Here is a 144,179-nt window from a genome sequence, read left to right as displayed (position 1 = left end):
TTTAATTTATAGATTAATTGTTAAAAATCCACCACAATCTGTTTTTTGCCAGACGCCATTATCCCTTAAGGTAGCATTTCTTAACCTTTTCCGATCTCAGCACCCCCTGCAGTAAGGCCGCACAGTCCAGCACCCCTTTACATCTGGTTACTGGGACTACATTTGCCACACTGCTACAGTTACTACACTACTACAAGGATAAAGTAAATTGAAGTATTCCTTGACAAATTATTTTATACATTCTCCAAATATAAAAATCAACGATGCAAATACTAAGCAAAACCAATACATGTTGCAATTTCCAGCACCCCCTAAAATTGACTTCAGCACCCCCAGGGGTGCTAGCACCCCAGGTTAAGAAACGCTGCCTTAAGGGATGGCCGTTTGTCTTTGAGTTAATGTTTTACGGGGAGGGGCACTAACCCTCTGCCAACCCACTTTTTGACACAGAATTAAGTACGGGTTGCTTATATGGTTACCACCGAGCGTTGTTAATGGTTTCCTGGCTTACAGGAAACCATTAGGCTTGTCACTCAATGTAAATCCACCTGAAAAGGAAAGAAGAAGAAGTAAGAATGACAGGAAAGCTGGGAGAAATGGGAAGAGAAGAGGACTGACACAGAAAAAGAATGACAAAGGTGATGGAAGAAGCAGGCATCACTACATCAGATGAGTGGATGATGGTCGCCACCACCTGCCACCAATCCACCACATTTTGATGACATTTTCTGGAGCGAGGAACAGTATCAGTAAACCAAGCGTCCTGACACTGAATGGGTTAGCTCTATCACTTCAATGGATAATATATAAAGGGAGATTTGTCAAGAGCTCTCCATTGCAAACTCAGGTGATATGTGATGCAGGAACCGCTCAGGCTGCTGGTGAGGGCATGGTGTGGAAGTGGGAAGTAGGAGATAAATAAATGATGCCGGAAGGAGATTGTGAACGTTATCTAAGTCTCCTTTGCAACACACGAAAATCGCATGACGGAGTGGAAGAAGAATCCTATATTTATGTGGATTATCCTGATTATTTTACTCGTCCTCCAAACACACTTATTATTTTATGTATACTTTTATTTATTCATTTATTATTTTTCGCCTATGTAGAGTTCCATAGCAGCAAGGAAGACCATCACTCAAAACAAGTAAAGTGTTATATTGTTCACATCTGTTACTGTTATGATCCTTTATTTTATTATTATTATTATTATTTATTTTTTTTTTTTGGCTTCGAATGGACATCTACGAAACTATTTTCACTCTATCTTGGCCTAAAACTGCCATCTCATCATCCTGAATGCTAAACTGTAACAATGGATTAATGACAGACTATGCTGCTGGTTCCGTAGACGTGCTATGTAAAGGACAAAGGGGTGTGGAATTACCTTTTTCAACCACTGAGCTACGTGATATAAGCCAGACAAAGGTGGAAATCCTGGCCAAGAGAGAGCGTGTGAGCGAGCGAGAGAGAGAGAGAGAGAGAGAGAGAGAGTAAGAAATGTATCTCACCCCTCTATTTTCAAAGCCTTCTAAGTTAACTAAAACCGTCTAGACAAAACAGGAATAAACCAAAGAATAAACCACATGAATAAATGCATTAAAGAAAGTTTTATATACTGCTTAAAGACCAAATATTCTCTTCTAAGCTGTAAAAACCCGTGTAAAGGAGAATAAAAATAAAAAAATAAAATATCATCGCCGTGAAGAGGTTCCCCCTCTCCCCGCGGGTCTAGGGAAGGCGTCCAGAACACAATATTGATCCTGAGAGAGAGAGAGAGAGAGAGAGAGAGAGAGAGAGAGAGAGAGAGAGAGAGAGAGAGAGAGAGTGAGTCATTGTCTTCAAGAGCTGGAAAACCGGGTGTGGAAATGAAAGTTCAGTTGATTGAGAGAAAACAAGGGATGAGAGAGAGAGAGAGAGAGAGAGAGAGAGAGAGAGAGAGATGAACAGAAGAGGAACCAAGACGGTGCTGGGGTAAGGGTGACAGGTACAGTCGATGGCAAAAATTCCGTCTCCTCTCATACGTCTCTCCTTGGACCTTGAAACTCAGTCTGGTGGCACTACAGCAACTGACACTGATTGCTTTATTTGGCCATAGATCAGTACCATCTGTGTCATTTGCATGGGAATAAAGACACTTCAGAGGCCGTGGGCAGAGAAGCAGGAGAGATGACACGATTGGCGATAGCATGAAGGGTGGATGGTAAATTCTGAGTTGTCCTAAATCTGGATATCAAATAACGTGGTATTAAATTCCTTGAGTGCTGTGTTGCTGGGAAATGAAATCATTCTTTGTTATGGACACGGTTTGCTGTACAGAAAATGAGAGAGAGAGAGAGAGAGAGAGAGAGAGAGAGAGAGAGAGAGAGAGAGAGAGAGAGAGAGAGAGAGAGAGAGAGAGAGAGAGAGAGAGAGAGAGAGAGAGAGAGACAGACAGACAGACAGACAGACAGACAGATACAGAGAGACGGATACAAAAAAATTAGGAGAGAGAGAATGAGACATACAGACAGACAGAGGCACACACACACACACACACACACACACACACACACACACACACACACACACACACACACACACACACACACACACACACACACACACACACACACACACACACACACACACACACACACACACACACACTCCAGTCACTTATATGTAACTGGCACAACAGCAGTGGAGGATGGCTATGGTGTATGTGGTGGCCAGGTGTTCTGTTGCTGTAGATTGACACTGATGTCGCTGGTCGGTAGGTCGGCTGTTTCTGTTGTATGTTTATCTGTCTACCTATCTATCTATCTGTCTGTCTATCTATCTATCTGTCTATCTATCTGTTGTCAGGTGCCTTTATTCGGTAAGGAGTGGCCACAAACTAATCCTTCCCACGTCGCCCTGCCTTCTATCGTGTGTTTACCCTCCCTCCAACTCATACACCTCCTCATCTCATATATCTTCACTCCACCCTCTAATCTCATCCTTGATCTTCCCCTCCTGCTCCTCCTCCTCCTCTCCCCGTCCACCTCACATCGCTCTTCTAGTCGGTCTCTCATTTTCCGTCCTCTCCATATGATCAAAGCATCTCCAGGGTTTTCTCTTATCACTTTCAATTACATCCACATCACCACCACAACCCTTCTTCTCGTATGTACCCAACTAAATTAGGTACATAAGAAGATTGCTCGTTTCGCTCACAGAGTTAGTGAAAACCAAAATTCGTTCATCATTGAGTGTGTTTACTGTATTTTTCGAGATATCACGATATTGGCTTGCGTTTCCACCATCCATTCACTTGATGTAGTGCTACCTTCTGGTGACTGCACTGATATGAAAAATGGATTCTTGTAGCTGAAGGAAACATTTACATCATATCCATATAACCAAACGGAAGCCATATAATCCAGTGGGTTACAGTGCTCCATCCGGATAATCCACAAGGGTTTGCATCGATGAACTGGTTAGGATTTACTACTCACACATGGCACTGAAGGAAGTAACAGATGAATCTCAGATAATCTTGATCATGTAGTTTAGTTCCTGGCTGATACGTTCTTGATGGAGAAATAAATGATGAGGTGTTAGACATAAAAGATTCCTTGTCTTATTTTTCATTTTATTTTTCATTTCTTCAGGTTAGTTTATTTAGCATGTTGAACGGCCCTTGTAGTGAAGAAGTAAATGAAGGTGGTATTTGTTCTCCTTAGGTTAATTTAGTTCACCATTCATCAGTCCTGAAGCTGAAAGTAATAATAAACCTACACAATATTTTTAACATAAATGGATGAAGTTAAGTGTGCTGTGGTTTATTATGAATTGAAATATTAGTTGCAAATCTCACTTTAATGGCTGAAAATATCTATTAGTTTTCACCTTTAGGCAGCAAGAACCGGGTCTAAAACTACCGCAAAGGCCAAGGCAAAGTATACAAACCATACCTAAACTGAATTATCGTATTGTAACCTAACGTAACCTAACCTAAAATGCGCCTAATCAAATGCATCTTAACCAGATACGACTATGACCTGACGCAACCAAACCTGTCCTGACCTATCCTGGCCTAACCTAACCGTCTATGACCTCACCTAACCTAACCTAACTTTATGTACTATGACGACCTAATCACAACTAAACACTGTGAATGTAACATAAATTTACCTAACCCGGCCTGACCTTAGGGCTTCGCATGACTTACATAAAGGCAACTTCACCAAACCTGCTCTGACCTGAGTTAGCTTAAGCCTACCTCATCCCACCTCATCTAACCAAACTTACAGAAGACACGGAGTGAGGCTGCAGCCCAAGAATCGAACAAAACATATTCTAACTTGATCTAACCAAAGTTAACCTAGCATAGGCCGGCTTAGTCAAGTATAACCCAACCTAACCTAAATAATCTAGGCCTAACCTGATCTACCTCCTCTACCCATGAGTACAGAGAGAAAAAGCATTAATACCATGCAAAGAGAGAAGTGAGCACAGCACAGGACTCTAACTTAGTCTAAGCTTATCTAATGGGCAGTAAGGTAATCTACCATTCCAACCAAACTACATTAAATCTCAACAGACCTGATCCAACCTACCATAACCAAACGTAGCTTAACTTTCAGGGGAGTGAGAAATATGCAACGCTAGAAACAAATGTGAAAATATAGCAACAGACATAATATTTAAGACCGACAAACAGCCATAAACAAAGTATGGTGAGTGATGAGTGAACGCAAGAGAGGAGTTGTGTACCAGTGAAATATTACTGATACTAGACACAAAGCAGAGAGTAGAGCAAATAACGTAACTAAAACTGAAGACCATAAAACTAACAGTAATAGCACAAAATAGGATACAGTAAGTGATGAGTGAAAACAAGAGCATCGTTGTGTGGCGCAGGGGTGGTGCGTGACTCTGCGCAGGGTATATGAGTGCCGCAGAATGTAAGGGCAACAGGTGTGAGGGAGAGGCGGGGTCACCACACTATCACAAGATGGACACGGAGCCTCTCACCCCCATTCGCACTCACACCCGCCCTCACCCAGCCACATCCCCTCACCCTACCAGACCCCACCCACTCATCCTGACGGCCCTCTCCACGTTCTGCTGTGTGCTAGTGCTGACTCAGGCCGCCTCGTTCTTCTTCCTGCTGACACGACTTGAGGCTGTGCGTGGAAGACTGGAAAACTCAGACATACAAGAGTCCCAGCTAAACAGGGATATCCAGTGGCTGAAGACACAGGTGGAGGGCCTAGTGGATTATCGCTCACTCTACCGTCGCTCTGCCCCCTTCCCGCCCCCCTTCCCGCCCCCCTTCCCGCCCCCCTTCCCGCCCCCTCTGCCACCCTCTCAGCAGCCACGGGGGGCCCAAGGAAGCGGGGATGGGGCGGGGCGCGTCAGGTCGCTGAGTACTCGACGCCGGGGCAAGAGAGACTGGGGGAAACGGGATCATACAGACACACCGGGACTACGACTGGCTTCACTGTCCAGAGCTGCGGTAAGTTAGTACACTCCTTGTTATAATTATGTCATTTTTAGGTTCTCTCTCTCTCTCTCTCTCTCTCTCTCTCTCTCTCTCTCTCGCACACACACACAAACACACACACACACACACACACACACACACACACACACACACACACACACACACTCTCTCTCTCTCTCTCTCTCTCTCTCTCTCGCACACACACACACACACACACACACACAACTCAGGATTACCCGCCCAAATGATGGTGTGGACACGGCGAGTCTTCTGGCATTAAAGACTGGGGTTAATGTATCTTTATTGGTCAGTATTTACTTCTAGGCTATTATTTTGTAACCCTCCCTGGGACCGTTTGGGGTACATAGTCTGCTTAGTGCTTACTGTGTGTTCAGTGGAGCTCATACCTAGGGTCTTGTAGTGGTAGTAGTAGTGGTGGTAGTAGTAACAGTGGTAGTAGTAGCAGTAGTAGTAGCAGTAGTAGTAGTAGTGGATGTAATAATAGTAGTAATAACAGAATAGTTGTAGTAGCAGTAGTATTAGAAGTAGTGGTAGTGGTGGTAGTAGTGGTGGTGGTAGTAGTGGTGGTGGTAGTAGTGGTAGTAGCAGCAGCAGTAGTAGTAGTAGTAGTAGTAGTAGTAGCAGTAGTAGTAACAATAATAATAATAATAATAATAATAATAATAAATGACGATAATAATAATAATAATAATAATAGAAAATAATAATATTAATAACAATAATAACAACATTAATAATAATATATAATACCGTTTTCTCCTGCTCACGCTTCTTAATCCCCCTTACTTGATTTACTAATGGAAAACAGAGTCATGATAATAATGATGATTACTCTATACTTTATTCTGCAGTGCTATACTCACTACACGTATTTACTGAGACTTGTAATATAGTTGTTGCTAAAACTAAGTGACGGAGGTGCAGATAAATGAAGTCTGTGAAAGAATAGGATACCCATGTATGGATCTGTTTATTACCTCCATTTAAGAAATTAGAGATGATTTTGTAGTCGTGCATGTTTCTTTTTCTTTTTGTTTCTTTGTTTGTGTACCGGGTATCTCAAAATTATGATATTGGGTCTCAATGAAATTCAATGGTTAGGTTGGCATTAGGTCAAGGAAGAGTTGCTTAGATTTTGATGTTTATCTGAATCCAGATGCAGGAATAAATCGTAAATTTTGTTGTCGTTGGCGGAAGTACCCCTTGTCTGAAACTTTGCAGGTGGGCAGAATAACACCGCAGAATTAAACACCTTTGCCTACTACGTTGATTCATAAATCATAAATTTTATTGGTTCTGGAGGAGGCGTGCGCTTTCTGAGTGCTTTCTAGTTTTTCTGTGTGATTATAAACCTTCCATATGAACATCTTTGAGCACTGTGGGAATGAACACAGAAAACTAGTCTGTGTTCAGCAGCAGCGCGTACGAACTTATGGCAGTTTATACTCAAAATAAAAAACTTGACATCCCACATTTGTGTATTTGGTGCGCTCCACAAATGGATTCTCAAAGCTTCGTCACAGTTGTGGAATGGGGTGATATTGATAAATATAATGGTACGAGAAGAGTGGTTTTATAGTATATATCGTTATATATCATATGTATCCGGGAACAATTGTGAAGACACCTTAAGCTTCGCATCATCCCCTGTAATTCTGGCGCACAAAGATAACACACATGTGGCATCCCACAAATGTGGAGTCCGTATTTTGTTTAAGCATGTAGTCTAGCTTCGGGTGCGACTCGAGGTAGCCACATTTTTTGTCTAAGAAAACAAGCATTAGAGCCGAAGTAGGCCTCCACGCTAATGCGTTGAAAGCTACTGGATTTTCTCTGTTTCTTTCTTCTTTCATCCAAACGCTTTTCCAGTATAGCGCACTTTTTTTTTTCCTCCATCAATTTGCATCAAAACTGGCACAGTCGTTCATTGGGCCCATTACCATTGACAGCATTTTATTTTATTTATTTTTTTTCATTTAAGCATTATAACGGGATTCATGGAGTGAAACATCGAGCTGTATAAACATGCGAATTTTTAGGGCAAATGTTTATGTATATTATTATTCATGATAATTTGCACAGAAGCATGTCAGTGTGCTGTAGCTGTATGGAAACCATCTTGCATTTTCTTGGGAATATTGGCAATAGTATTTATTGTCGTCGGCGGAGGTACGCCTTCTGTGAAACTTTGCAGCAGAATTAATTACCTTTGTCTACGACGTTAGGTAGACGTTGATTTATAAATCATAAATTATAATGGCTTTGGAGGGGGCGTGAGCTTTCTGAGTGCTTTCTAGTTTTTCTGTGTGATTATAATCCTTCCAGGTGAGTATCTTAGAGCACTGTGGTAATGAAGACAGAAAACTAGTCTGTGTTCAGCAGCAGCCCGTACGAAACTTATGGCAGCCATTCTAAAAAAAAACGTGACATCCCACATTTGTGTAGTCGGTGCGCTCCACAAGCGGATTCCCTAAGCTTCGTCACAGTTGTGGCATGGGATGATATTGGCAAATATAATGGTACGAGAAGAGTGGTTGTATAGTATATATCATTATATATTATATATCATATATCTGGGAAAGACTGTGAAGACACCTTAAGTTTCACATTATTCAATGTACTTCTGGCGTACAAAGATAACGCACATGTGGCATCCCACAAATGTGGCATCCCACAAATGTAGAGTCCATATTATGTTTAAGCATATTGTCTAGCGTCGGGTGCAACTCGAAGTAGCCACATTTTTTTGTCTAAGAATACAAGCATTAGAGCCGTAGTAGGCCTCCACACTAATGCGTTGAAAGCTACTGGAATTTCTCCGTTTCTTTCTTCTTTCTTCCAAACGCTTTTTCAGTATAGTGCACACTTTTTTTCCTTCATCAATTTGCATCAAAATTGACACAATTGTTCATTGGGCCAATTACCACTGACAGCAGTTTCATTTTCATTTTTTTTTTAATTTAAGCATTATAAAGGGATTCATGAAGTGAAACATCGAGCTGTATAAACATGCGAATTTTTAAGGCAAATGTTTTTGCCTGTTTATTTTTAATTATGGCATTTTGCACAGAAGCATGTCAGTGTGCTATAGCTGTGTGGAGACCATTTTGCATTCTCTTGGGAATATTGGCAATAGTATTAAGTGTGAGATCGCAAAGGGGAAGGCAAATCCGCAGTTTTAACGATTGGTCCAGAAGGCAATACTAGGTCGTGTTTGGTTCAGTACAGCGTATCTGGCTGCACTCTGTTATGAGGGATCCAGGATTATCAAGTCTTATTATTTATAGATGCCTCATAAGTGACCCTCAAAAAATTCAGGGGTTGCCGTCACCTTTCCCTTAGTTTTAATATTACTGCCGTTGGTCTGAAAAATGTGAGTGTGGAGAGAGGGTGATACATGGTGGCCGTGGACGTGATTGGCAGTCCTGACACTGGCCTGACCTGAATTTCTGTATCAGATTAGGCAGCTGTCCCTCCCTCTCCCTGGTTGTATGATTTTTACCATTTTCCCGTTCCCCAAGTGTCAAAAAATTTTCCATGCAGTGAGAGGTGGGAGATTGGCTGTGTAAGGTGTGGCAGTGTGAGGTGTGGTAGTCTGACTTGCTGCAGTGTGTCTAGCTGCTCACTTGTAACATTTATTTTCTCTTAGTCTCTAACACAAAAGTAAACCAATATTATCATTTATATATATATATATATACAACTAGACAACTCAGGATTTTTTCACCATCATTCTGTCTGCCTTTCATCCCCAGTTCTTTACATGCAAAGTTTCCAGTCATCTCGAAATGACTTGGATTTCAATTTAACTTTCTTCTTCTCCCAATTTTCTGCGGAAGTTTCAGGTTTTGCTTTGTGACAGCCGCAGCCTTTTTTGTTCAAAGGTAAGTTCTGAGACAGTGTGAAGTGTGGCCGTGTGAGGAGTAGCAGCGTTTAATGTGGCAGATATGAGATGTGGCAGATAAAGTGTGACAATATATGGTATGGTAGTGTATGATGTGGCAATGTGTAGTGTGACAGTATGAAGTGGCTGCCTGTGGTGTGGCAGTGTGTGGTGTGGCAGCGTATAGTGTGGCAGTGTGAAGAGTGGCAAAGTAGGGTGTGGCAGTGTATAGCATGGCATTGTGTGGTGGGGCAGTTTCAGATGGCAGTGGGTGGTATTGCAGCATGTGAGGTGTGTCAAACATGACTGAATGCACCACGCACTCCCTCCCTCCCTCCCTCCCCCCCCTCTCTCTCTCTCTCTCTCTCTCTCTCTTTCGATTCAGTTTTATATGACATTCCAGAGTGCGTAAGGACGACTAATCTCAATACGAGAGTTCACTAAAAATCATAGACGTAGAAAAAATAAGCTTAAACTCACAATAAGCTGACCAATTCTGCTATTTTATTCTTGCATCCTCCTGACGTTATCATTAATCATAGAAGAGACGTTTTGTAATGAAAGGGGTCACAGAAAGCTTTATCTAAACCTCTTAGTTCCAATAATCTTCCCTCATCTGAATAAGATAGTACAGAGGGGGCAAAGAACGAAGTCTAGAACACGTTAATGAGATGATGATGTTGAAGTAGAAGGTATCGTATTGAAGGCTTAACTCCTTCAATAATATAACGTATTTTGCTTTTCACCCTTGTTACTGATTATGTTATTTAGTTTGGGGGAGAGTAAGGACTGCAAGGGTTAATAATAGGCTTCCTTCGCCGTGTCACTGTCAGGAATTTGATTAATTTGTTAGATCTTGCGTAAACCATTTTCAAAGTCAGCACAATCTTTTGTACATAGCAAGACTGTCAACAAATTACGTCACACAGATTGATTATTATTATTTATTATTATTTCTTTATATATTTTTATCTTGTTTTATTTTTTTATTTTTTAGGGGCGGGGGGCTATTTCCAATCTCATCAGTATACGATCTACTAGACTCTTTTTTTTTTTTTTTTTTAACTGAACAAAGTTGTAGGTGATAAGTGTTATCTGGAAAAGGAATATGCTAGTCACCCCTCCACCTTCCACTTAATTAACTCTCAGGATCCTGTGGAGAGCATGTAGAGTGAGAGACTGACGAGGGGAGTGTATGTGAGTGAGGTGGAGGGGGGGTAAAAGGAGGGGGAGGTCAAGGATGAGATGGAGGGATGACGTGGAGAGGTATATGAGAGAGGGGAGAATGAGCTGGGAGCAGGGCGGTGAAATGGCGGGGGACAGGGCGACATGGAGGCGATTTGTTTGTGGCCACCCCTTACGGGATTAAGGCGTCTGGCAATAGATAGATAGATAGATAGATCCTGTCACTAACTGCCAGCTGACAAATCTCCCGCCGTTAACTGGAAGACAATATTAGTTATTTTGATCAAACGAGGGTTAATAGAGAAAGTATTTATTTTTAAGATCGTATGACCCACCTCTCAGCTAAAGAAAATTGACTGTCGTTAGGTGAAATAGAATAATAGAGTTGTTGCCCTCATTTCCTTGGCCTTCGTGCAGAAAAATAAAAATAAAGCGCATGACAGATTTCCTCACGTAACTAGGATTTATTTTTCAAGAACAAGGGATATGGGAAGAATCAAGACATTTCTTTCTTAGTCTTTCCTGGAAGAGAGAGAGAGAGAGAGAATCGTAACTATGTCTGAGAATCCCACCCCAAGGCTCCACAGCGAATGAAGGCCTGGGTCCGTATCCTCTTCAAGCTCCCTAACACTTTTTCCTAAGCGATTTATCTTGCTTGTGACTCCTTGCTATCTTCTTCTGGTTCACCTAAATCTCTCCAGTACCACAACACTCAGTATTAATAACAAGGCGATATCAACCAGCCGAAATAAGAAATAAATCGCTAATGAAGATGTGCTGGGGAGCTTCCTTAACTAACGATAATGTAGTGGTTAGCAAATCCATCCCGCAACTGGAAAAACCCGAGATCAATTCCAAGGCAGGTCAGACTACGATTAGGAACCTGGATGAATATTCGATGGTTGCATGTCGTATTTTAGGGGAGAACTGGACCTGAGCAAAATTAATCATCCGCCTGACTGTCTCGTTTGTTGTCGATAAGTATTAGGTCAAGGCTTTCTTCTTCTTCATCTATATTTCTTCTTCTCCTCCTCCTCCTTCTTATACTCCTTCTCCTCCTCCTCCTTCTCCTCCTTTTCCTCCTCCTCTTCCTCCTCATCCGTCTACTCCCTCTTCTCCTCCTTCTACTTCTTCTTCTGGTTGCCTTTCTTCTTCTCTTCCATCTGCTTTTCCGTCTCCTCCTCCTCCTCTTCTTCCTCCTCCTCCTCCTCCTCCTCCTCATCATCATCATCATCATCATCCTTCTCCTCCTCCTCCTCCTCCTCCTCCTCCTCCTTTTCCTTCTCCTCCTCCTGCAGTCTGTTAAAGCTTCAACCTTCCCTCTTACTACAGGACGAAAGGTCATAGTATGGTGTCACACTCTATATTAGGGGGAGAGGAAGAACACACATACACACACACACACACACACACACACACACACACATACACACATACACCTATGTAATGAAACCTGACCAGTATTTTGGTCCATATTTTCCTTAGGTAAGGAAGTTCCCTAACACCTTTTTCTAAGCGATTCATTTTACTTATTGCCCCTTAATGTCCTCATCTGTGTATGTAAATTCTTCTAATATCGCCTCACTGTACGTATATCAAGGATATTTACATATATTTTATTTTATCTAAACAGTGGAGTAGACTGTAGCACCAGTCGATGAGGGCAGTACTCCCGAGGTGGATGGCAAGCTGGTGATAGGGAGAGCTGGAGCTCCCGTTTCACCAGCCCTCAGGACTTGGTCCTGACCATCTCCCTTTGCTGAACATTTTCAGTGCTTTCATTTATACAGAGAGTAGGCCAGCATACTCTCTTAATACCTCTGCCTTCAACTGTCTACACTACACTACATGCACATAAGATAATCACACCTTCTATTCCACTCTCTTAGTAATGGCCGCTGCAATTTTACTTTCAAAAGAGGTGGTACCTCAGACTGCCACCACCGGCAGGTTAGGGCTGGCGGCACAGGGTCCTCCCGGTCGCCATTAAGCGACTGTGTCAGCAGCGACTAGTGCGATTTCCGACCATGTTCGTCAGCGGAGAAGTGAAAATGCCGCCTTATTCTTCACCAACATCCGTGGGCTTAGTACCAACTTAAATTCAGTCCATTTTTTCCTACAGTCCATATCCCCTCTGGCCCTATTCCTCACAGAACCACAAATCTCACCGTCTACTGAAATATCCCCATATTGTTTTCCTGGTTACCATTTCCTCACAAACTTCCGTAATAAGGGTGGCACCTGTTGTTATATCAAATCCCAATATGCAGTTGACACCATTTTAAACTTCACTTCACGCAGTTTTGACTACTCATTGTATAAACTAAACTGTCAGAATACTACCAAATATATCTGTGTCATCTACCGCTCCCCCAGTGCTCCTTCTGAACCCAGTGTATTTGATTCCATTTCCACACAGTTGAGTAACCTTAATCTTGCCCTTAACACCGAACTTACCATCTTGGGTGATTTTAACATACATAATGTTGAATGGTTATTGCACTCTGCCAGGACTGACGATGCTGGTCTAGAGTGCGAGCTGTTTGCAGAATTGTTTAAGCTCATGCAACTGGTAAAGCAACCAACCAGAATACCAGATAATCCTGACCATAACGCCCATCTTTTGGATCTGTTCCTGTCAAATAATCCAGATCAGTACAGGATAGAGGTATTGTCTCCACTTGGATCCTCTGACCACAATCTCATCAGAGCCTCATTAGTTAGTCCCCCAAACCTCCCCGTTCTGAACCTGTCAGGGTGACCCGATGGCACTTTGATAGGGCAGACTGGGATGAATTTAGAAATTGTCTTGCTGACATTCCATGGCAGTCTTTTTTCTCTAGTGGTGTCAGTTCTACCCAGTCCCACATTTGCGATTTAATACTAGCTGGTATGGATTTATTCATACCAAGGCAACAATTCACTAAAAGATCGAACTCGCCAAAATGGTTTGATAGCAACTGTGCCAGAGCAACAGCCCAAAAGTCGTCAGCATATAACTATTACTTGAAATCAAAAACGTCTGAATCACTCTCTCAATTTAAAATTGCCAGAAACCATGCAAAAGCTGTAATAAATCTTGCTAAATCAAACTTTCTTCAAAACCAAGCATCAAAACTACTTAACAACCCTAATGACAATAGAATATTCTGGTCAACTCTCAATTCTTTCAATAATAACTTTAACAAGTCATCATCCATTCTCCCACTAAAATCTCGGATGGCAACATTACAAATGACCCGCGTGGGAAAGCAGATATCTTTGCCAGTACATTTGCGAGAAATTCTACCTTAGAGGAAGCCAGCCAGAATGTCCAAGCACTATACTCCATTTTTTTTATTGAGGCGAAGATGCACTTGGCAGGTTGATGGTGACTGGCTGAATGCAATATGTCCAAAAAATATTTACTAACCCAAATTTCCCCCTCAGATATTTGTTGTCAGTTAATAATGCTAGATTATGAAGTAATGTTGCATTCAGCCAATAATTACCAATCTGTCAAGTTCATTTTCGCCTCGATAAAAAAAACGGAGTATAGAACTTGACTCTCCCGACATTGTTCCACTTAAGATACAGACAAGGTACGTGAAATCCATCCTAGACAATTTACCTACCAACAAAGCTCCAGGCCCAGATGGAATTCCGCCAATTGCTTTGATAAAGTGTTCCCCAGAACTTGCCTCTGTTCTTGCAAAATTATTCAGACTATGCATACGTACTTCTTCATTTCCTAATTCATGGAAAGAAACCAATATCCACCCAATCCAAAGAAAGGAAGTTCCTCTGACCCCTCTGATTACAGACCAATAGCTGTCACATCTTCTCTTGGTAAGGTTTTTGAAACTGTAATTAATAAGCACATAGTTAAACATCTTGAATCCAACAACTTAATTTTTTTTTTTTTTTTATGCGAGGAAGAAGGAACCAAAGGCCAGGAGCCCGCAGTAACAGTTCCCTCCAAGAGAAAAACAAAATACAATATAGAGCCAAATTCAAGATCCGATCATTTTGAGATGCCTGGACACACTGCGTTTGAAAGACTGGAGATCATAGGCAGCAGGAAATACAGACAGAGGGAGACAGTTCCAGAGCTGACCTGTTGCATAAATGAAAGACTGGGAGTAACGGTTAACTCTTGCATTAGAGAGTTGGACAGAAAAAGGATGAGAGTTTGCTGCCAGACGGGTGCTACGCGCCCGTCGTAGAGGTGGAGGAATGCAAGCAGACAGTTCAGAGGATCAGTGACCATTAAAGTAGCGATAGAAAAGAGATAAAGATGCAACAGTGCGGCGAAGAGACAGAGGTTGAAGGGAGTCAGTAAGAGGAGGAGAGTTAATGAGACGAAAAGCCTTTGACTCCACCCTATTGAGAAGAGCTGTATGTGGGGAGCCTCCCCACACATGAGAGTTGTACTCCACACAGGGGCGGATAAAACCCCTGTATAGAGTCAACAATTGCGCAGGGGTAAAGAAAGAGCGGAGTCGGCTTAGCACACCCAATCTCTTGGAAGCAGATTTTACAAGAGATGTAATATGATCTTTCCAAGATAAGTCCCGAGTAAATGAAACCCAAAGCATGTTCAAGGATGATGCAGGATTAAGCTGAATATTATTAAACATTAGTGGGTATACCTGTGGAAGATTTTGTTGGGTTGATAGGTGTAAGAACTGAGTCTTAGATGCATTAAAGACAACCATATTATTTTTACCCCAGTCAGAGATACGAGCCAAGTCAGACATTAGGTGTGCCATAGGTGTTTGTTGAAGTAACTGTTGAGATGGGCGTTGTGGGAACCGAATGGAAAGGTGAAGGGTGGAGTCATCAGCGTATGAGTGGATATGGTTAGATGTACAGCTTAGAAGATCATTGATGAATTAAAGGAAGAGAGTTGGTGATAGGACAGAGCCCTGAGGAAAACCACTGTTGATAGATCTAGGAGAAGAACGATGGCCATCTACAACAGCGGCTATAGAACGACCAGAAAGGAAGCTAGCGATGAAGGCACAGATAGAAGGATAGAAACCGTAGGAGGGCAGTTTGGAAATCAAAGATTTATGCCAGACTCGATCGAAAGCCTTTGAGATGTCAAGTGCAATGGCAAAGCTTTCGCCAAAGTCCCGAAAGGAGGATGACCAGGAGTCTGAAAGGTAGGTGAGAAGATCGCCAGTGGAGCGTCCCTGACGGAACCCATACTGACGATCGGAAAGAAGGTTGTGATAGGAAAGATGCCTTAAAATTTTTCTATTAAGAATTGACTCGAAAACTTTTGAAATACAGGACGTTAAAGCAATTGGACGATAGTTGGAGGGTTGGGAGTGGTCACCCTTCTTTGGGACTGGCTGAATGAGAGCAAACTTCCAGCAAGAAGGAAAGGTACAAGTTGACAGACAAAGACGAAAGAGTTTGCCTAGGCAGGGTGTAAGCACAGAAGCACAGTTCTTGAGAACAACAGGAGGGACCCCAACAGGCCCATATGCCTTGTTAGTACTGAGGCCAGTGATGGCAGAAAATACATCAACTGAAGAAATTTTAATGTCAGCCATGAGGAAGTCAGAGGGGGGAAGTGATGGAGGAACAGCACCGGAATCGTCTAAGGTAGAATTGGAGGAGAAAGTCTGTGCGAAGAGATCTGCTTTATCAGTAGGAGAAATAGCTACAGAACCATCAGAGTAGAAAAGAGGAGGGAAGGATGATAAGGTAAAGTTGTTAGAAAGATTTTTGGCAAGATGCCAGAAGGAGCGGGAAGAATTCGAGTTGGAGAGTTCAGAGCATTTAGTATGGATGAAATTATTTTTAGTAGAGCGAAGAACAGACTTAGCACGATTCCGGGCAGAAACGTAAAGATGATGTGATTCAGGGGTGGGTTGGCTCCGGTACCTTTTGTAGGCCCTCTCCTTGTTGCGGACAGCATTAGAACAAGCGTGATTAAACCAAGGCTTTCTTGCGTTAGTCAAAGGATATGAGAAAGGAATGTATGCTTCCATGCCCGAGAGAATAACCTCCGTAATGCGCAAGGCACACTCAGATGGCTCACGGCCATGGAAGCAATAATCATTCCAGGGAAAATCAAAGAAGTATTGCCTGAGGGCCTTCCAGTCTGCGGCTCCAAAATGCCACAGACGACGTTTCCCTGGAGGGTCCACAGGCCGTACCGGAGTGATAGGACAGGTTAAGGTAATAAGGTTGTGATCGGAGGAGCCCAACGGAGAGAAAAGATTAACAGAGTAAGCAGAAGGATTAGTTGTGAGGAAGAGGTCAAGTATGTTGGAGCTCTCTCCAAGGCGGTCAGGGATACGGGTAGGGTGCTGTACAAGCTGCTCTAGGTCATTAAGGATAGAAAAGATGTAGGCTTGTTCACCAGGTGGATCCGTGAAAGGAGAGGAGAGCCAAAGGTGGTGGTGAACATTGAAATCTCCAAGAATGGAGATTTCAGAGAAAGGAGAAATGGATAGAATGTGTTCCATCGTAGAAGTAAGATAGTCGAAGAATTTTTGATAGTCAGTAGAATTAGGGGATAAGTAAACAGCACAGATATATTTAGTCAGAGAATGACAGGAAAGCCGAAGCCAGAGTGTGGAGAATTCAGAAGAATCAAGTTCAGGAACACGAGAGCAAGATAAGTCGTTGCGTATATATACACAACAGCCACCTTTGGCTTTGAAATGAGTATAAAGTAGGAGGATACAGAAAAGGGTTTGCTGTCAGTTGCCTCAGACAGCTGAGTCTCCGTTAGAAAAAGAAGGTGAGGTTTAGAGGAGGAGAGGTGGTGCTCAACAGAGCGAAAGTTAGAGGAAAGGCCGCGAATGTTGCAGAAATGAAGAAGAAGAGAGTCAGACAGTGGTTCCAGGCACCTTGAGTCGTCACCGGGAGAGGGGCAGATGGTGGGGGCATTTATGGTCCCCCCCCCTGGGGACTCCGAGGCTTGATATAACGACGCCATTTTAGGTAAATTTTGAATAGGAAGTGTAGTGTGTACTGTGCATGTAGTTTGGTGAAGATAGTTAGAGAAATTTGTACTGGAGAGCATGCTGGCCTACTCTCTGTGTAACTGAGACACTGAAAAAGTTCAGCAAAGGGGGATGGTCAGGAACTAGTCCTGAGGGCTGATGAAACGGGAGCTCCAGCACTCCCTGTCATCAGCTTTCCATCCACCTCGGGAGTACTGCCCTGCTCGACTGGTGCTACAGTGTACTCCACTAGATTGATAGACAATATGGTTTTCGCCAAGAAAGATCCACCATTGACATACTCAATCTCCTGACTCATACCATCCATCAATTAGTTGACCTGCATGGTGAAACTCATGCAGTAGCCCTGGATATTTCTAAAGCTTTCGACAGAGTCTGGCACCATTCCCTGTTGTCCAAACTTCCTTGCTATGGACTAAACTCTTTTGTTCCTTTGATTTCCTAATATCTCAGCAATAGAACAATAAGAGTAAAAGTAGATGATGTATAGCCTATTCCACTTTCCACTCAGTTAATGCTGGCGTGCCGCAGGGATCAGTTCTGGCACCAACCCTGTTCCTCGTTCATATTAATGATCTCTTATCTGTCACCCACAATCCCATCCATTCATATGCAGATGAATCAACACTTCATAGTTCATTCACACTCAGACATCCATTTACAAAGTCCGATATCTCTCTCACCTCAGTACAGCCATCTCTTTAAATCAAGACTTATCCATGATCAGTGAATGGGGACAAAAGAACCTTGTCTCATTTAATGCTAATAAAACTAAATATATACAATTTACTAATAGGCAGGTATTGCCAGAATCGTATATTACCTTCAATGCTACAAATATCCCCATTTCCTAAAGTATTGAAATTCTTGGCGTTTCGCTTAACAATGCCCTCAGCTGGACCTCTCATGTTGGATCACTTGCTAAAACCGCCTCAAAGAAACTTGGATTATTGTACAGAGTCCGTAACTTCTTCACTGACGAGCAGTTAATTATAATTTATAAGAGTCATGTGCGCTCTCAGCTTGAATACTGCTCACCCTTGTGGAGCGGATGTGGAGAGGTTGCAGTAAAACAAGTAGAGAAGATTCAGAACAAAGCTGTTAGAATTATAACCCTGCTATTACTAATGAACTACCTCCCCTACAAGTAAGAAGGAATGTTGCCTCCCTTGCGTTATTTTACAGATATTTCTAAAGCAAATGCTCAGACGAAGTTGCATCTATGGTGCCACCTCTCCATCCCTTCCCTCGTGCTACACGGGCAGCTGGCAGCGCTCATGACCGGAATGTCACTCAGCCATACTGCAGAACTTCTGCCTATCAGAATTCTTTCATTCCCCGAACTGCATCTCTCTGGAACTCGCTTCCCCAGAGTTGTTTCCCTTAAAACTTCAACCTACTGCTGTTCAAGTCTAACTGTTACAGATATTTTATGAACAGAGGACACCAGTAATCTGGTGAATGGATTTTTTTTATTTTATTCATTTGTTTTTTCTTCCTCTGTTCTTTTATATATATATATATATATATATATATATATATATATATATATATATATATATATATATATATATATATATATATATATATATATATATATATATATATATATATATATATATATATATATATATATATATATATATATATATATATATATATATATATATATATATAAAAACATAAATCGCCAAGGGAGAGGTGTTAGGAAGCTTCCTTAACTGACGATTATATGGGTCTTGGTCAGTTTGAAACCCACATTAAAAAGGCATAAACTTCAGTCATATCGTTTGTTTGTCCGGACATTCTCTCTCTCTCTCTCTCTCTCTCTCTCTCTCTCTCTCTCTCTCTCTCTCTCCCCACACCCCCACCTGCTCCACCACGCACCCCATCAAGCTTATGTGAGCGATACAACACACAAACGTTTGTCATGGAAATGTTCTTTTTGTGTTACTTTGAAGCCGTATCAGTCATGCAGCAGCGCCTCTCTCTCTCTCTCTCTCTCTCTCTCTCTCTCTGAGTTCATATTTGTCCTCGGCCTCTTTTTCTATTTTCTGGTATCAGTGAATCTTGTCAGGACACCACAGATTAGCGTATATATTTTTTCTCAATGGAATTTGCGTTTGCCTATTGTTTCTATGTAGTAGCAGTGTATGGTGTAGCAACGTGTGTCGTGAGCTAGTATTTGGTGAGGCAGTGTAGGGTGTTGTAGTTGCGTGTGCTTGTGTGTGAAGGGAGGGGGTATGATGTGACAGTGTACGGTGTGGCAGTGTATGAGGTGGTAGTGGGTGTGAAGTAAGAGTGTGTAGTGTAGCAGACTATGGTGAGATAGATTATGGCGTAGTGTAGTGTGCAGTAATATGTATGTGTGGTGGTAGCAGTACATTGTGTGGTAGAGTGTGGTGTGCCAGTGTTTGGTGTGGTAGAATATTGTGTGGTGATTTATATGATGGCGACAGGGAGAGTTTGAGCTCCCGTTTCATCAGCCCTCGGGACTAGCTTCTGACCAATCCCTTTTGCTGAACTTTTTCACCGTTTCAGTACCACAGAGAGTAGGCGAGCAGTCTCTCCTTTACAGCTTCCTCAGACTGTCAACACAAAACTACATGCGCATTACACACCACATTATTTGTTCTGAATTCAGCAAAAATGGCGTCTTAACACCCATCCTCGGAGTCCCCTGGGAGGGCCCCGACCATCAAATCCTCTCTCTGTGAGATGCGTGGAACCGCTGCCTGAATCGTTCTTTATTAATTTTTGTAAAATTCGTGGCCTTTCCTCTAATTTTCCCTCTGTTAAACTCCACCTTTCTTCCTCTAAACCTCAACTCCTCCTCAAAGAGACTTAGCCGTCTGAGGCGAATGATAACAACCCTCTTCTTTATCCTACTACTTTCTCTGTACTCACTGCAAAGCCAAGGGGGGCTATTGTGTACATGCATGCAACAACATTGCTTGTTCTTGTGTTTCTGAACTTGAATTTTCTGATTTCTCTGCTCTCTAGCTTCAACTTTCCTGTCATTCTCTTACTAAATGTATCTGTACTGTGTACTTATCCCCTAATTCTACCGACTGAAAAGTTCTTCGACTATCTTATTTCTAAGATGGAATACATGCAACCAGTTTCTTCTTTCTCTGAAATTTCCATTCTAGGTGATTTGATGTTCACCACCGACTTTGACTCTCATCTCTATTCATTGATCCACCTGGTGAACAAGCCTCCATCCTCTCTATCCTTATACAGCACCCTACTCGTATGCTGACCGCTTTGGAGTGAGTTCCAGCCTGTTTGACCCCTTTCTTACAACTAATCCTTAAGCTTACTCTGTTAATCTTTTCTCTCCGATGGGCTCCTCCAATCACAGCCCTGTCATCTTAACCTGTCATATCTCTCCAGTAAGGCCTGTAGACCCCCCCGGGAAGTGGCAGCTGTGGCACATTGGAGCTGCTTATTGGGAGGCCCTCAGGCAGTACTTCTTTGATTTTCCTTGGAATGATTACTGCTTCCATGACAGAGAGCCCCCTGAATGTGCTTCTCGCATTACGGAAGCTATTCTCTTGGGCATGACTGCATATATTTCTTTCTCTTATTCTGTGACTAAAGCAAAGAACCTTGGCTTAATCATGCTTGTGTTAGTGCTGTCCACACCAAGGAGAAAGCCTACAAAAGGTACCAAGGTCCACCCACCCCTGAATCTCATCTCTCTCATGTTTCTGCCTATAGTCTTTCTGTCTGTTCTTCACTCTGCTAAGAAAATTTCATTACTAAATGCTTTGAACTCTCTGACTCAAATTCTTCGCGCTTCTTCTGGCACCTTGCCAAAAATCTCTCTAGCAACTTTACTTCATCCTCATTCCCTCCTCTTCGTCACTCTGATGGCTCTGTAGTTGTTTCTTCTACTGAAAAAGCAGAACTCTTTGGTCAGGCTTTCTCCTCCACTTCCACCATATACAGTTCCGGTTCTGTTCCTCCATCATCCCTCCTCTGACTTCCTTATGACTGACATTAAAATTTCTTCAAGAGACGTACTTTTTCCCCTGAATGACCTCGGTACTAACTAAGCATATGGGTCTGAGGGAATCCCTCCTGTTGTCCTCAAAAACTGTACATTTGTGTTTTCACCCTGCCTAGGTATCGACAGTGGGTTCCACCTGAGGAGTTCCACTGGCAATCTTCTCACCTTCCTTTCGGGCCCCAGATCATACTCCTTTTGGGACTTTGGTGAAAGCTTTATCATTGCATTTGATATCTCACAAGTTTTCGATCGAATGGCATAAATCTTTAATTTCCAAACTGCCCTCTTACGGTTTCTATCCTTCTGTTTGTGCCCTCATCTCTAGCTTCCTTTCTGGTCGTTTTGTAGCCGCTGTTGTAGACGGCCACCGTTATTCTCCTAGAGCTATCAATAGCGGTGTTCCTCAGGGTTCTGTCCAATCATCAACTCTCTTCCTTCTATTCGTCAATGACCTAAGTTGTTCTTCTAACCCTATCCACTCATCTGCTGATGACTCCCCCTTTCACCTTTCCATTCGCTTGTTCCAGCATTCATCTCAGCAATTACTTCAAAAAACAAATGATTAGGCTAAGGCACACATAATGTCTGACTTGGCTAATATCTCTCATTGGACTAAAAGTAATCTTGTTCCTAATGCATCAAAATTTAATTTCCTACAGCTTTCGAACCACCAAAATCATCCGCAAGAATTCCTCTAATTTTTGATAATATCCAACTCAATATTCCGTCATTTTTAAACATACTTGAAGTTTCATTCTCTCCTAATGTATCTGGAAAGATCATGTTACCTCTGTTGTAAAAAATGCCTTCGAAAGATTAGGTGTGCTAAGTTAACTTCATGAGTTCCATGACCCCGCACAGTTGTTGACTTTATACAAAAGTTTTATTCGCCCCCGTGTACAGTTCAACTCTCATGTGCGGGGAGGCTCCCCACATATAACTCCTTTCAACAAGGGGGAGATAAGGGGTTTCCGTCTCATTAACTATCCACCTCTTACTGGTTCCCTTCAACCTGTCTCTCTTCGCTGCGCTGTTACCTCTTTATCTCTTTTTTATTGCTACTTAAAAAAAAAAAAAAAAACAAAAAAAAACATGGCCACTGCTCCTCTGACCTGCCTGCTTTGTTTCCCCCTAACACTACGTCAGACGCTTAGCACTCGTCTAGCAGCAGTCTCATCCCTTTCTTTCCAACTCTAATGTAAGAATTAACCTTTACTCCCAGTCCTTCATGTATGCAACAGGTTAACCCTGGAACTGTTTTCCTTTGACTACATTTCCTGCTTCCTATGACCTCCAGTCCTTTAAACGAAATGTGTCCAGGCATCTCGAAGTGAAAGCATCTTGAATTTGGCTCTCTGTTATTTTGTTTTTATTTCTTCTTGGAGGGAACAAATTTGCAGGCTTCTGGTCATTGTTTCCTTCTTCCTTGCATTACAAGAATGGTATGAGAGTATTGTGTGTGACAGTGAGTGTGATGTGGGAGTATATTGCGTGGTAGAGCGTGTGGTGCGGCAATGTGTGGCATGGTAGAGTGCGTTGGTGACTGTGTGAGGTGTGGTAGTATGTAGTGCCAAAGTGTCTGATGTGGTAGCGCGAATTCTGACAGTGCATGGAGTGGGAATAGGAGGTGTGTCTACGTGTGGATAGGTATTTTGAGGTATCCAATGTATGGTGTGGTAATGTGTAGTGTGGTGGTGTGAGGTGTGGTAATATATGTGTTGACAGTGTTTGGTATGCCACTCTTTCGTTTGTTGGTGTGAAGTGTGGCAGTGGCGTAAGAAAGTATACTAAGTTAGTGTTAGGTGTAGCAGTGAAAGGTGTACTAGGATGAGGTGTAGCAGTGAGAGGTGTACTAGTATGAGGTGCACCAGTGCGATGTGTATTCGTGTGATGTGTGGCAACGCGTGGTGTGGTAATGCCTCATGTGCCGGTGCATGGTGTGACAGTGTGAGGTGGCAAAGTGAGGCATGGCAGTTTGTGGTGAGGGAATGTGTGATGTAGAGTAGTTACGTGGTAGTGTGAGGCATGGCAGTGTGTGGTGTGGCAGAGTGAGGCATGGCAGTGTGAAGAGTGGCAGTGTGAGGTGTGGCAGTGTGAGGTGTGGCAGTGTGAGGTGTGGCAGTGTGAGGTGTGGCATGTGAGGTGTGGCAGTGTTCAGAGTGGTAGTGTGAGGTGTGGCAGTGTGAAGTGTGAAGTGTGGTTAAATGGTTTATTGCATACTGACTTTCAACACCAAACACTGTACAGGTATATTACTATGAAGACTATGCAGGGAAAATTATTACTTGCAATGCAGTAGTCATCAGTTGATCGAAAATAATTCACCCCTACAGTCGCAAAACGTTCTCTCTCTCTCTCTCTCTCTCTCTCTCTCTCTCTCTCTCTCTCTCTCTCTCTCTCTCCCTCTCAATATATTACTCCGATGATAGCAAGAAAAAAAATCTGAAGAGAGAGAGAGAGAGAGAGAGAGAGAAATTATAATCCATTCTTATTGGTACCAAACGCTTCTATTCAGCTAAGGACGGGAGTCTTAAAGTAATGCTGTTATTGTAGGCCGGATCTAACCCCTCCAGTTCAGAAAGTCTCTCTATAACTAAAATAAAGCTTTTAGGAGGTACAAATAATATACAAAAACCTATGATATTGGAGGGTATGGGAGGGAGAGGCTTTAAGCGTTTGTGTTAATAATTCCTTTACTTATTTTTCTCCTTTCTTTCATGCCTCAGAGGAATACCCAGCAGGTAAGTGGGAAATGGTACCACTATATTTTAATTAGAGTATCATTTAATTACGATATCGTTTGGTATGTATAGGTACTGTATATAGGTGGGACATAAAACTTGTCAGCACATTCACAATCATTTTTAACCTTGATATTCTCTTTTATCTGTGTATTTCTTACGTGGACGTAATATGCCTCAGTAATGCATAAAGGGGGTAAACAGATGTAGTATTCAAGTTAATCGCAGACGAGGACTCGCTACAGAGTTCCCTAAGTTGCCTCGAACATCACTCTTAGAAGCGGATTAAATAGTTTCAACCATATTAATACTGAAGTCAATACTCTTAACTCTATCAGCCAGGGAGCGTGTTTTATCTAGGGTGGTCCATACACAACGCTCCTCTTACACTCCACCGGGCGATCTCTATTGTGTTGCGGGGACTTTTTTTTTTTTTTCATTTTCTGCTCCCACACCCACACCAGCAGACTGAGCCGTCCCCGCAACACACAAGATAGCACCAGATGACTCTCTAGTGCAGCGCTATCACGGACCAAACTGTAAATTACTCTTGACAACTACACACGATGGTAGTCAGATCAGGAGAGATTTTTCAGACAACTGAGGCTGAAGATAGCTTTCCCTAGCCCCTTCGGTGAGAGAGGCGGAGGCTGAGTACGTAGAGAGGTGCCCTGCAGTCCTAATGAACCCAGGTTCGAATCCCGGCTGGGGCATAGGACAGCGTAAGGATTTGAATTTCGTTAATATCAGACTTCAGTAATCTGCCATAAAACCCGTCTATATGTAAAAATACCCTCACTAATACCATTACACCAGTCCTGTATGAGACAGCCCTAGCAATTATTCGGTATGGATGGTGGGTGGTAGAGCCAAAGTAGTGACATGTGAAGATGTATATGTAGGAGGACTGCTGGGCTTAAGGGAACGGGCTGAGGAATACGAGCATGCCCAGAGCCAGATTATGAGTTGAACAGGTTGTAAATCTTTGTCCCCCTCCCCCCAAAGTTATAGGCCATAATACAAGGGCAAGATCTACTCAAACAGTTCGATTTTGACCAAATTTGGTGGGGGGAAATAGGGGTGGGAAAGGGTGAAGTGACTCAGTTTTGAGGACAGTCGGTTAAAGATCACAGAGCAGGGTCAGGATTTCAGCATTTTTAACTCAGACATGCCTGATTTTATTTTAATCAGACTTGGTGGAAGGCTCAAAATTAGGTGCGGATTAAACCCATCAATTAACAGAACGAGAAGTCATGGGTTACGGTCGCAGGAAAAGGTCAGCTTAAACAATTTTTCGTCCAGTTTAAAGCAGACTTAGAGCATGGGCTTAGGGTCAAATAAAGAAAAACTGATTCGAACTGATAGGAAACAGTGAAAGATCAAGGACACAAGGCAGCGTTACCAAGGGTCGATCTTAAGGTCCATCCGCAAAAACTGAGTTCCTATTGTGAGTGAGCAAGTTGCACATTAGTTTCGAATCACACTTTAAGGAGCTTAAGCAGTATATCAGAAGCGTAGAAGCTGTTTCAGTTCATGAAGTCTACACGGTTACTTTCCAACAGTTTTGACCATACGCTAAAACCCCATGTGCCCATTGGTCGTGTGGATTAGCCTTTCGATTTCTGAGAGTGCTTTTTCTCATACTGTTTTAATTGTATGTCACCATTTTAGTCATCGGTATCGCTGTGTAGCGTTTGGATACATTGTTTAATTTTCATTCTTAAATAAAACTTTTCATCGAAAGAAATTTTCACAGCCCTTTTTAATGCAATGTAGTGAAATGCAATTAAATACCACATAGCCGCATAATCATCGTAAATTAGATAATGTGTCATATTAAGGCAGTCACACTCACACACGGCAGGCTTACTTGTCAATTACAGTGACGCCACTCGAGCTGCGAATGAGAAGAGAGATCTACTGGAACTAAATCCACGGCTGAATGTGCCAAGTGTAACTGAGGAGATACAGTTGGTGTTTTGTTATCTGGACTGCATGCTTGTCTGGACTCCATGCATGACAGACCCATCATTTTCGTCAGACTGAAAGTGAACGTCTTGAACTCTTATGCCACAGACTAAGCTCTGTTACTTACACTGGTAGTTCCAAACCCATTACAAGTTTTCTGGTGGTTATTTTCTTTGATAACCTGCAATAGATGTTTTCTCCTAATCCGTGTAATGAACTTAGTTTCAACCAGAAAGCATTCAGAGAGCGCATATATCCGTCAATGCCATTGCCATTAAAAAAAAAAATCGGATCCGGATCCGTGGAGATATTATGTGCAATACTTAGGATCCGGATTCACCCCCAACTTTAATCAATTGCTCCTTGGCCCATGCCCCAATTTTCATTTTTTTTTTTTTTTAATTCATTGAGAATCTCTGGAGATAATGTGCCCTAAAATTTAAGCATTTCTGTTTCTTGGCCCATGGCCCACCATTCCACAAAATTTCATTGAAATTCATTGAGAACTTCTGGAAGCAGGATACATGATTCAGATCCGGATCAGCCCTAAAATATAATAAATACTGTCTTGGCCCACGGCCCATCCTTCCACAAAATTTCATTGAAATTCACTGAAGACTTTTCGAGATATTGTGCAGTAGGATCCGGATCCGGATCTGCCCAAAAATTCATGCAATATTTCCTTGGTTCATAGCCCACCCTTCCACAAAATTTCATTGAAATTCATTTAAGAACTTTTGGAGATATTGTGTGAACAGACAAACAGACAAACATAGGTGAATACATAACCTCCTCCAACTTTGTTGCCGGAGGTAATAAGTTCACCCATGTAACACAGATCAGTGGTACGGGAAAATAAAATTCTCTTCTTAATAGTTTTATCTAAGAATGAAAGTGGTCAGACAGTTTATGTTCAGCCGTGAGCCAAGTTCACTGTCATTCCCCTGCCAGTATTTTCTCCTTACCATATATCTCATTCTTCCTCGATTGTCAGAGAGAATCAATCCTTTCTAAAGTGTGTGTGTGTGTGTGTGTGTGTGTGTGTGTGTGTGTGTGTGTGTGTGTGTGTGTGTGTGTGTGTGTGTGTGTGTGTGTGTGTGCGTGCGCGCGCGCGCGCGCGCATTTTGTACTGCTGCCACATAAAAACGAGTCATATAACAACTTCATACTCACAGTCGCTAAGAAAATCTAGCCTAACTTTTCATGGTTCTACACTCAGTATTACTGTTCAAGATTACAGCATCTCCTTATAGACTAAGCTGATGTCCCACGCCCTGTAGTGCGTTTATTCTAACCATAACCCTTTTTAGCTTAGCTGGTAGCCAAATGTAGTTAGACTGGAGGATTAATTGTAACAAAGGAGATCCAGTCCTACCTCATACCTATGGCTCGTTGAATTTCACGCAACCAAGATTTATTATTTTTTTTAATGCAAGGAAGAAGGAAGCAAAGGCCAGGAGCCCGCAAACCGTTCCTTCCAAGAATAAAACAAAAACAATACAAAAGAAAGCCAAATTCAAGATTCGTTCATTTCGAGATGTTTGGACACACTGCGTTTGAATGACTGGAGATCATAGGGAGTAGGACAGACAGAGGGAGACTGTTCCAGTTGAGGTATGGGAGTGGGTTAGTGCCATCAGATGAAAACAAGCAGCCTATAGTAGCCTTGATCCTGCCGCTATGCTCGTCCATTTTTACTTGGCCTAAGATCTCCGTCTCTTCATTTCGAGTGTTGAGCTTTAATGAGAGATTAACACTAGAGCATGATGCTATTGTGGAACTGAACTTTAGAGATTTATACTGGAATCTGGTGCTGTTCACGAAGAAGTGCTGTGGACATGATGTGGTGCCGCAGTGTTAATTTTCATTGTCACTGACTATATGATGCTAGTCACGAGAAAGTGCCATGGAAAAGCCATAGAAACGTAGCAATATTTTATTTTCCCATTTAACTGTACCAAGGGATTAGCACTGGAGTATGATGCTAGTCAAAAAAAGAAGTGCTATGGAAAGGATGTAGAGCCATACATTACCCTGTAGAGCTGAGATGTTACAGATGATTAACACTAGAATTTGGTGCTAGGCACGAAGACGTGCAAAGGAAAGAGACTGTTCTGCTCTTGGTAACGTGAATTAATCTGCAAAAGGAAGCATACCTCCACTAGGTCAAGGAAGAAGCATAGATGATTCCGTTCAGTTTAGAAAGTAACATTTGTACTGGGGAGATAAAGAATAATTTTATGATGGTAACAGGCAATACCATATTACTCCTTTTGAGATGTAGGGACCTAATGCTAGGCTATTGTCCAATACATTTAACTCTTCAGTACTGTAACACTTTTTTTTGCATTCTAGTCTTTTTTAGTTTAGAAGAGACCCATGTGGTGACAGTTAATGAAGGCCATATCAAAGCACTCCTCTTGGAAAAGTCTCTGTTAATCTGAATAAAATTATCTCTGAGTCGCAATAATAATGTAAAAAAAATGTACCATCAGACTGAATGGTTTAAACGCAGATGACTTGCGTACGTCCTTTGGTGTAATTACATGAAGGAAAAACCTACAGTCACCTCTTGGGGGATCGAACTTCTGAAAGGCCGGCACTTCGACTGGTGCATTGTAACCTTTGTGTCACCAGGAGTCATTCTATACAGCCTAAAATAGAGGTACGATTGATTTATGCTTCATTTTGACTCCATTTCCTGTTTTTGTCACCGAGAAAAAATCTATACCTTAAAGCTGAGGGATAATATAGAGGTCACTTTCACTCGGGTGGGTTAGTGGTTAGAACTTCCCAGCTGGAGTGACTTTCTTGCATATATTCAATCCCCAAGAGGTAAATTGTTTTTTTTTTCGAACTCATAGCCTAAAGTCACAAAAGCAAATAGGTTGGTCATCTACCCTGCTTCCCTTCGATCCAGTACTTGCCATCTCCAGTCTCTTTTATTACACTGAGGGGAAACTTTCCACACTGGATGAAATAAAAAATTGTCTATATTAACCTCTTCATGTGTAAACGCGTCTCCTAAGTTAAGCAAAAAAGAAAAGGTTGGTGACATTAAACTCTTATCAATACGGAATTTGATGGAAGGGGTTAATATAGTCAGATACTAAAGTCTATTCACCTCTCCTGCCTCTCTTTCACTGTTGAATTCATATACACTTAAGGTGACGTAACAGAATGAGGTGCATGTTGTCTATCATCTGTGGGCGATAATATATATCTTTATCCGCCATGTTTCGTTCAAGCATCTATGAATCCCGCAATAAGAAAGAGGCAGGGAAAGCGAGCAGACTTGTATTTGACTTTACTTCCCTACAGTAGCTTAGCCTTGAGTGTTCCTAACTCCAGTGAATTAGAATGAGCTTGGTTGTTACGATTCTTTACTTGCTGTCCCTTCCCGCTCCATTCAGAAGATGACACTTTTATTCTAGCATTTTCCTTGACCAGGGACCACAATGCTCTCCTTTGCCTCAAAAGCTTACCTTTCTTTGACATCTATGCTAAGTTGACGTTATATTTCACTTACGTTAGACGGCCTATGGCGGCCTACAGTCGTTTGGTCCGTCATCTTTGTTTTTCGAAACACTGAAATAAACTAATGTATGAACAGACGAGTACATGGTAAGGCTCGAAGAAAATGGGCTTGGCTCCCCTGAACCCTGCCTTCTATGCTTACACCAAAAAAGCCGGAATGGCAGAACGCCTCAACACCTTTCTTAACAATGTGGGTAATGGTCGTTGTACTGCTGTGTTCCTCGACCTTGAAAAGGCCTTCGAGCTTACCAATGCAACAGCTATCCTTTCCATCCTAGAACGCAGAGGCGTTGCTGGCAAGATGCTTGGCTGGCTACAAGAATTTTTAAGAGGGTGCAGTGCACTTTTTCGCTCTCATGGGCATTTTTCCTCCCTTCATCGTCATGAAACTGGAACCCCTCTAGGTAGTATCTTGAGCCCCTACCTCATCAACATTCAAATGGATGAACTCCTTAACCTACGTCCGCTGCATGGGGTGCAGATTCTTTGCAATGCTGATGACCTTGCTATTGTTTCCACTGGGCCAGATAATGAGCACAATACTCAACATACCTTGGAGCTTATCCATGAACAATATCTTGAACTGGAGCTGAAAATCAGTGTCTGTAAATCCAAAGCTATTACTTTCAGGAAGCCAGGCTCAGAGCACCCACTCTCTATCCAATGTACTGAGCTTGAATGAGCTTCTAGCTACCAGTACCTAGATGTCTGGTTTGATAAGAAGCACTCCTTCGATGTAAAAGTAAGGTATCTGGGGGAAAGGGCAGTTACAAAGACCAGATTCATGAGATCCATCACTTGCCTGAAAGGAGGTGCCAGCTACAACGTGCTTCGCACCTACTACACCCATGCCGTCAGGTCTCTGATAGTCTATTGCGTCCCCTGCCTTGTAGCACTCAGTGAACATTTGGTAGTCGAACTGGAGGTAATACAAAACAATGCGCTTCGTCTTGTTCAGTACTTGGTGCCCTTAAGTGAACCAAACTGTCCAACTTCCAACAGGAAATTGCCACCGTCCATCTGGAGGTTCGCATCCAGCAACACACAGTCTGTATACTTGATAAAATGATACATCTTCCCAGGCCATCACTTCCTGCTGAGAGTTATTGCTGTGCTACGTCGTCCTTTTGCTCCTTATAGAGCAGCCTGGGCACAACGTGCAGCAGCAGCCATTTCAGCTGTTAGTATCAAGAACCTTATCTTTGAAAAGGGAGAGGACACATCACACCCCAGCTATACCATCTCTCCACCAGGGACACCAACAGTCATCCACCAGCATACTTTCATTCCCACAAGTTCCAAAGCAACATCCTCAACAGCTCAGCTACGCCAGGAAGCCCTCCAAAGTATGCACTCTATATCCCTGGATGGAGCCCTGACATACTATACTGATACTTCAGTAGACCCCCTCAACGTCACTGCTGGGGCAGCCATGATCTGTATTCAAACTGTTCAAGCGTGGAAACGTCCTCTTACTTTTAGACGTTTTCATTCAGTTTATGCAGAGAACTGAAGTTGTGAAAGGATTGACCGAGACATTTTCGAAACTCCTGACTTCAAATTATTTATCCAAAATTAACATAATTTTTTGGAGGAAGCAAGACCTGTTTGAAAATATACATCATCACACTAAAGGGGTTTACAAGTACAGCACCATGATGTGCTTAATCTTTATATTATTACAAGCGAGCCATGTTTACTCTCAGTTAAGTTTGGAAATTACTGTAGTTAACCTGCCCGACCCAGCCCGACCCGCCCATAGCGCTAAGCAGAAGCTAATAATTTTACTCTTAGTCAAAGTAGAGTTGAACCTCTCTCTGCATGTCATACATTCATTCATTATATTCTGTTATCAAATAAAAACTCGCCCATGAAAGTTTAGGAACCCCTTGGAATCTCGAGTTTTCCAAATCAGTGTTCGGCTCTAGTCGGTGATTGCCTCAATTACGAAATCTAATTAATAGAGATTTTTCGTCGTAACACTGCCTTTTTTGGCATCAGCTTTAGCAATAAAATATCTGAGATTCCTCCTATAATTTTAGATTAATGTTTTTGCTATGTTTTGATGGTGATAACATGACGCTAGCTCGCTCGTTACGCGCTCACAAAGCGCATTTTACTGGTATTCTTGTTGCTACCAGACGAGTTTATTCAACATAGGAAGAGAGCTTTAGTAGTCAAAGGGTTGATGAAGGCCATACCTGATCCCATACAGTTCGAAAAGTCGCTTCCTCTCTATTTATGATCGTCTTCAGTCAGAAAGGATAAAATAACAAGGTAAACTCGACAGTCGCATTTCACCGCAGGAAGCTCTCTGGCGCGTAGTGTTACAGCAGCTGCAAATGATACCACAGTCAGCCATAAAACGATTTCTGTAACATTCCCGATTACAATAACAGTGCTCCCGGAGGACTATTGTTGTGGTTATATTGAAGGATCCGCTATATTCTGAGAGTGAGGTGAATGAGGTTAGTATGGTGTGTGTGTGTGTGTGTGTGTGTGTGTGTGTGTGTGTGTGTGTGTGTTTTGTGTTGTATTACATGTGAGGTATATATTGTATTAGCTCTGTACTCTGGCCAGATGCCCTTATGTCTCAATGGGTAGGGCAGTTCTTGAAGAGTGGATGTCTAGCTTAAAGTTCACGAATGATGCTATTTGCGTAGAGGTTGTGGATATCTGTGGTGGCTGCGTGTTAATGTATTATGTCTGTGAAATGTACTGGGTGAAGGATGAAGAATGATGAGTTACCGTGAATAAGTAGAGTCCTTAAATTTACAACTTTACTTAGAGTGATTGGTAACTTATATGTACCAGAGAAAGATACACATTACAGCAGAGAGGCAGATGTAAATATATGTGGACTAACAGAGAGATACGTAGATACATAGGAAAGGATTTACTGATAAATTAATAGACGGATGACAGATAGACAGCTTGAGAGAGAGAGAGAGAGAGAGAGAGAGCTTGGGGGAGGGAGAGGGAGATAGGTATGTATATAAATAACATTTAGATAGGTTGATTGGTACTTAGGCCGGTAGACACACAAAATATACATGCACACAGACAGAATGGCAAATATCCTCTCTACGTTGCACTGTCTCATTCCAAGCTACAATATTCATGGAGACAGGTAGTCACACAAAATATACACGTAACCTTCGAAAACAGGAGGTAGACGAAACTTGTACAAGCAGCCTACACAGGACTAGTATATCTCCCTACGTTACATTGTCTGTTTCCATCCTATGATATTCAGAAAGGGAGCAGACTCAACCTGCACTCAGGAACGCAGGTAATGGTGATAGACACGTGCCACTCCGTCCAATATAGCTTGTTAAGGCGGGCAGGGGAGCGAGGTAGGGTACACGCGTCTTACTCTATCTTAGCCCAGATTTTCATTTTCAAGCTGATCACACAGAGCTGCGTGGTAGAAAAAGAAAATATTAGGGCTCTATATCCTTTCCATAGTACTTCTTCGTGACTAGCATGGTATTCTAATATTAATGTACGGCTACAATTCTCTCCTTACTCCAGCTTGGCCCAGATTTTCATTTTGCAGATTATTACACAGAGCTCAATGTCAGAAAAGGGCAATACTACAGCACTGCATCCTTTACACAGCACTTCTTCGTGACTAGTATATCCGAGCATTAATTTCTTGTTACAGCTTGGCATTCAAGGTGGAGAGATGGCAGTGTTAAGCCAAGTTAGAGTAAAAAGAGTATAGTTATTGTTGACGGAGGATAGCAGATAATCAGGAAAGGAAGAGACTTGGGGTACAGGGCAGATAAACAAGGGAATTTATGATTTATATTCTGTTATTATTATTATTATTATTATTATTATTATTATTTTCATTAATATCACTTATTATTATTATTTATTATTATTATTATTATTATTATTATTATTATTATTATCATCATCATCATCATCATCATCATCACCTAAATTTGCCCAATCCAATGGGCCACGCTTCTATTCGCTCACCATTCAAGCCTCCGGAATCCTGGCTCTATCAGATACTCCAAAAACATTCACGACGTTCTTTAGCTTCACTTAATGATAAACGTAAACCTATTATTTTTTTTCATTATTATTATTTTCATTATTATTATCATTATTATTATTGTTATTATTATTATTATTATTATTGTTGTTGTTGTTGTTATTATCATCATTGTTATTTTTATTATTATTATTATTATTATTATTATTATTATTATCATCGTTATTATTGTCATTATTATTAGTAATTTTAGTATTCTCATTATTAGTATTATTATCATTATTATTATTATTATTATTTTTATTATTATTATTATTATTATTATTATTATTATTGTAGCTGGAAGGATAAGGATATGAAGCTGTAGAATATTCCCCTGTTTCCAGTATCTCGAAAATAATACTATAATTCTCTCACCTTGAATTCAGAGTTTTGTCTTTTTGCAGCTTCTTAATCATAGCTCAGTGGCAGAAAAAGACAGTACTTCAGCTCTACCTCCCTTCCACAGCACTTCTTTGTGACTGCAGAATCTTTTCATGTCTTCTGCCCCTCGTACGAAATACTTGACACTTTCTACTCTACCTTGGCCTAAAATTGCCATCTCTTCATTTTGGATGCTCAATTGTAGAAATAGATTAGCACTAGAAAATGTTGCTAGTCATGAAGAAGTGGTATGAAAGGGATGCAAAGCCTTAATTTTGTCTTTTTTCTGCCACTGAGCTACGTGAAAATTGCTGCAAAAGAACTACAATTTGGAACAAGTTAAGGTGAAAGAAATATAAGATAGTAAGCTTTAATAATATATTATTGAAGGAAAAACATCCTCTCTCTCTCTCTCTCTCTCTCTCTCTCTCTCTCTCTCTCTCTCTCTCTCTCTCTCTCTCTCTCTCACACACACACACACACACAAACACACACACTGCTCATTCTGTCCCTCAAAAATACCTTGACAGAGTAGCCTATCCCCAGGTTACTACGCTTGTGGGGGGACAAAAAAGGGCTGGTAATAGATGGATGGCTATAATTATCGCCGCCAGAGAAGCTGGACGAGGATATTATATTCACCCGTGTCTGTTTATTTCTTTTTCACACCCTGGGGAGGGAGGGAAAGAATATTTCCTCAGTATTCCTGCTTGTCGTAAGAGGCGACTAAAAGGGGACCTATTGTCTCCTATCTTTCTCTACTAACTCTCCTCTTCTTCTCTTGTCCTACGTCTTTTCTTGGTATTTCCGTGTTACTTCCGGGCTTTATTTTCCCTCTACTCCTATCAGGTTAGTCACCTGGTTTCATAACACAAATAGTTTAAGGACTTCCCATTGTCACTGACCTTTTCTCCCTTACACCACATTCACGCCCAGACCACATCAATGCCTGCCTTAGTGCCATATTGCCATATTGTGTCTTGGTGCTAGTTCTTCATTATTCCTTCTTCCCTTTTCACTTGTTCGTGTGTCTACGAAAAAGATGTCTCTTAAACTTTGTTACTGGAATTTATTTAAATTTAGTGGTTAGGTGGGCAGTGGATTAAAGAAGAGTTGATTAGATTTTGATATGGATCATGAGGTGCTGAATAATTTTACTGGCATTGGTGGAGGTAGGGGCTGTCTGGAATTGTAAAACAGGGCAGAATAAGACCGTAGAATAAACTATGTAATACCGCAAAAGCATACGTCAGGTAGTATAGGAATTTCGGCCGTAGACCATAAACCTTATTGGTGTTGGTAGAGGTATGAGTCCTTCGTGTACTGTCTAGTTTTCCATATTCTAACCCACTCTAGTCAGCTTCTAGAGGTAGGGAAATAAAACATGATGGGTTATGAGCACATTGAAAATAAGAGATTAGCAACATGGGCTGAGTGGTACATTAACTGATAATGGAAAATGACTCGTGAAAATAATAAATGGTGGAATAAAAGCAGTGTGTATATAATAGATGGTGGAATATTAGCAGTGTGTATAAATAAAAGATAGGGGAATATGCGGACAGTGTGAAACAAGTTTATAGTGAAATATGAATACTGTGTGAAAGTAGTAGATGAAATATTACAGTGCCAAAACAGTACAGTAGATGGTAGGTGAGTAAAAGGTGAAATAGGCGTGCAATATGAAAAGGATAGAAGGTAGAATGTGGGAAGGAGGTAAAAATATTATACAGTGTGGCCTGCAATAATAGGAACTCATGTGACAATATCTTATCTGTTGCGAGGATGGCTCAGTCTGCCGGTGTGGGCGTGGTTGAGGGACTTGTAATAGGAATAACTGTGTAAGGAAGGTACTGTAAACACTGAGCAGTCCCCGCAACACACGAGAAATAGAAGCCGAGAGAGAGAGAGAGAGAGAGAGAGAGAGAGAGAGAATGTTTGGTCCCACTCTGCTTCGTACCTAGGGCAGACAAAGGAGCATGTGTGTGTGTAAATCCGATTGTAGATATGTTTGTTGCCTGCTGGCTTTACCGGCTGTATACAAAAAGCATTGTGAAAATACTACTACAACTACTACTACTACTACTGCTGCTGCTGCTGCTGCTACTACTACTACTACTGCTATTACTACTATACTTTTGTGACTACTAGTACTACTACAGCGATGATGATAATAATAATAATAATAATAATAATAATAATGATAATAATAGCAATTAATCAAAATCTTAATAATATTAATAATAATAATGATAATAATGAGAATAATAAAAATCTATCTATCTATCTGTCTATTGCCAGACGCCTTAATCCCGTAAGGGGTGGCCTCAAACAAATCGTCTCCATGTCGCCCTGTCCCCCGCCATTTCACTGCCCTGATCCCAGCTCACACATCCCTCTCTCATATACCTTTCCACTCAATAATAATAAAAATATTAATTATAATAATAATAATAATAATCCATCCATCCATTATCCAATCCTACGTTGCCCCAAGGAGCGTAGGAGCCAGGGGCTAGGCAAGTTGGTCCTGACATTTAAGATGAGAGTGACCAGCCTCACTTATCCCTGAGTGGCATCACGTTAGCAGTAAACCCCAACCACCCTTTGGATATAAACCTTCACCGGCTCAATCCGATTGGAGTGCCGTAATTACCCACCAATCCACCAGGCGCCAAAATTTGGTTTTATGGTTATCACCCAGCATAGTAAATGGTTTCCTGGTGAACAGCAAACCATTTGGCTTGTCACTCAGTGTAGAGTCACCCACAGGCAAAAAGGAAGAGGAAAGAGTGAAGGAAAGAGAGACAGAAGACGGAGTGTAAAGTCACTCGTAGGCACAAGGACGAGGAAAGAATGAAGGAAAGAAAGACAGCAGAGGATGGAAGGAAAGAAGGATGGAGGAGAGGAAAGGGCAGACACCTGAGAGCAGCACTACATCAAGTGAGTGGATGGTGAGCGCCCCTACCTACCACAAATAATACTAATACTAATAATAATAATAATAATAATAATAATAGGAAGAAAATTGGAAAAAGTAAACGAAAGAGAAGAAAAGAAGGTTGTTGAATATGGGTGTTAAAAAATAACGACGGAGGGTAAGAAGACTGGCAAAATAAATAACTGTGGATTACGAACAGTATGTGAAAATAAATACGGTAATGACAGAAGATGAGTAGTATAAGTGTTGATAATGATGGAACATGAGAAAGTGAAAATGGATGATAATGGTGTATGGAGAAATTATGAAAACAAATAAGTAGTAAATATTGAGAAGAGTGTTAGAATAATTGGTGATGAAATATTAATAGAAGAGATGGTGACAGCAAACTCTCATCCCTATTCTGCCTAACTCTCTAATGCAAGAGTTAACTACTATTCTTAGTCCTTCATGTATGCAATTGGTCAGGTCTGGAACTGTCTCCCTCTGTCTATGTTTCTTACTGCCTATGATCTCCAGTCCTTTAAACGCAATGTGTCCAGGCATCTCGAAATGAACGGATCTTGAATTTGGCTCTGTGATATATATATATATATATATATATATATATATATATATATATATATATATATATATATATATATATATATACATATTCTTGGGAGGAACAGTCTTGGTTGACTGACCTTTGGTTCCTTTTTCCTTGAGTTAAAAAAGAGAGAGAGAGAGAGAGAAATAAGAGCCAGTGGAATAAGAGAACTGAACCTGAATTTAACCCCATAAGGCTAGTTTTTTGGTCACCCTATCCTCATCCTTGAAGGGATATCCTCAGAAAATTATAACTAAGAAACTGGCCAATGAGGAAGGAATTATCTTGTTCAGTTTCCTCCCATCTAACATAAAAAAAAAATACTTTCGGCGCAGATTCTTGCCTGCATATAATTACGTACAGTTACCGTCAAGATTATCGCTACACATTTTGGTCGAAGCATTACGAAACTCTTAGACAATATTCTGAAAAGCCTGTTGGATTTCGAAGATCACATTAAGAAGTTGCAAAAGTCATCGTTCACTGTATTTCTGCTTATCTTAGGGCAATGAATTGATTCTAGAGTCTGAAATATATATATATTTTTTTTACGTGTCCGACTCTGGGCAAAGGCTCAGGGCCTATTTCTTGGGGGCAGTGGCCTATCCCAAGGCCCAGTAGTCCTCCTACACCTCCACATGTCACCACTTCGGCGCTAACACCCACCGTCCATAATGAATACATGCTAGGTCTGTCTCATACAGGACTGGTGTACTGGTATTAGCGGGGGTACTTTTACGACATGTCGGCGGGTCATCTGGTAGTTCAGGAAAGTCTGCTTTTTTTTAGGAAATTCAAATCCTTAAACTGTTCCCTGTCCCAGCCGGGATTCGATCCTGGGTCCATTATGACTGCAACCCGCCTCTACCGATTCAGCCACCTCCTCCACCATATATAACATGCCAAAATATAAAGATACCATAGTGGTATGGACATTTGGTAGGGTAAATTGGAAGAAAAAAAAGTAGTGTCAACATACCAAGTAATATAAACAACTACAAAAATATATTCATTGCATATTGATGTAGACATTTTTATGGTAGAAAAGTCAATAAAACTATTACTATTTCAACCAACGTGATACAACAACACGAAAGAAAAAACAAGGCTGCGATTCCCTTTTTATTTCGTAATAGGAATTGAGTTTGATAATGTAAGAAAGACAGGCAAGGGACTGGAGGGATTAAGAGGTGAGGTGAGGCAGGGGGTGAAATAGGAGAGGAATGTGTAGGAGCCTAAGGTGGCGAGTGACTGTTGCCTAATGTACGGAAAATCAATAGGAGGAAGGGTGTAGCAGAGAGGGGAGAAGTGTTCCCCTTATGCACACACACACACACACCATTATCTATCCGCTTTAGCCTGGCGTAAAAATCTCATCTTGAACTCCCCTTACACACACACACACACACACACACACACACACACTTATCTATCTGCTTTAGCCTGGCGTAAAATTGTCATCTCATCTTGAACGTTCATCTGTACTGAGATTGTTGTTGTTGTTGTTGTTGTTGAATTTCAGCCGAACGTGAACCTGGTGGACTACAGGATCAAGCTGCCCTCCTCCCAGAGCCCACCGTCCTCCTGTCCGGGCATAGGGAGGGAGCTGAGGGACATTTGTTTATCCGTGCAGTGGAACCACCCAGACTCGAATTTTCGTCGGTTCAGAAAATTCCTGAACACCTTTTCCTAGGCGATTTATTTATTTTATTTTTTTCACTTTTCTGCCCTCTTGTCTCATTCTTAAATCCCTCCAATATAGCCACACCCTACATAAAAACGTACAATGCAATAATAATCACCCATATCCCAAAGTAAATAGCTAAGAGTAAGTAAACTCCCTAACACAAATTCCTTGGCGATTTAGTTTTGGATATGGGTGGCTAATATCCTTTTGTACGGTATTTATGCAAAGTATGGCGAAAAAGAAAGGATTAATGTAACACAGAAGTGGAGGGTAAGGTGTAATCAACGAAATAAATCGCTTGGGAAAAGGTGTTACGGAGCTTCCTCAACCGACAAGAGTCACAGTTATTTCGGTATGTAAACGTCCCCCTCGGAAAATCAAAAAGAAATTAAGAGTACAGTACGATGCTAGTCACAAACAAGTGCTGTAAGAGAACTGTAGGGACGTGGTAGTGCCTTTTTCTGCTCTTTGAACTGTGAAGGAAGGTGATCTAGAGTACTGCATTAGTGACGAAGAAGTGCTAAGGAAAAGAGGTAGAGTTGTAGCATTGTTTTATTCCCCTAGTAAACTACGGGAAACAAGCTACAAAATAACGAAAATTTATACCTTATTAACACTCCGTGGTTCGTACGCCGCTCTTTCATTTTTTTTTTTATGCAAGAAAGAAGGAACCAAAGGCCAGGAGCCCACAAAATCGCTCCTTCTGAGGAAAAAAAAAAAAAAAAAGTAATAGTCAAAATGAAAACCCGTTCCGTTAACCCCCCCGACCCCCCAAAACAAATATTTTGGATGCCAGAATTCACAGGTTCTTTATGGTGAACTTTCATCTGTATATAGATTCAATTAACTTTAATATAATACTATTGTTTTTTTACTGTAACTTAGATCAGATTTTCGTCCGTCTGTAGCGTATTCCACTTGGAAATGAGACAGTGCTACGGCTTTTCACCTTTTCCACAACACTTCACCGTGCCTAGCATCATATTATAGCGTTAACCTCTTGTCTCAGCCTAGTCTTCAAGACAGATGGAAATGTTGGGTCCAATGATGTAAAATAAATCGTAGCAGTATTAACACTCTTACGTTCGTATAATCAGTGTGTGTGTGTGTGTGTGTGTGTGTGTGTGTGTGTGTGTGTGTGTGTGTGTGAGACAGACAGACAGACAGAGAAAGAGACAAAGACAGAAATTGCTATGTTTGTCCCTATCATAAGAGCGCAAGGTGACAGTTTTTACACCTTTAGGTTCTAACTCACTCTCAGCTGACAATAAAAATATATATATATATATATATATATATAAAATAAAATACAAGTCCCTAAAATGCAAGAGTTCTCCCGACCATGACAGTGTTACACCTTCACCGGAGTCACGTATGCTATAATTAATTTTTGATACCTAAAGACTATTTTACCCAACCTAGAAAGAGCTACAAGGAACGAAGGGGTGTATGAAGACTGTAATCAACTCCCCCAGGACAGAAAGGCCCCCCTCACTGTCTGTATTTCCAACTTCCTATGATTTCCAGTCTTTCAAATGCAGTATTTCCAGGCATCTCGAAATGAACGGATCTTGAATTTGGCTCTCTGTTATCTTGTTTTTCCTTTTTCTTGGAGGGAAGAATTTGCAGGCTCGTGGCCTTTGGTTCATTTTTCCTTCCTTAATAAATAAATAAATAAATAAATGGTCTGGATAGAGGAAGAAATATTAAAGCACAGGATGATCCATGCATAACACGTCTCTTCAACTCCGTCAGCCTAATTCTCAGTGTTTACCATGCATCATTTACCCATAATACTCCCACTGCCTCACCCACGCCCACACCAGCACACTGAGCCGACCACGCAGCACATACGATATAAACAGGTGAACTGTAGTTGAGCGCTAATTTTGGAGCACCCTGTAATTGCTGTAAGGTTCTTAGTCCTTGCTCCGAAGTGATTTATTTTCCCAACATTTATTTCAACATTCTCTGATACGTTGCTTACATTATTTCAATATCGACAAGGGGGTGATGAAGTGAAATACGCAGACTAAATCGCTTAGGAAGAGGTATTACGAAGTCTCACCTAGAATACAAAGGTAACCAAACTGTAGCCTATTTCGTGTGTTCCAGGACGGCTCAATCAGTGTTGCCAGTGCCTATCTTGCATCATTTTTCTACTTCTTATAAGCTTTTTCAGATATTGGTCCTACTCTCTCTCTCTCTCTCTCTCTCTCTCTCTCTCACACACACACACACACACACACACACACACACACACACACACACACACACACACACACACACACACACACACACACACACACACACACACACACACACACACACACACACACACACACATCCATTGAATGCATGGTTGATTATACCTGTTTTAATTTAACAACCTAAAATTGCTTTCTCTCCGTCTTGAATGTTAAGTTCTAACGAAATAGTAGCTCTGAAATATGATGCTAGTCATAAAGAAGTGTTATGGAAAGGATGTAGAGCCATTGCATTGTCTTTCTGCCACTGAGCTACGTGAAATAAGCTGGAAAAGACGAAAATCTGGGCCAGGCAAGAGTGAGAAAACTATAGCAATTTCACAAAGCATCCAAAATATCTTCCTCTCCCACACACACACACACACACACACAGACTGAACCATACTCGCGGCATACTAGACTAAGGAGTGTTATACCCAAACTACGCCAGCCTGTATTACACTCCAGTATGCTACCCCCTCTCTTTATTTTTCCCGCCTACTGCACAGCCCTGGGTAACTAATTCACGAGGCCGTAAGGAGAGACTTAAATGGGCTAATATGTTTGCCTGGGCCTGGTTAATGGATGGTGAAGTGAATTTTAACTGTGCTGTGTTGTGTTGCGTTAAAGCCTGTGGGTACGACGCCATGGTTCTGAAATTAGTGGGCCTGAGAGAGAGAGAGAGAGTTGTTGTTGAGTAACCCTGGTCTGTCTGGCCAGCAGCACCATCAGCCGCAGGCTTGCAATCGCCCCAGCAAGGCCGTTCCGTGCAGCCAACCGATATTCATTTGTAGTGGACAGCGCTTGGGCACAGCGAGGTACAGTACTAGGAAGAGTGTGGACGTTTGGTTCCTGGATGGATGCTGCCTTTGCGTCTCTCCGTCCTGTCAACCTGTGCACCGTAACTGGCTTTACATCACCCCGTTAATTGGTTATGGTTATCACACAGCGTTGTAAATGGTCTCCTGGGTTACAGGAAACCATTAGGATTGTCACAAGTTGTAGAGCCACCTGCAGTAGAAAGAAGCGTGATAAAAGATTACAGGGGGGATGGGAAACCTAGGAAGGAGGAAGGCAGACCGAAATAGAATGATAAAGGTGAGTGAAGAAGTAGGCAGCACTACAAGTGAGTAGATGATGGCAGCCACCACCTACCATCTCCGAGGACTAAAAATGTAATCAAATGAGTTCTCGTGGCATGTTATCATCATCATCATCATCATTTTCGTCATCATCTCATCATTAGCCCGAGAGTGTTCTCTGGAGATAGGTCACATTCACTGCTCGACTTATGTGACTGTTATACGTCTTGTACTCGAACATGATCCAGATTTTTGTCCATTTCCTGCTCATTTGATGTAGCTCAGTAGGAGGATAATACAATACGATGGCTCCACGTCTTTTCTATAGCCCTTCTGTGTAACTAACATCATATTCTCATGTCAGTTTCTTACTACAACACAAGATGCAAGAGGGAGATATGGCAATATTACGTCAAGGCAAAAGTACGTAGGAAACAGTCTATATCAGAGGTTCCCAACCTGGGAGCCATGAGCCTTATTGGTAATATATAAGATATTATAAGGTATTTGATCTGGGTAAAACCTGACAGACATCAAGTATGAAATATACCTTGACTGTGCTAGTTTAGCCTTAAGTATATTGGGGTATTAATGTTTTCTGCACAATATCAAATATTAAAAATATATAAATATACGATCTGAGTTATATAGCGGCCATGGAGCTTCTCATAATTTTCTCGGGGGCCACAGGACCAAAAGGTTGGGAACCACTGGTCTATATGATCCACTGGCCGCAAATATATAAATTACATCTCCTGTCTCATAATTATCCTTTCTGCCTGTCCCTCCCATCCCATCTCTGTGTTACCTCTCCCTCATCCTCACTGTCCTTTTATCATCTCTTCTGCGGAAATAGAAACTACCCTCGTCCATCTCTGCTCCTCTCTCCCTTCACTAGTGCTGGTGGGGGACGCCTTCACACGGTAGCACCATTTTGACAGGGCGGTGGCGCTGCCTGGTCATACAAACATTCCACAATCCCTTTTCTATCTCCCCAAAAAAAGATGGTGGGCTGAAGATGGGCAGCTTATCCTGTAGTTAGCTGGGTTCACGCTTCAGATGAACTTGGGGCTACAACTACAATTTCCCCCTCCACTTTGAGAACGATGTTTTCTGTTATTCTTCTGTCTATCTAGAGCCAGACGCCATAATCCTGTAAGGGGTGGCCATAAGCAAATCGCCTCAATGTAACCTTGTCCTCTGCCACTTCGTTGCTCCCCGACCAACTTACACCCCTGTCTTTCATACCTCATAGCGGTGTTAGGGAGCTTCCTTGACGAACATACGGGCCTTTAGACTTACACTGTGATCCCGCAGTGCTCTCTTTTCTAGGAGGGTCCAGGTTAAGTTAGGTTAGGTTAGGTTAGGTTGGGTTAGGTTTGGTTAGGTTAGGCTTGGTTGGGTAGGTAAGGCTGGGTTACGTGTGGTTAGGTAAGGCTATGTTTGGTTATGTAAAGGCAAGTTTAGTCAAGGTAGGTTAAGTTCGGCTATCGTAAGTTTAGTTAGCTAAGTTAGGTTAAGTAGATAAGGTTAAGAATACTTGTAGTGATCATTCAGGGAAGAAAACTCTCAGCTTGCCGTGTAGGAACTAATAAGAGCAGTGGTTGTTAACTTTTATGCTCACATTACCCCAGTCGACAGCAGAACCCAATGCTACGACGTTCTTGTAATTAGTAGGGCTGTATTTCTTATGTATTTCTTATGTACCTTTCCTCCCGATGTGATTATCAAATTAATGTATGTAGGCTACATTTGCTGAGTACTTTACCCTCCATTTGATTTTTGAAGTATTCAGATCCCTTCACCCTAATTCAATTTCCAACTCTTAATGCATGGACTGGGGATGTTTTATTGATTGAAAACTACTATTTTTACTCCAGCTTGGCCTAGATGTGTGTGTGTGTGTGTGTGTGTGTGTGTGTGTGTGTGTGTGTGTGTCAGTACCTGCATATAAAATCAGTACTTCCCTACTGCTCGAATCGTTTTTAGTATTCTCTTCTAGTTGTCGACATTTTTATGTATTCTGCTGAATGCTAGACAAGAGAGAGAGAGAGAGAGAGAGAGAGAATGTGCTACCTCTGTTGTGAACGCTTAAGTTTCTGAAATATGGCTTTCATAACTGATCGATTATTTTCTGCCAATTTAGTCAAAGCAAGACAAAAACAGATGGCGATTAAATTATGTGTATTTTTTTTTCATGATGGTGACAGATTAACCCAACAGATTACCCCAACTCTAACAGATTAAACTCACAAATTAACCTACTGTAACTCTAACAGGGTAAACTGATCTTAAGAGAATAACCTCTCATAAATGTAAACGCGATCCATGGAGAATCACATCACGACTTTAAATGAAACCGAGTTAGTTTCGTCAAGCGGAGTACTTTGTAAGAACCGCTGAATCCTTAACGCTCGGACCTTCAGGACGAACGGCATAACCTTCCGACTAATCCAACCATTACTGATTAACTTATAGATTGACAACAGATTACGCCATCTAACTCCTCATTATCATCATTATGATGATGATGATGATGAGAATTATAATTATTATTATTATTCACTAACACCAGTGGTGAGTTATATTATTCTTCTGATTATTATAATTATTATACTTTCTTACGAAGAAGTAAATTGCTCGTAATCGCTCAGTTTTAAAGCTACGGCCATCATACTTTGGCCATCTGAGTTCTCCCATTCCTGGCGTGCTTCCATATGCCCCAGTATCATCCCAGTTCCAAGTGCTGGTTTTCCAGTTACAGCCAAAAAACCTATATAAACAATAGTCTATCTGCGGATTCTCAGAAACCGTTAAAGGTAACGAACTTGTAAATTCTTTATGTGGGACATAGCCAAGGTAGGGGAGCAGGGTCTAAAATGATTATGGGCCCATTTGGTCCTGTAGGTTCTGGAGATCAAGCCTAGGGGGTCAGTAGAAAGTAAGTCTGGGGTCATTAAATGCAAACTGTAAAAAAATGAACTGAGCTACAGTCACCAAAAATGGTACATTTATAGAACTTAATATGCTACAGTAAAGCATGGCTACCAAGTATGAAAATGACCTTGACTCAAAACTCAAGGTCACAGTCAATATCAAAGTCCCCTACTACCTTCACTTCAAAGATAATACTATATGAAGCCTGTTGAAATCATCAAGTCCACAGACAGGTATTTGAGAATAAATTGGACCCTGCAGTCGAAGTGAAGAAGAAACTTGATGACCTCGTCATGTGATGAATTGCTGGCTACTAGATATGAATGTCTTTGACCCAAAACTCAAGGTCACAACCAAAGTCAAAATACAGTTGCACAGTTTCAAAAACCAAGATATAATTGAGCTACAATCACCAAAACTGGTACGTTCATAGAACTTCATATGCTGTTCATGGCTACCAAGCATGATTGGCCTTGACCCAAACTTCAAGGTTACAGTCAAGGTCAAAGTACAAAATTTGCATATTTTCTATGTACTGAGGTCACATGCACAAAATGGATGACATTGTAATGTGGTGTATTATTGATATTACTAATAACAATTTCTGTTTTCTAGTCATTATTATTATTATTATTATTATTATTATTATTATTATTCTTTCTTGCGAAGAAATAATTTGCTTGTATTCACTCTAATTCAAAGCTATGGCCATCATACTTGGCCATCTGAGTACCCCAGCTTGCGGCTTCATATGTCCCAGTGCCATCCAGTTACCAGTACTTGACCTAAAATTCAAGGTCACAGCCAAGGTCAAAGTTCAAAATTTGCTTATTTTTTTATGTACTGAGGTCACATGCACAAGATGGATGACATGTTGAGTTACTGAAATTGCTAATGGCAATTTCCGTTTTCTATTTGTTATTTTTTCTGTTATTACTAATACAACTACAACTACTAATACTGATAATTTTTTTTTTTTTTTTTTTTTTTTTTTTTTTTTTTTTTTACGCCTGGTATCCCTGAAGGGTCAAGGCGTTGCCCCTGGAGTAGGAGGACTTTTGGATTGGAGCGTGTAGCATTTTATGACCGGATGCCCTTCCTTGATGTTCGCTACCAATGACCCTTGGGTGGATTCGATCCTCCGACTCCTTCGGTCAGAGCGTGGAGCAGCTCTAACCCACTGAGCCACGAGCCACTGCTTGCCTGCTGTTGATAATAATAATAATAATAATAATAATACTGCTGCTGCTGCTGCTGCTGTTGCTGTTACTACTACTACTACTACTACTACTACTGCTACTACTACTACTTTTATTATTATTATTGTTGCTACTAACAGTACCACTTCAAACTTTATAGGTTAAACCAAACAAATTACCCTCCTCATCTAACCTAACCCTTACAGATTAACTTAGCAGATTACCGGGTCTAACCTAACATAAACCTTACAGCTTAACCAGACTCTAACAGAATAACCCAACAAAGTAATCCTAACACTGATAGTTAACCTAACCCGAACAGATTAACCTACGAGATTAACCTAAATCTAACAGACTAACCCTAACAGATCACCCTAACTCCAACACTAACAGGATTAACCCAACAAACCAACCAAACACTCAAATATCATCTCTAACCCCAAGAAAATAAGTAAACCTAGCCCAACCAAAAACTGGACTCTCGTGGAAAAGACTGTAACGCCAAATGGACTAAAAGTTAGAGATGTGCTGGCCACGAATATTGGTTAACTTTCCAACTCTAGTTTCTTCTTCTGAAATGCCTCCTCTGCCTCTCTGCTGCTTCTCTCTCTCTTACTTTTTCTTCTGACTCAGCTGTGACTCTCATATTTCTGATCGGTCTTTCAGTCGTATTTTCGTTCAAAGAGAAATTCCTCAGCGATATGTGTTGAACTCTCTCTCTCTCTCTCTCTCTCTCTCTCTCTCTCTCTCTCTTATAGAGTACATAATCAGACTTAATGGTCAAGAACTGCAGAACGAAAACGCCTTCAAGTATGCAGATTTGCGATTAACGTGGATGGGAGCAAGAGGCTCAAGGAGGGATATATCAAGGAATCGCATCGTTCATATTAGCTTTAACGTGTTTGCGTGCATAGGCGTTGGTCACCTATTGGTAGCTCTCCGTGCTGCTTGATCTCTGACAGCCTCCCTATTTAGTCCCCTACCCTTAGCCTCAGTCTTTTTCGGGGTGCCTCTCACAGCCCTACCCTCGTCGGTCACACTTCATACCTTCCACATCCAGTTGTCATCCTCCATCCTCTCAACTTGCCCAAACCATCTCAATCTACCTTTCCTCATAGCAACGTCAGTACACTCCAGTCCCACCCTTCCTCTCAGCACATCAGTCGTAATCCTAGGCTCCCCAGGCTTCGTATTAAAGGATGCACTACACATCCGTCGAATCATTGTCATTTCTGTATATCTGAGGCTACGAATATCATCTTCGTGTGCTCCACAGGTCTCAGTACCATATAGTATTACACTCATATTTCATGCCGCAGCATTACACTCATCACTCATACCGCATACAAAGGTCCCTTAGCACGGAAGGAGAGCCCTCACAATGTCAGGAGAACTCCCTCCAGTCACTCCTTATCCAAGCCACAGAGCTAGATACAGCCCCATCTCAAGCACAAAACGTCCCCCAAATAACAAAACTATTCCTGAGAGACTCACCAGCAAGATTAATCTTTTCAAATTTGACAATCTCTACATGTTCTCCCTGACATATATACCCAAACATTCAGCACCATCTCGCAATCCACCTCTAATACCACCACATCTCTCATTCACCCACTCACCACAAACACTGTACAAGAAGATGCCACTTCCCACACCACTGTGACAAACCTCACACAGCCCCACGCCCTCTGAGTTGAGAGTACCGTCTCCAGCCCCAGATATCATCACCCTTGTCTATTCGCATCTACTCACAAACCCTTGTGCCCCATTCCGTTTCGTCACTTCCTAAATCATTCCTCCACCTCCCTTCCACTTTTTATAATCAACACCAAGTCATCAGCATATAACACCTCCGGTGGGAGTCCATTTCGGGAGTCATGGGAGAAAGCATCAAGCACTATGGCAAATACTACAGGGCTCAAGACTAACCCCTGAGGCACGTCGTCATCCACGGAAAACTCATCACTCAAATCTCTGTCTAGTCTCACCTACGTGTGAGCACCCACATACACACTCACAGCCAGTCAGCCAGTCACTTCTTGATTCCATGTTCTCTCATTGCCCACTTCACCACCTCCCTATGGACTCTGTGAACGGCCTTCTCCAAATAAATAAAAACAAAGTACAGCTCCCTTTTCTTTCTTATATATATTTCCTAAAACTGTCGGACATTGAATATGGCATCAGTGGTTCCTTTGGCATAAACCAAAACTGCACCTCATCAATACTCTTCCCCCCCCTCCCCCCGAATCATACCTACTAGGACACTCTCAACTACCTTCATTATCTGGTCCAAAATTTTTGTCTTTAGGAATAATAATAATAATAATAATAATAATAATGATAATAATAAAAATAATAAAAAAAAATAATAATAATAATAGTAATAATAATAAAAAAAATTATAATAATAATAATAACAACAACAACAACAACAACAACAATAATAATAATAATAATAAGAATAAGAATAAGAATAATAAAAATAATAATAATCTGATCTACTTCTCAAAAGCGCCAATTCACTAACGCTCGACTCACGTTTACACTTTTACAACTACAAGAATTTTGACATCACTCATATACAACATACACATCCAGTACACAAGGAGCAGTGACGAGGAATAAGGTGAGCATGGGAATAATGAAGAAAAATGTTGCAAAATATTTCTTTAAGCTCCACACTAACGAATGGAAGTGAAACTCTGACTTTGCTGGCAGGACATAAGTAAAGAGTAAGAGGAGTGGAAATGAGTTACCAGAGACGATGCTATGGAGTTACATGCAGACAGACAAATGGGGAAGTTTGGGAACGATGTGATGTTGATATGGATGTGCTGGAAAGTGTTGGCAGGAGTTCTCTGAGATGGTTTGGCCATGTGGAGGGAATAGAAAGCGAGATATTGCCTTAGAAAATATATATGGGTGATGTGGTAGGTGCGAGCGAGACCAGGGTCCGTATTTTTGGGTAAAATAGTCCTTAACACCCCTTCCTTAGCAATTTATTTTTGAATATTGCTGATTAATATTCTTTTGTACAATATTTAGGCAAAGTATAGCGACATCCGAAAGATTTATATAACACAGAATGAAACAGTAAGGTGTTTTGAGCGAAATAAACCGTTTAGGAAAAGGTTTAAGGGAGCTTTCTTAACCTACGAGAATACGGGCCCAGGGATGAGGCAGTGGTCGGGATGCAGAGGTATATGGTTGATAATCGTGTCGGGTGGGTAGGGGGCTGGGATTTCTGGAGGAGATTTTGTTCTTCGTCAACCCCCGCGAGATTAATGTATGTTAAATGCTCGAAGGTACAGTAATTAGGGGGACAATCAGTTTTTCCCAAGTTCCACGCTCCTACATTATGAACCGCAAGACAAACACACGACGCAGGCTACATTTATACAGTTGGGTAAATGCAGACTAGGAGGGAAAATATATTATTCCAATAGTCAAACATACATCAGAGAATCCATTTTCACGATTTGGTAAATAGCAACACCGCGGGAAAAATATATTATTCTTTGAACACAGATCAAGGACTCCATTTACGCGGTTTGGTAAATAGCAACACTGCGGGAAAAAAAATATTATTCCAATAGTCGAACACACATCAAGGACTTCTTTTACACAGTTGGGTAAATAGCGACAAAGCGGGAGACACATATTATTCCAGTAGTTGAACACAAATCAAAGACTCCATTTACGCGGTTCGGTAAATAGCAACAAAGCGGGAGATATATATTATTCCACTAGTCGAACACAGATCAAGGACTCCATTTACGTAGTTTGGTAAATAGCGATAAAGCGGGAAAAATATATTATTCCAATAGCTGAACGTACGTCAAGGATTCCACTTACACGGTTGGGTAAACAGGGACAAGTAGGGGAAAAAATTTATTATTCCAATAGTCGAACACAGATCAAGGACTCCATTTACTCAGTTCGGCAAATAGCAACAAAGTGGGAAAAAATATATTATTCCAAGAGTCGAATGTACGTCAAGGACTCCACTTACACGGTTGGGTAAATAAGGACAAATAGGGGAAAAAGTCCAATAGTTTGGCCTGATCGAGAATGTCCTTAACAATTAAAATATTCTAGTACTGAACCATACCCTTTATTACACTAACTTCACCTAAAATTGCCATCACTCCTTGAATGCAGAGTAGAGTTGTAACAAGTGATTAACGTTGGAATATGATGCCAGTCACAAGGAAGTGGTATGGAGGGAACATAGTGCCAGTGTTGTCTTCTTCTTCCGTTGATGTGTGTGAAATAAGCTGCCAAATGACGAAAATAAGAGCCAAGTTAAGGTGAAAGAAGGTTAGTTTGGGGTAGCTTAGGGAAAGTATGCTTGTTAGAGCTTGAAGCCATATTCCAGTTGGCGCACGAGAGTTTAGTACCTCTTTCTTAGCGGTTTATTTTGCATAGTTTATATTCCTTTTGTACCACATGTTTGTTATACAGACACTAATTGTAAACCATACCCTTTTTATCTAGCTTGGCCTAAAACAGCAAATGCTCCATCTCGAATGCTAGTCGTAGCGATAGATGAACATTAGAATATGGCGCTAGTCACGATGAATTGCTACAAAAAAGACATGCGAGTCTAGCTTGATTTGCTTTAGCTGCAAAGGGACGAAAATCCGGGTCAAGCTAAAGTGAAACAGCTATATTATTTTCTACTGTTTCATATGTATATCCTACATACACCACACATGTATATGTGTGGTGTGGAAGGCGTTGTGTTGCAGTTGGCCATAACATTCCACTGTCGGTGTAATTGCCTTGTCGCATATATATATAGTGCATGTAGGATATACATGTGGAGAGGGTGGATAGCGAGAGACTAAGGAGGGGAGGTATGCGTGTGAGGTAGAGAGGGAGAGGGGAGGGAGGCTGAGGATGAGCTAGAGGGAAGGAGGAGAGCTGTAGGAGAGAGGGGGTTGTGAGCTGGGAGCAAGGGAGTGAAGTGGCATTGGGCAGGGCGACATGGAGGCGATTTGTCTGTGGCCAAAACTTACGGGACATCTGCATCTGACGGTAGATAGATAGGATTACGTATATTACATGTGGCATTAACGATTATTAAGCACCTATTCCATACCTTGGTAAGGTATTTGAAACTTTAATTAATAAGCACATTGTTAAACATCTTGAATCCAACAACTTAATTAGTGATAGACAATATGGTTTTCGCCACGAAAGATCCACCATTGACATACTCAATCTCCTAACTCATACCATCCATCAGTCAATTGATCTTTTTGGAGAAACTCATGCAGTAGCTCTTGATATTTCTAAAGCTTTCGACAGAGTATGGCACCGTTCCCTGCTGTCCAAACTCCCTTGCTATGGACTAACGTCTTTTCTTCCTATGATTTCTTCATATCTTAGTGACAGGAAAATAAGAGTAAAAGTAGATGATGTATATTCCAATTTCCACTCAACGTCGGCGTGCCGCAGGGATCAGTTCTGGTGCTAACCGTATTCCTGGTTCATATTAATGATCTCTTATCTGTCACCCACAATCCCATTCACTCATATGCAGATGACGCAACACTACATAGTTCATTCACACTCAGACACCCATTTACAAAGTCCAATATCTCCACTTCTCAACTCAGTACAGCCATCTCCATAAATCAAGATGTATCTACGATCAGTGAATGGGGACAAAACAACCTTGTCTCTTTTAATGCCAGTAAAACTAAATATATACAGTTTACTAATAGACAGATATTGCCAGATTCGTACATTACCTTCAGTGCTACTAATAATCCCATCTCCAAAACTATTGAAATTCTTGGCGTCTCACTTAACAATGCCCTCAGCTGGACCTCTCATGTCAGATCACTTGCTAAAACCGCCTCAAAGAAACTTGGATTATTGTACAAAGTCCGTAACTTCTTCGCTGATGAGCAGTTAGCTATAATTTATAAGAGTCATGTGCACTCTCAGCTTGAATTTTGCTCACCCTTGTGGAATGGTTGTGGAGAGGTTGCATTAAAACAACTAGACAAAATTCAGAACAAAGCTGTTAGAATCGTTAACAACCCTGCAATTACAAATAAACTACCTCCCCTGCAAGTAAGAAGGAATGTTGCCTCCTTTGCATTATTTTACAGATATTTTTTTGGCAAATGCTCTTACGAAGTTGCGTCCATTGTGCCACCTCTCCATGCCTTCCCTCGTGCTACACGGGCATCTGGTAGCGCTCATGACTGGAATGTCACTCAGCCATATTGCAGAACTTCTGCCTATCAGAATTCTTTCATTCCCCGAACTGCATCTCTCTGGAACTCATCCCCAGAGCTGTTTCCTTCCAAATTTTAACCCACAGCTGTTCAAGTCTAACTGTTACAGATATTTTATGAACAGAGGACACCAGTAATCTGGTGTGTGGATTATTTTTTTTATTCATTTATTTTTCCTTCCTCTGTTCTCTTATTAAAAAAATAAAAACATAATAATGCTATACTACTCTTACTCTAACCTGGCCTAAAATTGCCATATCTCTATCCTTAAGAGTAAGTTGTAGAAATAGATCAACACTAGAATATGATGCTGGTCATGAAGAAGTGCTGTGGAATACTTCGTAGATGTAGACCTGCAGTATGTCTTTTTTCACCCATTTACTTACCCAAATAAGCAACAAAAGTAAAAAAAAAATCTGTGACAGATTAAGGTAAAACGAACGTATGTTACTCTTGCATATATTTTTGTGTATTTTAAAGTAATATAAAATGAATTAGATGATAATGGTAAAGCGAATTTTGAAGAATAAATCGGTGAGGAACAGGATACAACTCCTAAGCCCGTTTTCTCGCTGGGCTAGGAGGCTCCCCAGCACCTCTTTCTTAGCGATTTATTTTTGGTTATCTCGAGGTAATATCCTTTTGAACATCATATATGCAGAGTATGGCTATGTCAGAAGGAATTTATTCAACCCAGAATAGGTCAGTGAAGTTTAAGAAGCAAATATACTGTAATCGCTCAGGAAAAAGTGTTAGGAAGATTCCTTTATTAACGGAGTGGGGTAAGGCCATTGTTAGATGTGGGGTGGAATCGGTACATTCTGAACGCACTTTGACCGATTTTGTAGGCTGGGGTAAAATAAATGTAGATGGATAGATAGATAGACAGATATATACAGTAGAGATACGGTAGATAGAAAGATAGATAGATAAGTATGTAAGTATATATACATTCATATTTATTTATAAGGACTAGTACTAAAGTTCCTTTTTACATTTTAATGTCCTCTTTTATGTCACTGATACAATGTCATATTAGAAGGATTTAAATAATATAGTGGAAAATGTCACTGTCTAGTAGATAAAATAAATCGCTAAAGAAGAAGTGCTGCACGTTCCCTAGGCCACGTGGAATACGCAAATATTCCGATATTTGGGAGAAGAATATTTTGGGGGCTTTCCATTTTTCAGTGTCAGACAAGAAAATAAACTATATTTTCCCAGGTCATTATTATTATTATTATTATTATTAACGTCTTTAATATCCGCGTGTTTGTTCCATATACAGTGAACTCTATCGTTAGGTATATTTGTCTTTAGCCTTTAATATTGGTGTTTTTCTGCCGACCATTTTAACAAATTAGGCATTTCATAATTAAGCTGCATATAGTATTTTGTCTACTGATTGTTGAGAAAAATAGGTGACATTCACAAACTGGAGAATTTTACTGGGGAATATGGGTAATATATTCAAAAATGCCGTCCGCTGTTCCAGAAGGAGTAGATGCATGATTGTAAAGAATGTGTGTGTATGAGAGAGAGAGAGAGAGAGAGAGAGAGAGAGAGAGAGGGATCCAGTGTACCAAGAACGTGACCCACTGAAACGGGATGTCAATGGTCTAACTTTTCGCAGACCTACACAATCAGTCACACTGCGCCGAAAGAGAGGAATCCTGGAGGTTAAAATAGTACAGCTTAAATATTTTCCCTTATATTATCTTCGGCATTTTAGTAGAGAATTTATATCAGTGGCATACAAAATTATTTTCAGGTTTAATAAGCAAAATTTTTCGATTGGTAAGAGGTTCTGTTTAAAATATTAATAAATAAAAGTGAACACTATCATTGGATTGCACTCTGAGTGAATCTGGATATTTTGTTATAACTCTTCTGTAACTTCCTTCGCATATTACACCCAAATACATTTTATTTATTATTCATCTATCTATCTGTTGTCAGGCGCCTTAATCCCGTAAGGGGTGGTCACAAACAAATCGCCTCCATGTCGCCCTGTCCCCCGCCATTTCATTGCCCTGCTTCACTCCATCCCTCCATTTCATCCTTGGCCTCCCCCTCCCTCTCCCTCCTCCACCTCACTCACATACACTTTCCTCGTCAGTCTCTCATTCTCCATCCTCTCCACATGGCCGAAACATATTATATCGTTACTAGAACTATGTAGGTAACGTACAAGAGAATATCCGGTATAATATCTGAACTAAATCGCCGAATAATTGGAAATACGAAGCCTCCCGTGCCACTTGCAGTAAGACCTGTGTCCTATTCCAAGCCCGGACTGACGATGCGGTTACCAAGGCAGTGGGCGGTGAAGGGCCACTCAGACTAGTTTAGAGACAGATGTAGTAGACTGGCGCAGGCAAATTGGATCAGCTCAGGCTGGATGAAGCTGTGGTGGTTTTCTTGGTGGTGGGGGCAGGTGGCACTGACGACCGTGTTTTCAGCGGTTAAAGAGATTCCCTAACTTCATTTATTTGCTTATCTGGTGTCGGAAAGGTGCGCCTTCATGTGGTAGCACAAGTGTGACTGGGCGGCTCAAATGTGTGGTTATAGAAACGTCTCTCAACCACGACCCTGTCCCACAAATATGCGATCGACACGAAAAACGAAATGGCTTGGAACTGAGTCAATAATTTATGTTCTCACTGAGATTTTCCTAACTTTCCTTATTTACTGAACTGATGTTGGTGAGAGGCGACTTCACGTGGTGACACCAACTTAACTGAGCGGCTTGACTGCGTGGTTATACAAATGTCCCTCAAATACGAGAAATCCCTCCAAAGGAGGTGGTTGGACTGCAGCTCATGGCCTTTGGTTCCTTCTTCCTCGCATTAAAAAAAAAGAAAAAAATCAGACTGCAGTCCACCTGTTTCACGCTTCTGCTGAGCCTGGGGGCACAACAACATGAACAGCAACTTACCAATATATTGTGTTTATTACAGCCTATGTACTTATTGTTACGGCCGGCATGCACACGCCTGACACAAATAGGTAGCTCTGCGATACACGTTCAAGTCGTGTTCTACGTGTACTGAATAACAACTGGGACACAGGGTCGGGGAATACCACTTTGTAACTGGAGAAGAAATCAGCCTCCATCCATCGCTTCATGCATGGATGTAAACATAGAAGACATTTTGGAGTGTAGCATGAGAGTGTGCATGTGGATATTGTGTTAGAGTGGCTGAGTTTATGAGTGTGTCCGAGTATGTCACTGAGAGAACATAGAAACGACATACCACTGCACGCTATGTCCGCCTTTAGGTTGGGACTGAACTAATATGGGCAATTGGGTAATACACGCACTACCACCTGAACACTGAAGGCTTCCTACTTTATTGTTATTTTACGAGGCGTCTGATGGCCTATTGTTTACAACCTCCCACTCCGAATAATGACTTCGTATACATAGGGTTTATTATTATTATTATTATTATTATTATTATTATTATTATTATTATTATTATTTGTTAGAGTGCAATTCTACCAAGGGAAGTAGACCGACAAAGATTATAAATATTGTTACGGAACAGAGAAAGATAATGTACACATTAAGTGAGAATACTAAGAGTCACTACTGTCCCGTAAAGTTCCAGGTTCAAAACAAGAGTTAGGTAAAATTACAAGTTAAAGTTTAATGCACAAACTAACAACAAAACATTCAGGACTCATAAGGATAATGTAATGGCAAAAAACAGGTTAAATATATAGTTAACTGCAATAGCCTCTATTAACATGAAATTAGCATGAGTAAATTTATCTAAGTCAGCCCTGATAAAATGAGATACCAGATAATACTCAGTGAATGCAAGATAAATTATTACAGATACAAAATAATATTAAAACTGATGGACATAAAGATCCCTACATGAATTACAAAAACTTCACTAGGCCTACAAATTAAACTTATGCTATACAGCACAAGAAAAATACAACAGTTATATTCGAATTACACACAGCTGCTAGATGTTTGGAGATTTCTTGAGCACTCACAATAATAATAACTGTACAGGGGAGGACAGAGATGTGAACAAAATGAGGAGCAGCTCTAAGTGGCAATGATGCAGAGACTGAGCTCATTATATAGGGGCCGGCAGAGCTTGATACAACTTGTAAGAAGGACGCGCAAATGAAGCCATGGGGACAAAGAGTTGACAATCCTGGTCTGAACTCCAGAAATGACGACTTTACTATAACGGTAGAAGGGAGGAACTGAGGCAGAACACGCTCGTGATCAAACATGCAGCATACTGTGCGTTAAAATTACACAAAGGATGATGAAATCATAGGCTATGTAACACCTCCCCACAAAGAAAAAGAAATTTACAAAGGAAATTTATTATTACTCTAAAACAATCTGTCTAAAATCTAGATAAGCAATCTGCAATAACATTTTCTTTCCCCTTGACATGTTGTATGTCTAATGAATACTCCTGAAGAAGTAGACTCCATCTTGTCAATCTCTGATTTTTATCTTTAAACTTACTAAGGAATTTCAGTGGGTTGTGATCGGTATAAATGACTATGGGGTCAAAACCAGAACACAAATAAAATGAAAACTGCTGTAAACTCCAAAATCAAGGCCAAAAGCTCTTTCTCAATAGTGGAGTAGTTCTTTTGAGGTGGAGTGAACTTCTTACTGTAATAAGATACAGGATGTTCAATACCCTGATCATCCTCTTGCAGCAAAACAGCCCCAGCTCCTGTATCACTTGCATCAACAGCCATCTTAAAAGGCTTAGCAAAATTTGGAGTAGCGAGCACTGGCTGACTTAATAGAATAGCTTTAAGTTTGTTGAAAGAGGATTCACAGTTATCGGTCCAGACAAAATTAACTCCCTTTTTCAGTAGGTCTGTAAGTGGTGATACAAGAATAGAAAAGTTAAGAACAAATCTCCTGTAATAACCTACCATTCCCAAAAATCTTTGTAGCTCTTTCCTACTTTTAGGACTGGGAAGATCACTTATAACCTGAACCTTAGCTCCTGGTGGTGCAACATGTCCATCACCAATTACATACCCAAGGTACTGAACTTTAGCTTGACCAAACTCACACTTTGATAAATTAGCTACAAGATTAGCCTGAACTAAACGGTCAAGAAATTTACTGACATGGCATAGGTGATCTTTCCAGTTGTCACTGAAGATTAATACATCATCAATATAAACAACACACCCTGCCAAACCCTCTGTTACAACATTCATGAGCTTCTGAAATGTGGCTGGTGCATTCTTCATACCATACGGCATTACAGAATATGCAAAAGCCTGTCCTAGTGTTACAAAACATGAGATCTCCCTAGCACGTTCAGTCATAGGTACTTGCCAGTATCCCTTTAACAAATCAAACTTACTTATGTACCTAGCCTTTCCGATCTTGTCTATGCAATCTTCCACACGAGGGAGAGGGTAAGTGTCTGTTTTAGTTATCTGATTAGCACGTCTGTAGTCGATGCAAAGCCTCTGTGACCCACCTGGCTTAGGGACTAGAGTGACAGGAGAACTCCACTCGCTCTGACAGGGCTCAATCATCTTGTGGTCCAACAGGTAGCCAAGCTCCTTCTGGATGAGAGGAACTTTCACTGGGTTCACACGGTAAGGAGGCAGTTTAATTGGCTTTGCGTCTCCAACCTCGACATCATGCATCAACACAGTAGTTCTTCCTGGAGTGGCACGGAACACTTGCGGGTACTCCTGCAGTAATGCCGAAAACTCCTGCCTTTCCTCGGGAGGTAGATGAGAAAGCTTAGTCTGGAGATCATTCATGATATCAGGATTCTTCCCCAAACTATCACTCAGGTTCATACTGCATGGGAGAGCTTCACTTGCAGACTCGGGTGGAACAGCTACAGTGCAGACTGGGTTATTTTCGTCCCGCCTGTGATACAACTTTAGCATGTTGATGTGACATAGTTGCTTGTTCTTTCTACGATCTGGTGTGGCGATGACATAGTTGACATCACTGAGTTTCTTCTCCACGAAATAAGGGCCACTAAACTTGGCTTGAAGAGGTTGCCCATGAACTGGTAGCAGAATCAAAACCTGATCTCCTGGCTGAAAGTGGCGTAACCTGGACTTCTTATCATACCAAGTCTTCATCTTCTCCTGAGCAGCTCCTAAATTCTCTCTCGCCAGCTGTAAAGCAGTGGACAGCCGTTCTTTGAACTTCATCACATACTCCAGCAGGTTGACGTCATCTTCCTCCGACAGCCAGCATTCCTTGAGTAACTTAAGGGGTCCTCTTACTTCATGGCCAAACAGTAGTTCAAAAGGTGAGAAGCCCAGTGATTCATTTGGAGATTCTCTTGCAGCAAACACAACGAATGGAAGACCTTTATCCCAGTCTTTCTGATGTTCCAAACAGTATTTCTTGAGCATCGATTTGAGTGTTTGATGATATCTCTCCAACGCTCCTTGGGTCTGGGGATGGTAAGCTGAAGACGTGATCTGGGTGATGCCCAACTCTTTTCAGAGACTGCTTAAAACGTTTGACATGAAATTACTTCCCGGTCTGACTGTACCTCCTTGGACAGACCAAACTTTGTGAAGAACCCTAGCATTTCCTTAACCACGTTCTTTGCTGAGATGTTTCTATGGAATGGCTTCAGGATAACGAGTAGCCATATCAATCATGGTCAACTCATAAGAAATTCCTGAAGAAGTCTTAGGAAGAGGGCCCACAATATCCACCATCACACCTGTGAATGGCGCCTCAAAAGGAGGAATGGAACTAGAGGTGCAACCTTTTCGGTCTGATTACACTTCCCCACAACTTGACAGGTGTGACAAGACTTACAATACCAGGAAACATCCCTGAAGATACCTGGCCAATAGAAGTGTTTCAAAATGCGTGCCACAGTCTTCCTCACTCCAAGGTGTCCTGCCAAACTGGAATCATGAGCCACTCTAATGATATCCTGCCTACAAACACGAGGGATGACAACTTGATGTACAACCTAGCATTCACAGTCGGCTGATGCTGTTGGGGGTCTCCACTTCCTCATAAGTACTCCTGACTTTACATAACAACAAGTAGAAGCACCGGCTGACTCTTCTTCACTGTAAGCAGAGTTAGCTAGACCTTTCAACTCAGGGTCAGCAACCTGCAACTCAACCAACTCTTGACGAGACAAATTATCAACACTACGGGGTACTGCCTCATCTGGTGAGTGGTCCAAATTAGCAAGAAAAGTGTCAGCTAAGATAACATCATCATCATCATTATCCTCTAAATCACCAGTAACTTTAGACTTAGCCCTAGTGACAGCACATGCAGGGAACACATCAGGGACATCACAATCCCGGGACACAGCCACTGGCTCACTAGACAACTGAGGAGCTGGACACACTTGACTTCCACCAATATCATTTCCAAGTAAGAAAGTTACACCTGACATTGGGAGTGTCTCAACCAACCCAACCATAACGGAACCATTAACAAAACCAGACTCTAAATTCACTCTGCACAGAGGGACAGAGAAGTAATTATTCCCTACACCTTGTAAGATTACAGTTTCATCAGAGGAATTAACATTAGAGCCTAGAACACTGGTCAGCATAAGGGATTGGCAAGCACCTGTATCACGATATATTTTAACTGATTTCCTGTCATTACTGTCCAGAGGACTGACAAAACCATCAGACAGGAAATTAGCACATGAACTCTTGAGAGTGTCACCCACGTTACTGCTCAAAAGAGGAGCTCCATCATGAGAATTTAAGTTACCCCTCAAACCAGGTTCAGTTAACTCAGTTAAAGAATTCTGGGAACTCTCAAGAGTGGACACTAGACCAATTGACTGAATATTTAAAGACTCCTTTTTGTTCACATCACGCTGTCTCCTGAAACATCTCTCCGTAGTATGACCAAGCTTACTACAATAAGTACATTTACTTTTCTGAAATCTAGAGGTGAAGCTGGTATTTACTTCCTGAGAAACATCGTCTATATTCTCTTTCCTGTTACCTGTACTTTGAGTAGAGGCAACGTACTTACTCTCAGCTTTCCCTTTTTCTTTAGAATATCTCTTGTGAGTGAGAACATACTCATCAGCTAAAACTGCAGCATCAGACAAATTATCTATTCTTCTCTCATCAAGATATAGGCTTACATCCTTATTTATACACCTCTTGAAGTCCTCCAGCAAAATCATCTGCTTAAATTTACCAGAATCAGAATCCACATTCTTAGAATTTAACCACTGCTCTAACAGATCTTCTTTGATTTTTGCATACTCAACATGGGATTGCTTATCTTGCTTGTAAGTTGTCCTAAATTTTACTCTATAAGCTTCAGGAACAAGCTCAAAGGCCTTAAGAATCAAGCTCTTAACTACATCATAATTATCAGACTGATCCTGAGGCAAAGATGCATAAGTTACTTGAGCTTTACCGGTGAGAACAGTTTGAAGGAGTACTGGCCAATACTCCTTAGGCCAATTAAAACCTGTAGCTACCTTCTCAAACAACTGAAAATACTTTGTTAAATCGGATTCATTAAAAGGAGGGACAAGTTTAACATTTTTAGCCACATCAAAATCATCAGAGCTAGATGATCCAGTTCCACCTTGTTTCATGCGATACTCATGGTCTGCCTGAATCCTAGCAATTTCAACTTGTGCCTCAGCCTCCTTAGCTTTTGCCTGAAATTCAGCCTCCTTAGCCTGTGCTTGAAATTCAGCTTCCTTCACACGAGCCTCCTGCAGGGCTAGCTGTAACTTAGCTAATTCAATCTGCGTTTGCTCATTTGGAGGAGTTACATTAAACAAACTTTCATTAATCATGTCAACAATTTGATCTTTAGAATGATGAGAGCGAACAGCAATTCCCAATTGTTGAGCAACAAGCTTAAGTTCATTCTTTGTTCTGTTTTCTACATCACACACTGTTTGCACATTTGACAAAAAATCTTTGGCTTCATCAAGCGTAGTAATAGTAGACATCATGAATAAGTAACAGTCACAAAATATCAAGCAATATCCTTATGATAATATCCTGAATATCCTGATGAGAGGTCGCCAAATTTATGTTACGGAACAGAGAAAGATAATGTACACATTAAGTGAGAATACTAAGAGTCACTACTGTCCCGTAAAGTTCCAGGTTCAAAACAAAAGAGTTAGGTAAAATTACAAGTTAAAGTTTATGCACAAACTAACAACAAAACATTCAGGACTCATAAGGATAATGTAATGGCAAAAAACAGGTTAAATATATGGTTAACTGCAATAGCCTCTATTAACATGAAATTAGCATGAGTAAATTTATCTAAGTCAGCCCTGATAAAATGAGATACCAGTTAATACTCAGTGAATGCAAGATAAATTATTACAGATACAAAATAATATTAAAACTGATGGACATAAAGATCCCTACATGAATTACAAAAACTTCACTAGGCCTACAAATTAAACTTATGCCATACAGTACAAGAAAAAATACAACAGTTATACTCAAATTACACACAGCTGCTAGATGTTTGGAGATTTCTTGAGCACTCACAATAATAATAACTGTACAGGGGAGGACAGAGATGTGAACAAAATGAGGAGCAGATCTAAGTGGCAATGATGCAGAGACAGCTCATTATATTGGGGCCGGCAGAGCTTGATACAACTTGTAAGAAGGACGCGCAAATGAAGCCATGGGGACAAAGAGTTGACAATCCCTGTCTGAACTCCAGAAATGACGACTTACTCTACTATAACGGTAGAAGGGAGGAACTGAGGCAGAACACGCTCGTGATCAAACATGCAGCATACTGTGCGTTAAAATTACACAAAGGATGATGAAATCATAGGCTATGTAACAATATGTACGTAACTACTGCAGCGTAGCCTCGGACACATACTGTCGATGGAAATAGGATTGGTTGTTCTCATTTCTTACCTCCTGTTATTTATATGTATTCCATTTCGACGTTGACTGCAAAAATAATATAGCAGAGAACTAATAAATAAACCTTCCAGATGCGGTAATAAACTGGTAAGGAAGAGATGATAGTACACTTAAACTGAAGAGAATATGGGTGTTGAATTGACAGGCTGGTACAACTTAGCTAACACTATCTGGTTTTTGTGCCTACTATCAGCTGGAGAAAATTGTGTCTTTACCTGACTTTCAATAATAGCGTTGTTCCTTAATTAGAGATGGTTAAAGGTGACAGTAATAAAGCGTCTATGCTCCTGTGACTTAGTTAAATGATATCCCCTGATGTTAGCTAAAATAGAGTAATAGAACTGCCCCCATCATGAAAATGTTAAAGCATTTGCTCATATTATTTATGTACTTCGGTAACAAAGAAATGATTGTCTACTAAAGTTCGGGACATGAATATCGTTTTCCATCATTATGGTAAAAAAAAAAAAAAAAAAAAAAAAAAAAAAAAAAAAAAAAAAAAAAAAAGCAGTGCACGATGGCTTTTAAAGCTCAATAATGGCATCGTCGGAGCCCAAGACACAGTTCAGAACACCGTGTATTGGTTTCATAATTGTTTGAGTAAAATATGGACTTACATTATTGTTTTTAGCTCAGCTTATTCACCCCGCCCGTAGTTCATTGCGAAAGGGTTGTATGTGATCGTCGGCCTTTATTTGTGAGCCTGTGCATCGATGACCTCTTGCACCATTGAACGGATCATCTTCAAACTTTGCACACGTGTTGGGTATGTGGATCTGAGGAAGTGGTTCAATTTAGGTAAAAATTCACTAGGGGTAAGGGTGGCCATGGGAATCCACCTCGGGTAAGGATGGGAGTGGGGTACACCAAATTTGGGGCACGGGTGGGATGTTGTGACCTTGGGTCATTTACTCTGGTTATCAGTATTTTGGTCGATATAAGAGACTTTGTAGTTCTTCTCTAGCAACTTATTTATTTCTCATATTATTATCCTACTTCTACAGGATCGTCCGTAAACAGCGCTTCACAAGAAACCCTCCTGGCAGTATCTTGTGTGTTGCAGGATCGGTTCAGATTGCTACTGTGGTGGCAGGTATGGTAGTGGGAGTAGGAAGTAAATACATGATGCAGGATAGACACTATTGGCGCTGACTGAGCCATTCCCACAACACACCAGATATCACCCAGAGGAGTGGAGTTTTGTATCTGAGCCTCCCTATATTGTTATCATTAGTATTGTTATTATTATTACCTCCGCCAAGAGGGTTATGTTTTACCCAGCATTAGTTTGCTGGTTTGTCTGTCTGTCTGTCTGTTAGCAGGATTACCCGAAAAGTTATGAACTGATTTTCATAAAATTTGTTGAAGGGTGGGCCATGGGCCGAGGAATAAATGATTAATTTTTGGCCGGATACGGATCCGGATCCGGAGTATCCCGCATAATATCTCCAAAAGTTCTCGATGAATTTCAATGAAATTTTGTGGAAGGGTGCGCCATGAACCAAGAAAGAATTAATTAAATTTGGGGGCGGATCCGGATCTGGATCCTATATCCACGTATCCGGATCAGGGATTACTCAAAAAGTTATGAATGGATTTGATGAAATTATGTGGAAGGGTGGGCCATGGAAGAAATTATAAAATTTTCGGGCGGATCCGAATGCGAATCCGGATCATATATCCACTGATTCTGATTCGGATCCTTTTTATGACAATGGCATTGGCGGGGGTATGTGCTCTCTGATAACTTTTTAGTTATTATTATCAGTCTCTTCCAGATGGAGAGTATGCTTTCGCCCCTGTTATTGTTTTGTTTGTTAGTTTGTTTCTGTGTTAGCAGGGCTACTCAAGAACTGAAAGAGAGAGATTTGGACCAAAGCTGGTTGGTTTATAGCCCATGTCCCAGGGAACAATCGATTAACTTTTTGGACCGATCTTTGTTAGGTCGTTTGTCTGTTAGCAGGATTTCTCAAAAACTAAAGACAGAAGAACCAAATTTGGTGGGTAGATAGATCATGTCCCAAGGATCAATCGATTAACTTTTGGGACCGATCCGGATCGTATTACAGACTTTGGATCCGGAAAACACTTTTGCGGAACCGTCATCAATGATTAAAGAACCTAACCCATCATGAAGAGTGATTAGGAAATTACGTTGCCCTTGTCGGAGGGATGCGCTCCACTGAGTGCCCCTCTAGTTATTACCTGCGGCAATAGCCAGCAGGTCAGTGAGAGGCCAGAGTTCTTCTTCATCTGCTTCTGGCGGATTTGTTAAAAGGAGGCCTTTGGAAGCGTGAAAGTGGTACCATCCAAGATTATTTGACATGGAGAATCCAAATCTGCCATCAACTTCTACCTGAGGTGGAGCCATCTGGCGACAACTTTAGTAAAAGTGCTTAATCCAAACTGTGTGAAACATGAGCCTCTCCGCAGGTCACAGCGCATTTCTACTCTTATTATTTTAATAGTAGTAGTAGTAGTAGTAGTAGTAGTAGTAGTAGTAGCAGCAGCAGCAGCAGCAGCAGCAGCAGCAGTAGTAGTAGTAGTAGTACTAGTAGTAGTGGTAGTATGAATTGTAATGTTTCTAATATCGGCCCGTTTTTCTCAGTAATATACAATGAAATCTGTCCTTCAGTTCTGTAGGCCTCTGTCCCCCATATACGGTTTACTCTGATTTATAGCGTGGAATCGTATCAGCTGCTTTATCACCCATATCATTGGGCTTAGCTTTTTAATGGAGGGGGATGGAAGAAAAGGCTAAACTCTCAATATCCAGTCACTTCATAATGCCGAGTTACTTGTACGTGATCGACTGAGATTATTGGTAAAGTGGGAAAGACAGGATGAGTGAAAGACAGATTGCAGGAAAGCCAGACTGAGGGAAAGCCAGACTGAGGGAAAGACAGACTGAAGGGATGACAGACTGAGGGAAAGACAGCCTGAGGGAAAGACAGACTGAGGGAAAGAGACTGAGGAAAAGACAGACTGAGGGGAAGCCAGACTGAGGGGAAGACAGCCTGAGGGAAAGACAGACTGAGGGAAAGACAGACTGAGGGGAAGCCAGACTGAGGGACAGCCTAACTGAAAGATAGCCAGACTGAGGGAAAGACAGACTGAGGGAAAGAAAGACTGAGGGAAAGCCAGACCGAGGGAAAGACAGACCGAGGGAAAGACAGACCGAGGATAGGGAGGACTGTAAAAATTCATAGTGAGTTCCAGCTTTATCATCCATATCATTCTTCCCATAATTTCATGGTGAAAGAAGGTACCAAAGGCTAAAATCTCAAAATCTAGTCACTTCTTGATATCGAGGTAGTTGTGTTTGATAGACTGGAGATTACTTACAGGATAGAGAAGATGGTTAAAAAGAAGATAGTGAGTCTGAGGGTAGACGGCGGCACTGAAAACCAAGAAAAATGTGGATGGATATTGCAAAAGGAATGAGGTAAAGTGCGAGGTACGACTGATGAGAAAGGAAATGAATGTATGAATAATAGAAATGTATGAATGAAGTGTGTATGGAGAGGCATATGATAAGGGCTGCATTTTTTTTATTGATCTATCTTTTTTGTTCATGTATTTAGCAGCTAACGCAAAGCTCTTCAGCACACAGGCATTGAAAAGTATTGTGTGTGTGTGTGTGTGTGTGTGTGTGTGTGTGTGTGTGTGTGTGTGTGTGTGTGTGTGTGTCGTTAAGCATGGTACGTGGAGCCAAGAATTTTACTAGCGTGAATCGTTAGTATGCAAGTATACAGTCCATTTTACTGCTTATTATTCTGATAGTCTTACTTTCTCGTTTTCCTATTCCTGTCTCTCAAACCATCACATCTATATATTAGCAGAGAACAGGGCAGGGATGATGATGGTGATGATGATGATGGTGACGATGATGATGATGATGATTAATGATAATAATAATAATAGTAATAATAGTAGTAGTAGTAGTAGTAGTAGTTGTAGTAGTAGTAAATAATAATAATAATAATAATAATAATAATAATAATAATTCTATTTCAGTATAAGCCCTAAAACCCATTTCAGGCATAACTCAAATGTTTTAATGGGAGCTTACCTGCAGATAACCGGAAATCCAGGAAAATGTTGTACAGCACAGTGCATCCATTTTCAAAACAGCTCTCGACAGATGTTCAGAAAAAGCGTAAATTCAGAGACACAGTCAAAACAGCAGGGCAACATTTGCATGGTTTAGCAGCGCCACGGTAGTAAAGTAGACGCTGTGATATTTAATGTGGCTGGTGCCCTCGTATTTATCTAACTTTGGCTGCTGCAATTTCGATTCCGGTTTTAAATATTTTTTTCGTGAGACTCATGCATAAATAGTGCCTCAGTAAATGAAGGTTTGTTACCCCTGGAAATTTACAACTGATAATTACATTCCTGTCCTCAGTTCCGTGTGAGCATTGCGATAATTCTAAATCTTTTGATCTCAGAATTATTAGTACGTTAGGAGATATATCCCGACTCTCCTATGACTCATATTTTCTATTGTTGCTACTACCATACGATTTTATTCAGCGTGGAGAAGACTTTCCGAAATGAAGGAGATAAATATTGCCTTTATCATCATAGGTTTATCCTAAATTGAGCAAAATCACGTATTGGTGGCGAAATTTATTAGAACACATATGTTACTGGACAGGAGGTAACGTTTTACTAAGAACATTTACCCGTCTCGTTGTTTTATTCAGATTACGGAAAGATGATATTCCTTAGATCATGGTAATCATAGCGGTAAAAAGGTTAAACACACAGTCTATCTCTCTCTCTCTCTCTCTCTCTCTCTCTCTCTCTCTCTCTCTCTCTCACACACACACACACACACACACACACACACACACACACACACACATCTACCTCCACAAGCCTTGAATGTTTTACGAATAATCCCGAAGCAAAGCATGATGAGCGAACACGTCTACTCCTTTTTTAGTGCTGCCGATTTCACTGTGTGTTGTGGGATATAGGCTGATAACATGCAACAGTTACACGTGGTCCATTAATGACCATGAAAAATTATAGACTTGCTTGCACTTTGGCGTATTCTGTTTTGTATATGGGAGAAAGTCACAGATTAGAGCTTGAATTCTTTACCATATCTTACTTTTCGAGCTACACAGAGCCATCTTCATAGAGTCTGTGTAGTCCTAAACGCTAGAGAAAATAGAGAATTCAAGTTCTAATCTCTCTCTCTCCCACTCAATATTTCCTCTTGACGCAATGGAATATCTACGTATTCAGTTTTAATTATAGGGAGCCAGTCAGGAAAGAGAGAGGGAGGGTGTGAGATGGGAGCAGGGCAATGAAACGGCGGGGGACAGGACGATATGGAGGCGATTTGTTTGTGGCCACCCCTTACGGGATTAAGGCGTCTGGCAATGGATCGATAGATAGTCAGAAAAACACCCTCATTTCTGTGCAGCCCATACAACCTGCCGTCTATACACACAGTTTGCCAACCATCGTGGCTAGAAGACCTTACATTCAATACCATACACACTACAATAGATCCGTGTGTGAGGATCCGAGAGGAAAAATACCCTAATTTCGCAGTGGCCAAGATTCTTTAATACCTGTATTGGCAAGGTTAGTTCTCTCCCCACACAGATGATGGTGCTTGAACGGCTCGGGTGTTAATACCAGCAATAGTTTTTTACATTTTGTGTGATATTTTCCCCGGTATCGTCTCACTTTGGCAATACAATACATAATCCGGACATCACATGAAGTGTTAAGAACTATCTACTGAACCTCTTCTAAATGGGGACGTCTTTCTTGTTAGTGTAATGGTATCTCTTGATGATTACATTCCGCTTAACATTTTCAAACTGTAGGGGTTAAGTAGAGCCATTATCCCTTTAATACAAGAGATTTTTCCAAATAAAATATTCTGAGGTTAGAGGAAAAATGTCACTGGAATCTTTTTACTCTAACTTGGCCTAAAATTGCCCTCTTTCCATCATGAATGCTAAAGTTTTATCTTTAGATTAACACTTGAATATGGTACAAATCACGAAGAGGTGCCATGGACATAATGTCGAGTCACTGTATTATCTTTGCCGCTGGGATGCGAGGAAAAAAAAAAACGCAATAGGAAGAAAATCTGTGCAAAGTTTGTGTAAAAGGACTATAGAAGCAGCAAAAAGAATTGGGTCATGGTAGTGAAGGATTAGAGGGACTGAATATCATAGACTTATTAACCGAGTCTGGGAAACGACACCTTGAAGAGAGTAATAAGGAATTGTCTGTTTTCATCACTTGTTGTTTTACCTTTACCGATGCCAAAGGGTTCTGCCTATGTATCCATCTATCCCTGTCTATCATGTACTCCTTCTTTGCCAAGTCGTGAGCAAAGGGGCCCTGGGCTAGGTTGCATAGTCCAGATACAGTATTTAAGGGAATAGTGACCAGTGAGATGGAGGGATGGAGTGGAGAGGTAGATGAAAGAGAGGGGTGTGAGCTGGGAGCAGGGCAGTGAATTGGCTGGGGACAGGGCGACATGGAGGCGATTGTTTGTGGCCACTTCTTACGGGATTAAGACGTCTGGCGATAGATAGAGAGATAGATAGATAGTGACCAGTTTCTCTTGCCTAAGTAGCATTATCCACTAAACTTCAACCACTCCTCGGACTGAAGCACTAATAATCGATATACAATGCAAGCGCCTAAACCTACTATACCACCAGGCGTTCATATGGCTATGTCGCTTGAGTCCTTTTTTTTTCTCTCGCCTGTAATTAAACTTTTCACTCAGTTTGCTTATTTTTACATTATTTTTGCTACTGTTACATTATTTCATTCAACTCTTAATAGGCTTTTCTACCTTAAGGAGTAATTACCTTACTCTTTTATCTAATCACTGCAAAATGTCATACTGGAGAGGGACACCTTCACGCCGTATCGTCAATATAATCGGGTGGTGAAGCTGCTCGATTATATTTCCTTCAGTCCCCTCACTAGGCCACGAATCCTATGGTGGACTGTGGAAGAAAGACATGGCCGTAATTCTCCCGGTTCACTTTCAAATGAACCTGGCGTAGCAACTGCAGCTACTACCACATTACCACTAATAATAGTTGTAGTAATAATAATAATAATAATAATAATAATAATAATAATAGTATTAATAATGTGAAGAAAATGAAGAAGAAATATAATAATAATAATAATAATAATAACTAATAATAATAGTAATTGCTACTACTACAGTTATAACTACAAGTTCCACTACTAAAAGAGGAAACATGAGGAAATCAAAAAGACGTCACTGGACTGCTGGGAGAATCTATCTATCTATTGCCAGACGTCTTAATCCCTTATACGGGGTGGTTACAAACAAATCGCCTCCACGTCACCCTGTCCCCCGCCATTTCACTGCCCTGATCACAATTTACACCCCCCTCTCTCATATACCTCTCCACTCCATCCCTCCATCTCATCCTTGGCCTTCCCCTCCCTCTCCCCCCATCCACCTCACTCACATACACTCTCCTCGTCAGTCTCTCACTCTCCATCCTCTCCACATGGCCAAACCACCTCAGTGTGTTTCTCCTAATGCTTCCTATCACATCCATATCCACACCACAATGCTCCTTCACATCCTCATTTCTCTCCATGTGACTCCACAGGCTCCTCTCAAATAACTCATTTCCACTGCTCTCACTCTTGACTTGTGTCCTTCCAACAACGTCCAAGCTTCACTTCCATACGTCAGAGTTGGTATCACAATACTGTCATGTACAGTAATAACTTTTTCACTTCCATGCTCACTTCCCTGTTTCTCATCACCGCCTTCAAGGAACCAGCAACTTTTCTTCCTTGTTGTACGCATTCAAGCACTTCACCCCCCAAACTTCCATCCTTACTCATCACACTACCCAAGTACTTAAACGTACTCACATTTTCCGTTTCCTCATCATCCAACCTCACTGTACATTCACTGACTTCACCTCTCTTGAAGACCATAACTTTACTCTTCCCTACATTCACCTTTAGATTCCGTTTCTTACACACTCTCCCAAACTCATCCATCAAGCCTTTTCGTCTTCACTTAACAACACAGTATCATCTACAAACAACAGTACAGGGACTTTCCAAACACTGCCCTCTCTCATTAGGGCCACTCCAACATCCACTGCCCTACCTTGTCTCTCTTTTATAACCCCATCCACGTACAGATTGAACAACCATGGAGACATGACACATCCCTGTTTCAATCCAACCTTCAAATAGAAAATCTCACTCAGTTCACTATCCACACGCTCTGCAGCCTTAGCACCCCCATACATACTTTTCACGGCATTCAACAACTTCCCATCTACTCCATATATTCTTAATACTTTCCACAATCTTTGTCTATCCACCCTGTCATATGCTTTCTCCAAATCCATGAAGGCCGCATACAACTTCTTTCCTTTCTCTAGGCACTTTTCCATTAGAGATCTAAGAATGATTATCTGATCTACACAACCTCTTCCCTTCCTAAAGCCTCCATGTTCTTCTCCAACTAATTCCTCTGTTATTTCCCTAACTCTGTCAGTAAGTATCCTACCATAATACTTTCCCTATTACACTAAGAAGACAAATGCCCCTATGATTACCACACACTTATTTTTCCCCTTTCCCTTTGTACAAGGGAATAATTATATCTGACTTCCAATCTTCTGGGAGAAGCTTCAATATAACTGAGGTCGATTTTGCTTAACACTTTCAGTCCTATGGCGTAGTTTGTATTTAAATCCATTTACCTCCAGATGATTCTATACAACTTTCGGGTTAGTGGAGGCTTTGCCCAACCCCTCCAGTTGGATAAGTCGTCTGAAAATAGCAATACCATGCAAAACACGTCATTAGAGTGAAGTGGATATTCGGTTTCCATACCTTAAATTCTACTGAGCCTGGTGTTATGACCGGCTATTGCACTGTGGCCTTTAACGTTGTCATGATCAAGACAACACGAGCATGCCATTCCAGCTAACGCCAGATGATTTTATTCAATTGGGAGCTAGTCATAGTACCGGAAAGTGTTAGCTCTCTTACTGGGAGACGTTCCTTCCTAAATTAATATAAATACTTTGGTGTCTTGAAAAAAATAACTAAGCAAAACATAACAGTACAAAAGCGGTTAATGCAGTATGTTTTTCACCTCTTCACTGATATCAGTTGCATGTACGCTAAATATAATCATGTACCGGGAGGAAGAGTAAGGAAGGAAGAGCCGAAAGTGTATACCTACCCCTACAATCATCCTTTCCCGTTTCTGCTCCATTCCTAGTCATATATTCTTGCTCTAAATTAGTGCCATATGGTCTATGATACCTGGCGCTAGGAAACCATTATTCCATTCACTTTCCCTCGAGCATCTTAATACCATCCAAGGTGCTACAGCCACACTTAGGCTATGGGACAGCATTTTTATAACTTATCAACAACACTAATCTGCTATGTAAATTTATTCCTGTTACCTCTATATTCTAATAAGCTTTGGGTAGACCTCTGTACCAAGCGGGGATACACTCGGCTCCACTTCTACAAGGACTACCTGCCCCGTCAGTCCTGTCGCATCCCAAGGTGTGAAACTCAAACCACGAACTCAACGCAGGGGCAAGATTCAAAGTACACACTGGTGAGGGAAGGAAGGAGGAGAGAAGGATGTCTGGTTAGCTATGTGTTGAGAGATGTAGGGAGGTGAGCGTGAGGGGAGGCAAGCTGAGTACTGGAAATGAAACAGGGAAGTGGACAGAGATTTGATGGGATAAAAATGAGATTCTGAATATGTAAACCTTTGATTGTTATGCGTAATCAAAGTATTGGTTCCACTGCTGAACTTGAGATAGAGCTCCATATGAAGAACAATGCCTTACAGTTATTGGAATTAATTAGATAAGACATCGTAACCACAGAGAATTCTTGGTTGTCCTATAATCACAGAAGGAGCACCATAATTGCTATAATAAAATCTGTTTTCCTGGTCCAGCGGTCCATTAATTTCATCACATCTGATATAACTGTGCAGCAACTTGTGCCAAAAAACTGAAGTAAAAGCAGTTACAGTACATCATCATCATCATCCCAGTTTGTTCGATGCTGTGGAGTATGGTAGATGAGAGCAACCTTCATCCATCAGTCAATGAAGTTAGGTGAATCTACACTGAATGACAAGATCAAAGATTTCTTGGAACCCGGGGAACTTTCACTACACTAGATATTATCCATACAATCATTCCCAAAGGTAAGCGAGGAAAATTCTGCTCTCTCTCTCCATTTTCCCTGCAGGATGAGGAGAAAAGGAGAGGGTGCAGAGATTAGCGGTCCCCCATACTCTACTTCTTATATGCTGGCTTCGTTAAAGGGAAATTACAGACTTTCAGGCTATATGTATTCCTAGGCCAAGGGTGAGATGAAAGGATGGAGTGGAGAGGTATATGAGAGAGGGGCGTGTGAGCTAGGAGCAGGGCGGGGGACCTGGCAACATGGAGGCAATTTGTCTGTGGCCACCCCTTACAGGATTAAGGCGTCAGGATTAAGGCTTCTGGCAATAGATGGATAGATAGCTGGAATTCCTATGTGTACCTATGAAAAGAAAGATTCAAACTGCCTCTTTTTTCTGTTTTGCGCTTTACTCTGCAGAAAAATGTTCAGCAGGGTCCCGAACGCCATTTAATAGGGAATATGTTTGTTGGCGAGACATTGAAAAAACATATAAAAAGTGTATATTGGTTCGTCCGCCCCTAGAATGTGGAGTTTTTTCTTCTTTTTAACCCTTTGTAACGCATCATACAAGTTAAAGACGACGGACTCTCTCTCTCTCTCTCTCTCTCTCTCTCTCTCTCTCTCTCTCTCTCTCTCTCTCTCTCTCTCTCTCTCTCTCTCTCTCTCAGACATGATGGGTAACGTAACCATATCTAACTCCAACATATTACAAATTATTAGCCTAAAGAAAAAAATGTACGTCAAGGAGTGTGCGTTAAGACAGGATTGTGTTCATGGTATATTAAATTCAGGAACGATGCAAAAGTAAGATGATGAAGGTAATAGATTTATAGTGTTATGCTGTGTGTGGGAGAGTTGTTTAAGCAAATATCAGTTGTAAACCATAAATAATTTGATGTTATTGTTGTGAACGAGTCTCGCTAACCGTTTATGTTTTTACCAGCAGGTGGAAGAGTTGCCCGAGGTGTGCGCCACGATCCGAGACACGTGTCCCCCTGCCGTCTTGGGGCCATCAGGGCACCCGGGGTCACCTGGTCGCAGTGGGGAGACAGGCAGCCTTGGTCGTGCTGGAGAGAGGGGCGACCGTGGCCTGCCGGGCCAGCCAGGCCCTGTTGGACCCCCGGGGTTACCGGGCCTGCCTGGCCCACCGGGACACAGGGGACCCAAAGGCGAGAAGGGAAAGCCAGGTGGGTGTGTCATGTGCCGCTACTGTGTCTATATCACAATACACAGTATAAGACGCATTGGAGAGGGAGGTCACCATTACTCACCAAGTTATATATTTTTCTTTCTTTTACATCATGCAGACCACAGTCATAGCATTTCTTCCATTACCTACCGGTAATTGTTATTACATACACAGTGAATGACAGGAGGCATTATTTTTGGTCCTGTTTATCTGTTAAATTTTATGTTTGATTTATCGTCCGTTCGTCCTTAAAATTTACAAAGCCATTTTCCTTGAAACCTCATATTTCCATGTCCGTCATTATTGCCACAACTATGTGTGCACCAGCGACCATGTATAAAAAGTAAATGCTGAATGCGTTGAGAGTCGTGTAACTCACCATGTTATCTAACTAGCGTTTTCAGTTGGAAGTTAATCGCTGTTATTCAGAATCTGGCTAGCTGTTTTACCAATCCCCAGTAATCCCGGAAAGTTATTATTTTGGGGAAACCACTAAAATATATGCCTGCAATGTTAAACTCTGAAGGATGCAAAGGTTACTGATCGAACTGTAAATATGACGTTAATACGTTGTTTTCCAAAAATTCATTTTGCAGTAATTCACCCGACGCTTTTATTTACAAGATTCTTAGATACAACAACACTGCTGTTATAAAGTGTTACTTATCGAACGTAAATCTAACTGCCCAGTAAGTCACAGTCACGAAGGTTAAGCTAAAATTATTATACCTGTGGAATAGAGACATAATTAGTTCTGAATAATGAGCATACATGAGTCTCTCCCATTTCACTGGATAGGCTCTTGATAGTCCTAATTTCGCACTTTTTTTTTCCTATTTTTTCTTATCCCACATTACCTCATCCTCAGGTTGGAAAAAGGTCATGACGATACGTGAAATAAACTATAAAAGGATGTAACAGTGATGATGTTTATTAAGTGTATTATTTATGTCAATAAATCTACTTACTGTGTCTCCTGTATAACTTAACCATTTCAATCAAAGGATGCATTTTCTTTTTTGTTCTTGCTCTCTTCATACAATTTTATTTTGAAAGGAAGGACTTTATCGACTGTAGAAAGATGATATAGCCTTCATTAACCTATTCACGTGAAAAGGTCCATAAGTTTAATGAAATCGTCTACTATATCCATTTTACTCTAACTTGGCCGAAAATCGCCATCTCTCCATCTTGAATACTGAGTTGTGACCAGAGATTATTGCCAGGTTGTTACAGCTAGTCATGAAGAAGTATCAAGAATAGGATGAAGAGCTATAGCACCATATTACCTTGCCAGTGAAATACGTGAAATAAACTATAAAAGGAATATAATCTGGACCAAATTAAGATAAAAGGAGTATAGTGACAATAAGAGAAAATATATTATGAGATTTACTAATTCTAACGCCGTAAAAGCGATATAGATATTAGTCCTAACACCTGGCCATTTTATTTTGCTTAATAATGAGCCTTCCATGCTAAAGAGAGGCAGATTCCATTAGCCCTTTAAACACACACACACACACACACAGACACACAGACACACACACACACACACACACACACACACACACACACACACACACACACACACACACACACACACACACACACACACACACACACACACACACATTTGTCTGAATGAAAGCTTTCGGTTGTAGAAAAAAAAATAAGATACATAAGAGTGTTAAGCATTCATCCAGTAACCAGTGTTTTAATCTCTTCAATCTCATTATTTTCACCGTTTTCTTCTAACCACCGAACAAAGACTTAGGAAACATCACTTATTGGTAAAAAATTATTGAATGCTGTACCTAACCCATGCAATCTGAACAGTGTCTCCTAAAAATATCAAAACTGGGTGTCAGCCAGAAAGAAAACTAAAATAAATATCTCACCGAGCTGAAAAAAAAAAAAAAAAAATGGTGCAAGGCGTAGGAGTTTCGTTGCCACAGAAGATGCATCACTTTTCCTGGTGATTTATTCCCGTGTTACACCTTGATATTCTCTTGTCTGCCCTTTTTTATCGTCTTAGAAATTACATGCTCCTATTACTCACTCAGCTGAATAAAGTCATATAGAGTTAATTGTATCCTCTTCCCTTTAATTAGTCGCAAAATTACCATCCTTCCAACTTGAATACTGAGCATGAGATTAACATTAAGATACTATGTTATGCTTCTCTTCATTCTAATTTGACCTAAAATCTGCATATCTTTATCTTGTATATTGAGCTGTAACAAAAGAGTACTACTAGAATATAGTACTAGTCACGAAGAAGGGATGTGGAAAGGATGTGAAGCGGTAGACTTGTTTTTTTCTGCCAGTCAGCTGCATGAAATAAGCTGCAATAGGACAAAAATTAGAGCTAAGTTAAGGTATAAGATATTGTCACGAAGTGCTACGGGAAGAGTATATAGTAGAGCCGTCCTATCGTCAATCTGCCACTGACCTTCGGAAAATGGACTGCAAAAGGAAGAAAAGTCATAAAGATGTGCTCTGGGAACGATACAGAGCCGTGGTATATTGTCTTGCTATCACTGACTTACGGAAAATGGATTATGAAAAGAAGACAGATCATTAAAAAGTGCTATAGAAAGACACGGAGCCACGGATATTGTCTTAATCTGCCACTGAGGTACGGCAAATGGGTCGACAAAAAGCTATATGGGATGGGTATAGAGCCGCGGTATATTGTCTTAATCTCTGTGACTTGTGGAACATTGATTGCAAAAGCAAGAAATTTCACAAGAAGTGCTATGGAAAGGTATAAAGCCAGAGGTATTGTCTTAATCTGCCACTGAGCTAGTAACAGAAGACAGAAACAGGACGAAAATTTCCGCCTAGTAAAAGTCAATTAACAACAAATGGGAATGCTAGAGTTGAGCTCAGCATGAGAGGAGTGACCTGTTTAATAAGGGAACAGACTAGTAATTCTTCCCTGTTACTACTATTCCCTTTGCACATTAACTTGGCCCAAATTTTCGTCCATATACAGCTTATTTCAGGTAGCTCAGAGGCAAAGAAGGCAATGCTATGGCTCTCAGTCCTTTCCGTAGCACTTCTTCGTGATTAGCGTCATATTCTAGTGTTATTCTATACCTACAACTGAGCAGTCAAGGAAGAGAGATGGCAATTATAGACCAAGTTTGAGTAAAAAGAGTAAAGACGATTAGAAAGGGTTACCATTGGCTTGATCTTACTTCTTCATTATGATTTTTTTCCTTTTAATATTGAGGTGGTTTGGATGAGAACAGTTCAAGAGGGAGGCTAGGTGTTGACGCAAAATAAATCGCTGAGGAGAAGTTCTTACGAAATCAGATAATCCAATTAGAACGTGGTTGAATATAGATTAGGAAGTTAGATATTCTGTTTGTGTAAGCCATCTTATTCATCTTCATCTTCTCCCTCACACCTTCCTTCTCTACTCACTCCTTCTGTTCTTTCATTCCTCCTCTCCCCATTTCCGCTCTCCTCTCTACACTTCCCCCATCCCTACTCTCTCTCTCTCTCTCTCTCTCTCTCTCTCTCTCTCGCTAGTACAGGCACAGCGGGGTTGGACGGTCGTGATGGTCTTCCTGGAGAGCCTGGGCTGGACGGCATACCTGGACGCAACGGGCTGGATGGAATACCTGGCCTGGATGGCATACCTGGCAATAACGGACTCCCGGGCACCAACGGATATAACGGCACTAACGGTATGTACGCAAGAACACGAAATTCTGTTAGTCCAGGTGTCTGTCTGTCTCTACACATGTACGGATAGATAGATAAATAGGTAGATATAGATAGTGTGTTTGATATGTGGTTACAGTTTCACTTATATTATACTTCGTACTGATTCTATATGCTCATTTTCTAGCTTCTGTTAAGGAGGTTTTCTGTGGACACCGGGAAATGTTTAATCTGATATTTGGCAGCCTGTGAGGTCCTGGTCTGTTATTAGGTTATTCCCATTCACCCATACGCAGATGATTCAACACTACATAGTTCATTCACACTCAGACATCCATTTACAAAGTCTAATATATCTACCTCTCAACTCAGTACAGCCATCTCCATAAATCAAGATCTATCTACAATCAGTGAATGGGGACAAAACAACCTTGTCTCTTTTATGCTAGTAAAACTAAATATATACAGTTTACTAATAGACAGATATTACCAGATTCGTACATTACCTTCAGTGCTACTAATATTTCCATCTCCAAAAGTATTGAAATTCTTGGTGTCTCACTTAACAGTGCCCTCAGCTGGACCTCTCATGTTAGATCACTTGCTAAAACCGCCTCAAAAAAACTTGGATTATTGTACAGAGTCCGTAACTTCTTCGCCGATGAGCAGTTAGCTATAATTTATAAGTCATGTGCGCTCTCAGCTTGAATATTGCTCACCCTTGTGGAATGGCTGTGGAGAGGTTGCATTAAGACAACTAGACAAAATTCAGAATAAAGTCGTTAGAATCATAAACAACCCTGCTATTACATATAAACTACCTCCCCTGCAAGTAAGAAGGAATGTTGCCTCCTTTGCATTATTTTACAGATATTTTTTTGGCAAATGCTCAGACGAAGTTGCGTCCATGGTGCCACCTCTCCATGCCTACTCTCGTGCTACGCGGGCATCTGGTAGCGCTCATGACTGGAATGTCACTCAACCATATTGCAGAACTTCTGCCTATCAGAATTCTTTCATTCCCCGAACTGCATCTCTCTGGAACTCGCTTCCCCAGAGTTGTTTTCCTCCAAATTTCAACCCACAACTGTTCAAGTCTAACTGTTACAGATATTTTATGAACAGAGGACACCATTAATCTGGTGTATGGATTATTTTTTTTTTACCCATTTGTTTTTCCTTCCTCCGTTCTGTTATTTAAAAAAAAAAAAAAAAATGGGACTCCTAAGGGGACTCAAACCAATTTAATTATCTTTTAATTCGTTAGTAAATAGTTGGTGGTCCACTGGGGTGTGGTGCCTGTCAGAGCAACCGGCATATGCTAATCCTCGGTCTGCATGCATGAGAGGCCACCCTCTTACATTAAAAGGAACATAAGCCAAAAAAATGGGGCTAGACCTCGATGATGGGGAGATGGTTACCTTGTGCTTAGAAACTTTAACCATCTCCCCATCATGGAGGGGCTCCCTCTGGAGGGTGTAAACAATCTTTCAAGGGACATCGCTTCCATTTGAACTATTTCCCTAACTTGGAGGCCCAGTCCTACAGGGGAATTACCATGCTTTCATTATACACAGTTTAGGTTCATATATGCACTTGAAGAGCTAATATTCATTGTCTTCCGGGAATAACCCAAACGCCAACCCACCCATCTACCAAGTGCAAAATGTCTTTGCAGCATCAGGATGGCTTAGCAAGTTTCCAGAGAGACAGACAGACAGACAGAGAGGGGGAACTGAGCACACTAACTTTAAATGTACGATGGTACCAGAAGTATAGCCGCCTCGTTCACCATCAAATCTTTACGAGTACGGTACGCGAGCCTCAGTCCTCTTCACTCATCAGTAGTTTGTATGAGACTCGGTTATACTGGAGGAACCTAAACCACATAACACAGTCACTGTACAAAAGTGTCGAGAAATTTGGGGGGATTGGTTAAGATTAGCAAGATCCCATAATTTTATAAGAAGATTACGAGAGTATGTTGAGGAACTGGTGGAGGGAGCTGTACCATATTTTTAACTGAATATATTCCCTTCTATTTTAGGAATACCTGGAACGAAAGGTGACCGAGGGCTGCAGGGACCTCCAGGCATCAAAGGTGAGTCTTACACCACCCGTACTCCACACCAGCATACCACTCAGCCAAACCACACCAACACACTGCACCATCCACGACATCATCACACCACACTGTCAGTCAGTACCATCACACTACACCACCAAACAACGCCTTCACACTACACCACGAAGTAACACATCACACTACACCACCAAACAACATCAGTCCACAACACACTATTCCACCACAATACACCAAAACACAACACCACCACACATCAACATATTATAAAATCACCTCACTAAACAACCACACAAAAATGCCACTGTACAGCAACATAAACACCATCACACTACACTACATTGCTGCACTACACCACCACTCTACACAATCAGAACACACTAGATCACACATCAACATTAAAATATAACTCTACATCACCACACTTCACAACCACAAAACTTTATTGTACTACATCAGCATTAATCTCCCCCACACTATACCGCCACACCATATCCCCATGCTACACCACACAGCCTTAAAGCACTACGCCACCACACTCCATCATACCACAAAACAAAACCGAACCACATTACACTACACTACCGCACTACATTACCAGGAGTATATCACCACACTACGTAACCTTATTGTACAGTACAATTGCCATCAAAAGTCGTGTCTCCTCTTCAGTTTTTTGTCTATGTGGACTTTGAAAATCAATGTAGTGAATCCGTAACAACTGACGCTGATGACTTTATTTAGCCACAGATTAGTGTCATCAGTTTCAGTTTCTGCTGATTTATCACACTGATTTTCAAAGGCCATGGAGAGAGAAGCGGAAGTGGGACAGAATTTTTGAGGGTTAATGTACAATGACTCCAGGGTTCTTGAGACACACTAACCAAGGCCGTAGGAGCATCTGACAACCCGACGCGTGTGTTTGGTAGGAATTTGGCTCATAATCTAACTTATTCCATCACAGTATTCAGCAGCCACTCACTCTATCATTCACAGAGAGTACTTTAAATTCCTGTCCACAAATTACAAACCAAAATACTACTAAAGATGCTGGACAGAATGCTAAATGCCGCAACGACCTTGGCATATGTGAATCAAATTACCTGGGGCTCACTATACAAGCTTACTAGCCTTCACCACCTCACCACACAGCGCCACACTTTTACATCACACTCCACCACCACATTATGCAATCCCACCACACCCTTCGCAGCAACACCACACTACACCAAAATAGGCAGCCACGTAGCACCACCACAATACACCACCACACTCACAGCACATTATATTACATGACCATAACACACAACACCACCACACTACACTGCATTACCACGCTACAAAACACCACTGCATTACATCACATTACACTACTCCACCTCGTTATACAGTCCCACCACACCCCCTCAGCAGCAGCACCACAGCACACCACCAAAGTAAACAGCAACGTTACGCCTCCACAATACACTACCACAACCACGACACATTACAATACACTACATCACCTCACAACACCCACCACACCACAACAGAACAACAGCACTACACTACACTACAACGCGCACTGTACACATTGCATGGTGTTATTTGGTTTTCATATCCTACTACTTGTTCCGGGGAAGTAATGCGTCTGGTAATAAAATCAAATAAAATAATTCAAATGCGTTGATGGTATCATTACTAATTGGGATAGATTTTTTTTTTTTTTTTTTAAATCTTTGAATGTTGTGAATAAAAGGACATGGTTGTGTGTCAGCCGTAACTTATGGTATTCAGTATGAGAAACGATAAATGTAATGGGAAAAAAGAACGCTTTGGATCTTGTAATATCTTTTGAGACTGGCCATTTCCGCCTCGTTGAACTCATCCATGAAGGACTTTTACTTCCCGGTATGGATATGTTACGGTTGGCTGCACACGCCCCATTAGGAACGCCAGATCTATTATACATATTTCTAAGGCTTTTCGTTTTCCTTTTTTCCTGAGAGTGTGTTTGTGAGTTGGAAAGTTTGTATATGCTATCGGGAGACCAGTTGGAGGCTAAAGTTTGCTTAATATTCAACTTTTCCTTTCACTTTCCTTGCTGGCGAATATTTGTGCGCTGCGAGATGCTTGGTGTGCTTCTCTTCCAGTAGATGAAGGTATCTGATAGGATGCAACAAAGATGAAAATGACGACATGCTCTTAGTGTGAAGGGAAAGCATTAGAAAGATAGGCAAACATTCGTCCAAAACTAAGCCACGACAGAGTGTATGCATGAGGACATCTGGGGTCAAAGCAAAGTAAAGTGAACTTGGTGCATTCACACATTTTCAAGCTTACCATCGCAGACTTTCTTTGACGCAAGACCACAAGAAAACCTTAACGGACATAATATATATATATATATATATATATATATATATATATATATATATATATATATATATATAATCTATTTCAAAACAGAGGCCGCAATGATTTATGTTGAGATTTTACATGAACTGTCCCTTTTGGAGATAGCCTACTGATAAGTAAGAAATTAATAGAGAGGGTTCACGGATGGATTGACTGGGAGAAGAGGTAAGATAAAAAAGAGTCGACAAGGTAGAGGTGTATAGCATATTACTGATTGCCAAACTATTTATCTGACCACAAAGCCCTTGTAGTGCAGATGCTGGAAGTACCCTCAGTTAGCATCATCAGTTGCATGACGTATTTTTTTTTAGCTTACCTTCCTACTGCAAGATGTCTGTTTTCTACACAGGGGTCTGCCGGACACGCGCAGGGCACTCGATGACTACAGTACTGAGACAAATGCATAAACTACTCACTGACAGTATAGACAACACATCCTCCCTCAAGAACAGTAAAATTTCTACATTCCTACAGTTATGCTAACTTCTATATTCCGTATTTCCAACTGTTTGTAATTCCTACTGCCTGTGATCTCCACGTTTTGAATGTGGCTCTTATCTTATTTTTTATTCCATCCATCCATCCATCATCCAATCCTACGTTGCCCCACGAGGAGCGCTGGAGCCCGGGGCTAGGCAGTTGGTCCTGACATTTAAGATGAGAGTGACCAACCTCATTCATCCCTGAGTGGCATTACATGAGCAATAAACCCTAACCACCCCTTGGATATAAACCTTCACCGGTTCAATCCGATTGGAGCACAATAATTACCCACTAAACCACCAGGTGCCAAAATTTGGTTATATGGTTACCACCCAGCGTAGTAAATGGTTTCCTGGTGTACAGGAAACCATTTGGCTTGTCACTCAGTGTAGAGTTACCCACAAGCAGAAGGAAGAGGAAAGAATGAAGGAATGAAAGACAGAAGAGGGAGTGTAAAGTCACCCGTAGCCAGAAGGACGAGGAAAGAATGAAGGAAAGAAAGATAGAAGAAGATGGAAGGAAAGAAGGATGGAGGAGAGGATAGGGCAGACACCCGACAGCAGCACTACATCGAGTGAGTGGATGGTGATATTTTTTATTTATTTTACTTTATTATTATTATTATTTTTTTTTTTTTTTTGAGGGAACAATCTTGCGGGCTCCTGGCTTTTGGTTCCTTCTTCCTTGCATAAAAAGATATATATATATATATATATATATATATATATATATATATATATATATATATATATATATATATATATATATATATATATATATATATATATTATTATTATTATTATCATTATTTTATATTATTGCTGTTGTTTTTATAAATGTTTGTAATATTATTATTATTACTATTTTTAGAAGAAGAAGAAGAAGGAGCAAAAATAACAATGCAGTAATGATAATAATGATGATGATGATGATGATGATGATGATGATGATAACGATGATGATAATTCTCCTCCCGCAGGTGTGATGGGTCCCCGAGGTCGCAAGGGTCAGAGTGGCACCCCTGGCACTCCTGGTATTCCTGGTATTAATACATGGATGGTTAATGGCACTGCTCCATCCACACTCCTCATACCACCAGCTATACCAGGTGACCCAATATACCACTTTTATACCACTCGTTTCATAACACCATCTATACCATGTGACCCAATATACCAATTTTTATCCACTCTTATTCCACCAGCTATACCATGTGACCCAATATACCACTTTTATACCATATTCATACCACCATCTATACCAGGTCAATATACCACTTTTATACCACTCGTTTCATACCACCATCTATACCAGGTGACCAAAAATACCATTGTTTGTCAATTGTCTTTCTAGTGTCTTCATACCACTATCTACACCAGGTCAGCTGTAATACCAGTCTTTATTTCAGTTGCCTCTAGTCTTCTTTTGCAGCCCTCTGTGTCCTCCTTCATATCAGGTTCATACCCACACCAGTTTATGTGTTCGGTATTTCCCCAGCCCCCCATACTGCAAGCTACACCAGGTAATCAAGTCATACCAGTCTCTATACCACTGCCCTGGTTTACTAGCCTTCATACCAGCTGTTCCCCTACGCATCTACAATCCCTTTTAATACCAGCTCGCATATGGGCTTCGTCATTTTTCATACTAGTTGAATCTTCAGTCGTTTAATACCACCTTTCTTCTATACCAGCTGCCCTTCCATTCTCATAGTACCAACAATACCATACGCACAGCAATATTCGGCCATTACATCTCCTGTTTTTCAAGTTTGGTCGTTGCCTTTAATACCAGCTGGTTTTTAAATTATCACACCACCTTCTTCAGCTAAGCTATCTTGAATACCAGCTGCTTCCTCACTCTCCTCATACCAGCTTTTATACCATCTGCTTCTCGACCGTCCTTGTATCACTGTCCATATTAGCTTTGCCATCTTTCATACCAGTTGCCCCATCCTCTCTCCTCACACTTTAAACCAGCTGTCATGCATTGTAAACCAGCTGTCATGCTCTCCTTCACATTCCCATACCACTCAAAGTATCAGGTACACAACAACATTGCCTCCACCGGCTCCCTTCATCCTCTGTCTCTTCGCCGCACTGTTGCTTCTTTACCTCTTTTCTGTCGCTACTTCAATGGTCACTGCTCCTCCGAACTGTCTGATTGCATCTCTCCACCACTACGACGGGCACGTAGCACCCGTCAAGCAACAAACTCATTATTTTTCTGTCCAACTGTCTAATGCAAGAATTAAACTTTACTCCCAGTACTTAATGCAACAGGTCAGCATTGGAACTACCTACCTCTGTCTGTATTTCCTGCTGCCTATGACCTCCAGTCTTTCCAACTCATTGTGGCCAGGCTTCTCGAAATGAACGGATCTTGAATTTCGCCCTCTGTTATCTAGTTTATATTTTTTTTCTTAGAGGGAACAATCATGCGGGCTTTGGGACTTTGCTTCCTTCTTCCTTGCATATTAAAACGAAAAACATTCTTCATGTTAAGTGTCCCCCAACTCTCTGTCTCTCACGCAGTGTACAAATCCCTATGCAAAATATTCATAAACATCAGTATATACCACGTGGACAGTTATATCATGGCCAGTTATACCAGTCTTTCTACCGCTGCTCCTCTCTTTCTCTAAACCATTCTCATACCACAAACTACATCAGGTGAACAGCAGATATCATCCTTCATACTATCTGCTTCCCCGGTCTCCTTATACCATCTAGTAATACCAGGTGCCAATAGTTTAGCAACTTCTTCCCCAGTTTTATACCACCCAGTGCAAAATACCAGCTGTTTATTTATACCATCTGCTTTATCAGCTGTTTCTCCAGTCTCCTCTTATCGGCCTTGTAGTCACTCTTCATACCACTCTCATACCAAAGCCTTAACACCTCTTCCTTGGCGATTTAGTTTTGGATATGGCTGGTTTATATTCTTTTGCACGTTATTTATGTTGAGTAAAGCGGTATTGAGAGGATTTATATAGCACAAAATAGGACAGATATAATATGGAAAATAAATCGCTTAGGGAAAAGTGTTAGGGAGCTTCCTTAACCGATGAGAATACAAACCCAAGTACCAAGTTGTGTTGTCTTCCATACTATCCGCCGTCCTCGTTCTCATAAATACCAGGTAACTATTTCATGTCACCTGTCGTTCATATTCCTTATACCACCCTCGATACCACATGCCCATTAATACCACATTGCAATACAACATTTTCGTGCTTGGGGAGGACTGGCGAGCTTCAGGGAACGGACTGACGACTATGCTTAGAAACTGATTATCCTTTAGACTTCAGAGTGTTTCCCACGGGCGAGTGAAATCGAGTATCATTTGTCTGAGTAAAATTATTAACACTAGCTCTCACTTTAGCCAGGCCCAGATTTTCATCCTTTTGCCGCATATTTCAAGTGGCTCAGTGGCAGAAAAGGACAGGGCTACGACTCTACATCATTCTCATAGCACTTCTTCGTGACTAGCATCATATTTTAGTGTTAACCCATTGCTACAACTCGGCAATCAGCGATGAGAATTTTAGGCCAATTTAAGGTAAAAGTGGTATAGTCAATCAAGGCATAGAGGCTGAGATGACTGTATGATGTTAATAGATCAAATTCTGTATACATTTGTATATAGTAAGGCTATATACAAGGATTTATATATGTTTCCCTACGTGAGTGAGTTTGTCAGGACGCTAAAATATCATAACACTACATAATAGCTAGTAACGTACATATGTAATCTAGAGGTTAGATGAAAGTCATGCCTAGGGCTAGAGGAAGTGGCGTTCGCACATTCTCTTAGTCAGGAATGCCACAGACAGCAAGGTGTGATGCCTGATCGGAAAGTCCACAGGCTTGGGAAAGTTCCACACAACCGTGTCTTACACGTGACACAACCATATACAGGGGAAATGTGAGACAGGGCAGAAGGGGTTTTAGGAGAGAGAGAGAGAGAGAGAGAGAGAGGCACGGTGGGAAAGGCAAGAGGAGAGCGCGCGGGTTAGCCAGTAGCTTTTACCTCTACGCTCTGTTAGAGTCACTCACTATGACTCAGTATTGCTCAGTATTACTTTTGAGATATTCCCTTTGAAGAAAATAAACTACAATCAAACCCCAGACTCATCTTTATCTTTCTCCTGCCAACGACAAGTACAACGAACATTTTCTCCTTTCGTAAAATCCCTACAAATCAACACACTGTAACAATAGCTTGACGACGATTACAATATATCTACAATTACGATAAGTCGACATCATCTCCGACATAAAGTAAAGAACTGGGTGAATAACAAAATGTATAGCTGATCGACAGACGGAATCCAAAGAAAGGCGTAGTGTATGTTATTTTTTCCGCTGTGCCACGGCTTTTCAATGTATAAATTATATTCACCTACTGGAACTAATTTTCTCGTTTACTCTTGCATGCCTGAGGTGGAGAGTGACTGTAATGGAAACTGTGATGTGCCCACTTCACTGTATAGGGTTTTAATCATTTTTAATGTTTTCTGTTTTATCTGTTTTTATTTTCAGGACCCTACCTCACCCAATCCATATATAAGAAAAAGTTCAGGATGACGATAACAGTTATTAACTCACAGTAAACACAATAGCAGTACTTAGGGTATAACTTAGTGCAGGATCCACACTTATTAAAGAGGGGGGGGAGGGTAATTCCTGTCGCAGTTACTACTTATTGCACATAGTAAAAAAAAAAAATAGAAATTCGCATTAAGCTTAGCCAGTTTTATTATTAAGAGTACATTAGCATAAGCAGATGCAGTGGGAAAGATATTGTTGCGTGTAATTTGGAAAGCAACATTGTTTTTATTGTAAGTATTCATTGGTCTGCCAAAAACAGGGGGACGAACTGCCCCAAGGCCCCTTCTCATCAATCCGTGCCTGCAATTCATTTAATAACATACATGCTAAGATAGGAAGGATATCCACAGGTTCGACACGTGGCCGGTCTCGCCAGCGTCGCCCCATCATCGTGCGTGAGGGGGATAACCTGCGATTGAGGTGTCAGGCCGCGGGCACGCCGCCCCCCGTGGTGGTGTGGCACCGCGTGGACGGGGACGCCATACCCACTGGACGATGGAAAGGTGAGGCCAAGGGACCCGAGGGGAGAGGGTGTTATACTTTATACTTTATTTACCACTTCACTCCAGTGTCGATGTATTCATTATATTTTTAGCACCAGTTACTTCTGTTCAGCTTAGAATGGATTCCAGAGTAGCGAGGAGCTACTAATGACTTTACAAAGATCTGTCCACTGATGAGTCAAATAGCCTAGAGACCCCAAGGGTAAATAACAAGCATGGCATACGAAGGAAGGTAGTAACCATCTCATCCTTCAATGACATTCCCAACTGAATATAAGTCAAGCGCTAACTTGAATGCAGTACTACACCTTGCGATCATGAGAGTTAATACCTTCACTACGAGAGGTTTCACTCAAGCGGAATAAAAATCGTCTGACACTAAATGTGCAGAATGGCATTAAGGTAGAGTCTAACATCTTCACTAAGCAATGTCTCCCTAAATCTCAATAAACGCGTTGGCTGGTTGCAAGAAATCAGTGTCACTGATAACTGTAGTAAACTGATGTCAAATACTGGTCGCTACATTTTGTTTAGAAAGACAGTTTACACGACCTAAGTAATTTGGAACCTAGTTATATCAAGAATTTAATGCTGTTTGTGTTATTTACCAGTTAAGGTAGCTTTCTCTGATGTAAAACTAATAGACATTTCTACTGATAACAAGAGATGGCCGCACACTGGTTTGTTCGAGGTCCATTCTTCCAGTTCATACTGCCATTTCGTTATTGAAAAGAAATGATTATTGGAATTCTGTTTCTTTGTGTTGTCGTGACTCATATCCACTATACATTATGAACTGTCTTAAATAATTGTACACGTATTTCTGATCTCCACCTTCATTAAAATGTTTCTGTACAAAGCGTAATGTGAACTGTTTCAAAGATAATTATTCTCAGTTCAGTGTTAATTGATCACCTGTGAATTTTGGGCAACAAGGAAGTTTATTTTATAGAAAGAATTTTTGTGGTATTAGCATAACTCTCGTTTAAAATACGTTAAAGTTATTTTAGATTAACACTGATAATATCAAGTGCTTGCTGAACAGTGCTATGCTTCAGTGTTGCTGTAAACATGGAATGTACAGTATCGAAGACATCTATTCACAAGTGTTAAAAAAAAAAATGCTAATTACTTTCCTTATGTACAACTAAAGCGAAACATAACAATGATCGTTAAGTACTCGACATTTTGTCAAAGTTACTTCGCACGATAATTATTTATTTTAAACGCCATTTATTCTAATACCACGAAAATTGTCGATGGCGATATTTTTCAGCTTCCATGTATCCCGGAACAAGCAAGTGGTCAGTCGAAGTAGCCTGTAAGTCGTCGGCAGCAGAAAGTAAAGTTTTTATCTCTTCTTGCCCTCTTGTTATCAATCGTTCTAAATGTGTTGGACCAGGGCTTTATTGTTTCTGCAGTAATTTTAGCAAGTATTAACCTACCTTTGCCGATGGATGTTTTGTAGTGTCCTTTTACGTAGTTTTCATATCCAACGATTGACTGACACCCTAACTTTTACAGTTATAAGCTTTGGTTTTCTTTTTATTTTGAACAATGTCCAGGTTGGATGTTAGGTTAGAAAGTAGAACTAGCTGTTATGTTATAGCCATTAATCCTTCGAATTGTTACTGTTCGGGTTGCACCTGACCGGTAACTCTTTAGCTAGATTGATTTTACATTTTTTGTCGAATTTTACCTTTACAGATCAAACAGAGCTCTTTGACAGTCTGCTCTTTGAACTATAAAAAAAAGCTTTGTCAGCATCTCTTTTCCTCCTAAAACAATAAACATTTAATTTTTCACGAGCATGAATTATACATTTCTCACTGATGAACAAGCTTCAATCGTTCGTGCCTACAAACTCCATCGCCTTCATGACCATAGGTGCTATTGTGCAGTACATGAATAAAAGTGTGAGTACAACTGTGAGTAAAAGTGCGAGCGACAAATTACAAATATGTACACAGGCGTGAGTTTTCGGTGTAAGTGTGTGTACAGCAAAATACTAGTGAGAGTACAAATGTGAACAGTGTGAGTGTCAAGTAAGCATGAGTACGATTGTGTAGTACAAGTGTGAGTACGAGAGTGAATGTGCATTATAAGTGTGAGTACAAGATTCACTGGAGTTATGAGTGTACAGTGTGAGAGAGTGTGTTGTACTAGCAAGGCGGCAAAATACAAACTTAAAACTATTGTGAGCGTAAATAAAAATGTGAGAGCGTAGTGCAAGTGTGAGGGTATAGCACAGATATGAACAAGTATGTGTTAGTGGTACAGTATGAGCTTGTTATAATTCATTCACTTCAACTTGGCCCAGATTTTTATCCTTTTGCAGCCTATTTCACGTAGTTCAGTGGCAGGTAAAGACAATACTGTGGCTCTACATCCTTGCTGAAACACTTCTTCATGACTAGCATCATATTCTAGTGTTAATCTATCGTTATAACTCCGTATTTAAGTTGAAGGGATGGTAATTTTAGGCCAATATGAAGTGAACAGAGTAAGGTAGTGTAGGTTTGCAGAACAAGTGTTAAGTGTAAAGTATGAGTGATGTAGTGCAAGTGCAAAGGTAGATATAGAAGTAGTATTAGTGGTGAGGTGGTTTGGCCATGTGGAGAGCATGGAGAGTGAGAGACTGACGAGGATAGTGTATGTGGGTGAGGTGGAGAGGAAGGGGAAGGCCAAGAATGAGATGGAGGGATGGAGTGGGGAGGTATATAAGAGAGGGGGTGTGAGCTGGGAGCAGAGCAATGAAATGGCAGGGGCCAGGGCGACATGGAGGCGATTTGTTTGTGGCCATCCTTTACGGGAATAAGGCGTCTGGCAATAGATAGATAGATTTGTGATGCAGGACAAGTATATGCGTTTAAGATGAGTAGGAAGCGTATGAGAGAAAAATATAGTCTTTTCACGCTAATTTGGCCTAGATTTTCACACCGTGCAGCTTATTTTCCAAAGTTCATTATGGTCAAAAACGTACAACAGACCTACGTTCTCATCACAGTACTTCTTCGTGACTAGCATCAGACTCTAGCGTCAACCTGTTCTTACAACTCAGCATTCAAGATGGAGAGATGGAAGTTTTAGGCCAAGTTAGAGTAAAGAGAGTATAGATGATTTAAGTGAAGCAGTGCGAGTATGAGTGTTTAGTATGAGTGAGTAGTAGTGTGAAAGTATGTAGCAGAAATATTAATGATGCAGCCAAAGTAATAATATGTAATGTAAGAGGACATAAGTATACTGATAGAATGTAAATAAAAGTAAGGAGGCCCGGATTGTCGTCAATTAAGGAAGATCCCTAACACCTTTTCCTAAGCGAATTATTTTGTTTATTACACCTTACTGCTCTCTTCTGTGTTGCATAAATCCTTCTAACATCACCATACTCTGCATAAATAACGTACAAAAGATTATTATCCAGCCATATCCTAGTATAAATCACTAAGGAAGAGGTGTTAGGGAACTACCTTACCCTACGAGCTAGGCCTAAGTATGCAGCACAAGTGTGAGTACAGCTTCGAATATGCAGTCCAGGTGTCAGTACAAAGGCTAGTTAAGTGTGAGGGTTAAGTACATATATGGGTACATGTGTGAGTGTACTACTGAGGGTTAAGTACATATAGGGGTACATGTGTGACTGTACTACTGAGGGTTAAGTACATATATGGGTACATGTGTGAGTGTACTACTGAGGGTTAAGTACATATATGGGTACATGTGTGAGTGTACTACCGAGGGTTAAGTACATATATGGGTACATGTGTGAGTGTACTACTAATCTTCTACCGGTACAGATGTGACACTGGAGGGGCCGCTACTGAACCTGACGCACATCCACCGTCAACACACTGGAGTCTATCGCTGCCACGCTGACAACGCCGTGCCGCCCCCTGATTACAAGGACTTCCCCGTACAGGTGCATTGTAAGTACACACACACACACACACACACACACACACACACACACACACACACACACACACACACACACACACACACACACACACACACACACACACACACACACACACACACACACACACACACACACACACACACACACACACACACACACACACACACACACACACACACACACACACACACACACACACACACACACACACACACACACACACACACACACACACACACACACACACACACACACACACACACACACACACACACACACAGATTCTCAGTATCACACACCTACAGTCACTTCTTAGAGATGCGTTCCGTACTTACACCAACTCTTATACATGGTACCAAAATCAGTTCTTACTTATAGTGACAGTCCCTACATTCAGTATTTACACTCACTACTTGCAGTCTCAGTACTTACATTTACAGTTATTGCACTCAGTACTGAGTGGTGAGTGGTTGCGACCATCATCCACTCACTCGATGCAGTGCTGTCTACGTCATCCTTCACCTTTATCATTTATTTCACGTACAGTATTTACCCTCCTCGCTTTCTTTTTCTGTACCCATTCTTATAATTTTGTATTACTTTTCTCTCAACCTCAGCTGAGTCTGCATTGAGTAGCAAGCCTAATGGTTTCCTGTAAACCAGGTTTTTTTTTTTTTCAGAGCTGGGTAGTAACCGTATAACTAAATAACTGGATGGTGTGGAGCCTACTATGTCCATGTTAACTAGGTGGAGACGCAAATGCGGCGTCCATCCAAGAAGAAAGGGAACATCTGTTTACTGCACGGGATGGCCTTGCAAGAACGATAGCGTGCATGCAGTAGTTGAATCCGCTCGGCCAGACAGACGGGGGTTAATGAACAACAACTACACTCACTACTTGACCACCTAAAAATTCTAAAATGAATAGTTGCTTCTATTTTTTTAAGCTATAATAAGTACAAGCTACACAGTTATTTTCACTTTTAGTATCTACATTGATGACCAACACAAGCAGTACCTGTTATCAGTACCCACACTCTCACTACCAACATTTTCACTATTCTGTTCTCCCCTGCACTATACTGTAAACATTATGAGTACCTACAGTCTCAGTGCCCAGGCTTCCTACAGTACACTACAAATGCCTACACTTTTCTTACCTGCACCCTCTTCACTATACATTTTCAGTATCTAGACCAGGGGTTTCTTAACCTGGTGTCCATGGATGAGCTTCAGGGGGGTCCGTGAAGGTCAGAATAGTTGAGAACAATTTCGTGATGCCGTTTGGAATCATTAACTGAAAAAAAAAAAAAAAAAAAAAATCGAGGCGTCTTGAAGAATTCTAGTGTTCATTGACACAACCCTACCCTCGTCTGGCAAAGCGAGCTATGGGTGCTGTGATTCTGTTTGCTACTACATACCTTTGTGAGTCAGGGTTTTCAGCGTTTGTTTCTATCAAAATGAAAAGTCGAAATCAACTGGATGTCAACGATGACATGCGTGTTTCCTTGCCAAAGACCACTTCACAAATTCATCTTCTTATTCAAGCCAAACAACAACCCTGTCACTGAAATGAACTTAAGAGCAGAATTAATGTTTTGTATAATTTGCACAAGCTGGATGTATTTCATTTTTTCATCGAGTGGCCATTGGCTATTCCATGAAAGAGTGGAAAACGTTTTTTGTAATGACGGTTTTATACTTTGTGTGTCATACACTGCGTGAGGCAGTTTTCAGTAAAATAAAGTACATTCATTGCATGCAAAATGCTGTGTATGTACTTATGTGCATTTTTGAAGGGAAGGGGTTCATAGCTTTCACTAGACTCGCGAAGGGGTCCGTGACTCAAAAAAAGTTAAGAACCACTGATCTAGACTATCAGACTCACAATAGATAGATACTTACATTACGACACTTGGTATTGTTTCAATACTGTTTATACACTGTCAGTACTGTGCCTAGACCATTCTTACTTTCATACCTTTTTATCACCACATCCGTCTTTCGTAACTATACCAATATATATTTCCCTCAAGCGTAATTCTGAACGAACATTATACTCTGTTCATTTTACCTTGGTCTAAAACTGCCATCCTTCCATCTTGAATGCTGAGCTATAGCAATGGATTAACACTAGAATATTTTGCTTGTCACGAAGAAGCGCTACAGATAGGATGTGGAGCCATTGAATTGTCCATTTCTAGCAGCTGTCTACGTGAAAGAAGCTGCAAAAGGATGAAATTTTAGACCAAGTTAAAGTGAATGAAGTATGCGTTATATGGGCTAAATTTTGCGACCTTTGTATCAAATATTAAGCTGTACTGGTGGGACATGAAGGGATTCGTAACACCATTTTCTTTGTAACTTATTATGTACGTTTTGCCTTGGTGCTCTGAATTATGCTATGTATATATCATTAGATCAGACCTAACTTCCCTCAGTAACGTTCCGTACAGGAGGTGAAAAGGTGGTAAACATGCAAAATAAACAACTGGGGAAGGGGAACTACTAATCTCCCTTGCATCTTGGAATACAGACCATTGTTTCAGATGATGCAATAAGGAGAAGCATATGTGGCGAGATAATTCTATAAAGCGAGAAGAGGAGCTGCTTCAGTAATGTAAAGCCACTGAATGACTAAGGTGATGATAACTTAGGACAGTCAGGTGCGACGTGATTAAGGAGAAGTGCTCACCTGTCAAAATAAACTGATCCTGGTATGATCTGCCGATAAAGTCCAATACATATGCTGCCAACAGTTTCACCTTTGATCACACAGTTGTATGTATATTTGCACATCTGCTGTATACACCTCGAACGGTTAGCTCATCAAGAAATACTATAGAGTCACTAAATTATCAAGCACGAGATTTAGTTATGGCTGCGTCATATTTTTAAGTAACAGTAGTTCAGTATAACCTACTTCACATAACCTCCCAGTGTTTCAGTTACCTTTGTAAAATAATTTTCTATTTCAAAATGAGATTCGTGGACGTGTAACAGTCTAATAAACAGGGATGTAGTTGTGTGTTGTGTGCATCAAGTCGAATCCGAATGGGGCAGCAGCATATACTGCCATGGGTGCACCACCAGGGAGTAGGCTAGTCACCCATCCTTCACCCTGACCACTTTAGGCTATCCTCTGTCTCATGCATCTTACAAGATTTAAGACCAGATTATTTCTATCAAGGAGAAATCCTACCTGCCGGAGAGTTCAAATGATCCTGATTCCTCTTTTATCTTCCTAGACACACCAAGACAATTTATTCAAGCAGACACGTGGATTTCTTCAGCTGAGAGAAACCTTAACAGCCAGAGGGTTAATACGTAATTCTAGAGGCCGTATTCTCGTCTATTAAAGAAGCTCCCTAGCACCTCTTCCTTAGCGATTTAATTTCTGGATATGATTGGTTTATATAAATTTGCATGTTTATGCAGTGTATGGTGGTACTGGAATTATTTCAATGACACAGGGGAGGAGAGTGAGGTGTAATAAGCAAAATGAATCGCCTGGGAAGAAGTATTAGGGAGGTGTAATAACCAAAATTAATCGCTTAAGATGAAGTGTTAGGGAGCAACTTTAACCAACGAGAACACAGGTCTAGGTCTCTTATTACCCTACTCAAGAACATTTTAGGGTAGGACACTGACTGATCCCCCTGTTGGAATTACATGATAGGTATATATATAGGCGCCTCTTAGGTATTCATAGCCGCTCCAGCACACGGCTATAATCCTTAATGGTGTCCTAAGACCACTAGTCCACCAGGCATGAGCATAATTTTACCTGGTGCACAATCTCTCCTACTCCCACCACCCCTCAGTCGACCCATACATCCGGGTGAAGCAGTGGAAGATCGGCACTCCCCTGGGCTCGAGTGTGAGGCTGGAGTGCCAGGTTGAGGCGTACCCGGTGCCACTCACACACTGGGAGGACCAACACGGCACACTGCTCTCCAACTCATCCAAGTATTCCATCTTCTTCTATCAGGACCCCAGCACAGAGTGGAAGGTGAGTCACTGATGGCAGAAACCAATATACAGTATACATTCGGGGATAAAAGTTTGCCTAATATTTCACCTCTCCCACGCCCCCTTTCTCTGCAGGCTGATATTACTAAGCTGAGAGGGGCTTGCTACGGTTCTCTGCCCATGGAGAGAAGTTAGCCAAACACTTCACGTTGTTACTGCTCACTTTCCTCAGTTGAGTGATAATACCAGGCTGAGAGAGGCTTGAAGTGTTTCTCTGCCCATAAATGATTTTTTGGTATCACGTGATAGGGAATAAAGTGACGGACAGTTCCTAACTTGGAAGCAGATGAAGTAGAAGAGTTGATTTATTGTTCCTGACTAGATACAAGATCAGAAAGTATCGTGCAGGAGGTTTTTGAATAGTATAGAGTGGCGGCAGCCGACATGGGATGCTTGGGCGCAGTGCTCATCTCCTTCACCAAGGCCTATGAGCCTGTGGCGGGTAATCAGATTATTATCCTGGAATACAAAGCCACTGAATCATGCAAATTACCACACTTGCCTACCCGAAGTTTTACCTTGTGTATTCATTTTATTACCAAGTCACAAATGTATCCAGTAACTCCAGCTGCCCGCACGGAGACTCAATCCATGGTGCTAGAGATTCGGCAGCTTCGTAGTAAGAAACGCTACTGTAACCACTCAGCTACCGCAATGGTCTGCCTGAGTGTCCATATTATACTACAGTACATATCCCAAATAGTGGCTAGTAATGTAGGGGTAAGACCAGAATTCACTATCCAGCGTTTTTCTCACCAGATTGTAAGGAATGTGCACCGATACTTTAGTGTCTGAGTGTAATGGTCCATTCAGCCAGAGTACTGTATAATATTTAGTCTTTGTACACACGGAGAAGATTTTTTTTTTTCCAGCTTATGGGAAAATTCTCGTACTCAGGAATATATACATTTATATATGAACCTCGAGCTAAAAAAAAAAAAAACTCTCATAAGTTTAAAAAACAAAATCAGCTAAAGATGGTAAAAACAAAGCATAAACTCTTCCATCTGACTGAAGGAATGAAATTAATGATGGTAACGAGGAAGACAAAAGCAACAAATCGTAGCCTGTTCAGTACTGACATTATCTATTTAATCAAACCTAATCTCTCATAATTTAATCTAACCTATACTAATCAAGCCTAATTTATGGCAGACTAATCTTACCCATCGTACCCATTAACATCCCAACAGTTTTTCCAATGTCTAGCTTGACCTTATCTACACATCAGTAACCTCTGACTCTCCTACCCAAACTCTTCTCCGGATATATATAGTCTCGCCTAACTTACCCTAACTAAACCTTACCCTAAGCTACGACCTACTGTATCCTACCCAAAAGGATTCAAACTTATCATACCCTACAATACCATATTTTATCTTAACCAAATTTGATGTAACCTAATGTAACAAATGTATATCAACCCATCAGTACCTAACCTATTCCTTCCTTCCCTATGCAGACCCAAAGTATGCTACCTTAGAAGACCTTTGCCTACCTTAAACAGAAAGAACCTACACCAACCTAACCTAACTTAACCTATCATAAAAAAAAATGGTGGTGGAGTGACTAGTGGGATGGACAGTTACAGGGAACAGTTTTGTTACTGGAATTCGATATCACTACACTTACTCTTTTTCAGTATAACTCTATAGACAAGGCATAAAAAAAATACACACACACACACACACACACACACACACACACACACACACACACACACACACACACCAATAGCAGAGTAACAGATATAAATGTAATATATCTAACGTACACACTAGGGTTGATGGGTATTAATATAAACATGCGAGTTGAGGTGTTAGGGTTGCTGGTGATTAGCACTCAGTTGGTATGACGGTGGTGTATTAATGGACCTTGGGAACGAACTGCTTAATTTGTGTCTCGATTCAGATGCATCAAGAAAATCCAAAGGCCTGCCCTTATCTAATCTACTTAAACCTAGCGTAACCTAACAAACTAATCCAATTTAAACTAACTTGATCTCTCTACCTAGACACAAATTAACCTGCCCTACACAACTACCCCACAGTAATGTATCATAGCCTAATTCACCTCACCTTAACTCATCCATATATAGCCTAATCCCACCTCCCTTCCCTAATCTAACATGCGCTAACGTAACTCAACCTAACTATACCCATCCTTACATCACCCACCCACCCTTAATCTAACCTAACTGCTCCTCATCTAACCCAGCTTATCATCACGTAATCACCCAGACAAGCATAAGGTAACTTAATCTACCTTACACTAGCTTAACCTGACATCCACACACGGACAAACCTAGAATAAGTTGATATACTGTAGCCTATATAATCTAACCTAACCTAGCGTACCCTAAGCTAAGTCAAAAATAAACTAACCTCATCTCTCCTAGCATAAGTTCACTCATCCTAACCTAATCTAACTTACCCTATCCTATCCTGACTCAACCTAGCCCAGTCTAGCCTAACCTAGCCCCGTGCCACCCCCGTCAGAGCGTGATGCAGCTGAGCGTACACAACACAAAGGATGAAGACTATGGGGACTACCATTGTGTTGTGGAGAACCAGCTGTCTATCACGAGGGGTCTCATTAATCTACACGGTAAGGCCTATGTTTAGATTATAGTTATATCTTATTTACTGGCCGTATTAGTCTTCAGCTCTCCCAGGCTCACATATATCATTCCCAGCTGAGTAAATTGGTCTGTCATTTAATATCACTTCACTTCAGTACGCCAACTTTTTATCAGCAAAAGGCTCCTCACCCTGCAAAGTGTGGACCATGTCTCGATTTCACTTATTTCGCATTTACTTGCCATATTTGTGATCTTTAGCCCTCTCAGTCACCCAAGACTTACTCTGAAAAATAATTTGTCTGGAGTAATATATGAGAGAGGAGGGTGAGTTGGAGGGAAGGCAACCAAATGACAGAGAGCTATACGGAGGCGATTTGTTTTCTGTCATCCCTTATGGGATCAAGGCGTTTGGCGATAGATGGATAGGTAGATAGACTGTTATACTGCTCAAACTTTAACTTGGCCTAAAATTACCATACCCTCATCTTGAAGGCTAAGTTGTAAAAATACTGACTCTGAAATATAATGCTAGTCACGAAGAAGTGCAATAGATAGGACGTAGAGCAGCAGTATTATCTTCGCCCATTGAGCTATGTGAAATAAGCTATAAAAGGACAAAAAACTGGACCAAGTTATATTAGAAAAAAAATAGTATAGTTAACTTCCACCGCATTGTTGAAAAAAAAAAATCAATCAGCCATCTACGTTTTTTCCATATATCGAGTTTGTTCGTCCTCTTGATCTGCTGTTGATTATTCTCTCTTTTTCGTGTGTGTGTGTGTGTGTGTGTGTGTGTGTGTGTGTGTGTGTTTTAAGCGGTAATGATGATGATGATGATGATGATGATGATGATGATTTCTCAAGCTCTTCTGACTTACGCCCACGTGAAAAATAAGTGTTTATTACCCAGATAAATTGCTAAAGAAGACACAACCCTGCACATGTGATTGTCGTTCCATTTATTTATTTATTTATCATCATCATCATCATCATCATCATCATCAATATCATCCAGACCTTTCACACCCCAAGGTAGAATGAGTGACGGTCATGAAAGCCAGAAAATAAATGATGGAATGAAATACTAACCAAATCATTATTTCCACGGCCATCCCCAGAGGTGGTAGCCAGCCAGTACATACCATCCACGGGGCCTGAGGAGAGCCTGACCTTCGGACGTGACCCGCCTCGTTACGTTGACCTCTTCCATGACCTGTGTCCGCCGCCCCAGGAGTGCCCAGGCTGCCCGGATTGGTGTGGTGACGGGGGGCGCCACGGCCTGCACGTCCAGAAGTTTGGCAACACCAGCTATCCTCCCCTCAGGAACAGGAACACAGGTCAGTAGAGATCCGTAGCCTTTCAGATCCACGTCTTTTTTGTCTTCTGTGTCCACCACGTCGATAGAATCTCATAACAGTCTAACCTGGCCTAACCTAACCTAATCTAATCCTCCCTAAACGATCCTAACCTTGCAAAACCTAACGTCGCTTAATTTACCAAAATCTGACCAAACCTACCTAACCCAAACCTAACATAACTAGGCCTAAATATACCTTTACTTTATCAGACCAAACCTACTCTATCCTTACTTAATCTACCCTACCCTAATTTAAGATAATACAACCTAACCTGGTTACCTTACTCAAACCTAACCTTACCTTACCTAACCTACCCTACACTACTTAAACCAAACCAACCCTAACCGACCCATAGTTTATTTAGCCAAACTTACACTATCCTAACCTAATCTAACCTACCCTACCCTGATTAATTTCTTGCCCAGTGTCAGCCTCATATAACCATACTTAAAATAATCCATCCTAACTCTAGCAAATTTTGTCTTTTCAAACCAGACTGCCTCCTGACCGCGGTAGGCAAGCCAGTGTACCACCGCAGCACCGATTCTCCCTACGGGTCTTGGATGCGCGACACTTACCCACCGCACCAGCAGGCAGACACCCGCTACTGGACCACCAACCCAGCCGACCCGAACCACCTTTACGAGTTCGCGGACAAGAACAAATTCCGGCACAATCAGCCCACCAGGAACCACACCCTCATCAGGCCTTTTGTCGTGAGTATTTGGCATTTATCATTATTATATATTTTCATCGTTGACATCGTAATAATCATTGTACTGTGAGCAACAGCATGTACTAACTATCACGAGGTATAGTCTGCCACTTTAAAGACGGAACGTAGGGGTTAGGGTGAGCGCTTAGCCAGTCTCCAATGAAAATACGGTTTCCAAATAACCTGCATTATTTACCCTTACCTTGGAGTGGTAAGTGGGGGCGCCCGTCCTCCACCAACTCGATGTATTGACTGAGTAATAAGCCTAATGGATTCAGTCAGGACACAATTTACTCGGACATCTCTGGGTGAAAATCATATACCCAAATAACACGGTGATGTAGAGCTTATGATGCCCCTGTTAACATGGTGCAGAAATGCAAATGCAACGTCCATCCAAGAACTACACGCTTTTCCCCGCGCCTCACTGTGGCGAGGCGTAGTCTGCTGCAAAGGAACATCGGTTCACTGCATGGGACAGCTCAATAGGGGAGATCGCGTGCCTGCGATAGATTGGTAAGCTCCATCAAACAGACCAGAATTTATTTGCTGCTACTGCCGCTGCCACAGCCGCCGTTGATGAGGCTGATTTTGCTGCTGCTGCTGCTGCTGCCGCCCTTGCCAAGAATCTTACGGTGTTCAGATCTATTCCATTAAGACTATAGCCTTAAATGTAGAAGGGCAAGAGTTGCTATAATTAGCGAAAAAATTTAAATATTCAAATTTTACAAATAAATAAACTGAACTGTTCTTTTGGAAAAGAATTTATAACAAAGACATTCGGAAATTAAACTCATAATGTTTATCATACGATATATATATATATATATATATATATATATATATATATATATATATATATATATATATATATATATATATATATATATATATAACCCATTGAAGCCCAGTGTCCAGAGTATTGGACAGAACTGGGATTTTTCAAGCCTTTATAAAGTAGAGAACCCTCGGGTAGGGACCTATGAGCTTCGCGACTATGAGCCGATAGGCGGAGGGCGGTACGCTTAGGCCCGATTCACACTATAGGGACGGTCGCGCTCCGCTCACGGTCCGGTCAAATATCATTACATGCATTTCAGTGGAAGCATTCACACTGTCAGTACCGGTCAAGGTACGCTCCGCTCTCACTCCGCTCACAATCCATTCAAAAGATATTTTGACCGGAGCCAGAGTGGACCGTGAGCGGAGCGAACCAACAGTGTGAATACCCGCCACGGTCTCGCTTCGCTCCAGTCTTCATTCAGCCCTCTGAATGATGTGTTTTCCTTTTTCAGGTCATCCTCAATTTTTTAAAGCATTTTTTCAAATGTTGCATTGTTCATTCTATAATAGCTGTGAAATTTATTTTCATCAGTCAGATGAGGAAACTGTACGGAATTCCCCTTCACTTTTCCTATCTTGCAAGATTGGATGAACCCACACTCTCTTTTCTTACTTTTTCTTCTTCGTTTTCATCCAGTGGATATGGCGATCATTGCCATCTGGGCTCGTGAAAAGTCACACATCCTCCGTCAATGGTGGTGGCTATTCTACTGTTGAGGGAGAGGGGATGACGGGACCGTGAGCGAAGCAAGAGCGGACCGGACGTGTGAATGCACCAGGACCATGAGCGGAGGAAGAGTGGAGCGTGACTGGAGCATGACCGTCCCTATAGTGTGAATCGGGCCTTAGTGTCCTCCCAGCGCAATGCCTCGCTCAGCACCCCTGGGATCCAATGAGTTAAATAGATATATATATATATATATATATAGATAGATAGATAGATAGATAGATAGATAGATATAGATATAGATATAGGTATATCGTCAAGTTCTTCGCTATTAATGTGCGTAATTAAATGCAACTCAGTACTTATAAACTTTGTCAGTAACATAATGTATCTGAAAAATTCCCTATCATTAAATTTAAAGAAATATGTAAGGCTGGAAATTTAATGCTATTCTTTCACCATCTCAGCGGTGAGTGTGCATAAGCAGGGCAACTCCATTAATCTAGTTATCTTCCTGTACTGGGTAAACTGACCGCGTATTATTAGGTATCCTGATTTCGCTGAAGATTTTTTCCTCGCTGTGAGGGACGCAATATGAGGAAAATTAAAACACGCCTCGTATGATTAGCTTAAAGAAAATGCTTTTAAGGAGAAGTCAGCCATAACAGTGGATAAATTACACCAATAATTCAATGTAGTCCTTTCACCTTAACTTGGCTCAGATTGTTTTCATTTTATAGCTTATATCCCGGAGCTTAGTGGCAGGAAAAGACAATGCTATGGCTCTACGTTCTCTTCACAGCACTGCTTCGTGACTAGTACCTTATTCTAGAGATAATCTATTGCTATAAAGCATTCAAGGTACAGATATAGCAATTTTAGGCCAAGTTAGAGTAAAAAGAGTATAGTTTAGAACGCCATTTTTATTATTTTTAAACTCTGAAGGAGACCGATTTCAAAATTTAGTGTAATCGTGGATAAATTGTCATAAACTGAAGACTGCAAGTGCCGAGGTTCACTTAAATCAGTTCATTAATAAAACTGAAATTATTCTGGAGTTGAAGAGGACTGAATCACCCTTTTATATATTTCCTGCGGTGCGACAGTCTTTTTTTCTTTTTTCCCTCAGGCTACACCTTATGCTTTTATTCAAGATATATATATATATATATATATATATATATATATATATATATATATATATTTTTTTTTTTTTTTTTCAGGTTTAGGTATGGGGGTGTTGATAACAACTGTCTTACTACCCCAGATGAAAATTTTTGCAAAGCCGTGTGGATTCCTTTGGAAGTAGCAACGGTAGAGAAAAAGAGATACGTCATTGTATTAAAAACTTTGATCTTGACACAGCCAAATAATGTAACTAACTGACTGGACGAGGAATTATGTACATCACGATATAACACAGCCTTTCCTGTCACACTGCCAAGCATAATTTTGGTCACTCAGTTAACCTGGCCAAAGCTCCTGAAATACAAGTAATTCTGCGATTGCTGTTAGTTGCTCGTTATGTATTTGAGTCAGTATAATCTACACTTTCCATACACCATGAATTTACACTACACACACTATATTACTTTTTTTTTTTTTTTTGGGGGGGGGCTCCCAATTCTATGTATACCCCAGACATTTGCTTCCCTGAGTCTTAGTCATCCACCATAGCATATCATATGGCACAACATACCTTTCTGCGTAACTATTTGGCTGCTAATATCCATTCCTATTACATGTTGTGGCTATTTAATTTAAGTTCAATGTGATGATTTTGCTAGAAACGACTTTGACATGTCTGTGGGAACTTTGAAAGATTTATGGTAGTGTGAAACAAAAGCGCCCGCCCGTGTAATCTCCAAAGGTGACAAAAACCTAAATACAAGACCGGGTTGTCCTGGTCTTGTTTCTGCCAGCTTTCCGTCCGAGTCCCTGCACCAGGTGTTGGGTCCACTCTCTCTGGGGCACACGAAACACCACAGCCAAGACGAGAATAGTAGATGTGACCTCACGCCGTCTTACATCCACAGAAATTCTTGTTTTGATTTCTTTGTCCCTGAAGACGAGAACTGTTCTGACTCTGCCTTACTGTATAACGGTAACAGCAACGGTATCGGCGAAGAGAACACAATCTCGACCCGACTACGCTGAGATAGGAATTGGTATGAATTTGACCCCTGGAAATTTGCTATCCTGTTTGAAGGTAACACTCATGCTGGCCTTCATCTCGGATATGTAGTCGAAACCAGCCTCTCTCAGAGCATCCTTGGGAATGTAAATTTGGGGGTGATAACTAGAATACTCACTGTTTCGTACAGGCATGCTTAACATGTCAGCAAAACAAGGCCCGTTCATTCTTCCATTAGACACTTTTCGATCCAGGGCAACGTTCGATCCTGACTCCTCTGTGATTCCATACTTAAGGTAGTATGCCCTGAATCGCAAGGTAGAATACAACTTCCTCATTTTTACCCGTCCCAGCCCCGGTGGGGCTCGGGAATGGGTATTGCTTTCACTCGGTTTGTCTGTCTGTTTATTTGCTTGTTTGTCTGTCTCTCTGTTAACTTTATGCGAGAACTACTGGTGCAATTTTGAAAAAAATTCCAGGGATGACGGTCTGACCTTCCCATCATCTGATTAAATTCTGATCCAAACTGGGCCAAGGCCAAGGCTTTAGGCCAAAAAAATGTAAAAAAGTTGTTTTTTCGCCATAACTCCTTTCAAATTCATTATATCGACATGAAATCAAAACATACAGGTGCATCTTTTACATCTGCTTCCTGTAACATGCCTCATTACATCAGGGGTTCATCCCCCAGTTAGCAGTGGGAGGTCAGTGTCAGGTGGGTCTGGCATTAAATTTCAAATGGGCATCAAATCGTCAATTTTCAGCCGATTTACTCCAAATTTGATATGTGACATCATTGACTTCATATCCTGTTGTGTTTATATGTCAGCACTGCAGTGATTGCCGAGGACGGGTTTGCTGTGCCTTGGCACCGCTTCTTGTTTCCAATAGTTTCTGAAGAAGGTGTAGAAGATGGAGCATGTCTGGCCTTTCAGTGCTATGGCTGACCCTACTGTATTATGTGGGATGCAAGCTGGCCTTACCTATTAATTTTGTGTGTCACCTTATTGGCCGTCAAAAATACAAGCCTGCATTCCACTTTGAAATTTGAGGCATAAGCACAAAGTCATTACTTTTGAGTTTTTTTTTTTTCTTCTTTTCTTCTTCCGTTCTTCTTCATCTGTCTTCCTCTTCATCATCTTTTTCTTTTTCTTCTTTTTCTTTTTCTTCTTCTTCTTCTACTTCTTCTTCTTCTTCTTCTTCTTCTTCTTATTATTATTATTATTATTATTATTATTATTATTATTATTATTATTAATTTTTATCCTTATTCTTCTTATTCTAATTCATATTCTTCTTTTACCAGTGTCAGTTTATCTTGGTTATAAAATTTTTCTAAATCGAGGGGTGACACAAAGCCTTCACTGGCTCAGTCACTACTGGGGGGCACTACCAAGCTGAAAGAAAGCGTCTGAAGCCAGTCAGAATACACCAGGAAAATATGCCGGTGTATTTCAGGGATTACACTGAATAATTTGCTGATTAAGGCAAAAATAAGAGAAAGTGGCAATAGTTATAAAGGAATTACTGGAATTATGTTTATTACATACTGTTTCTAACCACTTAATTCAGAAAAGGTTTATATATATATATATATATATATATATATATATATATATATATATATATATATATATATATATATACACACAATCCAATCTTCAGGTTTTATTAAGTATGAAATCAACAGATTTCGAGACGTGAGTCATAGCAAACCTTTTGGTGTATAATCCAGTCTTGTGTCTCCAGCCATCTACTCATTATATTCCTTTCGGGACGACCTGGAAATGGCAAATAGCTCTCGATTTACATTACAAACACTGAAGAGGAGACATAAGAGGAGTTACAAGGATGTCTGATGTTTGAGGCAGGAAACAAGGAGTGAGACGAGAGAAAACAGGAGGGAGAGAGAGAGGGAGAGGGGGGGGGTGAGGAACAGATAAGAAGCGAGAATGGGCAGAGAGAGATAAAAGGGATTAGGGTGGGCAATAGAGGAAAGAAGGGAGAAGAGATAAGAAGGGGTGGAGGGAAACGGAGAAATGGAGGAAGTGAGAGGGGAGAGATAGTATGGGTTACTGGGAGGGGGAGAGAAGAAAATTGAAGAGGGAGTGGAGAAAGTGAGGTGAGAAGGAGAGAGAGAGAGAGAGAAAGAGAGAGAGAGAGAGAGAGAAGGTGAACGAAGATGGAAATGAAAGATATGAAGACCTGAAGGGAAGAGGAGAGATGAAAGAACGAGGTAAAAGAACGATAAGGGGAAGGAAGAATATCTGCAAGAGGAAAATAGGGGAGGAACGCAAGGAAAGAGGCAAACATGAGATGCAAATGAGAAGTGGTGGTTGCAGAAGGAGGAAGTGGGTGAGCGAGGTGAGGGAATGGGACACAGGCAAGGATGAGAGGAGGAAAGGGAAAGGGATTATGTTGTGAGGCTTGGGAGGAGGAGGAGGAGGAGGAGGAAGAAGAAGAAGAAGAGGAGGAGGAGGAGGAGGAGGAGGAGGAAGTGTTAGGGGTAAGAGTGGTGAGGAAGTGGGTGAGAGAGGTGGAGGAATGGGACACAGGCAATGACGAGAGGAGGAAGGGAAAGGGTTAATGTTGTAAGGCTTGGAAGGAGGAGGAGGAGGAGGAGGAGGAAGAAGAAGAAGAGGAGGAGGAGGAGGAGGAGGAAGGGGAGGAGAAGGAGGAAGAGGAGGAGGAGGAAGAGGAAGTGTTAGGGGTAAGAGTGGTGAGAAAGCAGGGAAGAGCGTAACACTGGAAAGGTTAATGGGAAGGAGAGAAGCAAAAATGAGAGAGAGAGAGAGAGAGAGAGAGAGAGGTTTGGGCGTAAAGAAAAAGAAATGGGGATGCGAGAAGTGAGGGGAAGAGCGAAAGGTGTAAGAATGAGAGAGGCGTAGGTAGAGAAAAAAGATCTGTGAGAGGTGACAGCTAAGGGAGACTTACTAGCAGTTCGAACACAACATACGACTCTCAAAGAATCCAGTCTCCCTCAAGCGCAGTAGGGCCTCTCAAACCACAACCCGCCTCATGCTCTCACACTCGCAACACACACACTTTTCAGTCTTGCAGCCCCTCACACAACACCTGCTCATTTCATGCACCTCATCCTCACAACAGAATCAGCCTTCACTATGACGCAGCCCCTTGCACAACAACACACTCATTTCAGTCATCTCATTCGCACAACACACTCTGCTCTCACCGTACTCCAGCTCATCACACTACAACACACTTACATACCTCTCCATCTCGCTCTTACAGCAAAAAACATTCCAGGCTGTAAAGCAGTCTCTCCCACCATAACACTTTAGTCTCATTCATCTCTCTCTCTCTCTCTCTCTCTCGCTCTCGCTCTCTCTCTCTCTCTCTCTCTCTAAGGTAGTCCCTCACGAAACAGCACACGCTCATAACATACACAGTTCATCAATATACACCCAATAAAAGATCGATGGGAGAGCCCTGATGAAGAGTCCAGAGTTTTACTGTCCACTGTTTTGGCGTGCAGTTAGCCGTGGGATATAAAACAACAGAAGCAGCCGAAACAACCACACCAGCATCAACATCCGTAATGGGAATGCTGAGTGGGAGAGAGACAGGTTAGAATTTGAAGTCTTTTTTCTCTAACGCTTAGGGCTACACATAACCCATCTTCATGTGTGTGTGGAGGTGTTCTGTGTAGCTGGGAACGTGAGAGAAAATACAGAATTCAAACTCTAACCTGTCCCTTTTTCCCACCTAACATAGCCACTTGTCGCAATGGGTCATCTACAACATCCGTATTCCTAACTAATGTTTAGATTGCACCCTAGTTTCGTCTCATTCTCTCCTTTTGCTTTACTTTCAATTCTACTTCACTTTTCGTTCATATTTCGACCTTTATCATCCAACCGTTACCTCTCACTATCGTCGTTTTTCCTTATCCTGGCCCAGATATTCGTCCTTTGGTAGCTTATTTCACGCAGCCTAGTGGCATGATAACAAAACTGCTCGACATTCATTGCACTCCTCTCGCGACCAGCACCATATCTAATATTTTATAACAACTAAGCATCAAAATCGGAAAGGTAAAAATTTTAGACCGAGTTCGAGAAAAAATATATATAGTAGATTGTGTGGGGAGGATTAAGAACAAAAAATTGAGGAAATATAGCTTGACAAAGTGCTTGGTGAAATGTTACCTCAGGCTCATCTGAATGTGAATCCAGCAAACTGCAGGCAGAGAGCTCCCTCCTCCTTCAGTCCACCATTCTCCCTACAGAGGATAGGGAAGGAGCTGAGACACGTTCTTAGCAGGAGAGACGCCCAACTCTATCCGTGCGACCACGAGAAGGCGTCCCTCACCAGAACTCCAATGAAATGCCCCGTGTAACACATTCATTCATTCTAACCTTTTTACCTCACACTGGCCCAGGTTTTCGTCCTTTTGTACCTTCCCTCATGTAGCTCAGTGGCAGAAAAAGGCAATGCGGCGAAACTATATCCTTTCCATTCTACTTCTTCGTGACTAGCATCATATTTTCTTGCTAATCTCTCGTTAAAAAGTCAGCAATCAAAATGGAGAAATGACAATCTGGGCCAAGTTAAAGAAAATACGTATAATAAAAAAAGCTTCATTGGGTAGCAAGACCAGTTCTCAACGGCATAAACCCGAATATGACTCTCGAGCCGGTCACCTTCTTAGAGTTTTTCCCTCTTATCACTCGTTTATCTAGCTTTCTTGGCCACTTGCAACTTCTGAGATACAAGGAAGCTTAAAATATCGACATTAACAATATTCGTAGTATTACCACAAGGCGCTTTTAAAACAAAATGATAACGTATGGGAAATGCTTCAACATAGTATCAAGTGAGTGCTGATCAATGTTATCCTTCTATTTTGTCGTAAATATGGAAAATACAGTATCGATTACCGCCCATCTTATCACAGCCTTTGAAAAATTGCTTATCATTTTCCTTCTTTACTGCTAAATCGAAACATGGCACTGCTTAACAAGTACTTGATATAATTTCAGAGCAATTATCACACTATGGTTTTGTAATTTAGACGCGAATTATGCTGATACTAAGAAAATTATCACTGTTGATATTTTGAATTTCCTTGTAGCTCAGAACTCAATTGGGGATCTGAATATAACATGAGATGGTGCAGATTCTCTTGAAAAACTGGGAAAATATGAAATGAATATATATTTTACTGACTCATTTCTGGTCAGGTATGGTAATTTAAGGCTTTTTGTTATACCGAAACATTCTCTCTCTCTCTCTCTCTCTCTCTCTCTCTCTCTCTCTCTCTCTCTCTCTCTCTCTCTCTCTCTCTCTCCAGTTCTTCACACAAATATTTTCGTTTCCTTCCCGGCCCATACTCTCTCCCTGAATTTATTTTTCCATAAGCCTCTTCTGCCCTTTCACGCCTTCTTCCTCCTTCCCCTCTCTCTTTCACTCACACTTCCATTCTCTCGCCTCTCTTTCTACAAGTTCTCTTTATTCTCTCTCATTCCATGATATATTTCTTGGACTCTCTTTATGTCTTCTCAACTTTTTCTTTCATCATTTCTTCTCTTTGGCCATGTACTCCCTTTTCACATCATTTTATACCTCTCTCTGCTTTTTGTAATATTTATTTCATGTTTTTATTTTACTTGCGTTTTTTTCATTCTCTCTATCTCTCGAATTTCCTCCACTTTCCTAACACACACACACACACACACACACACACACACGCCCACACACACACACAAACACACACACACACACGATGGGTACGAAAGTGTGTGTGTGTGTGTGTGTGTGTGTGTGTGTGTGTGTGTGTGTGTGTGTGTGTGTGTGTGTAAAAGGAGTAAATGTTCGAGGGAGAGAATATTGCAGCAAGAAGAGACCGGGCACACACAAACACGCACGAGACCCCCAACTGTGTGTGTGTGTGTGTGTGTGTGTGTGTGTGTGTGTGTGTGTGTGTGTGTGTGTGTGTGTGTGTCTACAAGCACCGGTTCCTCTGTGCGTATTTTCCTCCGTTTCTCCCAAACACAGCAACCCCATCTCTCTCTCTCTCTCTCTCTCTCTCTCTCTCTCTCTCTCTCTCTCTCTCTCTCTCTCTCTCTCTCTCATCCTAAAACTTTTCTGACAGTCGTTACAACTTTACCTCCTCGTTCTTTATTTCATTCTATTTTCTCTTTTAAGGGTTCCGTCACCAGCTTCTGTCGTTTTGTGTTGTATTTTCACTCGTGCTTCAGGTAGTGGTGGTGGAGAGGGACGCCTTCGCGTAGTGGTATTGATATGACCTGGCTGCTCTGTTGACTGTTCTATTAATCGTCCCTAAACCCCGTTCCCTAACCACTGAAAGAAGGATGGTGGACTGCAGCAGGAGGATAGCTTCACTTATAAGCCTGGGGTTGTCATGGGCGAGGGCGAAGCCCTCGCGAGTCTCTCGTCAAGTAGTGGCATTTTCTCACATATGAACGGACCAACCAGGCCCGGCACGGCCCGGCACGGCCCGGCACGACCATAACGCTTTTAAGAAGTTTGTAATTGGATTTTAATGATATGTGGTGGGTAGGTGGGCAGTGGGTCAAGGAACAGTTGATTAGATTTTGAGATGGATTCAGATTCAGATGCAGGAATAAATTTAAAAAAAATATTGGCATTGACTGAGGTATGCACTCTCAGTGATTGTGTAACACTGTAAATCAAGACCGTATGATGAAGTGATTATTTGAGACCGTGAAAGTATTTGTCTAGTAGGAAACAGAAAATGCAGCAGTAAATCATGAATCTTATTAGCTTTGGTGGAGGTATGCACTTTCTGAGTCCATTAGAGTCTATCTTGTGATCAGATTCTTTACTAGGGGCATCGCTATTTTTTTTTTTTTTTTTTTTTTAACTGGGAGAGAAAACTACAAGTTGTGTAATAGCACCTGAACCGTCCAACGAGAGAGAGAGAGAGAGAGAGAGAGAGAGAGAGAGAGAGAGAGAGAGAGAGAGAGAGAGAGAGAGAGAGAGAGAGAGAGAGAGACGGAAAAAAATAAAATGGTGTTCGATTCTGGGGTCCAGCCACACTCTTGATTAAAGTCTGTTTCCTCTATGTCCCTGTTCACCAAGCGGTACAGTTAGGGAGCTGGATGGAAATTAGATGGTTGTGCGTCGTGTTCTAGGCGAAGATATTGACCTGGTAAAAATTGCTGATCTGGCTCAATGACCCTTATGTAGTTAATAAGCGATAATAGAATGCCTGATTATTGTTGTTGTTGTTGTTGTTAGTAGTAGTAGTAGTGGTAGTGGTAGATGGGAGCGCTCACCATCCACTCACTCGATGTAGTGCTGCTCTCGGGTGTCTGCCCTTTTCTCTCCTCCTTCCTTCTTTTCTTCTATTCTCTTTTGTCTTTCCTTCATTCTTTCCTCGTCCTTCTGCCTATGGGTGCCTTTACACTCCCTCTTCTGTCTTTCTTTCCTGCATTCTTTCCTCTTCGTGCTGCCTGTGAGTGACTGTACACTGAGTGACAAGCCAAATGGGTTCCTGTACACCAGGAAACCATTTACTATGCTGGGTGGTAACCATAATACCAAATTTTGGCGCCTGGTGGTTTAGTGGGTAACTATGGCGCTCCAATCGGATTAAGCCTTTGTGGTTTATATTCAAGGGATGGTTGGGGTTGATTGCTGACGTACTGCCACTCAGAGATGGGTGAGGTTGGTCACTCTCATCTTAAATGTCAGGACCAACCTGCCTAGCCCGGGGCTCCTACGCTTCTCATGGGGCAGCGTAGGATTGGATGATGAATGAATGATGAATTATTATTATTATTATTAACTCATTTTCTTCTTCCTCTTCTTCTTCTTCTTCTTCTTCTTTTTCTTCTTCTTCCTCATCTTTCATCTTCTCTTCCTCCTCCTCCTACTCCTCCTCCTCCTCCTCCTTTTCATCCTCATTTACATATTCCTCTCCCTATTCATCCTCTTCCTCTTCTTATTATTATTCCTCCTCCTCTTTCTCGTCCTCCTCTTCTTCTTCTTCTTCAACATCATCATCATCATCATCATCATCTTCTTCTTCACCTTACTTTTTTTTTTTTTTTTTAGATCTTTGCTTTTTGCCAGAATAACGTACGACAGAACCAGTATTGTAAACACCAACTTTTTCCTCACTGTATAATATTGCTGATACTAAATGAGAAATGTCAAAACTCATCCAGCACTTCCACCATTAAAAAGATTTCAGTCTTGCGCTAAAATTGCTATTGGATTAGGCAGATGGTTATGGTGGATGGTACTGGAGTAGTCAGATGGTTGTGGTGGATGGTACTGGATTTGACAGACGGTTATAGTGGATGGTACTGGATTTTTAGACAGATGATAATGGCAGATGGTATTTGATTTGGCAGATGGTTATGGTGGATGGTATTGGATTAGACAGATGATTATGGTGGATGGTCCAGGATTAGACAGGTGGTTATGGTGGATGGTACAGTATTAGACAGGTGGTTATGGTGGATGGTACAGGATTAGACAGGTGGTTATGGTGGATGGTATTGGATTAGACAGATGGTTATGGTGGATGGTACAGGATTAGACAGGTGGTTATGGTGGATGGTACAGGATTAGACAGGTGGTTATGGTGGATGGTACAGGATTAGGCAGGTGGTTATGGTGGATGGTACAGGATTAGACAGGTGGTTATGGTGGATGGTACGGGATTAGACAGGTGGTTATGGTGGATGGTTTTGGGTTAGAGAGATGATTATGTCGGTAGTCGTGATTTTTTTCCCAACATGTAAAATATATAATTGTGCCATTCTTATATATATATATATATATATATATATATATATATATATATATATATATATATATATATATATATATATATATATATATATATTTATTTATTTATTTATTTCGAGAGAGAGAGAGTAAGAGAGATATCAGAAGTCCTAGTGAGTGATGAACAGGATGGCTTTAGGAGTGGCAGAGGATGTGTGGACCAAATATTTGCAGTGAGACAGATAGTAGAGAAGGCTTGTGAGAAGGACCATAAGGTGTTTATGGCATTCATGGATCTGGAAAAAGCATATGACAAAGTGGACAGAGAAGGATTGTGGAAAGTTTTGCGCATGTACGGTGTAGAAGGTAAGCTGTTAGGTGCCGTCAAGAGTTTTTATGATGGTAGTGAAGCATGTGTCAGGGTTAATGGGCATCTAAGTGGATGGTTCACGATTGGAGTGGGCGTGCGACAAGGTTGTGTGATGTCCCCATGGTTGTTCAATGTATTTATGGATGGGGTGATGAGAGAAGTGAGAACACGAGTAATGGAGAGATGGATGGCATTTTGTAATGAATGGTGATGGATGGAATATCTCAAATTTGTATGCTGTTGATGCAGTACTGCTTGTGGGTACCGGACAAGAACTTGGTAGGCTAGTGCAGAGCTTTGCTGATGTCTGTGAGCGTCGTTCCTTGAGAGTAATGTAGAAAAGAGTAAAGTGATGGTTATTGAGAGAGAAGGTGACTCCCACTGCAATGTAACAGTGAATGGAGAGAGACTGGAATTGGTGAGTGAGTTCAAATACCTGGGTACAGTGATGGAAAAGAGAGGAAGATGTGCAAAAGAAGTTGAAAGTAGAGTGACACAAGGAAGAAAAGTAGCTGGTGCAATGAAGGCCTTGATAAGACACAGAGGCTTGAGTGTTGCAGCTGCACGAGGCTTACATGAAGGAGTGTTAGTGCCAACTTTAACATATGGATGTGAGACTATGGTGTGGCATGAAAATGAAAAGTCAAGAGTAAGAGCAGTGGAGATGGGAGTGCTGAGGAATGTATGTGGAGTACAGAGGGTGGATAGGATACGAAATAATGTGATTCGTGAAAAATGCGGAGTGAGGAAGTGGACACAAGAATTGAAGAGAGTGTACTGAGATGGTATGGTCATGTGGAGGGAATGGATAAGAATAGAGTGGTGAAGAAGGTATATCTGAGCGAATTCGAAGGAGGGAGGAGGTGATGTAGGCCAAGGAGAAGATGGAGAGATATGGTGGATGAATGTGTGAGGAAGAGAGGTTTGGAAGTCGGAGAGGCTAGGAAACTGACAGGAGATCGAGCTGGCTGGATGAATTTTGTGAGATGTACATGATCAGGGATTTTTGCCACCTCTTTTTAGCGTGGCAGCGTCTGGATTGACTTTGTCGGATACGATTATGTGAAGCTACAGAACGTGGTGAATGTTTTTGGCGTATCCGATAGAGCCAGGATTCCGGGGGCTTGAATGATGAGTGAATGGAAGCGTGGCCCATTGGACTGAGCAATTTTGGGCTGTCTGGACATTCCTACTCCTCACCCTGCCCTTGGGTGGGAAGGGAGGTCCTGATGATGATATATATATATATATATATATATATATATATATATATATATATATATATATATATATATATATATATATATATATATATATATATATATATATATATATATATATATATATATATATATATATATATATATATATATATATATATATATATATATATATATATATATATATATATATATATATATATATATATATATATATATATATATATATATATATATATATATATATATATATATGTATATATACTGTGTATATATATATATATATATATATATATATATATATATATAGATAGATAGATAGATAGATAGATAGATAAAAAATAGATAAATAGATAGATAGATAGTTCATCATCATCATCATCAGGCGTTGAGTATCCACTGCAGGACCGGCCTATCCCGACTGAAGTGGGGACTGTACAACCTATGTATGTCCGCCAAGTGGCTAAGCTATATATAAATATATATATATATATATATATATATATATATATATATATATCTATATATATATATATATATATATATAAATATATATATATATATTTTTTTTTTTTTTTTTTTTTTCAAGCCACGATCAAGCGATTTTATCAATTCTGGGAGGGGACTCTACCAGCAAATTGGCATGGAAAGGCTATACAGTACAAGTATCTAACTTTTACAGTTAGAAAATTCTAACTTTCAATCATATACTCTAGACATAGTAATAATGTGTTGTAAAAAAAAAATAATAATAATTCCGCATTATTATCCTCTTTATAATTTATCTTGGTCAGCATTTGCTATCTCTCCATCCTGAATACTGAAGTATAGCAATAGATTCGCTAGTCGTGAAGAGGTGTTACGAAAAGGATGTAAATCTGGGCTAAGTAATGGCAAATTTTTCCTGCCACCAAATTATCATTAACTTAACCGAGAGAGGAGATGTAGCCCTGAAGGTGTTAGTGTAGGCCAGTGGTTCTCAACCCGTGGGGCGCGTCCCCTAGGGAGCATAAGCAGTTTCTAAAGGGGACAGGAGGACGCAAAGGAAAAGCAACGATTGGCCTGCCTAAATCAGTGTCACGATGAACCTTTGGTTTATATTTAATCCTCATGTTGTTTCTGCTTCAACATCTGAAACATGTTTTTTCTCTTGTACCAGTATGAAATAGGTTTCTTTCCTCCTGTGTCCCGCGTTGCCACTTCTCCAGTCCCTGTCTTCTTTGTTCTGGTCGTCTTGAGAGGAAGATATAGATCTCAAGGACTGTGATACCAAAGGGTCGACCAGACACCAGTTTTTCAGAGTTAAAGGATTAGAAAGTTGCACGATTATCAGGACTGGTTTCCACTTCCCAGTCATCACACGTCTATTCCTCACCACCTTTGTTTTTACTTAGATTTTGAAACTACAACAGATTCAGATGCCAGTCACCAGCTACGTCCGTACATGACAGTTCCCTTTCTCTCTTGCACGCCTGATTTTTCTTTCTTCAACCAGGAAGGTTTCGTTTTATGAGACACACAATAATGATGCTTCTGAACCTTGAAAACGTTTATTTGGTTCGTTTTTCCTACTGAAGATGAAATCTCCCACATGAAAAGAGATTACATCGAGCATGTCCTGATTATGACTGATGTTTAATGATTGTGAAATAAATTTTATGAACCTGAGCTTGTACTTAGCACAGTGTGGAAGTGTTGGTGCTTATAAAAATGTACTGCGGTGGTACTTACGAACATGTAGTGTGATTGTGTTTATGACCATGTGAAGTGGCGATTTTTATGACAACGTAACATTGTGTATACGACTGTATGGTGGGATGCTGATTATAACAATGGAGTGATGCGACATTTATGACCATGCCCTTGGTGGTGTTTGTTTTTTGGTTTAGTGGTGTCAGTGACCATGAAGTATGGTGAAGTATTACTATATATATATATATATATATATATATATATATATATATATATATATATATATATATATATATATATATATATATATATGTGTGTGTGTGTGTGTGTGTGTGTGTGTGTGTGTGTACGAATATACGAACCCAGGACACCACTGGACAGACCAACCTGCAAAAGTTACCATTCAACTCGGCTATTGACAGTGGCAGCAAATTGAGCGTGGGACGATGTTAGGCTCACCGAACGATCACCTTTTGTTTGGTGCATTTTCCGTTCTGTCGCGTGGAACTTTTCTTTTTCAATTTCCGAACAGCAGTCACGTCTTTCCTTGATAGCTCGGCCCCGTATTCTTGTCGGTTGAGGAAGCTCCCTAACATCCTTTCCTAAGCGATTTTCGTTTCTTTATTACACCTAATTGCCCTTTTTCCTGCTACATGAATCTTTCCAACATCGCCATACTCAGCACAAATAGCGTATAAGAGGATATTAATATAAGTGTGAAATTAATACCTTTGTATCAATAATGTGATTTTCATGTATTTTGTTTTCAAATTAAGAGATTTTTTTTTTTTCGAATTTTCGGAGTTGCAGGCCGTATGCTTAAACCCGAAATCGCCAAGTCGGATACTGACTCCAAATTTCTGACGATATTTATTGCAGTACGTGAAGATGATGGAACGAATTTGGCCTTCCTATATGGTGACTGACTGCATTCTGAAATATGGGATGCAGACTGGCCACATTACAAAACCACAGGTGTGTCGTACATGACTGTCAACAATAAGGGTTGCGTGGTTCACCTTGCGATTTGAAGGTTAACCATAGGATCCTCAGTCACAGCCTTTATTAATATGGCCAAGAGTCATCACAATGCTTAATAATTTCTCCGCCGTTGTTATAACAAGAACAACGGCAGAGGAATTGTTAAGGTTTGTGATGATGATCCTGTAGTTGTTGATGTTACTGATGTAGTTGTGGTGGTCATGGGCTTGTTGTCGTTTGTAGTGGTGGTCTTGTTGTTGTTGGTGGTTGTGGTGGCGGTCTTGTTGTTGTAGTGGTGGTGGTGGTGGTCTTGTTGTTGTTGGTGGTTGTGGTGGCGGTCATGCTGTTGTTGTTGGTGGTGGTGGTGGTGGTCTTGTTGTTGTTGTTGGTGGTGGTGGTCTTGTTGTTGGTGGTGGTGATAGTCTTGTTGTTGTTGTTGGTAGTGGTGGTAGTTTCCTTGCTGTTGTCGTCGTCGGTGTTGTTGCTCTTTTTTTGTTGACGTTGTTACTGTTCTCTATTACCAGGATGTCATGTAACTTGAAACATAAATCCTCATAGGTTTTACTGCCCACTGTCTGACCCTGCACCAACCACTATCCAACACCTTTACACACACACACACACACACACACACACAGAATTATTTAGATAAACCTCTGACATAAACTTTTCATCACTAACACGTTACCATATTGACCTTATTTTCAACGGCTGTCCTGTCACGGAACTTCCTGGCTGATTTTGGCAATGGGAGGTTTTAGTTCAGAATTATTTGCTGTGTTCAAGCAATATAAAGCACACAATGACAGAGTTAGAGAAGGAATGACACTACCTGACTGGAAGGAAGGAATGGGGAATATGGAGGGCAGAATGCAGCACTTGAGGGTTTTGTTCCAGAACTTTTGCTATTCTCCTTTTACTCTAACCTGGCCTTGTTTTTTGCCCTGTTGTTGCTTGTTTCACGATGATTATTGGCAGAATAAGATAATGCTGTGGCTCTACATCTTTGTCACAGCACTTCAATATGACTAGCATAATATTCTAGTGTTATTCTCATGCTATAACTCAGCAGTCAAGATGGTGAGATGGCAATTTTAGGTCATGTTAGAGTGAAAAGGGTATAGTGACAGTACTTAGTGCGCCTGTTCCACCATCCTTTGTAAATGCTATTGCTCTAACCATAACAATTTATTTAGCCACAGAGAGACCTTACGACCTACGGAAGTTAAAGCCTTCGCTGACACATCCGCTCCTCGAGGTGTGTACCAGATAAAAATGAAAATCTGGTATTAACAAGAATTATATGAAGAACTGCGTCATAAAACTGAAGGGGCGAAGTTCATTTTCATGGATGACAGTGGATTTCATGTGTCCTGGGTTGAAAAGAGAGACCTGGGTGGACCTACGTGGACCTTTATCACCCTGAATTGTGGAAGGTGGTGGCTGAATTGGAAGAGAGGTGGTCTGCAGTCCTAATGGACCCAGGTTCGAATCCCCGCTGGGGCAGGGAACAGTTTAAGGATTTGAATTTCATATAGCAGACATTACTGTTTTACAAGAAGACCTGCCGACATGTAAAAATACTCCTGCTAATACCAGTATACCAGTCTTGTATGAGACACCCTTATCATATATTCAGTGTGGACGGTGGGTGTTAGTGCCGAAGTAGTGACATGTGGAGATGTATGGTACATAGGAGAACTACTGGATCTTGGGAGCAGGCTGTGACTTCAATGCCAAGAGTCGGACACACAAAAAAAGAAAAATAATATTAAAATAAAAACGCAGGTTTGGGACACGAGAAAGAACGATGAATATTCAGTGACAATAATTCTCTTAGTATTATCGTAAATTGCGCGTGAAGTAGAAAAATAACGTGTGAAAATAGCTTTTACATAATATCAAGCACTTTGAGTAATGGTATGTTTTGACTTACCGGTAGCCGTAAATATCGAAAGTATGCTTTGAACTACCGTCCACTCTTTTAATAGTGTTTGAGAAATTGCTGTTTTTTTTTTTTTTTCAGCCAAACCAGAGTACGATTTTAAGTTCTTGGTATTATGTCAAGGTAATTTTCTCACGAACGATCTGTTTTAAACTCAGTTTATGCTGAAATTAATAATATAAATGTCGATATTTTCATCTTTCTTGTAACGCGAAACTCGCGATTGGCAAAATTAACCTGTCCCGACCTGATTCACAGCTCAAATGATCTACTTGACGCCGGCTTGAGTTTCTCTGATTTGGACTGGATACGGCCAATATTATCCTCAAGAAATGTAAGAAACAACATGAAAGCTTTCACGGCTTGACCAAAAAGAAGTAAAGTAGTAATTTATGCTGGGAGATGGACATGATGGCATGTGCAAGCAGCCGTAATAGTCGACGCAAAAGGTTGAATCTCTATCTATCTATCTATCTATCTATAGCCCGACGCCTTAATCCCGCAAAGGGTGGCCGCAGACAAAACGCCTCCAAGTCGCTCTGTCACCCACCATTTGACTACCCTCCCCCCAACTCACCCCCCCTCCCTCATATACCTCTCAACTCCATCCCTCCACCTCATCCTCGGTCTACCTCTCCTTCTTCCTCCCTCCACCTCACCTACATACACCCTCTTAGTCAGTCTTTCATTCTCCATTCTCTTCACATGTCCAAACCACCTCAGTGTATTTCTCCTAATCTTCTCAACCACATCCACATCCACCCCATAGCGTTCCTTCACTTCTTCATTCGTCAACCTGTCCCTCCACGTCACTCCACATGCTCCTCTCAAGTAACTCATTTCCACTGCTCTCACTCTTGACTTGTCCCCCTCTTGCAAGGTCCATGCCTCGCTTCCATACGTCAGGGTAGGGATCACAATACTATCATGCAGTGACTTCTTAACTTCCATACTCACCTCCCTATTTCTCATCACTGCTTTCAGTGTACCAACAACCTTCCCTGCTGTACCCTTTCACGCACTTCATCCCCCAAAGTTCCATCCCTACTCATCACACTACCCAAGTATTTGAATGCACTCACATTCTCCATATCCTCACCATCCAACCTCACTGCACACTCTGCAACTCCCATTCATCTTCACTCAACAGTACTGTATCATCAGCAAACAGCAACACCGGAAGCTTCCAAATCTCACCCTCATTCATTAGAGCCACCCCCACATCCACTGCCTTACCCTGCACCTCCTTTAAAACCCCATCCATGTATATATTAAACAGCCATGGAGACATCACACAACCCTGTTTCAGTCCCACACTGAGATCAAAGAACTCACTCAGCTCACCATCCACTCGCACCGCAGCCCTAGCTCCCTCGTACATACTCTTCACAGCACTCAACAATTTCCCCTCCACTCCATATATTCTTAATACCTTCCATATACCTTGCCTATCTATTCTGTCATAAGCTTTCTCCAAGTCCATGAAGGCAGCATACACTTTCCTTCCCTTCTCTAGATACTTCTCCACTAAACATCTTAGAACAAATATCTGATTTACACACCCTTTTCCCTTCCTAAATCCCCCTTGTTCTTCTCCAACTAGCTCTTCTGTCATATGTAACAAATAATTACCACTGTCAACAAATGAAGTGAACATATTTTTCTCACGTTCTGGATAGGCAAGGACTGTAATCTAAATATACATCTAAGCATAATCAGAAGGATGTCTGCTAATTCCTCATGTACTTGTTTCTTTGATTCCCTGAGTCGATGCCATACCGCGAAGTGAAAGGGTTACGTTCTGTCTATAAAGGCATATCGAAACTCTCTCGGATTTATTTACATACGGTTATAATTGCACGCTGACAGAAATTGTTACGCTGAAGTAATTTACGATAGCTGTATTGTAGTAACTTATCCACCCTTACATACTGACATTTATCTGGGATTCTGTTTTTTTCACTTGTTCATCGATGCATCACTGTTTGTTGTACCGTCCACAGTAGATAATGAGTTAAAATATCCTTTTTTGATATCAGGTCATTGGTCTGTTTTACACACACACACACACACACACACACACACACACACAGCAGTTTTATATTGATATCTTATACACATCCATGAACTCTTTGAAACACAGTGTTATTTCGGAGACCCATAACATACAGGGAAGGTCGAAGCGAATATCTGCTGTCGACTATTACTCTCTCTCTCTATCTCTCCCGATTGTGTGTGTGTGTGTGTGTGTGTGTGTGTGTGTGTGTGTGTGGAGAGAGAGGGATAAAGGTTAATGAAGAGTGGGGTTATGAGTGTGTGTGTGTGTGTGTGTCAAGGAGAGAGAGGGATAAAGGTTAATGAAGAGTGGGGTTATGAGAGTGTAATTATGAACTCAGAGGGGAGTGAATTACTGATTGACAGCTACGTAAATATCTGCAGTGTGTTTTGTTGCCTTTGCTTAGCAAACCCTACACAACTTCACTCATCCCTGGGGAGACTTCGTGATCTGGTGGCGTAAATGGAAGCCTACCCTCTCCGCTTGAAAATCTCTCCAAAGTTCGATAAAACTGGATTTTTACCACCCGCGTTGCGAAACGAGAGGAGTGGTAATGTTTTCAGTCATGAGGTTGGCTGGCTGGCTTTGAGTGTGGGTAAACAAAATTGCCCATGAATGGCTTGAGCTATCAACATGAAACTTTCAGGGTATTATGATATGGTCAAAATCATGGAGGCGTTCGAAAATGGGCACTCGGGGCCAAGGTCGAGGTCACCAAAATGGCTGCCAAAGGTCAACTAGTTGACCTTTGGTGACCTTGACCTTGACTCCGAATGCCCATTTTCCAGCTATCCCAAGATTTTAACCATATCATCATGCCCTGAAAGTTTTATGTTGATAGCACAAGCCGTTCATGAGATATCCTGTTTACCCACACACATACAAAGCCAGCCAGCCAACCTCACAACTGAAAACATTACCACTCCGCTCGTTTGCCACCCGTGCTGCGAAGCGAGCGGAGTGGTAATGTTTTCAGTTGTGCGGTTGGCTGGCTGGCTCTGTGTGTGTTATACATCCTGAATTTTGCGTCAAATAAAAAATGGTGCAAAATTATGTCCCGAGGAAAAACTTTACGGCAATGAGGGTGGTGAGATGGCTTCTAGTCTATTTATTTATTTATATTTATGCAAGCTCGCTGTTACCTGCTCCTGCGGGGTTGAGTCGGAAAGAAAGAGAACTCAGCCTGATTCATTCAAATCAGTTTCTTAGCTGTCATATGTAACAATGCATACAAAACAACTTTATCCCTGTACGAGCATATCCCGTTGATTTATTGCTTACACCAGTCACTTCATTCCACACCTCGTTATAGATGGAATAAGGTATATTGCGTCATCGAATTAACAGATTAGTTAACAAGACATGCATTCTCAGGTACATCGATATCTGTGTATTCATTTAATTCCTTTACCACGAGAGGCCACACAAAGCTGAATACACAGATTATCTTCTAGAGCAGGGACGCGCACACACACACACACACACACACACACACACACACACACACACACACACACACAAATGCCTAAAAGCCGTTGTTCAATCTTCCTTCTTGTAATATCCACAACAAAGAGCTGGCATTCAAAACGTAGCCTACTGCAGCCTTTTTACTCTAACATGACGTAAAATTACCATCTCTCTATCTTGAATGCAGAGTTGTAGCATTAAATTAACACGCGACTATGGTGCTAGTCACGAAGGAGTACTACGGAAAGAATGTAGAGCCGTAGTGCTGTCTTATTCTGCCACTGAGATACATTGAATAAGCTGCAATAGAAAGAACATCTGGGGAAGTTAATGTAAAAGATATATAACATCAACACATCCTTGAATCATGTGCCTTTTATATTTACGTCAATAATCGTGATATGTGTTCATCTTTCTGCTAAAATTGAAAGCTTATCGGGGCAGAACAAGCTTACAAACATAGACTCTTCGTTCCCCTTCTGGCACCTCACCAAAACCACCTCCCCAGTAAATTTTACCGTCTCCCCTTCGCCCATGTCTTTTCCTCTCTGACAACAGTGTAACTATTTCCACCTTTGACAGAACTGAATTCCTGGCTCGATTTTTGTCTCTTATTTTAGACGACTGCGGTGCTGTTCCTCCATCGCCTCCCCTTCTGGCTCCTTCATACCTGTTATAGACCGTCTAGTTTTATCTGAGAATGATCCTTAGCTTCATTCATCTGACTTAATGGCCAGGTGTATTCAGAATGGAGTATATATGTGACTAGTAACCAAGGAGATTCATTCCTATGCAACCGTGACTTAATATGCAAGTTGTTGGAGTAGTTCAGTTTTACCAGAAGAAAATAAACCGACTATAGTAAAATGTATTCAGAGGGTGTGCAGCCATAAGCAAAATTTCGCTGACAATCCTCCACCAGTTTTGTGTCATAAAGTCTGAATTGTGTCGTCTGAATTGTGTCATAAAGTCTGAATTGTGTCATAAAGTTTGCATTGTCATGAAGTCTGCATTGTCATAAAGTCTGAATTGTGTCATAAAGTTTGCATTGTCATGAAGTCTGCATTTTCATAAATTCTGAATTGTGTCATAAGGTCTGAACTGTGTCATATGTTCTAAATTGTGTCATAAAGTCTAAATTGTGTCATAAGGTCTGAACTGTGTCATAAAGTTTGAATTGTCATAAAGTCTGAACTGTGTCATAAAGTCTGAATTGTCATAAGGCCTGAATAGTGTCATAAGGTCTGGATTGTGTCATAAAGTCTGAACTGTGTCATAAGGTGTGAATTGTGACAAAATTTGAACTGTGTCATAAATTCTGAATTGTCATAAGGCCTGAACTGTGTCATAAGGTCTGAATTGTGTTATAAGGTCTGAATTGTGTCATAAAGTCTAAGTTGTGTCATATGTTCTAAATTGTCACAAAGTCTGAAGAGTGTCATAAGGTCTGAATTGTGTCATAAAGTCTGAATTCTGTCGTAAAGTCTGAATTGTGTCATAAGGTCTATATTTCTCATTTCTTCTCAATAGAAAGAGTATCCGCCTCGCTCTTACTCCACTGTGTACTTCATATTACTATCACTTAAAAATAGTACACGGAACACCTTTCACTGCCACGAGCCACGGACTGTCGGCTAACTTTTGCTCATTACTCTGCCTCAATTTCTTGCCTCGGCCGCCTCAACAACAATAAAGCAGATTTTATTTCCGGGATCCATTGTGAGAGTTCCCCACATTTTTCTTTTTCCATTTTCCTTTGTCTTGTTTCCTCCCAACCCACGTATTAGAGAAAAGAAATTTTGTTGATGATGATGATGACGATAATGATGATGATGATGGTGGTGGTTGTGGTGGTGGTGGTCCCTCTTTTCTAATTACTTCTTTTATTGGACATTCTTCTTTTCCATGTATTAAAGAGAAACCGGATTATAATGATACTGATGATGATGATGATGATGGTGGTGGTGGTGGTGGTGGTGGTGGTGGTGATTTTCCAGCCTTATGTTTTCATGTTCGTTTTTTTTTTTTCTTTCCTGGAACCCCCCTTCGCCATGAAAAACACGGTTAGAATGATGATGATGATGATGATGATGATGACGAAGAAGAGGAGGATATTATTATTGTCTATCTGTTTTCTTTTGTTCATTTCTGAATCTTACCAGCCATGTACATAGAACGAAAGAGGGTGGTGATGATGATGTTGATGATGGTTCTTAAGCCTTTCTGTTCCTCTTTTTTTCTGAATCCTTGCCGCTCATAAATAAAAGGATAAGAAGGTGATGAGGAATGATGATGATGATGATGATGAGGAGGAGATAATGATAATGATAATGATGATGATGAGGAGGAGGAGGAGGAGGGATATAATGATGATGATGATGATGATGAGGAGGAGGAGGAGGAGGAGGGAGATAATGATGATGATGATGATGGGGAGGAGGAGGAGGAGAAGGAGGAGGGAGAAAATGATGATGATGATGATGATGAGGAGGAGGAGGAGGTAGATAATGATGATGAGGAAGAGGAGAAGGAGGAGGAGGAGGGAGATAATGATGATGATGAGAAGGAGGAGTTGGAGGAGATAATGATGATGATGATGAGGAGGAGGAGGAGGAGGAGAGAGATAATGATGATGATGAGAAGAAGGAAGAGAAGGAGAAGGAGGAGGAGGAGGTGGAGGAGGAGGAGGAGGAGGAGGAGAGAGATGATGATGATGAAGACGATGAGGAGGAGGAGGAGGAAGATAATAATAATGATGATGAGGAGGAGGAGGAGGAAGATGGGGAGGAGGAGGAGGGAGATAATGATGATGATGAAGACGATGAGGAGGAGGAAGATAATGATGGTGACGAGGAGGAGGAGAAGGGAGATAATGATGATGATGATGATGATGATGATGATGAAGAGGAGGAGGAGGAAGATAATGATGATGATAAGGAGGAGGAGGAGAAGAAGTTGAAGGGAGACAATGATGATGATGAATGATGATGATGAGAAAGATAATAATGATAATGATAATGATGATGATGATGATAATGATTGTCTCCACACAGGGCAACTCACACGTGGTATACAACGGGTCATTCTTCTACCACGAGAGGGATCAGTCCAACATAGTGCGTTACCACCTGACCACCGGCGACATGACCACACTGCAGGTTAGGTGCGGGGCTGGGCTGGGTTGGGTTGGAGGTAGGTATGTTAAAATTGGAGGGTTGATCCGGACGGCTTGGGGTGAGTAGGGGTTAGGTTATGTTAGGTGTGGGGCTGGGTTAGGTTGGGTTAGGGTGGGGTGGGTAGGGTTACATTAGAGGTTTGTTTTGGTTGGCTTGGGTTAGGCAGGGTTAGGTTAGGTTAGGTTAGGTGTGGGGCTGGGTTAGGTTGGGTTGGGTTGGGGCGGGTAGGGTTAGATTAAAGGTTTGTTTTGGTTTGGTTTGGGTTGGGTAGGGTTAGATTAAAGGTTTGTGTTGGTTGGTTTGGGTTGGGTAGGGTTAAGTTTGGTTAGGCTAGCTTAGGCCGGGCTTGGTTAGACTGAACTGAGTTGGGTGGAATCAGATTAGGTGAGGTTGTGTTGGACTGCATTTGGAAGTCTGGTTAAGTTTGGTTGGGTATGGGTGAGTTAGTGTGGGTTAAATTATGTTTGTTTAGTTAGGTTAAGCTAGTTTGGGTTAGATTTTGTTTGTTTGGTTAGTAACGCTGTGTTGTGCTACTGTGACTTATGATAAAACTAAATACTGTGTTACACTGAATTAGATGTCGTTCAATAGGTTAGCTTAGACTAGGCTTGACTAAAAGAAAGGTAAGTGCGTTGGTTATATTAAATTAAAATGTGGTCGTTTAGTAAGGGTAGGTGTGATAGGTGGGTCAGATTATGATCTTAGGACTGAAAACTATACGCAAGTCATGAAAATATCGACTAACAATAACAAAAATATATTATCAAAAAACTAAGAAAAATTAGGAAACTATGGGTAATATGTTATCAAAAATCTAAATCACACCTTCTTATTGACAAATCTCAAAATAATGGTAAATCTTAGGAATAAAATAAAGAAATATTAAGTGATTCAATTATGTAAAATAAGCTAGAGAATGTCTAGAAAAACGTCACCGGGTTATAGATTCTTTTAAAAATTGTCCAGGAATTAAAAAAAATATTACAAACTCGTGTCACAGGTGGCCGGGCTGGCTGGTGGCGGTGATGTGTTCCTGTACGAGGTGAGTCGCGACTACATCGACTTCAGTGTGGACGACAATGGGGTGTGGGCGGTGTACAGTCCAGCCCCGCACCACAACACCACCGTCGTTATGAAGATTAAGGCGGATACACTCACGGTTAGTAGGGCCTGTAAGAGAGGAAGGGGAGGGCTCTGGGACTCATCCATTCCGATGAATACGTATGCAATAACAGATCTCAAATAGTACAAGAGGTTATTAAAGGTTATATCTAGCCAAACCACCTGACACGTCTTCCTTACACTAAAGATTATCATGTGAAGGAAACAACAACAAACTATAAAATATCCAGCCTGATTTACGGACTCAAGCCATTCACTGGCATTTCGCCCCTTCACAATACTTATAATTCCTCCCACTTAGTGATTATTATTAACCTGAGTGAAGGCTTAATGAACTGGATGCTAGAGTGTTAATATAGCCATTTTTAACTCCTCAGTAAAAGTCGTCCTTCCTGTCATATATACCTGGTACATTATATCTTTCTATCTATCTGTCTATCTATCTATATCTATCTATCTGTCTATCTATCTATCTATCTATCTATCTATATGTGTGTGTGTGTGTGTGTGTGTGTGTGTGTGTGTGTGTGTGTTGTTCGCTTTATTGCAATAAAAACTACATGATGTTATTTAGATATGAACATATTTTCTGGTGCCATAGATGTCATGGAGGGTTATAGAAGTTACAAGTACCGCAGCGCGGCTTGATATCATGGAAAGACTGAATGTTATAGTCACATGGGGAGGTGCCATGGACATCAGTATATATAAACAATCTCATTTCCATTATTTAGTGTTGTGTCGACACTGCAGAGATATCAGTAAGATACAAAACTTGTTGAAAGTGTACGGGTGCTGCCACACGTGCTGCAAAAATGTGATTGTCAAGTGGAAACGAGTCTCAGGGGTCCGTCCAACGTTCAGACCCGGATATTGCAGCTGCTCTAACCCGGGGCTTGTTTCCTCTTGGCAGTCACGTTTCGAGCAAGTGTAGCCACTCCTTAATGCGCACCCTAAAATGTCAAGGAAGAAGTACTAGGAAGCCGTCTATCCTGGCAAGAATACGTCCAAGCAATTTCATGACACAAAATCAACTTAAGCAACCCAACCTGTACAAAGAAAACAAAGGCTGACAGAAAGAATTCAAATTATCTATGAACTAAATTATTTTTGCAGCTTCATATATGTAGCGACTATAAACTAGATTCCTTCCCTCAGATATTTAAGGCGAATGCGACCAATTTCTCTCCTCATGAATGATATTACATAATCAGGAAACCCTAACTGCTCCTTGAATATAAACCATTAGATGACTCACCCAGTTGCAGCACCGTATCCCACATGATCACCAGGCGTTTACTTGATTCTATGCTTACCGCACAAGATCGTTACTGATTTCCTGAGCTATAGCAACCATTTGACTTGCCATTCAGTGTAGAGACACCTGAAGATAGCACTTTTATGGGTGGATGATGTGTTCCCTATCAAAGACCTTTCTGCAGGTGTAATATGCAGAAGAAAATACCTAGGGAGAGGTGCAAGGAATGTCATAAATTCGAGATTAGAGGTTGGATGCTTAAGCCCGAAATAGAGAAGCGGGATGCAGACCCAAAATTTTGACAACAATTTTTGAAGTACATTACATGATAGTGATGGAACGTATCTGACTTTTCTATATGGCTGCTGACTTCATTCTATGGTATGGGATACAGGCTGACTATACGTAATTACCACAGGTGTTCCACATATGATAGTAAAAAATTAGAGATGAATTCCACTTTGCAATTTAGGGTTTAAGCACTGGACCTTAAAACCTACGGCATAAACACTACTAAAAAAAGTGAATGAAAACAGGTCTCACTACAGCATAAGAAATCATCTTAGTGATATATCAGCTAGACTTTGTCCATTTTAACTTAGCTGTTACCCTCATTTCATAAGTTATAACACGAGAATAACACGAGAATCAGACAATAATCAAGAAATAGTGCAATGGAAAGGACGTAAGGTCGCAGGATTGTCTTAATGAGCTGACTATACAGTTTGATGAAAACATCCCCAAAGTTAACACCCAGCAATCAACAGCGGCATGATTTTACCGTAGCTGCCATAAAATGATCTTCCTTAGCTGAAGGTAGTGTTAGGAATAAGTGCATTTAAAATTCTCTTCAATAAACTTTACTTGAAATTCATGTAGCAATATAAATTTATTATTTGTCGGAAGCGTGAATAAAGTTCCTAAGTGCGACTATGAAAATACCTTTCTTTGCAGATGGAACGTGTCTGGCTAGTAGAATTTACACTTTGAGCATGTTCCTGGAGAGAGAGAGAGAGAGAGAGAGAGAGAGAGAGAGAGGGGGGGGGAATATAATCATTCGTCGGCATCAGTGCTGAAATATCGAACACGTCAGCGTAGGCTAATGAAGTTAATGGTAATATATTATGTTCATGTGCAGGTGGAGTACAGCTGGAGTGTATCGCTGGCCCACAAGAGCCTGGGCAACATGTTCGTGATTTGCGGGGTGCTGTACGCCGTAGATAGTGCCACGCAGCAGGACACTAAAATAAGGTAACTGAATACCTTTACATCACCACCCATCCCTAAACTAACTTCACGCAGTTATAAGGTAACCTAACATAACCCTACCTAACTAACGTAACTTAACAGACCAAAAACTCTTCTTACTCGTGGTTGTGGTGAGACTCTGTTTATGTGTAGCAGGCTTCTGGTGGGATTTTGGTGTCTACTCGAGGGACTGAGCTAGAGTGGAATATATGTAGTTTGTACAGTGCAATTGCAGTTAAATGTTTACTGTGTTTATTGTTGCCGTGGAATAACATTAACCTTTGGAAACTAGCCAAAACATATACAGTACTGTAAAACCTAGCCAGTAACCAAGCCTAACGTAAATCAGGATCTAAATCTAGCCTTGTCTAGCCTAACCTAACCTTCCTCTGAGTCTTTGTGTCGTATTTAGAGCCTAATATAACCTAGTCGATCATAACCTAGCTACCCAAACCTAGCTCCACCTAATCTCCTTACAGGGTGGCTGTGGATCTGTACCGGCAGAAGATGCTGGATGTGGACCTGGCCTTCAACAACCCTTTTAGAAAGACTACCATGCTTGGGTACAACTACGACACTAAGGTTAGTTTGTGTTTGGTGTTGGGGTGTGCAAGACCAGAAGACATTTTTGAATGTAGCACATCACCAGAGTTCATGCCACAGACTTGAGAAATAATCATACTGTGTAGTGTTTTCCAGTATGGAGCTACGTGATGGCGTCTCTCACCATCACCACTGCATGATGATAGACTGAAAATACAGTACGACAGGGCATAAGCTGGTGACAGAACCCTTAAAGGAGAAAATGGAGTGGAATGAAGAGTGTGAGGAGGTGAAGTTGTAACGAGAGAGGGGGGGGGGGTTCCTGTGTTAAAAGAGGGAGAACACGAATAGAAATACTCACAGAGGGAACGAGTCATTACACACACACACACACACACACACACACACGTATCCATCGTGTGTGTGTGTGTGTGTGTGAGAGAGAGAGAGAGAGAGAGAGAGAGAGAAAGAGAGAGATGAGGGGGAGCGGGAGGGGGCGGGGCTTTCGGAGATTAACAAGTGAACTGAATAAATATACAAATCCATGTTGTCTATAGCATTCTTTTTAACCGTTACCACATACATGGACTGAGCATCATGTTTATAGTTCTAATAACTTACTCATCAGCTTGTGTGTGTGTGTGTGTGTGTGTGTGTGTGTGTGTGTGTGTGTGTGTGTTTTCTGTGTATTTTTATTTAAAGTAGACAAAATTATAGTGTGAATAATTACGCGTGTTGGAAGGAGGGTGTACGTCATCTGGACTTAATGAGCCAAACAGGAGATCGCTTAAACTGTCTAAACCTTTGCTTTTGAGTACTGTGCATAAACCAGAACTCAGTGGCAGGTTTAGGGGTAAGGAAAGCAAATGTCTGAACTGTATATAATTTGGGATTTTTTGTCTAGGGAAGAATAGGTCAGATAATTATTATTATTATTATTATTATTATTATTATTATTATTATTATTATTTTGTGGAGAGGGGGAGAGGGTGGCGTGAAATACCTTAAAGTGCAGTAGGAACGATCATCCTGGGAAGGGAAAACTTGAGCACGGTGCTGAAAGAGCTTACAGTATAAAAATGCGAGTATGTGGAACGGAAAGCATCTCACCAGCTGTCATAGAAAACAGGGAAACTCCTTAGTATTCTAGGAGGGAGAAAGATAGTTTTGTGGCAATGCTAGTGACAAAAAAAAAAAAATAATAATAATAATAATAATATACACACATTGTTTAGGAAAGAACTGACTTTCTAATGTCCTTATTATGATTTTGTGTATTGTTGATACCGATGTATGATTTCTCCATAGCTGTTTTCTTTATTATGGAACACATAGGTATTGTGAATTTTGGGACAGATTTACTCTAAATTAGTTACTGCTTAACCGGAATCTAGTTGGTATAAGTACGATAATAGTGACATCTAGTAGACTGATTCCAAGTTACCAATATAATTTGTTTGTATTTATCAGTTAGAATATTTCATTTTATATGATTATACCGTAGTTATAATTACCACACTGCATGCAAAAGAGTTAGTGATGGGAGTATATATGTTTTTCGAAACCAACCAACATGATCTGAGCGATTTACTGGTTACTCGAAGCCAGACACTGAGATATGAATGAATCACAACGAGTTAAGATGGGCACTGGGCAGACACTTCATCACTACCTAGCTGTCTCACCGTCAACACACTTCCCTTATACTGTAGACTTCATATCGAGCTGACACAAGGCTTCCCTGCCGAAAACAACATTACTTTTCCCATTACGTATTATATTCCTTTATGATTCATCAGGGAGAGTCTGCTGCCTACATTACTATATTCTTAACAGGAAAAATTAATAATACTCTTTGCACGTAGTACCGTAATTAAATATGCAAGTTTTATGATTTTCAGCCTACGACACATTATCATTTTTCCGTGCATTGTATACTTTATTTTCACACTGTGTATATCCATCTTTCTTGTCTTGGTAATAGTGTCTGGGCTTAATGGCCGGACCTTATTTAAATTTAGGTTCACAATGCATTATGATGAAATATGTGATAATTTTCAGTTTCTTCGATCTCTCTTCCTGTAAATGTTATCTGTGATATTTTTCAGTCTCATCTGAACTGCATCATATCAAAATTACTTTCAACAGATATTATTTTCTACATGTTTAAAATAATGTTTGTTTCGTTTAGTGTGAATGACATTTGAAATATGAATAAAGCAGGTGGGAGGGTGAAAGAACAGTGGGAATAGGTCCTTTTCGCTATAAAGTCCTTGTGACAACTCTTGGCGCAGTTGTCGTTTAAACATCAGGATGAAAAGTACTCGGACGCATTACTCTTTTCGCCTGTTGAGCTGTTTTGTGAAGTTCTATTAATCAGCGTTTGATATTAAAAAAGCCATATCAAAATGCTCTCAGCAATTCTCTGTATGAATCAAGGTAGAAAACATTCGAGGGATCCAGCAAGTACACTGGCAAGCAAAACACACATTTTAATAAAAGCATCAAAATTACACACCACGCTTACTGTTTTGAAATTTGCAAAAATGTAATCTCGACACCCAGCCTCGGAGTTCCGGAGGGGAGGGGGGGGGGATGGATCATAAATATCATTACCATCAGCCCCTCTGCGGGTGACGACCAAGTGAGATGAATGAAACCATTGTCTGACTCCTGTCTGTTCACTTCTGTAATATTTGTGGCATCTCCTCTGATTTTCTCTTTTATGAACACTAACTCCCTTACTATAAACCTCGCTTTCTCCTCCTTACTGATACTCGGTTGTCTGAGGCGACTGATAGCAAACCCTTCTCTGTGTCCTACTTTCTCTATACTCACCTCAAAGCCAAGGATGGCTGTTGTCTGTATTTACGCAACAACAGCTTCTTGCTCTCGTGTTCGTAAACCTCTGAATTCTCTACACACTGACTTCGGCTATCCTGTCATACTTTGGCTGAATGTAACTGTGCTGTCTGCTTATCCCCTAGTGCTGCAATAGAAAAATCTTAGACTATAATACCTCTGTGAGGGAGCACATCTCATCATTTTCGTCTCACTATAAAATCTCCATTCTACTATCCATTTCATGGACCGTGTATCATGGTTTTTCTCAAATACCTTTCAAACTAATCAATTGATCGGTATGATACTTTGACACAGTGTACATGACACCTCCCGCTAATTTTTGGTAATATACGGCATTGCCAAGTGGTGTTAGTGAAGGCGTTTACTCTTGACGTTTAAAGGCAAAGTCGCGTGAGCCCTGCAGGGCTAATCTACACAAACGAACGTCCGCTACCCCCCCATCTCCTTCCTCTCCCTCCCTCTCTCCCTCCCTCACTCTGTCTCACTGTTTCACTCTCTCTCTTTCTCTCAGCATTCCCCCCAATACCTGTATGTAACATACAATATGCAATAAAATACCGTTTACCATTTATTATTCAGTAGTAGCAGATAACTGGAAAGTTCCTAATGAAAAAGATATAGCGTGGTCTGACCTAACGACCATAATAGGCTAATGGTTTTTTCCCAACGAGGGTGTCAGGTGTAATATGCTCAGTTGTTTGCATCACTTTTCTACCTATTATGATATTTATTAGAGAGAGAGAGAGAGAGAGAGAGAGAGAGAGAGAGAGAGAGAGGGAGAGGGAGAGAGAGAGAGAGAGAGAATTTCATAAATCCATTACGGCCCTATTATGTTGTGTTGATTATATACCGTACCGTACTGGTTTGTAAGTTAAACTGTGTGATTTAATTTTGGATACCTTATCTTACCTGCTCGTAGTAAACACGTCGATATGGGGGGGTAAAGGAATTAAGAGATCGTGATAGTAGGCACATTATATTGGGTGAATAAGGTGACGGTCATACGCTCTTTAGTCAACTCCCGTTTATATAACTTCAGGACATACAATAACAATGATTAAATGAACACAGACTCAACAAACAACAACATACTGTATTTATGATACCCGATACTAATCATTATAACATGATAGAGTGGACAGAGGGGGGGGGGGCACGGGAAGGCCAGCAGGAATGAGGGTTGAGGGGGGAAGTGAGGAGGGGGAGGGGGGAAATGAGGAGGGGGAAGGGAGAGGGGGGAGAGGGAGGGAGGTAGGGAGGGAGAGGAAGGGGATGGGGGGTAGCGGACGTTCGATTGTGTTGATTAGTCTGGCGACTCACGCGACTTTGCCTTTAAACGTCAAGAGTAAACGCCTTCACTAACACCACTTGGCAATGCCGTATATTACCACAAACTAGCGGGAGGTGTCATGTACACTGTGTCAAAGTATCATAACGATCAATTGATTAGTTTGAAAGATATTTGAGAAAAACCATGATACACGGTCCATGAAATGGATAGTAGGTGATTTTAATATAACCATCACCTTTGTCTCTCGTCTCCATTCACTGATCTACCTGATGAACAACATCTTTTCTATCGTCAATGACCTAAAGCAGCCTGTACAGCACCCTACTCCTATCTTTGACCGTCTTGGAGAGAGTTCGAACATGTCTGACTTTCTTCTTACAACTAATCCTTCTGCTTACCATGTTGATCTTTTCTCTCCATTGGGCTTCTCCAGTCAGAATCTTACCACCTTAACTTTCACAGCATTTGAGAGCTGCCAACTGGGAGGCACTCAGGTAATAATTTTATTTTCCCTGGAATGATTATTGCTTCCATGGCTGAGAGCCATCTGAATGTCCCTCGTGCATTATGAAGGTTATTCTCTTGGGCATGGAAGCATACATTCCTTTCTTGTATCCACTTACTAATACAAGAAAACCTTGGTTTAATCAAGCTTATTATATTGCTACCCACAACAAAAAGAAAGCCTGCCAAAGATACCATCATCGGTACACCCCTGAATCTTGTCTCTTTAATGTTTCTGCCCTGAACTGTGCATTTGTGCAAAGTATGTTCTTCACCCTACTAAGAATAATTTCATTTGTACTAAATGATTTGAACTCTCTGACTCAGATTCTTTCCAGTCTTTTTGGCACCTTTCCTAAAGCCTCTCTTACAATTTTACTTCATTCTCCTACCCTCCTCTCTTCCGTACTGATGGCTCTGTAGCTGTTTCTTCTATTGAAAAGGTAGAACTCTGCTCAGGCTGTCTCATCCAATTCCACCTTAGATGATTCTGGTGCTGTTCCTTCATCTTTTCGCCCCTCTGACCTCCTCATGACTTGACATTAAAATGTCTTCAATTGATGCATTTTCTCCACTCGTTGGCTTCAGTATTAACAAGGCATAAAGGCGTGACAGGGTCCATTCTGTTGTCCTCAAGAACTGTGCTTTTCTGTTTGCACCCTGCCGAGGTAAGTTCTTTTGCCTTGGCTTGTCGACTTGTACTTTTTTTTTTTTCTAGAAATTTGCCCTCTTTCAGCCTTTCCCAAAGAAAAGGAACCGTTCCCAGCCCTTTAACTATCAACCAGTTGTTTTAACGTTCTTTACTTCTGAAGTTTTTTTAATCTATTAGTGACAAAAAATATATTAAAACACCTTTCCTATCACAATATTGTTTCCGATTACGTTTTGGGTTCCGCCAGGGACTCTCCATTGGTGATTTTCTCAACTACCTTTCAGATTTTGGCCATCCTTCTTCCAGAACTTTGCCCAAAGCTTTGCTATTGCATTTGACATCTCAAAGCTTTCGATCGAGTCTGGCATAGTTTTATAATTTCCAAACTGCCCCTGTTTGGTTTCTATACTTCTTTGTATGCGTTCATCTCTTTTTTTTTTTTCCTAGACAATCAATGGAGGAAGGAAAAACAAAGGAAATAAAAAAACAAATCCATGTGCCTAATGGCATCCTCCATTCTTGAAATATTTATAACAACTGGATTTAAATGAAAGTGGATTAAATGCTTGTGGGAAGCAACTCCCAGGAAGCGAATTCCAGAGAGTAGTAGTTCTGGGGATAAATGAATTTTGATAAGCAGAGGTCCTGCATTGCGGGGGATAGAGTGTAAGGTCATGGGCGCTCCCAGCTGCGCGAATATTTCGGGAGAAAATGTGAAGGGGAGACACAGTTGAAGCAAGTTCGTCAGAGCACTTTCGGTAAAAATATCGGTAAAATAAAGCTACGCAACATCTCTACGTACTGATAATGAAGGAAGGTCCTGCGTAATGGCAAGATTTTTATTAATCCTTTCTGGTCGATCTATAGCTGCTTCGGAAGGCCACCATTCTTTTCTTGTAGCTATCAGTAGTGGTGTTCCTTAGGGCACTGTCCTGTCACCAGCTCCCTTCCTTATATTCAGGAATGACCTAAGCTGTTCACCTAACCCATTCCATACAAATACTAATGACTCTACCCTGCACCTTTGCATTTGCTTCTTGCTGTGTCCATCTCAGCCGTTATTTCAACAAACATGGGATATGGCTATGGCACACCTAATTGCTGAAATGGCTCGTATATATGATTGGGGTAAAATTAATCTTACTGTTTTTAATGCATGCAAAACCCAGTTCCTACATCTTTCTGCCTGGCAATATCATCCACAGGAATATCCTTTATTATTCAACAACATCCAACTCAATCCTGCATGATCTTTGAACATATCTGGGGTTTCATTCTCTCGAGACATATCTTAGAAAAGTCATATTACCTCAGGGACAAAATATTCTTACAAGAAATTAGGTTTGCTGAGCCGACCACGCCTTTGTTATCCCCGCACAGCTGTTGACTATACAGGGGTTTTATTCACCCCAGTGTAGAGTACAACTCTCCTTTGTGGGAAATATCCCCACATGAAACTCTTCTGAACAGAGTAAAGGATTTAAGTCTTATTAACTATCCCTCTTTTACTGGCTCTCTTCAACCTCTGTCTCTTCGCCATACTGTTGCATCTTTATTTCTTTTCTATTTCTACTTCATTGGTCACTGCTCTTCTGAACTTTCTGCTTGAATCCCTCATCCTTTATGGCGTGTGCTTTGCACCCGTCTAGCAGCAAACTCTCACCCCTTTTCCGTTCAACTCACAAATGCAAGAGTTAACGGTTTTCCTTTCCTTCATGTATTCAACAGGTAATTTATGGAACTGTCCTCTTTTGTCTGTATTTCCCTCTGCATGTGACCTCCAGTCTTTTGAACTCAGCGTTGTCTAGGCATTTCGAAATGAACTGATCTTTAATTTGGCTCTTATTTTTTTTTCCTCGGAGCTAAGAATCTTGGGGGATTCTAGCCTTTGGTTTCTCCTTTCTTGCATTAAAAAGAAATGAAATCTTACCTAACCTTCTCTAACCTAATCTATTACAGTCTAACCTAACCTAGTCATCCCCAATCTAACCTTACCCAAAGTAATCAATCCACACCTAACCTACCCTAACTAAGCTAACCTCCTCTACATTAACATAAAGTATCCTAACCTAATCAACCAAACGTAACCTTAGCTAACCCTATGTAACCTAAACACACCTAACGCTATCTTAACCTAACTTAACAGTAACAATCCAAACCTGCCCTAACCCAACAAATCTAACCAACCGACCTCATTTCAACCTGACCAACCTAACCAACTCACTCAAGCCAAACCTAGCATAATCTATCCCAACCTAGCCAGATTCCACCCAGACCTCTCCACACCTGACCTAAAGTAACCTAGCTGGCCAAAACTTAAAACCTACAGTAACATACCAGTTCTAACTAACACGTAATATGTAAACCAAATCTAAATTACCTAATAAACCTAATTTAATCTCACCTAACCTAACCTGACCTAAACAAACCTGCCCTACCTTACCCTACCCTACCCTAACCTACCCTACCATACCCAGCCAAACCCTGTTCTACCATTCCCAAACAAACCAAACCCAATCTAACCATTCCTAACCCTGCCTATTCTACCCTACCCTACCCTATCCAACCCAATTTAACCCATCCTAACCTAACCTAGTAATCTTCTCTACTCAACCCTACCCTATCCAACCCTACTTCTAACCTAACCTTACCGAAACTAACTTATTCCCTCTAAACCTACCCTATCCTAACCTACCCAACCTGATCAAACTTCACATAATCCATCAAAATCTAACCCAACCCAATCCAACTCAACCTAACCTAACACAACCTTACCTGACCTTGCCTTACCTTCCCTTACCTAGTCTTACATAATCTAACTCAATCCAATCCAACCCAACCTAGCCCAATCCAACCCAACCTAGCCCAATCCAACCCAACCTAGCCCAACCCAACCCAACCTAGCCCAACCCAACCTAACCTAATATTACCTGACCTTGCCTTACCTTCTCTTACCTAGTCTAACATAATCTAGCTCAACACAACACAACCCAACCCAACCCAACTCTACTTAGCCCAACCCAACCTAGCCCAACCCTACCTAGCCCAACCCAACCTAGCCCAACCCTACCTAGTCCAACCCAACCTAGCCCAACCCAACCTAGCCCAACCCTACCTAGCCCAACCCTACCTAGCCCAACCCAACCTAGTCCATCCCTACCTAGCCCAACCCAACTTAACCTCGCCTAACCTAACTTAACCTCTTTTCGTCGTAGGAGATCTACTCATGGGACAGTGGCAACCAACTGACCTACCCAGTAAAAGTGACCAACATGGAGCCACCAGCCACCATGCAGCAAGAGCCAGGTATTCTATTGACGAACTTTGCTGGGCTTGAGGATTCCAGTAGCTTGAACGGTGGATGAATGAGTGTGTGGCCTATTTCACTGGACATGTTGACTCATTCTCCCACTATTATAGTTTTTCTATTCCTTGCTTCATGGACCCTTACCTCACCCTACCTGTTTGTTGGAAAAAAAGGAGGAATGATGATGATGATGATGAATGATAATGATGACCAAAGATGGATGATGGATTATGTATAATTGATGGTGACTGATGACTGATGTCTGATTATTGATGACATGACTAATGACTGGTGACTGATGATGAATTATAGGTTGAGTGTAGAGTCTTTAGTATATACTTATATTTTAAGTCCTACCAGTATCTTCAAACCCAGACAGGAGTGAATATTTAATCATTTCTATTCAATGCCCCTTTTTTTCCCTTCATTCTTCTTTCACACCTACATTTATATTTAGCTGACGGGAGACTGTTCAGGAAGGAATTACATGTAGTCTTCATTAGTCAGTTCTCTGTACAACGTCTCCCTTAATTTGAAATAAAACATGTTTGTAGTAGGAAAGGGATGAATTTATGTAGGAGATTGTTCATACATTTTTTACATAAGATGAGCAGAGGAAGGAAAACAGAATACATATAGAAAAACATCAATCATTAGCCAGATTACAGGTGTCCTCCTTTCATAAAAAAAAATCTGTAAGAATTGGACTTGACCTGCTGTAGGTTGAAATTTGGGGAGAACCCAAGCTGGGGAAGCGAAATTCAAAGAGAAGCAGCTCGGGGGGTCAAAAAATAAGTGTCTTTCCTCATACCGATCACTTAACGATCAAACTTAAGTGAATACAAATATGTCTGGTGTCACATTTCAAAATTTCTGTAACTTGAGTTGGGCATAAGATTATTTGTGTAGGCTTTTTTTCTTCTCCTAACCACCCACTTGGCATCCAGTCTAGATTGAATATCAGAGAGAAAAAATAAAGGGAGACAGAAACGAGAAAGAAAGAAAAAGTATCCTCACTGTTATTTCAATCAGTCCGAAGAGGTTATATTTATTTATATTATGTTATATTTATTTATATTATTTTTGCATAAACCACAGTTTCATTTAGGTTATAAAAATACCTTAAACAAGAGCAGGAAGTGGAACCTGTAACACACTCACCCTGTTTGAAAGTTTTTCACAAATCTGAATAAAATCGTCTTGAAATAAGCATAATATAAAGGGAAAGACCTAGCCAAGTTGAATGGGTATAACTGTAATTAATATATATATTTTTTTATACATTTTGTCTTCTCTCATAATCACGTCACCAATTACGTTGAGGAAAATATATTAGTCTGATGCCATTATTCATAACTTCTTGAGCTTTAGTTGTAGGAAAGATTGTTTATCTTTTTTTTCACTCAGACAGATATGCGTAATTTAAAATATGAAATAGTGAAAAGAGAAAATAAGTAATTCTGGTAAGTTTACCTATTGAGACGGCCATCTGTTTATTATTGGTAGTATTTTATGATTATTATTATTATTATTATTAGTATTATTATTATTACTATTATTATTAAGTAGCAGTAGTAGTAGAAGTAGTACAGTAGTAGTAGTATCATAGCTGTCTCTGAAAGGATTAATTCAGTCTGACTGAGATTTTTCTGACTAGGGATTAGTTACACTCTTCAGTCACCCCTTACACCAGAAATGCAACCTAAGCTAAACGAAAAAGTCTGACAATAGCAAATACGTAATAATAAGAATCATGTCCCCATATTGAGGAGATTCAGTGGTAGAGTCGTGTTGGTCCTTCAGATTATAGATTCATTTTGACTTCTTGCCCTGTCAGGAGTTCCCGAGGCAGTCCATCATCAGGAGTTCCAACGTGGCCGTCACACCCAGCTAGAAGATCCTCTGGCCTCCAGCTAGCAGTGGCCTCGCACCTAAAGCAGGATTGATGTCATTCTTCCTTTTATCGTATTTTCTTATTATTTCCCACTTCTGAATATCTTTTTCCTGATGTCTCACTTGTTCCTTTTTCTCTTCTTATTTCTTTTTGCATCCAGATATCTTTTATTGTTCTCAGATCGTGTTTTTGGCCTCCATTCCGTATTTATTCCTCATCGTATTTCATGGATCGGTATTTCTCTGGTTAGTTTTTCTTCTGATGGTTTTCTCATTCCCTGGATCTTATTTCATTATATTTCCCCCGTATTCTGTTCTTAAATTACCATTTTTTTTTTCCACTGTTCAGCATTAATTTTTCTTTCGTTTCCTGGATCGGTATGATATTTCTGAGGTTATTGTTATATTCTACTGCATTCCTCACTCCACTGGACCTTTGCTTATTATCCTGTATTCTTTTTCATCTCTTTGTGGGGCTTATACCCAGCTGTAGTCTGACAGCTAAACACATATCATAGACTTTTTATGTCTAAGCGTCTTTTATTTTTATAATTTATTTATTTATTGTTGATTCCAACCTCATTGATCACCTGTTATTTTCAAGACCTATTTTTTCTCTTTAAATTCTTCTTTGACATTGTTTTCTCATATGTATCTTACTTTCCATCATTTATTCCCATTCTTAGGATTTCTGCCAATTACTTTCAGGGTTTTCCTTTTCTCCTCCTCCTCCTCCTCCTCCTCCTCCTCTTCCTCCTCCTCCTCGTATTTGTTTCATTGTTTCCTAATGCCCTTTATCATTTATACGTGTCTTATTCTCGTGTGAACTGCCACTCATAATTCTGTATAAATGTTTGCCTTTTTCCAGACTTTCCTTTCTTATGTCCTTATCCCTAGTGCCTTCAATTTATCTCCCTTTTCTTTTCATTCAGGATTGGGATTCTAGTCACATCAAATATTGAAGATAGCCAGGAGAATCTTATCTTTGAGAGACCAGAATCTTTTTTTTTTTTTTCCCTTCCTTCTGAATAGCATAAATCTCGCTCGATTATACTAGAGCAAGGTTTTTGTTGACTACTGTTGCTATCTTTTTCCACTTTACATAAAGCTCACTATTATGTTTCCTTCTGTATGATTATTCCTCTGTGCTCTTAATTGTCTAGTTGTTAGAAGGCAGAAATAAATAAAAATAGCCCACATGCTTACTTATTGACCTAATTCATTGAGCTTACCACACCATACTTAACTGTTCTACATTAACCCTTATCACACGAAACCTAACCCACCCTTCCATACCCTTATCTTACCCTAGGCTAATCTAACCTACCATACCCTCCCCTACCCTACCATTTCCTGGCCGATACTAACCTAACATGATCTAAGGCAGTCTAACATGGAGTAGCCTATCCAAACCCTACCAAACATAGCCCATTCTGGACATGTTCTAGGTGGTGTATGTGCCGTATGTCTTCCTCAAGATACCAACTGTACTCAGCTCCATTCCTAGCTGTTGTTATTGTCGCTGCTCCAGTTGTTGTTGTTGATGCCGTTGAGAAATCCCGATCAGTCTGGCCGAGCAGATCAGCCAAGCGAAGGCAGGCAGTCACCCCTACAGGGCCATCTCATGCAACGAACTGAAGTTCCCTTGCGGTAGACAGCGCCTCACCACAGCGAGGCTAGAGAAAGAGTGTGGGAGTTTAGCTCCTAGATGGACGCCGCATTTGAGTCTCTTAACCGAATTAACAGGAACACCACTGTAGGCTCCACAATGCGCCGATATTTGGCTATAGTGACCATCCATCGCTGTAAATGATTTCCTTGGTTACAGGAAACTACTGGGCATGTCACTCAATGTACAGGTACCTGAACTGGAAAAGAACAATAAAAGCAGAGAGGAACGATGGTATAAATAGGAAGAGAGGAGGGTAGACACAGGAAAAAGACTAAGGAGTAAAGAAGACAGTCGGCACATAAGTTAAATAGATGACGACTGCCACCACGTACTACCTCCGATCTTGGTACATTATTAAGGAAAACCAATTATGTAATAAAAATTCCATACATCAGGTTACAGGTGCCCTCCATTCATAACAAGTTTGTAACAGGTGGACTTCAACCGCCGTAGGTTGAAGTTTGGGGGGAAATAAATCTATGGAAGTGAGTTCTAAAGAGATGCATTTCGATGAATAAAAGAATTCTGATAGGCAGAAGTTTTGCAATATGGCAGTGTGACAGTCAAGTAATAAGCGCTACCCTACGCCCGTGTAGCACGGGGATAGTCGTGGAGAGGTGGCACAACGATTGCAACTTCAACTGAGCTTTTCCCATAAAGATAGCCTATCTATCTGCAAGGGAGGCAACATTACTTTTTACTTGTAGGGGAGGTAGTTCGTTTGCAAATGCTGAGTTATTAATGATTTTTATAGCTGTGTTCTGAATTTCGTCCATTTGTTTCAGTGCAACCTCTCCACATCCCCCCACAAGGGTGAGCAATATTTCCGCTCGCACTTGTAAATTATAGCTAACTGCTCGTCATCCAAGTAGTTACGGATTCTTTAAAACAATTCAAGAGTCTTTGAGGCTATTTTAACAAGTGATCTAATATGAGAGGTCTAACTGAGGGTATTCCGAAGCAAGACATCGAGATCTTCAGTAGAGAGAGAGAGAGAGAGAGAGAGAGACTAGCAAATTTGATAATAATAATAATAATAAACATGATAATAATAATAATAATAATAATAATAATAATATTGATAATAATAATAATAATATAACCATAATAATAATAATAATAATAATAATATGACCATAATAATAATAATAATAATAACAATAATAACAATAACAATAACAATAATCATCATAATAATCATAAAAATCATAATAATAACAACAACAACAATAATAAATCAAACTTAATAAAAATAATAATAAATCATCATCAGCTTACAAATATAAATGTGGCAGGAGGCTACGTATACAGGAAAAACGTCCATACCCCTGTAACTACACATACACAAATGCTTAGTGATGCATCTGCTCACACAAGTCTATGAATCACTTAATCCCTCTTTAGGATAATCAGGCAATGCTCACTCACAGGATCTCCCCATTGAATCGACCGAATTTCACTGCCGAAGCCAAATACTGCACAGCTCTGAACTTGCCTCACTGGACACACTCAGTAGCCTACACACCTCCACAGACACACCAATGCTAACAGTGCTTCCACAAAAGTGCTACGTTGTTTAAGGTCTGACATGCAACATTTGATTTTATAATTCTTTAATCTGATTTCCACAGTTTTCATATTCCAACTCAGCGTGGCATTTCATTGTGCAAA

General features: G+C 40.9%; 1 protein-coding gene across 1 annotated transcript; it reads left to right on the top strand.

The window, feature by feature from the left end:
* The first annotated feature begins 65,493 nt into the window (after window positions 1-65,493).
* LOC145412193 (uncharacterized) lies at window positions 65,494-140,880 on the top strand. Its single transcript, XM_080282121.1, has 18 exons — window positions 65,494-65,509; window positions 72,586-72,719; window positions 74,253-74,493; window positions 78,044-78,196; window positions 80,221-80,274; window positions 84,116-84,244; window positions 88,100-88,252; window positions 92,050-92,178; window positions 95,996-96,183; window positions 98,702-98,810; window positions 99,903-100,121; window positions 100,638-100,858; window positions 126,031-126,135; window positions 127,154-127,312; window positions 129,672-129,784; window positions 130,261-130,363; window positions 138,852-138,942; window positions 140,781-140,880. Exons 1-18 carry the CDS (start codon window positions 65,494-65,496, stop codon window positions 140,858-140,860), a joined length of 2,397 nt encoding a protein of 798 aa, XP_080138247.1. The 3' UTR covers window positions 140,861-140,880.
* Window positions 140,881-144,179: the final 3,299 nt, after the last annotated feature.

Source organism: Coenobita brevimanus, chromosome 92 (assembly GCF_032717465.1).
Source record: "Coenobita brevimanus isolate Jiangsu-jjx chromosome 92, ASM3271746v2, whole genome shotgun sequence".
NCBI classification, from domain to species: domain Eukaryota; kingdom Metazoa; phylum Arthropoda; class Malacostraca; order Decapoda; family Coenobitidae; genus Coenobita; species Coenobita brevimanus.
This window is presented reverse-complemented; position numbering and strand designations above follow the sequence as displayed.

Bases quoted from the DNA above. Each gene is read 5' to 3' on its own strand.
- LOC145412193 (XM_080282121.1), top strand. The intron at 92,179-95,995 runs GTAAGTACACAC...ACCACCCCTCAG, and splicing joins CTTCCCCGTACAGGTGCATT to TCGACCCATACATCCGGGTG. The intron at 130,364-138,851 runs GTTAGTTTGTGT...TTTTCGTCGTAG, and splicing joins GGTACAACTACGACACTAAG to GAGATCTACTCATGGGACAG.